Genomic DNA, 142,454 nt, shown 5'->3' with positions numbered 1-142,454 from the left:
GTTAGTATTATTGTCTATCATCAATATGAATTTACTGTTATTGCTATGATTGATTCCAGTTCTGATATGAATTGCATTCAGGAAGGAATAATACTTAGTAAATATTATGAAAATTCTACTGAAAGATTATTCTCGGCAAATTGATCTCAGATGAAGATCAAATATGAGAGCATCCATATCTCATGCCCCGAAGGACCACTTTTCCTATAATTTGAGGTTTATTTTAGGGTTTTGATCAAAATACTCCCTACATTTCAATCCATATTTTAGGAAAAATGTTTAGAGGATGAACAGTAGTTCCCCAAATATATGGAATCACTATTCATCCTCTAAACCATTTTTATCAATATTTTATTCTAATTCATAAAATAAATTATTTTTCGAATCATTTACACTTTCTCTTATACTCATATTTGTTATAGTTTTAAACAATAATTTTAAAAATAATTTAATTAATTACAAAAACATAAAAAAAAATACTATCAAATCCACACAAAAAATAATTTAAAATTTTGTTTAAAATACTCACTAGAGTAATAGTTCAAAATATAAGAAAAAATATTGAGTAGTTAAATTTGTAAAGGGAAGTGAGAGAAAAAAGTAATACAGAAATAATAGAGAAATATTATTTTAATAGAATAGAGAAATGATAGAGAATGAGATGTAGGAGGTTTTTGAAATATGAGTAAATTTCATGAAAAAATTTTAGAGAATGTACTTTTTAGCTAAATTATAGGAAATTTTATGGGGAATTGGATGTAAATGCTCTGAGCTCAACAATGCTCATGTCTACCAGAATAATATTTGTTTTAAAATTTCATCAATCCTTGTTAAAAATATGACTGACAAAGTCATATTAGGAATTCCTTTCATTTCTTCATTATACCCATTTCTTTCAAAAAATGATGTCATTACCACTGATCCTTTTGGTCAGAAAGTAAAGTTTAAATTTGCTTCAAAATTTGACATTGATACTGATAAAAGTTTGAAATCTCTACTTTCTGCTAAAACAAAACGTTTAAATTTCCTGTAATAGGAAATCAAATATAAAAAGATTGCTGAACAATTGTCTGGCCCATTATTGTAGTCAAAGATCAGTAATTTTAACAAAAAATTGATTGATGATGTTTGTTCTGATCTTCCAAATGTTTTCTGGCATAGGAAAAAACATGTTATTACTTTATCTTATATTAAATATTCTTCTAAGAAAAATATTTTCACTAAAATACAGGATTTGCTTACTAAGAATATTATTAGGCATAGTAAGTCTACTTGGTCTTGTGTTGCTTTTTATATCCAGAAAAATACATAAATTGAGAGAGGGACACCCCACCTTGTTATTAATTACAAACCTTTGAACAAAGTCTTAGGGTGGATTAGATATTCTATCCCCAATAAGAATAACTCAATTCATAGGCTTAGTAACACGATAGTGTTCTCCAAGTTTAACTTGAAATCAGGATTTTGGCAATTTCATATTAGTGAGTTAGATAGATATAAGATTGCATTTACTATCCCATTTGGACGATCAGTGAGTCGGATATATATAAGACTGCATTTACTACCCTACTTGGGCATTGTGAGTGGAATGTAATGCCTTTTGGACTGAAAAATGTTCCCAGTGAATTCCAAAATATTATGAATGACATTTTCAATTCATTCACCCATTTCACTATTGTTTACATTGATGATGTCCTTATTTACTCAAAGTCTATTGATAAACATTGGAAACATTTGAACTCGTTTCTAGATATCATTAGACAAAATGTTCTTGTTGTCTCTACTAAGAAAATCAAACTATTCCAAACAAGATTAGATTCATTGGTTACAATATTTTTTAAAGCAAAATTCAACCTGTTAGCCATACTATTGAATTTGCTGACAAATTTCCTGATGTCATTCTTGATAAAACCCAGTTACAGAAATTCATTGGCTCTCTCAACTATGTTACAGAATTCTACAAGGATATAAGAAAACAATGTCGTCCACTCTTTGAGTGACTACATTCCAACCCCCATTTGGACTAAAATTCATACTAATCTTATTAAATAGATCAAGACACATGTTAAACTCTTCCGTATCTTGGTATTTCTCCTTCTGGTTCCTTTAAAATTGTTGAAACAAATGTCTCTAATATTGATTATGGTGACATTCTGAAACAAATTGTTTCACCAGACTCATCTAAATAAATTGTTCGTTTCCATTCTGGAGTCTGGAATACTGCACAACTTAACTATAGTACTATTAAGAAAGAGATATTATCCATCGTAACTATGTATTTCTAAGTTTTAAAGTGATTTGTTAAACCAAAAATTTGTATTACGTATTGATTGCAAAAGTGTTAAATATGTTTTAGAAAAAGATGTTGAAAACATTGCATCAAAATATATTTTTACCAGATAACAAGTTATTTTAAGTTTATTTAATTTTAACATTGATTATATTAAAGGATTTGAAAATTACATTTCTGATTTTCCTACCCATGAACTCCTACAAAAAACATGACCAAAAAAAAACAAGGGGAAGAAGATTGCTACTCCTCCCCCGAATACCTGATACCATAATTGTTAAACATGAGCCTACTACTCCAGCCACCCCTAGATATTGCTAACAGGTTTACTCCTCTTGGTAGTATTCCCATTGTTAAACTTGTTTCCTTTTCAACTGCTCTTAGTACGCCCTATGATCCCTACGCCAAAACTATTAATTCTACTTAGTACAACCCTGCTTCCAAAATTGAGTACCTCAAAAAAATGTTTTCCCAGAGCCAGTTTTATGTCAAACCAAATAGGTCTATATGTACATACTCCTTCAAAACTACTGCAAATTATTTTCCCCCAAGTTTTTATTGGATTCCTGAGAATCTAGTAAAAAACCTCCAATATTATTCTGTTATTCTAGTACAGACTGATTCTCTTGTTATTAAACATATCTATAACAAGATCGATAAGATTAAATTGATCTATCATAATGCTTATATATTAAATATTATCACAGAAGAAAAATGGATATCCCATCCTTATACAACAAAGAGGCTCCCAAATGCTGACTTCGTTTATTTTTACTACAATTATATTGATGCCTAGTTCAAATTCATGTTGTTCCAGACTCCGGAGATGTTACACTCTTAGTTTTTGAATTTTGAAAAAAAAACTCAAAACTTTATTTCCCCTCTAGTTTCTACGATGGTGGCACCAGTTTGGCCCTATTCCCAAAGTCTTTCCTAAAAAACTTCACAAAGCCATCAGATGTTTTGCCACTGATTTCAAAATGGATCGACATAATAAAAAAATTCCCCTACTTCCTCTATTTTTGCAAGAGATACAAAGTCCATTGGATATTAAAGGAGAGCTACGATCAGAATGGTGATTTGTTAGTCCGATATTGGTTTGTAAAGTGGTGATACAGATTTTCCCACGCATAAGATGTTATTGACAATGTTGCTCGAGATTTTCCTCAGACTGCTCCTGACCTGAAGAGTATTGAGGAATTTTTGCCTGTTAAACAAATCGCTCTGCCTAAATATCCAAACACTCAGGCCACTACTTCTGCTAAAACTGTCATTTCTGTTAAATCTGATAAATCCAGTAAATCTTCCAAATCCAAGGAAAGAAGAATTTAGTCCAAGGATTAACAAAAAAAGATTTGATTTATCTACTATAGAAGCAATTTCAGAACAATGATAAAACTTATAAAAATAATTCTAATATTGAGTCAGATGCATCCTCTAAAACTTCAATTACTAATCCCTACAGTAATATATTTGGACATGATTCAGAAGACACTCTAAGACTATCTGATGACTGATCCATCGGCATAAACCAACAAAATACTCAAAAGCACCAAATGATTGCCGTCCACAAAAGACTAATTAGTCTCTTGCTTTTCTGACAAAATTCTATTTCTACTGTTTGCTTTTACTGTTTGTTTTGTTAAATGCTCCTCCAATGCCTTTGAGTTTCTTAAGAAACCTATTTTGTAAGTTGTTTCAGTATAAATAAACGTTATTTCTCTTACTAAGTGCTTTCTTTCATTTTTCATTTAACATTATTACGAGTTATGTAACAGCCCACTAGAAATTCAATGGTAGAATTTTTATAGGATTTAGGAACCTCATGAAAATACCGTAAGTTTTCACAATTTGACTGATTGTGTGGGTTTTAGTCTGTCAACATAGTCAGAGTTATTACTCACTATAGTGCCAGAAGTGTGATTTTATTTATTTGATATAATTAAAAGTGTCAGATTGAGATATGGTATGCGCCATTAGACTTAGATGATTATTTAGGATTTTATGGCGTAATAATCTCATTTTCAGTTTTCGAACGAAACACTTGTTTGAAAACTCGTTTTGCTTATTTCGAGGCATTTTGGGATTGAATTTCAATAAAAGAATTGCACAGTTAGGTTTGTATGAATATTTAGGTTTTACAGCGTAAAGTTTATATTTCACTTTCCATAGTAGCATCTAGTGCAATGTTTTCAAAATCACAATGTGGAATGTCTAAATTAAGTTAGAGAAGTTTTATTTGAACACTTGGTAGGATCTTAGCCACATTTGGTGAATAGTATTGGACACTTGGCACAAAAAGGAACAATAAGATGGGTTGTGAAGGAATCAAGGTGTGAGATCATGTCACCTAAGTAAAACCATGTTTTCCATCTGATCAACCAAATTGTGCCGAACCAAAGAGGGTTTTAACCCTAGTGAAACCCTGAATGTTTGGAATCCATTTGAAACCCCAAAAGCTTAGTTGAAACCGAAACCCTAAATTGTTTCCCCAAACCCTAAAGTTGACCTCCAAATCCTATTTGATTCAATTTCTAGTATTGTCTTTAATCACTTGATTAAATCACTTTCACATGCTATTAATTCCCCAAGTTCATGTTCTAACATCATTATCCAACCTTTTATACTTTGGTAATATGATTGGGCCAAAAACAATTGGATTTGGGCTTGATAGCATCCCTAACTCTAACCAAACCTCCTTTAAATCCCAAATTAAAGCCCACTTGGTTAAGGCTCATGAAATTTGGCCAGCTTGGCAAAACTTTTTGAGGAAGTTTCCACCCACCCATGGCTGACCATCCACAACTTATGACACCCCAAAGTCGTGCTTGATGTGAGGGGAAGAAGCCACCTCATCACACCCCTTCTAGAAGGCGGCAGCAGAAGCAGCCCATTCCCCCTCCAGTATTCTTGCCTTTTTGTGACCTAAGCACCATCCCTTAAGGGTAATTCAAGCCCATACTTCACCCTCCAGAAGTCTAGAGATGTGTAAGGCACCATTCCTTTCATTTTCATCACTTCTTCACCCCATTCTAAGTTTTTAGAGAGAAACTCAAAAGAGCTTTCTCGGGAAGTTTCCTGAGTCATATTGCATGGCTATTTACGACCATTTTTATGTATTTTCTTGCAAAGACACCTACATGAAAGTTGTTCATCATTGAGTCTAGTTTCTGGGAATATCTTATTTGTTTCATTGTGTAGTCATTTGGTTGGTTGAAATTTATTTTAACCATAGAAACGTCATCTTGGGCGTTAAACTGGAGAGTGTGTTATATTTTGGAGTTTTTGACCAATCTAATAGACATATCTTGGTCCGAAAATTTTCTGGAGTGTTTTTAACATGTGTTTTTGAATGTTAATTAATGATTTTTTGTATGACTAAAGCTTTTGATGAAATATTTTCTTAGATATAGAAACTTAGAAATTGGAAGTGGAAAAACAGTTTATGTTTTGAGAAAGTTTGAATATTTGGTAGTTTAATCTTACTCCAATTGTTTTGATATTTTATTTGGTAATCCTAACCCTCTAATATTTATGTTATGATACTTTTTTGAAGATATTTAGTATTATTTTCAAAAATATAATTTTTCTATGCAACAAGATTTCGGTTAGGCCTAAAATTTTATATTTTTGGGTTAGATCCATGTTTTATTGAGTTCAGTCATGTGATTTTAATTCTGATAGTTGGATCTTCTTTAGGACATATTTTTAAACCATATGATGTTTTAGTTTGAAGATCTCATCTTTTTAAGCCAAGGATCAAGAGATTGATCAAAGCTAGTTAAGGAAAAGTTTTTGTTTTTGGCCCAAGTGTAGAACCGAAAACTCCAAGTATTGTTTTGTAACTTTGGGTCACTTGTTTGATTATTTAAATCATGGTTGATCTTAGGATGATGTTATGAATATGTTAGATGTAAGATTTAATTTTTTGGAATTCTTGAAGATGTTTTGAAAAAGGTCAAAACTTATGATTCAAGGGTTCGTTTCAAGTTTGGATCTTTTTACTAAAAACTTTGGTGGTAATGATTATAATTTCTTTTAACGGATATTTAAGTATATTTTAAAACTTAGGATATGAAGATCTTTGTTGGTTTGATCATGAGTTTTGAAATTGGAAGAATTGTAAAAAAAATCAAGGGAAAAAGCCTATGTAAGTTTCGGCCCCAATAGAGTTTTCGTGGTTGTGTTTAGTTTTAAATTTTTCTAATTTAATATTTGAGTTTAACGAAATATTAAATCCTTAATTTAGAGGTAAAATTATCATTTTTCCATATGTAGAGAGTGAAATGGTAATTTTGCTCTAAGTTAGTATTTTGCCATATTTCTAATTATTAGTAATTAAGTTCTAACTTTTAGAAATCACTACTTTCAGTTCCTCGTAATCGCATTTGAGTTTTTACTTAGAAATGCGAAAACCGAGATAAGTTAGCTTTTAACATACTATGAGTTTAATGTGTATGAGTGACAAGTAAAGGAACTACAGTGTATGTATGTATGTATGTATGTTATCTTATATGCCATGTCAAGTCATTACATATTCATCTGCCATACAGAATTCATTCTGTCATGAATTATGCATCTACTACGCAAGATATTCTATCACATTTTACTATACATTGCAAGTACATCTTCTTAAGTATGTCATCTGTTATATATATGTCATATCATGTAATATTCATTGTTGCAAGCATGTCATGTTATGTATGTGGTCTGTTACATGTTATGCCATGTTACAAAATGTTTCTATCTTAAGTAATTAATATATTTTGAGTTACGTTCAAGTCAATTATGTCTAGGTTACTCACGATGTAATCATTATGATTGTCTGAGCATCTCCATTTGTAATTCAAGCGAGGTACTTCTAGGGAAATCATTTTGATTGTCAGAATTCAATTCAAGTTTAGTTATACAAATACTCCTGGCGAAATCATTCTGATTGTCAGAATATTATTAGGTACTCCTAGTGTAATCATTTTGATTGCTAGGATATGTGTTTTAAAATATTCGTGATAGAATCATTATGATTATTTGAGTATCTCTAACGGAATATGTTAGGTGGAATCATCTTGATTGTTCACTATTCCTAACGAAACGACTGGCAACATAATTTTGATTGTTAAAATTCAAGTCCAAGTTCATGTTAAGTAAAGAAATCAGTTCAAGTTCATGTAAAGTTAAGTTTCAGTTCGAGTTCAAGTTCATGTCAAGTTAAGTTTCAGTTCAATTCAAGTCCAAGTTTATGTTAAGTAAAGTTTCAGATCAAGTTCATGTTAAGTCAAGTCTCAGTTTAAGTCCAGTTCAGTTTAAGCAAATCAAGTTTAATTCACATTTCAGTTTAAGTTATATCAATTATGCTATGTTTTATGTCAAGTTATGTTATGATTACTTATGACTTTGATTATGCATGCATGCTTTTACTATTATGCATGCATCATTAACTTGTGTGGAGGTTTTCTGTTAACTTACTGAGATCTTACTATGGTAGTCCCAACTACCATTCCCCCCCGAATGGTAGATCTTGTTACAGGATCTGAATGAGAGCCAAGAATCGACCAACTGGAAACAGACGACTAAGCGGCGGTGCGACGTCGATGATAGTATAGTTAATAGTAGTTAACTTAAATTACTACTGGTACTTATGGAGTTGAATCTTCAGTATTCTTTTTATCACAACCATTTTTTATTAGCATTGTAATCTCAATTGTTTAGTAAGTTATTATGTATGAAGTATGTCTTAAGTATTTGGGATATTTTCAGTTTGGTGCGTAGTTACTAGAAAAAAAAAAGTTATTATCCGCTATGAATATTCCATAATGCTAGTTGCATGTTATGAACATTGCATCTTTAATTGTCATGAACGGGGCAAGTAACCTTGTATTGCATGTCCCGACGCTTCAGATGTCCGTCCAATCACAAGCGAAATCTGAGGGCGTCACAGTTATCTTGTCCTGCATTACTCTACTTTCATTTTTCGCTACTTCCAGTTATCTAGATCTCCAGTCATCTGGTCCTTGTTTTCACTATAATATTAATTCCAGTTATCTGGTCTTGCTTTCATTTCTTTTTATTCACCTGCATTATCACTCCAGTTATCTAGTCCTTACTTCAACTCCAGTCATCTGGTCTCCCTTTCTTTATCTTACTTCCGCCCCTCACTCACATATATATATATATATATGAGTATATATCAATCGAGCTCCAGCTCATGAGCTTAAACTGTAATTGATCTGTGCTATTATTATATTCATTAACCTACATATAATATAAGTAAACACATAAACACCTATAATATTGTACCATGACTAAATGTATGAATAATACTACTATGATGTCCCATTTTGCCCCTTCAATTTGACTGCTCATGCATTTATTTATTTATTTTACATTTTTTTCTTGTACTTACTGATTAAAGAAGTGACTATTAGTATATTAATTTTTTTTATATTTTTAAAAAAATTTTAAAATATTAAAAAATATGAATAAGAAAAATTTTAAAAATTAAAAAAGAAAATTTTGCCTAAGGGCATGCCAAGTGGTCATCGATGGGTGGCACCCTAACAGCACTCCTATATGTATTGACTTTTTTTTCTTAATAAAGAGGATGATACTCCTATTTTATTTATTTACGCTAGCTCAATTTTGATTGATGAATATCGTATACATGTATAGAACCATACAATATAGAACTTTGTAAAATTATCCTTTCTATGCCAATATTGCCAAGTAGATATGAAATGCTAGGTGAAGTTACTGTCGAAAATCGGGGGAACCTTGTCTTATTGAAGGCATATGTGACACCATGGATTAATGAAAAGAGCATTGAGCCACAAATAGATACTACAAAAGTAAATTTATAAGCAGACATAATTTCATATGATATATTAGATCTATTATAATAAAATAATTTTACATAAATGTAACATATTACATCAAGACACGTTAAGTTATGGATTTATTTTTATAAAACAAGTGATTTATAAAAAGCTCAGCTATTGAGAAAAAAATAGCATGGAGCCCAATTGCCCCATAGTTTGCCAATGCATCTGCCGAATGATTAACTAAAATTGGTTTTTTTTTTTTTTTAATCTCCAGACAAATAGGCTGAATATATAAATTAGACTGTAGAATATCAACATGCCACTTACTTTGATTGCACTTTGGAGGGTTTTAACATTGGGCTAAGTCTCTTAGTCGTAAGGATACGGCCAGCTTTCTACAAATGTAAGAAACACTTGTACTTGTATAATCATGTCTACATCAGTCATACCAAAAAATACTTTATTCGTATACAGAATCTCGTGAGCAATGCAGAATAAATAACCGAAGTCGTTTCATATTTCTTTTCATAACACAACATGCATATTTTCAAAATTAACCTCAGTCCATTTTATTTTATACAAAATCTAACATAGGAACCCCATTTATCTAACTCTTGCGGAGAGTTACTAGAGCCTTGAACTTGAGCTCTATCATTGTCACGACCTAAACAAAAAATTATTCACTAACATGTTAATACTTTATATAAATACGAATTCAATAATACTAACTAAATTTTGTGATTCTATTCAGCCCACACATGACATTATTTTGCTTCGGTTTCAATACATGGTATAAGCATACTCACACACAACCTCCAAAACATCAACCCAACATGCCATGTCCAACCAATCAACTCACTTTCATAAGTCGTTACAACATTGACAGCCCACAATCGTCGCAACCCAACATAACCATTTATCCATTCCAATAGTAACTTAAACATTCATCGTAACCAACGTCAAACTCAAAACACCAATATTTAAACTCAAAATAGCCAACAAATCTTAGCATAATCCAATCACACAAACAACTCCATCATCCAATCCAACCGACCCCCTTACTCCTCAGACTCAGTCTGGCACAACCAACCATTTCACAGTAAATATGAGTTAGCGCAAAAATACATTTAAATCTCAAAAGTTCTTTGAAAAAATACTTACAAATACGAAAGGAAACTCTGGAAGATCGAGAGTGATGCAAAATCTAGCCGAGTCGCGGCAGGCAACGGTTTCCAAGCAACGGTCGTGGGTCTCAAAGTGGGAATTTCGAAGGAGAGCTATGGGAGGCTTGGGTTGGTCATGGAGGTCAGTGGAGTTGATGGTGGTCGCTGGTGGCCGTGGGTGGTGGTGCACGGAGGAGATCGGCCAACTTTGAGGAAAAGAGGTTGTGGGAGAGTGAGATAGAGTGTGGCGGCTATGGGTCATGGTGGGGCATGAGATTGGATAGAGGGGTCATCGGTGGGTGGGGAAGCTATTGGTGGTGGTGCGGTGGCCAGGCGACAGCAGACGACTGTGAGTTAGGGGCTTAGCTTGGTGGGGGATGATAGCCGGCAAGAGGGGAAGCTACTGTGGTGCTAGAGGCGCTGTTGGGCGGCGCAATGAGTGTTGAGCCCACTCCGACTATACACGACCAGGAGAGAGAAAGATGGAGCATGGGGGGTGGTGGCTGTGGTGGGTGAGGTCGCCGGAGGGTGGTGGATCTAGTGGGCTGGGCGATGAGGTGCGGTGGTGGCGCGGGGAGGGGGCTCGCGCGGGCTAGGAGGCAGAAAAAAAGAAGAAGGAAAAGAAAGAACGAGAAGGAAAGGGAAAGGGGGTGCAGAGCTAGAAAAAAATATAAACATAAGAGATAGGATTTAAAATAAATAGTAATAATACTACTAAATAAATTAAAACAACCAAACTTTTGGGGTCTCACAGAGTAACTGGGCAGTGAAATGAAATTGTCTAGCATTGATAAAAAAATGTCCACCAAGATGAACATTTTTCGACCTTCCATGAATGAGAGGCAAGCAATTGATCAATTTCACACTTCAAACATTTTAACTTGAAAGATGATCTTATCATACCTGAAAAGAAACATGGTTGATTCAAATTTAAAAGCCACAAAATCTCGAATGCCTCAGCCTAGAACAATGATGTACCAAATTAGGAAGTTTGATTTCTATACTCTCAATAAGCAAAGGAGCATGGTCCGAATGATTTCTTTAAGGTGTGTTAATGTGACGGATGGGAGAGTATCACACCATTTAGAAAAAGTAATGCTAGACACTTTGTAGGTCCCGCGCACTCCAGTCCACTATTAAAAAAATAATTTTTATGTGAATCTTAAATTTATCCATATTTTTTAAAGATAATGCATCGAACTTGTATAGTATCCTAAGACTACAAATATGATTTCTCATTTGAAAATGTATTAAATATTTGTAACGACCCGACCCAATAATTCTAAGGTCGGAATATTGATAATTTTTATTAGACCTAAATTATATTTAATGAGCCATATTGGATAAGCCCAAGAATGATAAATTATTGAGATTGATTAGAAGTTTTAATTAGATTCAATAACTAGGTTAAATCTCATCTATTATTTATTGAATGAGTTAGACTCCTTTCAGAATTTAAAGATCGGTCATTAAAAATTTATTTCAATTTAAAATTATTACTGATTGAAGTTCCCTACAGTCTCAGTCACTCTCAATCCTACATTAAATGAACTACAAGAGTATGTTTTTAATTTCAAATACACTATGATTACAATTCTAGAATCTTATTCACCTTAAAATTCCTAAACCCAACTCATATCATCATATAAATAGAGTCTCATGCACAGTACGTGCACCTACCTCTTCAAACCAAGATTTTTTGTTTTTAATTCTCTTTTTACCTTCACCATGCCGTAGCCTCATCTCTTTTTACCCACTATAAAACACGGCAAGGCGACCATCGTCTCTTCCTCCCTCCTAATCACAACCACCATCGTCCCTCCATGGCACTGTGATCATTTTGTGTCGGAAATTTTAGGAAACAACACTACAAAGTAAGTAGCCTGATTATAAATTAGGATTAGCATACGTTAGGTAGTTATATATATTATTATTAAAGCCAGTTCTTTGAAAGTTATTGTTTATATACCACGCGTGTCATGACATTTGTAAACACATCATTCATCATGTTTCATTTTGCATATTATAATTATATATGTATTATGCATCTCATGCATCTCACATTGCATAAGATACGGAAGCTAGCTTTCATAAGATCAAGTATAAGATAAGCTTAGAATAGTTAATCAGATGGTCATTCAAATAAATGGTACAAATGTAATTTATGGGAAGATTTGCAAGACACGGAGCTAAGCGTGATCCACCATAGTATGCTAGAATACTATTAGTGGCTTCCCTTACAGTTTCCGAATGTGGGGTCAGTGCACAACCTTACACACAGAGTTAAGTGTGTGGGCCAGTAAGATAAGTCATATAAGCCAAGATAAGTCATGCATGTCATAGCATACGTATGAACAATCATGATGTTAAGTTCTCAGTATGAAATATTTTATGAAAAATCTTATATTAAATACATTTACATTATGATGGGTTTTTTTTATTGAATCATTGACTCATTTTAGTTATTTTTTATTTTTAAACCACTCTAGATCAGAATATTTATGAAGGTAGAGAGCTGCAGGACGAGACTTAATCCAAGAAGGCATGACAGTGGCCTAGATCATATATAAATATTTTAAGTTATGATTTTTATGACACGGATTTTGAGAAATTTTAATAAATGTTTCTGCACACTCTCATTCACGATTTTAGTATTTTTATTGAAGAATGATTTTATTTATTATATGGAATCTTTGTATCTGGCGTTTACTTAAGAAGAAAATTTTTTAAGTCACGTCAGTAGTAGCTCTAACTCTCAATAATTTTTTAAAAGTGACTCTATTATTAATCATGGAGAGTGGGGTGTTACAATATTAATAGAGAAATATGAAGTCTTCATCAAGTTCAAATGAGTAGCTTAAACGAGCATTATTTATGAGCTTAAATCATGTCGAATCAAGATGGACTTACGTGAATTTGGCTCGTTTAATATTCATAAACAATGAATTTAAATCAAGTAGAATTTATACAATCCAAGCAGAAACTCTTCAAATCAAAGCCCCGTGTCCATATGAAATGAAGCGTGATCTGAATGCACGTGGACTTTGATGGGCCCAAAGTGATGCATCACTTCTGAAACATAGGCCGAATCCTTTTCATTATATGGGCTGGCATCTGTTCAATTAGTCCAGCCATCTGAAAAAACAAAACGTTAAACGGTATGATATCCTGATCAGAAAATAGATATCGGCCAGAAAAAAAGAATGGCAAAAATAGGTTTTTTTAAAGAAAAGAGAGAAAAATATTAATATAAATACCGGTGCATGCACCAATTCATGGATGTGAAAATAAATCATATTTTCTACGCAATTATATATAAAGTCTTGTTAGATTCAAGTGAGTTCGCGTACTAAACTGTGTATTGACGCTTACATAACTTTTTTTATTGAAAATAAAATTAAAAGAAAAAAAATTTAGAGAGAAGAAGAAGGTTTTCTATCTCACGAAAATTATTTCTGTCTTCAATTCATACCGTTTCATTAAACAAATACCTTACATGTTAATATCAATGTGTAAATTGATGCAAAACTCACTTGTAAGAAAATTTTTTCTTATATATAAAAGAATAAATGGAAGTCGAAAGTCATGTAATACTGTTTTCTCTTTGCCCAATTCTCAAGATCATAGGGATGCTAAGCATTAAAAGTAACTTAAGTCTTTGTTTAAATGTTAAGGTGAAATGAGATAGAAATTTATGAATAATAATGAAATAGTTTGTGAATAACAGTAAAATAATTTGAATTAAGATGTTTTATGAAATATTGGAAAACAAGAGAAAAAAATTTAATAAAAATATTATAAAATTAAAAGATTATTATAATATTATTTTTAATATTATTTTATTTTTGAAATTTAAAAATTTTGAATTTTTTTATATTTTGTTTAAAATTTTAAAAAAGTTATAATGATTAAATAATAATTAGATGAAAAAGTTAAAAATTTAAAAAATTAAAAATTAAAAAATATTTATGTTTAAATGATGTTTAAATATTAAAATAAAATAAGATGAAATTTCATGAAATTGATTAATACCGTCTCAACATTGTCAACTTGTTACTCCCAAAAATCACGCAAGTCAATGGTCCTAAAGGTTTTAACCAAGTTGTCCTCGACTGTGACAATGCATGAAGACGTCACTGCTGACATGTACCAGTTGCCATTGCATCCACATGGTGTGGAAAAATGTGGCAGTGTCATGTTCCATTCAAACTCCTCGTATTCTCAATAATTGCTTGTGTTTGTGAATTATGGACCAATGCCAATGACAAGCAAGAGTTGGTGTCTATATTAGGAGCCCTCTAATGTTCAAAATTCAAAAATTATCACCCAAGATTAAGTAGTGGGTATTGACTCCTCTCTTTTCTTTACCTTGTTAGTCAAATGTCTTATAGTATTAATAATTAAGCATAGTGCTAAATGAGTCATAGGTGTCCTTTTAAAAAAAGTATTGTTATATCTACAAACGAATTATATAAAGATAATCTTACAAATTGATGTAGTTTTATCTGATTTATTGGATATATTTTACAATAAAAATAACTTTATAATCTGACGAACCACATAAAATCATATCAATTTGTGAGATTAGTTTTATATAATTCCTTTATGATTAGAGTATTTCCCTTTTAAAAATCACCTCACTGATTTTCTAAGGATCTGTCTATAACATTATTACTTGGAGTCTTCATGTTATGCAAGCGGCTTCGAACCTTTAAGTTTGATTCCTTGTAGCCGTGTATTTCGAATGGGTTTATACAAATTTCTTCTTATAAATATCTCAAAATTGATTCATTACACACTTGAATTATAACAAAATTGAAAATTTTTACAACAATTTACATAATTATATTTAAAAGTGAGGGGTAAATGTCCTCTGATGGCGCGGTGGGCTTGAAGAACTCTACCTTGTTGGGACACACATGGAAGTGATTGTGTATGCCTGGTGATACTCTTTTGGGGTCTTTTCTTCATTGTGTATGGATCAAAGGTGGCGGGGGAAGGTGAAATTATTAATGCTTTCTTTCATAGAATATTGTGACTTCTAGGTCAGCCTCTTGTCCCTTGGAACATATTGAAATGTACATGCTTTGTCTTCTTTAGGACTCTGGATTGTGATGGAAATTGAGGTCTTGGAATGAATGTGGGAGGAGGGGACACTTTACGCCTTGATTCCCAAAATGCCTTTTTTTTTTCCTTTTATAATAAAACAAAAAAATAAATAAAATCTCGATAGTTGTAGACCCAACCACGTCCCTTGTTATTTAAATGCATGAATTGGGTAATTACTAATTAGTGATATCTTATGCAGCAAAGTGACCTCGTTGATGATATCCAGCTCGGATTAGACCCCACGGGCACGGACCAATTCCACCGACTAAAAATTGACCATATATTTTTGCATTTTAGTTCAAAATTGTTCTCATTATTATATATCGTCTTTTTGTGAATTAATATATTGTTTTTTTTTCCTTCCAATGATACTATCAATGATTTTTTTTTAAAAAAAAAAATCTGAACATCTACGCGCCTTTTTGTTCTATCCAAAGTTGTTAAGAGTGGAAAAGAAAAACATAGATTATATTGTAATGATAAAATAAGATGAAATGAAACGAATCTTGTATTTAAATGGAGTTGAGAGAAAAATTTTATAGGACAGATGAACAATCAGTAAGATAGTAAATTGCTATTGGATCCTGCTACGGCTATTGAGGATCTCACCGAGCAGGCAAAATGTGTTTTTTTTTTTTTTTTTTTATATACGTTTTTTTCAAACATTTTTTTAAATCCTTTAAATATTTTAAAAAAAATACAAAATCTTTAAAAAAACACTTCTTTACCTATTAAGTAAAAAAAAGTGAGCAAGGATCCTCGGTGGCCCAAGTATTATCTATTACTATTTGAAGGTTTTTACGGTACATACTATTCACTTGATATAATTTGATTTATAAAGTTCAAATTTTAAAATTTATATTCCAAATTAAATTATGTCATAGGGGTGGAAGACTTCCAAATAGAATTATTGATTATCGTAATGTTGACTTAATCGTAAAGCATATTACATCTCTAAAATTAAATTAAGAGAAATTCTTTTTACAGTCTTAAGTAAAAGATTGTGTGTATAGTCTCATTGATGAATAAAAATTAAAAAAAACATCATTTTAAAAATGATATTATTGTAATTTTAAAATTTTTGTAAACATAACTTTATGAACTTGTATGAACCGTCCCTATTTATAAATTGTATGTAGACTAATCTTAAATTAAAGGGATGATATCGACTTTAGATATGCATGACACGCCTTCGTATTTTACTCCTTTTTTTTCTATGTTTATTCAAATATTGTATGGTCAGCGACATATTGATAAGAATGCTCCATGCTTCCTGATAATTACATGTTTTGATTTATAATAATAAAAAAAAATACATGTTTTGGGTACCATAAATTACACAGCTAAAGACAGCGTTGCCCTTCAATGCATACCTTTGGATATAGACTCATGGCCAACCAAATGGTTTTGTGGGGCTTTAAATGTTATTAAAAATATCTAACGCAAGTATATTTAATGACACATCAAATACATTATCAATATGACTGACCTTTACGTCAACTATTTGAAAATTCTATACAACATACTATTATTCTATTTTCATTCTATTAAATAAAATATGACACATTTATTATTATTAAATGATCATCTATTACATGCTTCTTTATCATCTAATGATATGAATGTGTTACATATTACTTAATATGATCAAAATAAAATTAGAATATGGTGTATAGTATTATTCTTATAAAAAATATTAGTGTTTTGTCTATTTTTTTTATAATTGTAATGGCTTTCCACAACAAGTGAACAACTAATATGTTTATACGCTATTTTGTAAGTATTCTCGAATGGGTTAAGATATTAGCGAGATATTAAAAAAATGGAAAGTTTTTTTTACAAGCGAGTTCGCGAACCAAACCGTGTACCGATGCTGACATGTAAGGCATCAATTTAATGAAATGGTATGAATTGAGACGGAAATAATTTTATGAGATAGAAGACTTTCTTCTTCTCTTAAAATTTTTCTTCTTTTATTTTTCGTTTTAATAAAAAAAATAATGTCAATGTCGGTACGCAGTTTGGTACACCAAACCACTTGTATCTAGCAAGGTTCTATTAAAATATAAGTGTAAAGTTAGGCTTTAAACTCTGCTTTAATATCAAGTAAAATCATTATTTATTTTAAAATTTTAATTAAATAAAAATAAGTAATCGATTCACCTGTTGTAATCAAAATAAAAAATATGCAATTACCGATGATTACATTATTGTCGTGTTTAGCATGAGTTACAATCAAATTAATTAGAGAGGTTATATAGGGGAGATGATTTGAACATCCTCCAGACATGACGGGGATGGGTGGACAAGGGATGAGACGGTGACAAGCACATGGACGGCTGGCCTGCCTGTGCATGCGCCAATATTGTATGCTTTTGGAGTTTAGCTCTTGAGATCAATTGGTTTAATAATTGAGGCTTAACTTTAGCGTGTGCTTCTGATTAATTAGTACCCTAAATCATCATGAGGTCACAGAACCAACGTCATGGCATATGCTTTTGTTTAGGATCTTATCATCAGGATGCATATTTCTTGGTAAGTTCGGACGAGTCTCAATCAGTGTAATTAAGAGTAGTCCTTTGATGTTCTACTTCTTGCAGTTTGTTTTGAACCATTAAAGAATTCTTATATATATACATATATACACACAAGTTAAAAGGCATATACTGACATCTAACTTATCAGCTCACGTAAGGCTGAACATATAACCCGTGTTCCGTACCCGAACCAATCTTTCGAACCGACTCGACCCGATTTAGCCAACCCAAAACAGGAAACGAGTGGAGTGTTCCGCTTCCGATTTATTCCGTTTGAAACCGGTTCGGAATCGGATAATTAACCGATACCTGTAAATTTAGCCTTCATTTTTTTCAGAATCCAATCTCCGTGACTTCCCTCCCATCTTCATTCTTTGATTTTCTCCAGACTCTTGATCTTCAAAATACCTTTGAGCCATATCGTGGTTGGACACCATGCGAACTCTCCATTTGCATTCTGCTTCATGTATGGAGCATTGTTTTCGAGTAACATTCTTAATAAGGAGTACTGCTCATGCATGAACTGGGTATCTAGATAGTGCAAAGTTTCGGTGTTTGCATAGTGGCCGAATGAGTTGGGAGCAGAAGAAATATAAGACGACTTTGAGGAAGATGAGGCGGCTAAGAAAGGAGTGTCGAAGCTCTCAACCATGTCTTCTTTGATCTTTTGGTCCTCCATTGAATCAAAGAAGTAAGTCAAGTGAAATGTCTCGCCAAAACCGGTTCTTATTTCGTTGTTGTACAGAGATGAGTTTATCAACCGAGGCAACACTGAAGGATGCAAGTCTTCCGCATAGGAACTCGGGCTACCCAACCCTGAAACGTGAGTTTTCTTTCCAGTTGAGATCTTCTTGAAGATTCTGCAGATAACCCATTTACTCTAAAGAGAAAGCAAATATAAAATGAAGAACACGACAAGAAATAAAAGATTAAAGAATTACAAATATAAAATGAGTTTAATGGACGACATGACTTCTTAGTTCTTTCTTATTCTAAAGCAAACTCAAGTACTAGTGATGTTTGTTAGGCCACGTATTCAACCTCATATCCGAGAAAGACTGCTTACTGCTATTAAAGACTAAAAAAAAGGGGGGCGGGTCTGAATATCCGATTATTTTAAATGTATTTCTTAATCGGGCAATCGATTATTCGAGTAAAATCAGCCAATTGGTTAATCAGAATGCACTTAATTCGAGTCGAGTCGGAACACGAATTTTCAGATCGGGTCAAGTTGGATGAACAACCCTAAGTTCACGAATTACTAATCTAGATAACTATGCAATATTATATTTTGCTCATAAGAATGGATTCTAAAATTACATTTAAATAGTGAGATGAGACGGATGAAAAGATATAGTTTTAAATGAGTTGAATAAAATATTGTTAGAATAATATTTTTTAATATTATTATTGTTTTAAAATTTGAAAAAGTTGAATTGTTTATTATATTTTGTATGAAAAATTGCAATGATGAGATAAGATGAGATGGATTGGAAATATTTCTGTATCCAAACGGGACCTAAGTCTTGACAATCACTTGGTGGTCTAGCAATTTCACCTATTATAAAGAATTAAGTCATTAAATTGCTTTTGTTAGGGTTGGGTGTGTCCTCGATATTAAACTCGCTCTAATTTAGACATGCATGATATGATGTCGAATGCTATAATACCTGAAGAGGACATCCCGACCGGTTAGCGCCACATGGGCCTGGGCCTTTGCTTATGCCTGAGTTTTGCCCCATTACCGAAACCCCCAATCAATACCGAGAGGGCCCAGCCTGCTGCCAATATCGAGTAACCACCTAGCGGCGGTAGAAGAGAAAAACGGTTATCATTCAAATTCATTAAGGGATGAACCTTCATATCCAGATTTAAATTTGAATAATGGATAACCATTATCACCAAAAGAACGAGGACGGTTCAGAAAGCTCTATATAAGGGGAGAACCCAGGTATGTGAAAGGGATCTGATTCTTGATAATTACATTATTACTTTCAGTGACTGACTTAGGCATCAGAGGTGTTCCACCGAACCCTCAAGCTATCTACTACTTGGTTCAAGTAATTGTGAGGTGGCGGTAGTGAAATACGTCCATAACAGTTGGCGTCGTCTGTGGGATTCTACGTCTCACAATCAGTGTGCTTTTCACATGCCCACCACCACTAGGTCTTAGGCAACTAGAGATCAGGGAGAAACTTCATAGAACATGGAGGGAAGACTTACGAAAATAGAGGAGATAATAAAGAAGCTTACCACAGATATTGACTCGCTACAAAAAGAGAATGAAGCTCTCAAATCACGGAACTAGTCATCAGGAGAGGATGCGACACCCAGTCAGGTTGACAGGGTGGAAGTGGAAGCAAACAGTAAGAGTGTTGGTAAGGACCACCAAGAGGACGAGGAAACAAAGAAGCTGCACCACAATATGCGCAGCCTGATGGATGAGTATGAGGAGATCGCAAAAAAGATAGGAACGTCCTCTTCAGTTGACCAGTTGCTATCCAGCATAAATCTGTCGTTCTCCGCAGAAATTATGGCGGTGCCTCTACCTCCAAAATTTAAGATCCCGTCAGTAGATCTGTATGACAGCTCCAAGGATCCAGTGGAGCATCTTGAAACTTTCAAAGCCCATATGATGCTTCACGGATTCCCGGGAGAAATTGCGTGAAGGGCTTTCTCTTTGACTTTAAAGGGATCGATGAGAGTATGGTTCAGAGCACTATAACCAGGTCCCATAGAAAGTTTTGAGGAACTAGGCTGGCAGTTCTTAACCCAATTCATAGCGAGTAGAATGCGCAGAAGGCCAGCTGCGTATTTGTTAACTGTTAAACAGAGAGGAAGAAAGTTCAAAAGCATATTTAACACGCTTCAACAAGGAGAAGATGACAGCCGACGATCAGGACGAGAAAATTATGCTGGCAACATTGCTCGGAGGTGTTTAGCCAAGGAGCCCTTTCATGGCCAAACTGGCCAGGAAAACCCCTTCCATGTTGCAAGAATTTATGGACAGGTATGATGATTTTATTAATGCTGAAGACACTTATCGCCTTAACTACCCTACTTGAAAGAATGAGCGAGCGGGAACCGAAAGAAGGTCAGAGGAAGACTGAGATGGGGTTCAAAAGGCAAGGAGAGACCAACATAACTTAAGGCGCGATAATAATTTAAGAAGACATAATGACGATTATCTGCACTACTCCAGTGCGCATAATCGGGACAAAGTAAAAGATGAAGTACAAGAGGACGACAATGGGGCGTCAAACCGAGAAGTATTGCACGTATCATAAAACAATGGGGCATAGAACTGAGGATTGCCAAAACTTGAAGCGAAAAATAAAAGATATGAAAGACAGTGGCGAGTTGGAACGCCTAATCACCCAGAACGCTACCCCCCATGGCATTCAAACAATTGAAAGCCCGAGTACAAAAAACAAAGGAGTGAGAGTCCAAGGTGACAAGAATCACCAAGAAGAGAAAGAGGTCGCATGAACCTCGGGATCGAAGACCAAGAATGGACACAAATCAAAAAAACCCACCATTGGGTGAGATACATATGATCGCCGACGAGTATGTTGGAGGTGGCCTAGCCTCCTCGAAAGGAAAAGCATACTCAAGATGGGCGAGGTATGAAGAAATTTATAACGTAGAAAGACCTGTCAAACAACCCCGAGAATACATATCCCCCATAATATCTTTTGGCAACGAGGACTGTCGAAGGGTTGTATATCCTCACGACGATGCCTTCATAGTAACGATGCTAGTGGCGAATTTCACCAAAAGAAAAATATTGATTGATAATGGAAGTTCGGTGGACATCCTATTCTAGGACGCCTTTAGCAAAATGGGAATTGATGTGGATTGATTGAAACCGACACCAATTATGTTAAAAGGGTTTATTGGAGACACGATACATCCTATGGGATCCATTGCATTGCCAATATCCATAGGCACAGACCCCCATGTCGCCACTACTGTGACTGAGTTTTTAGTAATAAGGACTCAGTCAACATATAATGCAATCATTGGGTGACCTAAGTTGAATGCCATAAAGGCAATTACCTCGACATATCATTTAAAAATGAAATTCCCGACAAGAGCTAAAATATGCAAGGTACGCGGAGAACAAGTCCTGGCCAGAGAGTGTTACGTACAAGAACTCAGGCAAGGACAAGTAGAGGTAAGTGTTGTGGATACTGAGGAAGGGGTAGGTGCGATCTTCCCACCACCACCCCATGTACTAATGATTGAATTAAAGACTAGAGATGAAGGCGCCTTGAGGCAAGGGGAAGCAGATGAGCCCCTGGAGTTGGTCACTCTTGAACAGGGTCACCCTAAGAGCCATGTGAAGATAGAGACCAAACTAACAAGAGAAGAAAGGCAGCAGTTGATAGACTTCCTTTTAGACCATAAAGATGTGTTTGCATAGAGTCATAAGGATATACTCGGGATAAGCGAGGAGATCATCAAGCACAAGTTAAGCGTGGACCTAAAGGTGACCCAGTTAAACAAAAAAGAGAAACTTAGCACCAAGAAGTATGAAGCAATCGCAGAGGAGGTGGATAAGTTACTGGCAATGAGATTCATCAGAGAAGCACAATATTCAGAATGTTTGTCCAGCGTGGTATTGGTGAAGAAGTCCAACGGAAAGTGGCGAATGTACGTAGATTTCACCGATCTCAATAAAGCTTGCCCGAAAGACTGTTTTCCACTCCCACAGATAGATCTGATAGTAGATGCAACAACAGGACATAAAATGTTAAGTTTTGGACGCTTATCAGGATACAACCAGGATGAATAAGTTGATCAAGAAAATATCGCTTTCATAACTGACCAAAGGCTATATTGCTATAAGGTGATGCCCTTCGGTTTGAAAAACGCTGGGGCAACTTATAAGAGGTTAGTAAACAAAATGTTTGAAGACCAGATCGGGAGAAACATGGAAGTATATGTCGATGAACTATTAGTAAAGAGTATGGAGTTTGCCCAGCATGTAAAGGACCTTGAGGAGGCTTTCTAGGTTTTACGGTGATATCAGATGAAGCTCAACCCAACCAAGTGTTCATTCGAAGTGCAATCGAGAAAATTCCTCAGATTTATAGTGTCAGAAATAGGAATCGAAGCAAATCCTGAGAAACTTAGAGCAATAATAGAGATGAAGTCGCCCATGAATCTGAACAAAGTGCAAAAACTAGTGGGAAAGATAACAGCTCTTAACAAGTTTGTATCCCGATCAACAAATAAATGTCTTCCTTTCTTTCAGGTGCTTAAAAAAGTATAAGATTGGGATGTCAGGTGCAAGGAGACGTTTACATAGCTGAAAGAATATTTGACTAACCCGCCATTGCTAAGCCACACCAAGTAAGGAGAGCCATTGTCGTTGTACTTGGCAGTGACCCTAGACACTATATCAGCAGCATTGGTACGAGAAGAGGGGAAGGAACAAAAGCCAGTATATTACGTAAGCAGGGCCCTGAGAGGAGCCGAGGCCAAGTATCCAAAGGTTGAGTTAGTCGCCTTCGCCGTGGTAGTAGCGGCAAGGAGATTACGACCTTATTTCCAAGCTTATCTTATAAAAGTAATTACCTCATCATCTTTGCAGAAGGTATTATAGAAGCCAGATACTTCAGGATGACTGGTCAAGTGGTTTATCGAGTTAAGTGAGTATGACATCAGTTATGTGCCTAAAGGAGCTGTTAAATGGCAGATTCTAGCAGACTTTGTGGCAGATTTTCAAATTTTAGAGAAGAAATCCTTAAATCCCCCGAGAAGAAGTCATAGCAAGTGTATGCGGATGGGTCATCCTGCCGAGCAGGGGAGGAGTTGGTATATATGTGGTGACAAGCGAAGAAAAAGAGTCGTACCACGCCGTACGGTTAGATTTCAAAGTAATAAACAACGAAGCCGAATTCGAAGCAGTGCTCGTCGATTTAGCTATAACAAGGGTGTTAAGGGGCGAGGAGATTGAAATGAAAGCCGATTTGCAGGTAGTAGTCAGGTAAATCACCGAGGAATATTTGGCGATGGGGTCAAACTGATAAAATATCTCCACCAGGTTCAGGAACAATGCAAATGCCTCAAATACTTTCGAATCGAGAAAATATCTCGAGGAGATAATTTCAAGGCTGATTGGTTAACACGAGCAACCTCAGCAAAACAGGAAGAGGCATTGCAGTGGAAGGTTGATCTAAGAACGGTAGCCAGTCCGGCAGTAGGATAGGAACTTTTGCAGATTGGAGAGAATATGCCAGGATGGACTGATGATATAAGAAAGTATTTAGAGACGAGTGATCTTCCCCCATCCTGGGAAAAGGCAAGGAAGTTAAAAAACAGGGCGACCTGATTTATTATGGTAGACGGGGTACTTTATAGGCGGGGTTTTTCAAACCCATTATTAAGATGTGTAACAAAGGAGGATGCAAAATACGTGATGAAGGAAATACACGAGGGGATATGCGGGAGCCATTTGGGAGGACGATCATTCGCCGTAAAGATTGTAAGGACATGATATTATTGGCCAAACACACTCAAAGATGCAAATGAGTTCATGAAAAAAGTGTCCAGTGCTAGATTCATGCACCAATTCCAAGCGCAACCCCTAAGGAGTTGCAATCTATAACTTCACCGTAGTCGTTCGCCCAGTGGGGGAGTAGACCTAGTAGGCCCAATGCCCCACAGCAAAGGAGGAACCAAGTTCATAATCGTAGCCGTTGACTACTTTACGAAGTGGGCAGAGGCTGAAGCAATGGCAACAATAACAGCCCAAAGTGTGACGAAGTTCCTGTGGAAGGCAGTAGTGTGTAGATTTGGGATACCTCAGTGTATCATTTTTTATAATGGATGACAGTTCGATTCAGAACATTATCGCCAATGGTGTGCGGAGCTAGAAACCAAAGTCAAGTATTCTTCCCCAGGCCACCCCCAGGCAAACAGGCAAGTTGAAGCAACCAATAAAACCATCGTGGGGATATTGAAAAAGAAGATGGACGATAAAAAGGGGTTGTGGGCCAATGAGCTCCCGGAGACTTTATAGGCTTACAGAACAACACCAAAGACCTCAACGGGCGAAGCGCCATTCGCCCTAGCATATGGAAGTGATGCCATGATACCAGTGGAGGTTAAGTTACCAAGCTATAGAAGAAAAAGCTTTGATCCATAAACGAATGCGGCATGGTTGGAAGAAAACCTAGATTTGTTGGAAAAGATAAGGACGGATGCAGAGGCCGGAGTTACAGCTTCTAAAAAGAAAGCAAAGCAATACTTCAACAACCGAGTGAGGCCCAAATCTTTCAAAATTGGCGATTTAATGCTGAAGGAAACCAGTGTCGAAGGAAAATTAGGCCCATGATGGGAAGACCCTTATGTTGTAGTAGCAAGCCACAGATCGGGAGCTTACCATCTCAAAGATGCTGCGAGCCGTGAGCTACCCCAATCATGGAATGCAGAACATTTACGAAAGTACCACGTCTAAGGGAAATATATGTAAATTTTTCATTTGTTGATTTACTTATTGACATCATTTTCAATAATAAATACATGCACATGTTTCCCAAATTTTTCTTAACTTTTTGAAAAATTCAAATAACGTGGCCAAGACCTAAAGGTTAAAGGTAAAACGGTTGAGAGATCTCCCGTTAACACATTCTCGCCGAAAGGTGACGAGGTCAAGGGACTCTCCCACTAGCCTAATACTTAAAGGTAAAATGGTCGAGGGATCTCCTGTTAACATATTCTCCACAAAAGGTGACATGGTCGAGAGACCCTCCCACTAGCCTAATACTTAAAAGTAAAACAGTGGAGGGATCTCCAGTTAGCACATTCTCGCCAAAAGGTGACGTGGTCGAGGGACTCTCCCACTAGCCTAATACTTAAAGGTAAAACAGTTGAGAGATCTTCCGTTAACACATTCTCCCCAAAAGGTGACGTGGTCGAGGGACCCTCCCACTAACCAATACTAAAGGTAAAATGGTCAAGAGATCTCTCGTTAACACATTATCTCCAAAAGGTGATGTGGTCGAGAGATTCTCCCACTATTCTAATACTTAGAGATAAAACGGTCGAAGGATATCCCGTTAGCACCTTCTCGCCTAGTAGCGACGTGGTCGAAAAGGATGCTTAATATCCAATAAACAAAATTTCATGGTGTACAAGGCATCAAAAAAGTTAAGTTGTTCCCTTACGGGTTACAAAACTTTAAAAATAACAACACAATGTCATTTCACGCAAAGCCTTCAAAATACAAAAGTCTTAGGATGAGTGAGAGAAAGCATCTAGCATCTTAGCTCGACCAAAGGAGTCACAAACATGAAGAGCAACATCACTGGCACAAATAGATTTCCAGTCCAAAGTGTACATGTTTGTCTCGGGTTTGCAAAGGAGAAGCTCGCGAATTTGTTTTACACCAAGTTTGAAGCCTATACCCCAAGCTCGCGACCGAACTTTGGAAGCGGCTGCCAGTTGGGGAAAAACCCAATTAAGGTCTTGTTGGGAATTCTCCAAAGCAAGAGTCAGCTCAGACACCTTTTTCTCTAAAATAGAGATTTTCTTTTTGGTAGAATCAACAACTGCACTAAGTTGAAGATACTCATGGTCACTATTTGTGAGATGTTTCTTCACCTCAGTCAGAGTCTTCTCAGCCTCAGCTTTCACGCCTTCCCCTACACCTAACTTTATGGTTAGTTCTCACTACTCATTTTCGAGAGAAACCAGGTGAGAGGCGTAGTCAGACTTGGCCACCTTTATTTCTTCAAGCTCTACTTTCTCCCGATCATAGTTGGCAGCCAAGTCGATCTTTCAAAGCGAGCTCCACCCGAGTGACCAGTTCACCTCGTTCTTTTTAAAGGCCTCCACCTGGGCGGCCAAGTCATCCCTCTCCTGCATGGCCACTTCTGCTTGACGAAGGCAAGCAGGCAAATCATCCTGTTCCTGCACAGCTATTTTTGTCTGGCGAAGGTGAGCTGCAAAGTCATCTCGCTTCTGCTCAGCCATCTTCGCTCGGTTTAGGCAAGTAGCATGATCATCTCGCTCCCTCCCAAGTACAGTCACTTCTTGATGATAGTAATCGGCGTCCGCAACAGAACTTGCCAACTTTTCTCGAAGTGAATCAACTTGTGCATGGAGAGCAGCCAATTCGTCATCAGCCGTGCTGGAACGAGTTTCCAGCTGGGTCAACTCATTAGCCATTTGATCCATTTCCTCCTCTAGATGTAACCTATCATCTACCAAGTCAGCAGCAAGGTGATCAACCCCCTAAAAAAAATCTCTTCAAAACTGATGAAAAAAAGTATACAGAAAAAAGAAAAATGGGTGCAAAAGATTACCGGTGCAACAATATTTCAGAGATGTTGAATGGCGGCGTTAGAAGCCTCTTCACGGCGAGCATTTGAGGATGGCGAAGAGCCCGACAGATGAGGACTAGAAGATCCTCTCGGATTAAAGACTTGAAAAGGAGTGTTGGCAAAAATTCCCCGAGGAGAAGCTCCCTCAACCTATCCAGGAGGAATGATAGAAGGAATGTCAGCAAGTGCATCAACACGAGGACCCAAACACACTTAAGCTTCATCTCGATGAGGTGGTGCCTGATTAACTTGAAGGTCCTCCTCAGGAACAATCAGGGATGGCTCGCCCTTTCCCTTAGGAGAAATACTAAAGGGAGGAGAAGGGATCGAAACCTTGCTCCCACTAGTAAGAGAAAGTGCTAAGAATACAAAAGGCAAGTCGGGAGTAACTCCACCAGAAATTGTCGAAGCAAGAGGCAAACTAGAGATTGCTGCTCTCGACTTGATCCTCCTCGACATGTTCCACCCGAGGAGATTCCGTAGGAACATCAAGGGATTGAGCAGTGGCATGCAAGGACAAAGACAATGTAAGCAGAGGAGCCTCGAAAGATTGGAAGTTCGTTTGAGTAGATGGAGGCACTATAAGCAAGTCGGGATTCAAAAGGACGACGTCATCCTCCAAAGGGATGTCATTGCCTTTCTTTTGCAAGTCAGCCGCTACTGTGGTTGAATGCTGAGCAGCAACCTTCACCGCAGTTATGGTCTCAAAGTCTTCTTCTTTTGCTAAAGCCATCACATCATCCAAGAAAAGAGTTGGTGGCACCACAAAAGTAGTTAGTTTACTCGGTTTCTCCCAAGGAGCCGCCGACTTGGTGCTCCCACTCACTTGGGATATCGTTTCACTCGGTTTTGCCCGAGGATGAGCCAATTTAATACCTCCATTCACCTAGGGCACCGTTTCGCTCGGTTCCTCCCAAAAAGGAGCCAACTTAATACCTTCACTCGACGCAAGTGGAGGTAAGGAGTCACGTTTTGATGAGATGGACTCATCGAAACGAGGTGAAACACGAGCCCTCTTGAGTTTTCTCTTCTTTGGCCCATTTGCACTAGGACAGCTTTTCCTCTTTAAATCACCCGCTGGCGAGGGGCACCCAAAACTCACATCTTGATATATGGTCCATACTAGGAACCATTTGAAACTTTTCAATATTGTTGGGGGTCAAAAATACATTCGAAAAGCATAAATTGGAATGAGCTTGGGCCCAAGCATCTACTAACTTCACTTGGGCCTCCTCACGTGGGGAAAAAATAATCTCAAAATCATCCCCATCGGGAACAGGAGACCAACAGGTCCTAATAGGAAATTCCCAACTGGGAGCTTCATCAGCGGAAAATTCACAATCCGAGTCAGAGAGCAAGAAAAATTTGTTGGTCCAATCTTTTGCATGAGAGTACTTGCGCTCTTGCTACAGGATCTAAAACTACAAAGGTTCCCCTCCAAATGCCTAAATCCATGTAGGGACAAAAACTCACGGGTTGTTAGGTCAGGGTACTAATTGCCCACGGGTTCCAGTACCCTTCACCACAAAACACAACAAGCCATCAAAATTCTGCAGGCGTCGGTCACCAATTGAGCAAGGGCGAGCCCTAGGACGTCTAACATGTCGCAGACTAGTCACACGAAGGGAAATTGAAGCCCTATGGTAAATATGGCAAAATAAAGGGCAACATAAATGACCATACCTTTCACATCAATAGCTTTCTGGTTTGGAGTGAGTACATTCAAACCAACAAAATTGGGAATATTGAAGTTGTTTCAAGCGTTCTCCAATTTGCGAAAAAAAATAGTTAAAGACCATCGAGAACCCACGAATATAGATACTGGAGGAGCAATGGCAGCTCGAGGAGAGGAGTCGTGGGGTGGTGAAGGGCCGCGAGCAATAACCACAGTCTTGCCTTTGGAAGAAGAAGAAGAAGCCATGAATGAAGAAGAGAAGTCGAGGAAGAAAAAGGGGAAAGATTGCCTAGAACGGTAAGCAAGAACTCAGAAAGCTAAGCAAGAAACGTGAAAGAGAAAGAAGTTTAAAAGATGAGGGAAAACAAGACCCCAAGGAGCATTAAATACGAGTTGAGGTGAATTGACGGTTGATGTACAAAGGAAATGGAAACGAAATGGCACCCTGACACACGCCTCGAAAAATGAAACGGCGCACGGATTCAAGTCCCATCACGCCATGCGTAATGAGACTTTACGGGGTAACTGGAGAGGACATCCTGACCGGTTAGCACCACATGGGCCTGGGCCTTTGCTTATGCCTGAGTTTTGCCCCATTATCGAAAGGCCCAATCAATACCGAGAGGGCCTAACCCACTGCCAATACCGACTGGATAACTACCAAGCGACGGTAGAAGATAAAAATGGTTATCATTCAAATTCACTAAGGGATGAACCTTCATATTTAGATTTAAATTTGAATAATCGATAATCATTATCGCCAAAAGAATGAGGACGGTTCAGAAAGTTCTATATAAGGGGAGAACCCAGGTACGTGAAAGGGATCTGATTCTTGAGAATTACATTATTACTTTCAGTGGCTGACTTAGGCATCGAAAGTGTTCCATCGAACCCCCAAGCTGTCTACTCTTTGGTTGCAAGTGACTATGAGGTGGCGACGGTGAAACACGTCCATAACAATACCAATTGGTTTTAAGTAGATTGACAACTTTTTGTTCAAAAAGTAAAGTTAGATTCAGAGATCTTAAGTTCGAGTTAGAGTAACCTCGATCGCACTGAAAAATAAAGATGTTACTTTCTGTAATCGATAGAAGTGTGTCCATAATATTACTTATTACGATCACTAAAAACAAACTTATGGTCCAACAACTTTATTGTTCATTGTAATTACTTCAATTCTAAACAAATATCACACTGGAATAAATTATCAATATAGGCTTCTTTGATCTGTAAAGGGAACTAGTATTTTCATTCTTTAGAAAGAGAAGCTTTTCCTTCTTTCTAGAAAACTCAAATCTCTAATAAGAGTGCCTCCGCCGGAGAGGAGGGTGAGAGTTGTAATATGCTTTCCACCCTCCTCTCCATCTCTACTTCTTTTCCACTGTGTGAATATGCTTCCATGGTAGTGTTTTTTTTTCCTCTCCTCCCTTCCACCGGTCCAATTTTCTTCAGATCTGCACTTCGGCCACCATCAGTCGACACGCGCCCCACCACGCCACCCTACTGCCGCTGATCTACTGGGACGATATAGAACTGCGCCAAAAATCTCGGCGCATGACCCTCACGCGGGGCTTGATTCCGCACGTGGACTTCATGCGCCGCCGCGCCTCAATGACTCTGTTGGCTACACACACCATACTAGCAGGTTCCTAACTCACCTCCCAACCATCAGCGCGTGGCCACCACGCACCACCACAGAGGCGTGGGAAGACAGATAATCTGCTGCAGATCTGTCCATTTGATACCGGTCTATTATTATGTTATCGTTTTTCCTAACCGATGATCTTGAAAAAGAAATCACAGATCTCTTCCAAAAATATCTCAAGATAATAAATTACAGTGTACCCACAGTTTACACTGCTTTCAGCGATATCTTACTTAAAAATCATCTTTTAAGACGGTGCCCTCTTTGTAGGGCCTGGGTGGAGACCAAGAAATTAGTCCTAATATCCATTTTATTTTTCTTCTTTCTATTACTTTTGTACTGTGATTATTATATTGGAGCGTTTGTTGGGGACCTCACTTTTTACTCATATATCATCTTTTCTGATTCTAATAAAATTTATTTGCTTAAAAAAAAAATATAGGCTTCTTTGATGGAACAAGAGAAGCTTTTGCAAATAAGAGAGAGATTATTAATTTTACAGCGAAAAAATAAAGAAACTTTTGCAAATAAGAGAGAGAGAGAGATTATTAATTTTATAGCGAAAAAATAAAGAAGGCAGCTGGCCCCAACATCATTCCCCTTCAAATGTAAGCAACTTTATTGACACCTCCATTGTACGCATGTACAAATGTACCATTGCTGAGCTGTTTATTACCGAAACGACAATGATGTGTCAATGGCTTCTACCTATAATATAATATAATATTATTACTTTCATTTCAAACCGAAATGCATTTTCATTATAAATCTTTTCTGGTCATGCCATGAATCCAACAAGTGACTTTGTGGCAGAAAAAGTGTTAAAAAATATGAGTAATGATAAAAACATTCTTGCTATAGATGAAAAATTACTTTACTATAGATGATTTTCACTAGCATCCAAACATTGGCAAAGAAGATAGTTTGTCATTCAAATAAAGTCTTTATTGATTTTATTTTTCTGATAAGCAAATGATGTTATTATCATAATCTAAAATACAGTAAACTGTAGCCCAAGTCTCGTACCCTCTTTATCAATACACTGTAGTATGGTATGAGAGAAAATCATTCATGAAACTGGTTTTTGTTGGCAATCTTCAAAAAGGTGAGTCCAAAATTTCCACTGCAGTCATGAGACGTAGATAGAGTTGCACTATTTCTGAGTTAGTTGTTGTGATTGAAGAAGGTCTTCCTATTCTCTCGACAAATTTGGATAGAAGAGTATGTCAACTCTAGATTTTAGAGAAATGCAGCAAGATAGAAACGAACGGAAGATTGAATTGATTACAGTTTCACAAGCGTCTGAGAAACATGCATGTTTGTATCAACGTGCGGGATCCATGCGCCGACCGTGGAGGGGCGTAGATGGATTACATTTTAAAAATCTAAGGCCCAAAAATATCGATGTGCTGGATCCATGCGGCCGACATATGGCGCTCAAAACTCCGATGATAGGCATTGCACGTGACGGAACCCTTACTTTGGATGGCGTGACAAATATTAAGACTGTGTACGAATATTGAGTTGAGATAATAAATTATTATTAAAATATTATTTTTTAATATTATTATTATTTTATGATTTAAAAAAATTAAATTATTTATTATATTTTATGTTGAGATTTGAAAAAATTGTATTAATGAGTTGAAATGATTTGAGATGAGTTTACTTACCAAATAAAACCACAACAATCTTAGAAGTTGGGGGTTTTGAACCGGCTAGAGTTCTTTGGATAGTACCTTTTGGTCTTGTTTTAATATTGAGATGAAATGAAATAAGATAAAAAATTTATAAATAATAATAAAATAATTTGTGAATAGTAATGAAATGGTTTGAGTTAAAATATTTTATGAGATTTTGGAAAAAAAAAAAAGAGAGAAAATTGAATAAACACATTATAAAGTTATAATATAATTTTTGTTTTGAAATTTAAAAAAATTGAATTGTTTTTTGTATTTTATTTAAAAATTTGAAAAAGTTGTAATAATTAGATAAAAAAATTAAAAATTAAAAAGTATTTGTATTTATGATATTTTAATGTTGAGATAAGATGTAATAAGATAAAATGAGATGATACCATTTTACAATTCAAACGAAAATCCCCTTCTTCACATGAGAGGTAAGAATGAATAACCTGTTTGAAAAATTATCGGGACCAGGGGCAACGAGCAATAATTGAGGTTCAGATTAGATTGAAAAATACTTTCAATTCATCTCATCTTATTATTACAGCTTCTATAAATTTTTACATAAAATATAATAAACAATTTAATTTTTTCAAATTTTAAAATAATAATAATATTAAAAAATAATATTTTAATAATATTTTATTCAACTTTTAATTTTAATTTCAATTCATTTAATCTTAATTTCCTATCTAAATCTAATCTAAAAGTTTTATTTATTTATTTAAAATAGAGAGATAAGTACTTTTGAATTTTAAATTTATCTTATATAATTATTATAATTTTTTAAAATTTTAAAATAATAATAATATTAAAAAATAATATTTTATTTAATTTTTAACTTATTGTGAATTGAGCTGAAACTTGAATGCATAAAAACAGAAAAAGGGAAAGACGCCACACTAATACACCAACAAGAGCGCGCACGTAAACACGCAGAGACAATCTTATCAGTTTTCTTTCTCAAAAGTCCTAATTTTGAGAGATATTTCTTGTTTTTGGTCGCCGCCACTGCCGTATGCGCTTCCATCATCCTCTTCGGGCTTAGGGTTTCTGGAGCTTTCAGAAACCTTTATTTCTTTTCCTAGGGTCTTCCGAGCTGGATTCTCTCGCTTTTCTCAGACGAATCTCCATGCGCCGCTGGTTCAGCGGCTTCGTTGATTAGATTGGCTTAGTTTCTTCTTCTCTCCTTCTATCCATATCCATCTCTCTCAATCCTCCCGATCCTAATTCGCTCCTCCCCAAAAGCCCTGGGTTTGGTGGTCCATTTCTAACTAGTATGGTTTTCCGGTTAGGGCATTTGGTTTGGTTTGCGCTTTGAGGGGTTTGGGGATTTGAATGGCATTGGGTGATTTGATGGCGTCTAGGTATTCGCAATCTTCGGTTATGACGGCGGTGGTCTCGAACCACTTCGACGAGTGCGCTTCGAGCCACGAAGACGCGGATTTCGGCTCGTATAGACAGGATTCGGAGACTGCCAGCACTAGTCATGGCAATGCCTCGGCTTCCACCACGACCAGCATGGCCTACTTGCCACAGAACAAGGTGTTGTATGAGCTTCGTCACGAGGCCTTCGAAGGGTGTGTGCCCACCGGCCCTTCTGATAACGGGTTGGTCTCGAAATGGCGGCCTAAGGACCGAGTAAGCCCCCAAGTCTCTCTTGCTACTACTACTTTTGTTTTCGTGGATGCTGAAGTTGCTCTCATGGTCACGTTTGTTCGATAATTTGGCAGAAATTGATCTTATTGTTCATCTCTGTCACAACTATAAGATCTCAATGAAAACCTTATCTGGAGTGCCTAATGCCGTAAACTATGGGCTAGTTTTAGTTTGAATCTATTAATTGAGGATAGTTGTGGCATTTCTTGATTACGGAAGCTGAATTTTGCCTTTCTAATTTTGCCTGTTTCAGTGTTAACGTTCGTTGGTTAAGCAATTTTTTTTAAGAAGGCAATAGGAATATCATTTTGATGACGAAGTAATAAGAATATCGTTAAAAAATGCAAAATCCGCATTTCAAGTACAACGAGATTGTACTAGAAAGTCATCGAGATTAAGACCATGAAAGTCTATAGAAGCTGTTCAAAAGAAGAGAGCGTTGAGAAAGAGTTTCTATCATTTCTTTCCCTCCAAATACACCGTATGAAGAATTAGGAATCATTTTGAAGCTGCTGAGATGTGTGGGCTACCTGGGGTACCAACTAATCCTCTCCATGAATTAAAAAGGTTTGCCATGCTTTTGGGCGTGACCCATGCCAAACCAATGCTGCTAGAGAAATCATTTTACAACACACTATCCACCTGGCAATCCATCTAATTTAGTCCACAGACTTCCCTCTCCTCTTACACATGAAATACTACTCAAAGACATCAATGCGTCCTTTGCTCAGGTTATCCATGGTAACAATCTTCTCTAGGGTTGCTAACCAAACAAAAAGCATAGTTCTTGGAGGTACCTTACTTTGCCGTATTCTCTTCCAAGGAAAGGGTTGTTATTATGTGAAATAAGGACGTTGTAGAAAGAATGAACATTGAGGTGGAGTTTGGATATTGAGATGAGATGAGATGGTTTTAGATGAAAGTTGAAAATTGAATAAAATATTGTTAGAATATTATTTTTTAATATTATTATTGTTTTGATATTTGAAAAAGTTGAATTGTTTATTATATTTTGTGTGAAAATTTAAAAAAGTTGTAATGATAAAATGAGATGAGATGAGATGAAGTGATTTTTGAATCCAAACGGGGCTTGAATCTCCCTTTCTTGGAACGAGACCAAGATAGCTTATTCTTCACCTCTTCTTCTCAAACTAGTGGAGTACTAAAGATTAAAAAATGCAGTAGAGGTGTCAACCTCTCAATCATGAGCCACTTTGATAAAGATAAAATTCCTCTAGGGAGTTCACTATTTATCTCCAAAAGGTTTGCCATCGAAGCATCTTTAGCACGTACCTCACAATATTGCTCTGGGCAAGCTTCTTTGATAGCCCTATTGGCACAACACCAATTGTGTTAGAACATGATCTTAGCACCATCACCGCTTCAAATCTAATATGCTTAGAGAACTTCCCCCACCTTTATGTTCTTCCATGGTCCCACCTAACAAGGGCCCTTAGGCTCATTAGAATACCACCCATCCCACAAGCATCCTTACTTAGCGTCTACAATTGTTCTGCATAATGCCTCTCTCTCTCATTCCGATAACGCCAAAGCCACTTCCTCAAGAGTGCACGGTTATAGAATAGCAAGTCCTATCTTACTCACCCTCAATAACAGGAGAACATACATTGGCTAGCTTACCAGGTGAGATTAACTACACTAGTTGGAAGCGGAAATAAGGACATGAAATACATAGGAAAATTAGAAAGTGTATGCTTGATCAAATTGTGATATGTCCATTCATTGCAGGTCATGGTTTAATTTGGTCCTCGTCATGGCTTGTATGGTTTGTATGTGACTATTAGTTTTTTATTAGTAAATAAAAATTTTATTGATGAGAACTAGGCATAGCTTAGGTATGTGGGACATATAGAAGGGCAACACTTAGGCATGGTCGACTAGGGATACAAGGAACTCATGGATATTCAGATTGTAAAGTGTAGTACAATCAACCAATGGAGTAAAGTGTTAAATAAGAAAAATTTAAACTCGTCCATCGATTGCTTGCGATCTTCAAAGCTTCTATCGTTCCTCTCCTGCCAATTACACTATCATAGGAAAATGTAACTCCTTGTTTCCCCCACTGAAAGCCCCTTATTGGTTGCCTAGGCATCATGGTTGTTGTTTTGCGCTATTTGATATATGCCCAATATAGTTTTATTCAGCTGGCCATGTGGTCTGCAAGTGAGAGGCAGTCTACTACATGGGCAGCAAGGAATTACAAGATTTATGAGGGCTAGAGTTTTGGGTATACTTAACTGAGTGGCAGGGCTACAATTTATCGGAGAATTACTGAGTTTTCAATCCAAATTTATAATTCATTCCATACGGGCTGAATAGGGCACAATATTACTCACAAAAACTACATTGCAACTTCTACTTCTATTGCTTGGGTCATCCTTTTAAAATAAGCCCTAGCTTTGATGACACTGTCTAGGCTGGTTGAGGTTTGCTCGCTTAGGAATAGGCGGTTATTTTTTAATGGGAATCTATCCCAATCTCTAACTATACAATGCAATTGATTTGCCATGAGGAAATAAAGCTTTTCCCTTTGTTACTTAAATGGAAAAGAGTATATTGGAGAGTAAGGATGAGGTTTTCTCTAGGGGGAAAAACTGGCCTTCAAATGTCTTTATGCGCTAAGTTGCCTCTAATTGCTTGAATCTTTTTTGATTCTTCTCATGCTTGAGAGATTTTTGTTTGACAATCTAGCCTTTGTTTCATATATAGTAGTGAGTCTCTCTCTCTCTCTTTCTAATTGCTTCTTTGTTTTAGTCTATTATGATAAATGGATCTTGAGAAAATTCTTTGTTTTATTAACTCTCATTTTTTACGCAGATGAAGACAGGATGCGTTGCTCTAGTTTTATGTTTAAACATTGGTGTGGATCCACCTGATGTAATCAAGATATCTCCTTGTGCTAGAATGGAGTGCTGGATAGGTTCATATAAGTTGCCAATTCCCTTATATTCCTTTTGGTTTTATGGTTTGTTTGTTAAATGTATTGCCATTTGTTGCTTTTTCTTTTCTTTGGTTTGCATTTTAAGGAATCTTTCCAGTTCAAGAGATCAACGATAGACCTCAAATACTTGATGCTATTTGCTATCAATTTTTTATATTATTAGTGAGTACTTATATGTGGCAAATATTTTTCTTTCATTAAACTTCTTTTGGTTGGATGTTATGCAGAGATTGTACGTAGGTTTTCAACAGAGTAAAACAATCTTGGGTATTTTTTGAGAAGATTAGAATCTTTATTGATTCATCTATAATCTTTAGGTCGTTGCACGCCTTCCAGACACTCATTTAGTTACACAATATACGTACTAAAGATAATATTATTTGTCCTTTTTTTCTCTCCGTATGTGAAAATCCCTAATAGTAATCCCACGTCCAAAATGGTGGTTATGGCCACTTGACGGCATTCCCTGGTGGAGTATCATTGGAAGGCAAATGCCTCCCATGAAACGTGTAGCCATTGAATCGAAGGTATTCAAAGTGAGAAGAGATGGGCTTGAAATGCTCATCATAGAGAGGTTGGAAGGTTGTGAAAAGCTTGAGTTTGGGTTTAGACATTGCCTGATGGTTTTCTAGAGCTTTGGAGGGAAGTTTGAAGACTGGACGTAAGCAGTTTTACATTGCTCACCGTGAAGGAGGCAGAGGCTTTATCGCACAGCGGTGTTCAAACTCACGTGGCTTTTACATGGCTTTGGTGGAGTATGGTGGGGGAGGTCGTCGCAGTTTCATTTTTATCCCTGGGGATAGGGATGGAGTGGGGTGGAGAAAGCTTGCGGTGGTGCTACAGGATGCTGGTGGAGAAGGCGGTCAAAACTTTCTTCCACCGCTGCCTCAGTCATACAGGGAGGCCTTGGAGGCACCTCGAGACTTGCGAAGATAAGAGACGACAGATTTGCTAAGGTCAGGTGGCGAACCACTTTCGGTAAGTGCTCAATATCGTGAGGGAGATGGCAAAGCGTGGGTTGGCAAAAAGAGGAAATGGTGCTGAGGGAGTTGCACGAAATGCAGTGGAAGTTGAGGGAGATGTCTGATAAAGTACACAACTTGATACGGTGCGTTGAAGGAAAAATGGAAGGGAAATTGGGCATGGGCTTGGGTTGTGACCCGTGTGTAGAACAAACAAAGGGTATGGGTAAGGACTAGCTGAGTGGGCCTGAAGGCAGAGCTCAGGACACGAGCTAGTCCAAAGGTAAGGAAAAAATTATGGGTTGGGGAAATGGGCTTCAGACCATGGGGAGGTTTGTGTCTCAGACGGGCCTTTCCTAGAGGAAAAAGCCGTAGCATGTAGGAGGCCCATCGGCATGTGGACACAGGCCACTGTTGGCAGAAGTCGTATCGAAGCTTAGAGTTGTGGAGTTGAGTAGCTCTGTCGCCTCTTTAGTCCCCATCGCCTCGAGACCTTCACAAAACAGGTCGACAATGGTTGTTGCTGTTTCTCCGACGACAATCGTGTCTGGAGAAGTATTTGTTGGGCAGATGTAGACGACAGTCGACAGAGAACTCTCGGCTGGGCAGATGTAGTCGGCATTTGGAGAACTCTTTGCTCCAAACAGTGGTGTTTTAGCACCATTAACTTTAAAGGGATCTGGAGAAGTAGGCCATGATAAGAAAATATGGGAGCTTCCTGTGATGGGGTCAGATGGGGTGGATATGTAGTTGGTTATCTGTGAAGGGGAGTGCATCGATGGGGGAGATGCTGAACCAATACGCATGCTCCCTCCTAGTCCTAATTCAGAGCGGTTTATTTCGGATTGAGTGTTCAAGAAAGTGGAGGAGATGCAAGCCTATGTTGGGGCGTCTTGTATAGGCTTTGAAGAACAATTCAAGGCTCTTCTTGTGGCCATTGAAGATGGTCAATTGAAGTCCGCCACAAAGAGAGATAAGGAACTTAAAAGGCTTAAATGCTGTATAAATTATGAAGTGAAGGATGGGAGTGGCGGAAGGGATAGAATGAAAGGGAAGGGAGCTACCATTGTCCATGAAACCTAATATCCTCTCTTGGAACGTGCGGGGACTTAATGATCGCAATAAGCCCCTTCGCATAAAATCTTTATTGCAAATGTGGAAGGTTGATGTGGTGTGTTTTCAAGAAACAAAATTGGGGGTCGTTGATAGAAGACTTATTTGCAGTTTGTGGGGGTGTTCGTATGTAGGTTGGTCTTACTTGGCTTCGGTAGGAGCGTCTGGGGGTGTCCTCTTAATGTGGGATAAAAGAGTGGTGGAGGCGGTTGAGGAGTGTGTTGGGACTTTTTTCGGTTGCTAGTCTTTTTAAAAATGTAGTTGATGGGTGGGAGTGGGCTGATGTAAGCATTTATGGGCCTAATTTGGATAGCGAGAGGAGAAGGCTTTGGGAGGAGTTGGCGAGCTTATATTGTTTATGGGACATGCCGTGGTGTGTGTGTGTGGGGATTTAAACATCATTCGCTTTCCTAGCGAGCGATCAGGGAACTTTTGCACCTCTACAGCTATGGAGTTCTCTGAGTTTATGTTTGATTTGGACCTTAAGGATCTTCCTCTTGTTGGGGGCTAGTTCACATGGTCCAATAGTAGGGGTTGACTGAGATTGGATAGGTTTCTTGTTTCTCCTTCTTGGGAAGCCCACTTTCTGGATCTGTTAGAAGAGGCTGAAACGGGTTTGCTCGGATCATTTTCCTATTTTGTTAGATTGTGGTTGCATGCGGAGGGGTTGCCAATTATTCAAGTTTGAAAATATGTGGTTAGCAGTGGACGGTTTTGCTGAGAAAGTTTGTTCTTGGTAGTCTTCTTATCAGCTCACGAGTATCCATAGCTTCATTCTTGTAGGTAAGCTTAAGGTTTTAAAGCAAGATTTAAAGAGGTGGAACTTGGAAGTTTTTGGTAGTATTGATAACCAAAAGACCTACTCTAATGGAGGAGTTATAGGAGTTGGATGGGCAAGTATTGATGGGAGACACTTCCGAAGAGGTATTGTTGAGGAAGAGTGTGGTGGTGACTGAATTGGAGAGGGTATTGTTGATGTAGGAGACCTCGTGGCAACAAAAATCCAAGGCTCTTTGGTTAAAAGAATGGGATAAATGCACATAGTTTTTCCATAGAGTGGCTAATTCACATAGGCGCAACAACACTATTGAGACACTCAAGACAGGTAATCAAGTTCTCACTTCCCCCCCAAACTAGAGGATCATATTGTGAATTATTATGAGAATTTGCTCACGGAGCTGACCTATTGGAGGCCGAAGCTCGATGATTTGCCTTTTGAGTCTATTGAGATGCAGAAGATGGGGTTCTTCCAACATTGTTGGGAGATTGTGAAATGTGATGTAATATAGGTCTTTCTTGAATTCCATGCCTTCAAAAGTTTGAGAAATGCCTCAATACGATGTTCATAGCCCTCATACCGAAGAAACTTAGGGCGATGGAAGTTGAGGATTTCCGCCCAATAAGCCTGGTGAGTGGGGTTTACAAAATTATTTTGAAGGTTCTTGCTAATCGGTTAAGCTTGGTAATGGAGCAAATTATTTCAAAACCCCAAAATGCCTTTGTTTGGGGGAGGCAAATACTTGATTTAGTTCTTATTGCCAATGAGTGCTTGGATCATAGGTTGAAGGAGGGCACAATAGGCATTCTATGCAAGCTTGATATGTAAAAAAACATATGATCATGTAAATTGGGATTTCCTCAATTACTTACTTGGGAGGTGTGGCTTTGGTGATAAGTGGATTTCATGGATTTGACATTGTGTTACTACTGCTCGCTTCTTAGTGTTAGTTAATGGGACCCCTGCGGCTTTCTTTAACAATTCTCGCGGATTGCGGCAAGGGGACCCGTTGTCTCTATTTCTTTTCGTTATTGTCATGGAGGCACTTGGCCGGATGGTGAAGGCAATTGTTGAGGGTGGTTTTTTAGCTAGATTTTCGGTGGGTAATGGTACTAATGGCTCTATATCATGATCTCACATCTTTTATTTGTAGATGATACACTCTTCTTTTGTGAAGCGGAGATGGGCCAAATTCAAGCTTTACAAGCACTTTTGTTGTGCTTCGAAGCCGTGTCGGGGTTTAAGGTAAACCTTGGTAAATTTGAGATGGTGGCAATGGGTGTGGTGCCTTGAATTAGTAGCCTAGCAGATCTCTTGGGGTGTAAAGTGTTTTCTCTGCCTATGAAATATTTGGGCCTCTCTTTGGGGGCGACTTTTAAAGCTAGAGCTATTTGGGAAGGGGTTATTGAGAAAGTGGAGAAAAAGTTGGCTGGGTGGAAATGGCTGTATCTATCGGGGGCTCACACTGATCACAAGCACTTTATCTAATCTCCTGACCTATTTCTTATCTCGATTTCCGCTGCCTGCTGGGGTGGTGAATAGGATCTAGAAGTTATTTTGGGATTTCCTGTGGGGTGGTCTGGGGGAGGAAAACAAATTCCATCTTGTTAATTGGAATAAAGTTTACTCCCCAATCTCGAGTGGTGGTTTGGATGTGTGCAATTTGAGGACCTTCAATAAAACGTTATTGGGGAAATGACTATGGAGGTATCACTTGGAGGGGGAGTCATTGTGGAAGGAAATTGTTGACTCTAGACACGGAGGTGCTTGGGGTGGTTGGTGTACCAATGTAGTGAGGGGGGGTATGGTGTGGGTTTGTGGAGATATATTAGGGGGGCTGGCAGTGTTTCGAAAACAACATCCGTTTTGTGGTTGGACAGGGTACTAGAATCGGGTTTTGGCAGGATGTTTGGGGTGGAGAGCGCTTTTTGGAGAGAGCCTTCCCAGCTCTCTATAGTATTGCAGCTAATAGGGAGGTTGCGGTGGCGGATTTGCTTGTGTTTGCCCATGGTTCCCATCAGTAGAATATCCTATTCACTCGGGATAACCATGACTGGGAATTGTCTACCGTTTCAAAATTTTTCAGCTTGATATACTCCTCATGAAGTATAACGGCACAGGGTGATAGGATACAATGGAGGTCCAGTGGCAGCAAGAAGTTCACAGTTAAGGCATATTATAAAATATTGGCTTCACAAGGTAATGTATCTTTCCCATGGAAAAGCATTTGAAGGTCTTGCGTACCTTTCAAAGTGGCTTTCTTTGTGTGGATTGGTGCTCTTGAGAATATTCTAACCACGGACAACTTAAGGAAGAGGGGTCTCATTGTGATGGATTTGTGTTATATGTGCAAAAAACATGGAGAATCAGTAGACCATCTATTACTGCATTGTGAGGTAACAAAAGAGTTGTGGAATGGGATATTTAGTAGAGTGGATGTTGCTTGGGTTATGCCATCAAAGGTAGTTGACTTGCTTGCTTGCTGGAAGGGTATACAAGGGTGTCCCCAGGTGGCAGCAGCATGGAAGATGATACTACTGTGCATTATGTGGTGTATTTGGACGGAAAGGCATGCGCGGTGCTTTGAAGACAGGGAACGAATAATGGCAGAGCTTCAGAATTTTTTTCTACACACTTTACTCCTTTGGTTTTCAGCCATTGTCCTTAATGGAAACAATGTGCATGATTTTTTATCTTTAATTTAGCGCCTTCAGAATGTATTTAGGCGTTTTCTTCTGTATATTCTCTGTGTACATGGGCTATGCCTATTTTTCATTCATGTCAATGAAACTTACTTCTTACTAATAAAAAAAAATCTATAATTTTAGGTGAAGCAAGTGTTTGTTTCTTTAAAGTAACTAATTCTCAAGAGTGTTCAGAAGGAATTTTTTGTGCACATGCTTGTGAAAGTAATTGTAAAATGTGTTAAAAGGATTCAGTGTCCTTGCTGAGTTGCCGTATCTTTTGATTCTAATTTTATTCATTATGTTTCGAGTTTAAATTATTGACTTATTCTTTGATTTTTTAATCTTATTCTGTACTTATCTATATTGTTGTTATTATTTATGTGTTTTATTTACTTATGTTCTAGCATGGTGTATTGTTTGATTTCCATGAAAGTGAAAAAAATGCTAGATTTGGGACTAGTAAGTTAACATCAGAATAGCAATCCAAACAAGTTTTAGTCATCATTTTCATTTATTTATTTTTTTGGCTATCAAATAAAACATGGTCTATAATTGGTGGAATTTTTGTTTCAAAGTTTTTCATGGCTAGAATTGTTTTTGTTTTTACCTTTAAAAAAGTAAATTTTTTTGTTTTTGACTCTTTATATATTTTCGCATTTGTGCAGATCCTTTTTCTATGGCATCTCGTAAAGCAATGGAAACAATTGGGAAAACCTTGAGTAGTCAGTATGAAAGGTGGCAACCAAAGGTACGAACATTTTATCACATATTCCTGTGACACGTTAGGGTATCCAGTTCGTTTTTAATTTGCTGACACTTTAGCAGGCTCGTTGTAGATATCAACTTGATCCTCCTGTGGAGGAAGTGAAGAAACTTTGTAATACATGTCGTAAATATGCCAAGTCTGAGAGGGTTTTGTTCCATTATAATGGACATGGTGTGCCAAAACCAACTGCTAATGGTGAAATTTGGCTCTTTAATATGGTTTGTGACTACTTTCTAAACTTATGTTTGTACTGTTTTATTGTCACTATTAAATACCTTGTTATTGTGATCTGATTCATGTACTGTTTTATTGTCACTATTAAATACCTTGTTATTGTGATCTGATTCATGTTATTGTAGCAGAGCTATACACAATATATACCCTTGCCAATCAGTGACCTTGATTCCTGGTTGAAGACACCATCGATATATGTTTTTGACTGCTCTGCTGCTGGGTTGATTGTCAATGCCTTCCATGAGGTATTTAAAAAGTGTCTTTGCTATAGTTCGTTTTACATGCTGATTTGGTAGCCATGATGTAGGAATATATTATTGTTATTCAGACTGTTAAGGTAACTTTTGGTTGTTTTTGATAGCTTAATGATTGGGTGCTTCTGGATCCTCAAGGGATTGCATTCTGCTTGCAGCCTGTGAAGCACATGAGACTCTTCCACAAAGTGCTGAATTTCCTGCTGATGTGTTTACTTCTTGCCTTACAACTCCCATAAAGATGGCATTAAGATGGTAAAATATATCTCCCTGTTGTTTGTTCAATTTTACTACTAGTTGAAACTTTGTTCTCCTTTTGGAAAAACCAACTTTTTGTATGGATGCTACCCGTCACTGTCATGTTTCATTGTAAATAATATTGCCTTCTGAATACCAAATTTGAAATATTATGTCTGTTTGCTGATAAGAAAAATTTATATTATTTTCCTTACTTTATGTTTTGGTTTGATCTGTTTGTACTAATTTTTAGGCTAAAAAAAAAAAAACAAAGAATTGGTGCATTAAAGTTATTAAGCATGTCATTGTAGTATTTTCTCTTGCAAGATCTTGAAAGAGTTTGCATAAAATCAGCCATAGATGGCTATTACTTGTTAGTTGGTTAACTCCGATAGGATTTACTCCTGCCATCCTTAATATATATTTCTTTAAGAAGGCACAATATTAAGGATAGTGCATTAAATGCTTTCACACATTTTAAATTAGTGCACTAAATGATTTACTACTGGCAGTTCCTGTTTTATAAGTAACAAATTTTTATTCATAAGCGCAAAAGGCACAACTCAAGCATACAAGGAGTATACAGGGAAAAGAGTGCTATAGGTACAGCCGGGGAAAAGAGTGCTGAAAATTCGTGCAAGTGGAGACCATTAAAGCCTACAGATACAGTCCAAGGGGAAAAGACTGCTGATAGTCAAGAACTTTTTTTTTTACTAATCACAAAGCAAGAAGTTCTTGAGTACTTCCATCATTTGCTCGTGGTCCTCGAAGGCTTTATTAAATCTCTCATTCCAAATACACCAAATGAGGCAAATTGAAACCATCTTTCAAATTGCTGCAATATGCGAGATGCCAATCTTCTCCAAAAATTAAAAACCTGCTCAATTCTTCTAGGTGTGACCCAAACCAATCCAACCTGCCCGAAGAAGTCATGCCACATTGGGCTTGCAATATCACAATGAAAGAGATGATCAACGGACTCCCCATTTCTCTTACATATGCAACACCAACTGATCATGACTACATGTCGTGTCCTTAAATTGGCCGTCGTGAGGGAAAACATGATGATTGGTTTTTTCCCCATATTTCGATGTGAAGGGCAGATTTATAAAAAGCCATAATGCAATATTCATATCTCTCATTTCAAAGAAAAAAACAAATTTGTTGCTGGTTCAGCTGTTTAGTGGTTTTTTTAGTTGGGTTGATTGTGAACTGTCTGTGCTGTATGTGTAAACCATTTGCAAGTGACGAATGCTTGCTTGGTGACCTTCATTTTTGCTTGTATAAGGTATCTTTTTAGTAGTTTTCCTTGTATTCTTTGGACCTGCATATTTTTGGCAATATTTGAACTTAAGAGATTGACTGTTTATATCCTTGCATTAATTGAGTCATATTTTGTCATAGGTTCTGCAAGCGTTCCTTGCTTCGTGAGTCCCTTGATGATTCCCTCATAGATAAAATTCCGGGCCGCCAGAATGACCGTAAAACACTTCTGGGTGAATTGAACTGGATTTTTACAGCTGTTACTGACACGATTGCCTGGAATGTTCTTCCTCATGGTAAATTATCATTTTACTGATTTAATGCTTCATAGCATGATATTGCCCTTTTCATTCATGCTTCTTGTTAGTGGTACACGCAGCCAATACTTACTTTTGCACTTCAGATCTTTTTCAGAGACTGTTCAGACAAGATTTGTTAGTTGCCAGTTTATTTCGAAATTTTTTACTTGCGGAGCGAATTATGCGTTCTGCTAATTGTTCCCCCATCTCTCACCCAATGTTGCCACCAACCCATCAGCATCACATGTGGTACGCAGGCGATACTTGTAAATTTTATTTGGTTGTGTTTATGAGATTCCAGTGTGTCACTGTCATGTTTGCACAATGCAGGGATGCATGGGACATGGCTGCTGAGATCTGCCTTGCTCAGCTTCCATCATTGATTGAGGACCCGAATGCAGAGTTTGTGGTATGCTCATTGGGTTTTACCGTACCTATTTGTATCTCTTACTCTGGGCTTGCATGATTTTAGAATTCAGCTTCAATGTTAAATGAATTAAGAAGAATGTTGCTTTTGTTTACTTGAATTATATTCCTTTTATTTTTGTCCTCTAAATAGCACGTGTTTATGTTGTTTCAGGCTAGTCCATTTTTCACCGAGCAATTGACTGCTTTTGAGGTATGGCTTGACCATGGATCCGAACATAAGAAACCGCCAGAGCAGTTGCCTATTGTTCTTCAGGTGCAGCACTCAACTTGCTCTTTAGTTTTGGGGCCATCAGTTGGTCATCCTTCCTATATCATGGTGGATTGGTTTTCTGGGATGTAGGACACTTGCATGACTTTTTGCCCAAATTTCCCAAGTCCTGTTTTCTTTAGTAGTGGGTATGTTTGATCGAAAATATTGCTCTGATGCAAATCTGACTTAGCTTTGTTTATTTTTACGTGGCTTAGCCTTTACAGTATAATTGTATTAAGAGTTGTGAACAAATTGTTTTACCAGTGTTGATTCTAGAAGTAACTAAGAACAGTGACCTTGGGCTTCATTACTCTTGGTATACTGTTTCTTTAAGTGGAGATGGTAGTACGGTAAAGCCTTCTGGTATTTGTTCTTTCCTTTTTTGCCCTCCACGCGAAATAGATTTTTGTTCTTTTAAAGTATCAGAGTCTTGGCTGTTTTTACTCATCTTTGCTTATAATAAAACGTCTACAAACTATCTTGGTTTCAGGTTTTACTTAGTCAAAGTCATCGATTTCGGGCACTGTTTCTTCTTGGGAGATTTCTTGATATGGGACCCTGGGCAGTAGATCTGGTACTTACTGGTAGCTTTGTTGTTGCTTCTCTGTTCCATCTTTTAGTGATTAATACAACAATTGCCTCAGTGAGTTACTTTTTTGTTTTTGCAGGCTCTATCTGTTGGGATATTTCCATATGTTCTGAAGCTGTTGCAAACGATCACACCAGAACTTCGGCAAATTCTTGTATTCATATGGACGAAGATTCTTGCACTTGACAAGGTATACTTAAATCTGCATTATAATGTTATATAGCCCACAAATTGCAGCAGTGTGGAAGATGGTCCCTATTTGTCTTGTATGGTGTACATGTTTGGAGAGAAATAAATGATAGAAGTTTTGAGAATTGCCAGCAGACAATAGAGGACTTGAAAACTTTCTTTTATGATTATAAGTACTTCATTTCGGTGGGCAACTTTATGGACTTTGATGGACTGAATTTTCATTGTTTTTTGTCTCTTTTCCTATTTCTAGTTAGGTGTTCTTCTCTTGTATGCTTCCTATGTACCTACCTAGTTTTGCCTTCTGGTTTTTTTAATAAAACCTTTTAATTACTTATAAAAAAGAATATCTCATGTGTACACGGGCTATGCCTATTTCATTCGTATCAATAAAATTGACCTCTTATAAAAAAAGATTACTTATAAAAAAGAAGGTGATTTAGAAAATTCATTCTGTTACATAATTTTTGATAATGCAATTTCATTGTAGAGGGGCGCAACTCAAATATGTTGGAAGCATACAAAAGGAAACAACCAACTAGCCAGAAGAAGTTTTTTGCAGAAATTTAACTTGCTATTTATTCAAATAGAATTACATTGGTTTGGGCCTCTTTCTTGACCCAAGTGAATCTCCTCTCCTGGGTAGACCTTCCATTTCTTCCCACTAATTGACTCAATCCACTTTTGCCCATGCTTGAAGATATACCCGAGCCCAAATCCACTTCTACCTTCATTATTAAGTCATTGATTGACTGCCTCAAACTCATCAATTCCTTTTTAATAGATTCTAAGGCACTGTTTGCCTTCTCTGCAATTTTCTCCTTGAAAAGTGAGCCCCTTCCCTTTTCTACGTAACCTTGCTGGTTTGAGCAGACAGCACACATCCTACTCGGTGGCAATTCTCCTTGAAGTAGCCTGTCTCTGCAACGGCTACTTCCTACTCGTTTGAATTTCAGCTATTGCCCTCTTCCATAGTGCCGATGTTTCTACACGTCCTAAGCTCTCCTTCAGCGACTCATCTCCTCTGTTAGTGCCGGAATGGAGACACGATGCTCGGACTGCCTCTGCATGTTACTTAGAAGCTCAGGTTTTCAATACTGACAGCTGCTGCTTGGAAATTTGAGTCACATGTGAGCCAACTTTTATGCAATTCTCTGAACTGCTGTAACCTTCTCAGAGTGCATGATTTTCTTCCATCCCATCCCATCCCCTCCACTTCTTTAGGAACAAAGATGAATCCTTGTCCCCCACCACCTCCATACTCCACTAGAGCCATATATCTTTCGTGAGTATTCAAGCATTTTTGGCAATGTAGGCTTTGCTTCCGTCATGGGATGTTGCCAAGAAGTCTTTCTAGTCAGCAGTCGTACTCTCTTCCAAGTTTTTCCTAGCTAGTTTATAGTGGAAGCCCCAAGGTCTTTGTGATCTTCCTACTCTGTGATCTGAATCAACCTTCCACTTGTCCCCGTAATTGTGATACCGGGATCTTTGTTTGAAATGAGTTTTTGCATCTTGTATCATCAAAGAGGTGCCGGTGTCATCAATTCACCTACCTACCTATAGCTGCATAGAAACCTTCACCGGCAGAAAGCGGCTTCAGGGGGGGGGTTCCGGTTGATGGGTTTTTGAAGTGGATGCCATCGATGGAGAAAGAAGTGGAAAAAGTCTTTTGAAGGAGGGATCAACTCTCGGGCAGCTGAACCATAAAGAGAGAGAGCGAGAGCTCTTGTGACAAATGGAAGCATTGTAGTTGCAACAATGAAGTCTTGGGTGCAGGGGGTGTTCGAGCAACTACTAGTGCTATGATGATTTTTACCTCTGAAGGGTTTGAACTTTATAAGGGAGCTCTTGTTGGTGGTGGTTGAGGCTTTGGAGGTGGCAGATGCTTTGTTAAACAATGATGAACCTTGGGACGAGCCTCCTCCTTTGAAATCATTTTATCTGAACGTGAATGACAAGATGCGTGTGTCAGATTGGGTTTTACTCAAAGCTAAGGACATCCAACTTTGTGTAGGACTCTTGTGCCGGTTTCGAAGACCTATTCATGGCCCTACTTACTGCTTTTGAAGCTGAACAGACCAACTCAAACTTGGCTTCAAAGTATAATTCAGCTAAGGAAAGAGAAAGGGAACTAAAGATACTTAGGCCTCGTTGGTTACATAGATGAGATGAGATAAAAGTTGAAAGTTGAATAAAATATTGTTAGAATATAATTTTTTAATATAATTTTTTGTTTTGGGATTTGAAAAAGTTGAATTGTTTATTATATTTTGTGTGAGAGTTTGGGAAAGTTGTAATGATTATTTGAGATGTGATGAGATGGTTTGGTTTGGTTTGGTTAGGTTAGACCTTACTTAGTTAGTGAATTATGGAGGGATTGCAAGTCGTGGAAGAACAAAGCGAAAGGCAATGTTGGTGGTTTTATGAAGTTCAAAATCGTCACGTGGAATGTAATGGGGATGAAGGAACTAGAGAAGTGCACCTAAGTTAGAAATCAGCTCTGCGGGTTGGAAAGTAGACATACGTTTACAAGAGACGAAGTTGGTGTTCATTCCCCAAGCTTAATAAGGAGATTGGGGAATTGTCTTCAAGTGGGGTGGTCTTGCCATCTAACGGGGGGGCATCAGGAGTCATCTTGGTAATGTGGGACAAAAGGGTGGTGGAAAAATTGAAAGCTTGTATGGGGGATTTTATGGTGGCCATTTCGATTAAGAATGTAGAAGATGGTTATCAATGGACCTTTTCCGGTGTTTATGGTCCTAATTTAGATATTGTGAGAAGGCTATTGTGAGAGGAATAGGTAGGACTTTGTAGTCTATTGAGTTTATCTTGGTGCATTGGGAGAGATATTAGTGTCACTCAGTTCCTAAGTGGATGATCAAGAGGCTCTAGTTCTAGCTAAGCAATGGTGGATTTTTCTGATTTCATTTATGAGGAAGATCTCCGTGACATTCCTCCAGTTGGTGACCACCTTCACATGGTCTATCATTTGAGAGCATCCATCTTGGTCAAGGATTGATAGATTGCTAATATCCCCTAAGTGGGAAGCACATTATCGAGAACTAATCCTAAAATGACTTCCAAAGTTGTGTTTAGATCACTTTCCAAAAATCATTGATCGTGGATGTAGTCATGGGGGCCAAAGATTTAAGTTTGAAAATATGTTGTTGAAATTGGAAGGCTTCATTGACAAAGTTAGACAATAGTTGTCTTCCCACATATTCCTTGGAAATCCTAGCTATGTGTTGGCATGCAAGTTGAAGGCATTGAAGAAAGACTCGAAGACTTGGAATGAACAGGTGTTTGGCAATTTGGAATGTTGATAGAATTCACTCTTGGATGAACTCCAAGGTCTAGATGGTATGGAGAAGGATAGGGATCTTTCAAAAGAAGAAAGGGCTCATAGACATTGAGTGATTGCGGACCTTGAATGGGTGTCCTTAATGGAAGAAGTTTCTTGGAGACAAAAATCAAGGGCCTTATGGTTAAGGGAGGGGGACAAATGCACAAATTTCTTTCATGTGTGGCAAACTTGCATGGGAGATACAATGTTATTGGGAGGTTGATGGTGGATGGGAGGTCCACTTCAAATCTTCTTGTGATCATGGACCACATCATAAAGTATTACAAGCAGCTACTTTCAAAACAATTCACTTGGAGATTGAGTCTTGATGGACTTGTGTTTGAGTCGCTAGATTATCAAGAAACAAGTTGGCGAGAGAGGCCTTTTGAAGAGTTTGGAGATATGGAAGATAGTGAAAAGTATGGTGGGTGACAAAGCTTCATGTTTAGATGGGTTCACTATGCTTTTCGTTTAGGTTTGCTGGGAAGTTGTTAAAGACGACATTATGAGATTCTTTCATGAGTTCCATGAAAGGGGAAGCTCTGGAAAAGGTCGCAATGCAACTTTCATTACCTCGTACCAAAAAAGAGTGGTGGAGGTAAAAGATTATTGTGTCAGCTTGGATAGTAGAATTATGTTAGGTGAGCTGGGTCTACTGTGCAAAGTTGATGTGTAGAAGCCCTATGATTGAGTCAATTGGAAATTCTTGCTATACATGCTCGTGATATGTGGTCTTGGTGAGAGATGGTGCTCTTGGATTAAATTTTGTATCTCCACTGTACTCTTCTCTATTTTGGTATGGACTCAATGTTCATGACTTTTTTCTTTCTGTTGTACATTATAGATAGGTATTTTACATGTATACTTCCTGTGTACTTGGGCTTTGCTTATTACTATGAATAAAACTTATTGATTACTTATAAAAATAAACTCTTCTCTATTTTGGTGAGTGGCACTCGAGTGGGCTTCTTCAAAAGCTCTAGGGAGTTTGTGACAAGGTGATCCTCTATCTTCATTACTTTTTGTTTGTAGTTGGGGAGCAAGAATCGGCACACTCGAGATGCCCCTTCTCCTATTTGTAGATGATACTCATTCTGTGGAGCCAACCAAGATCACATCCGAGCACAAACATTGCCAATGAAATATCTCGGTCTTCCCTTGGGCATTTCATTCAAGTCAAAGTCTATTTGGGACGAGGTATTAGAAAAAAATGGAGCTACAATTGGCTAGCTGGAAGATATACTTGTCCAAAGGTGATAGTCACGTTGATAAAAAAGCACTCTTTTCAGCCTGCCCACCTATTTCTTATCATTATTTTTACTTCCCAACAAGGTGGCCCACCACAAAGAAATTACGGGACTTCTTATGGCAAGGGATGGGCAAGGAGTTCAAATTTCACTTGGTGAAATGGTCCATGGTTTGTACATTGACATATGTGGGAGGGTTGGGAATTCATAATTTTTTGGTTTTCAATAAGGCCTTATTAGGTAAGTGGTTGTGGGGAATGGAGATACCAAAAAAAGAGGGAGGCTTTGCGGAGATACCAATAAGGCCTTAGAATCAAAATATGGTGGGAATTGGAAGGATGATGCTTGAATGAGGTGAATGGGCCACATGTGGTGGGGCTCTAAAAGCATATTAGGATGGGCAACTTTCTCTAGATATACCTTTCCAGTGGGTGATGGGTCCATAATTAAAATGTTGCATGATTGATGTCGTGGTGATAGATCCCTAGAGGAAGTAAATTTTGGCATGATTTATGGTGTGGTGATAGAACCCTAAAGAAAGCCTACCTAGGGATTTATGGAATCGCATGGAGACAAGAGGCCTCAATTGCAGACCTTTCGGATTTCTCTAGTGGCTTCCTTAGTGGAATGTCACCTTCTCCAAGCCCGCACAAGATTGGGAAGCTGATGCATTCATGGAGGTCTACAATCTTGTGTATACTACTAGAGAATCGGGGTGAGGTGGACAAAATCCTTTGGCATCCATCTAAGAAGGGAAACTCACCATCCATTTATTCCACAACTCCCACATTATGCAATCCACAAGCCCATTCCCATGGAAGAACATATGGAAGACTAAGGCTCCCTTAAAAACTTTTTTCGTATGGATGGCCTCCTTCGGGGAAAATCCTCACCTTAGACAATCTTAAGGAACACTGAATAGTTGTGATAGATAGGTGTTGTATGTGCAAAAAGAGTGGGGAGTCCTTTGACCACTTATTACTTCATTGTGACGTTTGCACGACTGTATGGAATGATATCTTTGCTAGTGTGGGGTTAGCTTGGGTATTGCCGAGAAGGTTGGTTGATTAACTAGCAAGTTAGAGAGGCCTCCAAGTTGATTGTCACATTGCGACAATATGGAAGATGGTGCGCTTATGATGGTGTATATGGAGGGAGAAGAATAGATGGAGCTTTGAGGATTGGGAACAAACAATGGACGAGCTTGGGATTTTTTTTTTCTTAGTACTTTATTCCATTGGTTGATTGTAATAGATTTTAATGGCATAAATATTCCTTACTTTCTTGTATCTCCAGACAATCATACATAGGTGTTGCTCTTGAGAAGATTTTGACAACGGATATTTGAGAAAGCACGGTATAATTTGTTTAGACTGGTGTTAGTTGTGTAAGAAAGATGGTGAATCAATTGATCATTTGCTTCTGCATTGTGAGGTGGCCAAGATTTTTTGGGACGAGATTTTCAGCAGGTTGAGTATTGCTTTGGTGATACCTAAGTGGGTGGTGGATCTCTTGGCTTGTTGGAAAGGATTTATTGGTTGTTACCGCATTGCTGCTTTTTGGAAGATGATTCCTTTATGTTTGATGTGGTGCCTATGGCTGAAAAGGAATGGGCGGTGTTTTGCTGACAGAGAATGTTCATCAGGAGAATTTAGAGAGTTTTTCTTTTGAACTGTGTCTTTGGGCGAATGTTCTTGTATTAAATGGGGATAATCTACATGATTTTCTTTTAGCTTTTCCTAGCTCTTAGTTCCTAGCTTGTATTTAGGTGTTTCCGCTTGTATACTCCTTATGTACTTGGGCTATACCTATTTACTTGCCTTAATAAAACTTCTTAGTACTTATAAAAAAAGGTGTTGCTCTTGTATATGTCCGTGTACTTGGGCTCTACATACTTCTCTCATCTATAAAATTCTTCTTTACCGATCAAAAGTAATATATGATGAAATCTGAAATTACAGCCATTAACATAATTCTAATAATTTCCTAATTGGTTATGGTGAAGTGAAATTCAGTTCAGTGAGCAAATAGTGCAACGTGTTTGCTATTTATTTAGTACAACTTGGATTGAATTCAGTTAAGATGGCTTTAAATTACTTGAATTTGCATGTTCATTTCAAGCCGAGATAAAGCAAACATTAGGACCAATAATTCCACATTTGTGGTGAATGAATACCGTAGTTTTTTTTTAATAGGTAGAGATATCTTTTAATTTTTTTTTATAGGTAATCAAGAAATTTTATTCATAGGAAAAGGAGGCATAGCCAAAGTACACATGATGTATACATGAGAAGTACAGGTACAAAGATCTTAATTAATGTGAATGAAATAAGCAATTGCCCAAGTACACAATGAGTATACAAAAGAAAACACCTAGATACATTCTAGGAACCTAAAAAAGAAACAAGGAAATCGTGAGCGCTAGTTCCCATTGGGTACAATAGCTGAAAACCAAAGCAATATAGTGTGCATAAAAAGAATTTGAAGTTCCTCCAAAGTGCGCTCCTTGTCATCAAAGCGTCTGTCGTTCCTCTCCAGCCAGATACACCACATAAGGTAGAAAGTAATCATTCTCCAAACCACAGTCACCCAGGGACTACCTTGAAGACCATTTCAACATGCAAGGAGATCCACCACCCTGCGAGGCATCGCTCATGCAATTCCCAATCTATTGAAAATCTCATCCCAAATTGCCCTTGCCACCTCACATTGATTAAAACACCTCGGTGAATACCTAGGTGCAAACAAATTATATGAGCCCCTACATAATTGTATGTTCAATCTAAAGGAAAGCAAACTCATTTACTTCATATAACTGGTAAACCTGATTGTCTAACCTCATTATCCTTTCACCTCCTTAGGGATGTTATTTAAATCATAAAATGTTTCCTTCTGGCCTCATGCCCCTTGTTTCGCCATCGAATTTGCCACTTGACTCACCTCCTGAAAAGCATGATTAACAGATAAGTAAAAGCAAGAGGCCAGATTTCCAATCTGTTCCCTGTGCAATTGATCTCTCTCCCCCAAGACTATCAGGTCACAAGATTCTGGCAACTGTCTGGATGTTATACTTTAAGTTCTGGTTATGTATGTGATTCTTGTTCAAACTTTTGACACTATTTTAGGATAAAGATCCACTGCAGTTAGATAAATTCTGTGTGCCATTGATTCTTTATTCCTGTTCTTTCTGTTTTTATTTTTTCGTCTTTCTTTTCACTACCAGTTTACACTTTTTAGCATACATCAATCAATATTGATTGTGTTGTTCCATCTTGTGGGATGATAGTCATGTCAGGTTGATCTAGTAAAGGATGGGGGCATACATATTTCATTAGATTTCTTGATAGCATGGAAGCATATCCAGAGCAACGGGCAATGGCTGCATTCGTTTTGGCAGTAATCGTGGATGGGCACAGAAGGGGCCAGGAAGTTTGTATTAAAGCTGGTTTAATTCATGTGTGCTTGAAGCATCTTCAGGGTTCAACACCAAATGATTTACAAGTTGACGCCTTATTACTTCAGTGGCTTTGCCTCTGTATGGGAAAGCTGTGGGAGGATTTCCCAGAGGCCCAAATAATTGGTTTGCAGGCAGATGCCCCTGCAATATATGTTCCCCTACTGTCTGAGCCCCAACCAGAGGTTTTCTATCACACCTTGTGTACTGTGTTTTTCCTTTAATTGAACGATGATTTTAATGTTGCATAGAGTTTCTAATTCTTTCCAGGTCAGAGCTTGTGCTGTTTTTGCACTTGGTACCCTACTTGACATGGGGGCTGGCTCTAGAGATGGTGTTGGAGGAGATGATGAATGTGATGATGATGAAAAGATTAGGGCTGAGATTAGTATTGTTAGTAGCCTTTTAAGCGTTGTTTCGGATGGAAGCCCACTGGTCAGGGCAGAGGTTGCTGTGGGTATGTGAATCTAATTTTCCCTATTCATCCAGTTGTGTTGTTTTCTGTGTCTGTATCTTTTAGCTATGTATCTATTATTTTGTTTAGATGAAAGTTATTGAGTTTGTACACTTCAAACTGACTTTGAGGAAAGTATAATTTTCACCAATAAATTTACTATTTTTCTACTTGCAGCTCAAAGGCTCAAGCTACCAAAACTGTTAATTTGCACTCCAAACTATCACTTTTTGACAATTTACACCCTCACTCATGATCTGACCGTCAAGATTGTGCCACATGTCCTACTTTTTTATCACTATCATCAGCCAAATCTAAATTGATGGTGCCAATTGCCAAGAGGTGGTTGTTTCGGGTGGAACATGAAAAAGTGTTATTATTGAGGTTGCTAAAGCTACTTCCCCACTGATTTTAAAAGGATTTATTTTCAGACACTCAAGTATGCCTGGTTGGATTTGCTGATAAATTGACAAAATGATGTTACTTCCCTAATATTTTAACTGTATCAGTTTTCAAGCTGTTATATTGTGTTAGTCAAATTAGTTGAAGATACATTGAGTTCCGAAAACCTTCAATTGATAGTTTTTGGATACTATCAAAAGCTAGATGTTTGACCGGTAATCTCTTAGAACTTTACCTATCCTCTTTCCTTTCACAAGCATGAAATTAGATTTGGCCATGCTTGCACCCCACTCCTATCTCACTATTCTCTTAACCATTGTACGTTTTATTTCGGGAAGTTCCTATTTGCCTGTTTTGTCCTGCTTCTTATGTTATCATTATTATAATGGCCTTGGATTATAACTTCCGTTGATATCAACTTCGAAAGTAACTAGGTCTGGTTTTCCTTGTTTCTTGGCAGCACTGGGACGCTTTGCCTTTGGCCACAACAAGCATCTCAAGTCAATTGCTGCTGCATATTGGAAACCTCAGTCTAATTCTCTGCTGAATTCCTTACCTTCTTTGGCTAATATTAAAGGTACTGGTAGTGGATTTAGCAGCTCGAATCAGTACATGCCGCATGGAAATATTGTTACATCCCAAATTGGTTCTCTGTTGAGAGTTGGAAATGACAATCCATCAGTGGTTCAAGATGGAAGTGTCTCCACCAGCAGTCCACTTGCTAACTCTGGAATTATGCATGGTTCTCCCTTGTCTGATGATTCATCTCAACATTCTGATTCTGGAATATTGAATGGTGGTGTCAGCAATGGGGTTGTTAACCATTCCAGCTCAAAACCAATGGACAATGCAATGTATTCACAAAGTGTATTGGCTATGTGTACATTAGCCAAGGATCCATCTCCACGCATAGCTAGTCTTGGAAGGCGGGTACTGTCCATTATAGGGATAGAGCAAGTGGTGGCAAAACCTTTAAAGACCGGTAGCGGTGTTCGGCCTGGGGAACCTTCAACATCATCTCCGAGTCCTAATTTTTCTGGGTTAGCTCGTTCATCTTCGTGGTTTGACATGAATGGAGGTAAATGTTTGCCTGTGAATAATGTGGTGTCTCTTTTACTATAAAATCTGATATAGGTTATTTGTTATTGGAATCTTCTATATATTACTTTTATTCCCATCATAATATTCCCTTCTAGTTATGCTTTAAATCATAATTTACTTGTGCTGTTATCGGCAGGTCATTTGCCTCTATCCTTCCTTACTCCCCCTGTCAGCCCCCCTCGACCTAATTTTTTAACTGGAATGCGAAGAGTTTATTCTTTGGAGTTCAGACCTCATTTAATAAATTCTCCGGACTCAGGATTAGCTGACCCACTTCTTGGTTCTGGCGGATCATCTGGGGCTTCAGAACGCAGTTTGCTGCCACAATCAACAATCTACAATTGGAGTTGTGGATACTTCTCCAAGCCACTTCTTACTTTGTCGGACGATAGCGAAGAAATACCAGCTAGAAGAGAAGAGAGGGAGAAATTTGCATTGGAGCACATAGTGAAATGCCAACACTCATGTGGGTTTTTTTTTTTTTTTTTTTGTTGATTAGTCTTCTGTTCCTTATTATATGCTTCTGTGATAGGCTTAGAAGAAAGTGTTATAGTCTTTGATTTGGAACCTTCGTGGTTTTTTATTTCTTGGTCAGCTGCTAGCAAGCTTTATAGTAATAATCAAATTGCTAGCTGGGATACAAAGTTTGAAACTGGTACAAAAACAATACTGCTGCAACCTTTCTCTCCTATTGTTATTGCTGCAGATGAGAATGAACGGATCAGGTATGCAGCCTTTCATTTATCATACTTTTTATTTGAGCTATGCTGTGGACTTGCTTGGATGGCCTGATTATACTAAGTTGCATGTTTGGATGATTTGAAAATTACAGAAGGTTCATATCTGAGTAGGAGTTAATATATACAGGAATTCAGGACTCTCTCTCTATCATCCGTGCTCTGGATTTGATAATGTCTTTTAGATTATCAATTACGCATCCCATTAGAGTTGTTAATGCCTTTGTTTCATAAAAAAAAAAAAAAAAAAAAAAAAAAAAGATATTCCAAAAACTAGGAAACATGGAAAGTGAAAAAAATACTTCAATATTTGGGGCAATCCTGGAAATCGATTATTTTGTATCTTTCATAAATTCCATGTGACAGGCAAGGATCTTTATCATTGGTTTTTAGTCAAATAACCTTGAATTGTTTCACCTTTTTTTTTTTTTTTTTTTTTCTCTAGTGAGTTTTATTTTGCATCTTATACTGTATGATTACATGGTTTTCAATTCATTTAATTTCTGTGGCTTTAGTGAATAAATTTTCATGAGTCCTTTGTTGTCTTGTTGTATCTAAATATTTATATTGCCTAGTTATTAACCATTTTTCTTTCTTTTCAGGATATGGAATTATGAGGAAGGTATCCTGCTCAACTCTTTTGATAATCATGATTTTTTTGACAAAGGAATTGCGAAGCTCTGCCTTGTAAATGAGCTTGATGATAGCTTGCTTCTCACTGCTTCATGTAATGCTCTTTACTGCTGTTCTAATTAGTATCACGAGGGTTACAGAGACTTTTATGTTGAAATATCTGAAATTAGGAGTCAATCTAATTTCTGAATGCATATGTTGTAGGTAATGGAAATATTCGAATTTGGAAAGACTATGATCTGAAGAATAAACAAAAGCTTGTAACTGCATTTTCTTCAATTCAAGGTCATAAACCTGGTGTGAGAAGTTTGAATGCTGTTGTGGATTGGCAACAGCAGTCTGGATATCTGGTAAATGCCTTGTTTAAGTTCTGAAATCCAGACTTCTGAACCTTATTCTTCTGCTGGTGCTAATTTTTGGTGCTTATGTTCTATGGACATGTGTTGATCGAATTTCCCACCGTTGTATCATTAGTATGCTTCTGGCGAGATATCATCCATTATGCTTTGGGATCTAGATAGAGAGCAGCTTGTCAATTCAATCCCTTCAACATCGGATTGCAGCATCTCTGCAATGGTGAGTTTTTCCTGTTCATCATTCTTGTTTAGTTAAATTATGCTGGTTTGTTTTGTAAGTCAATTTATCTCCAATATTTTTTTAGATCACCAAATAATAACAAATAATTGAACTTAAAAAAGGTAACAAATAATTGAATGTTTAAATTTGGGAAATGTGTTGCGTTTCAGAAATGAATCACTGACTCATACACTTTATTTATCTTCTGATCGAGATCTGTTGTAGTGATTTTTTTTTTTTTAATATAACAGTAGACCTTCATTCATAAAGAAGAGAAGTACATAATCCATCACAGGACAATTACTTTTTTTTTATAGGTATCACAGGACAATTACATGGCTGCATCTATAGAGACTCTAGAATGAATAAATTCTGGACATGAATACGACCATTGTAACGTATCATCAATAAAATAAGCATGTCTAGCAAGAAGATGAGCAGCTTTGAGCAGCTTCATTCCCTTGTCGACCAATGTGAAGTACATCATATGAGTTAAAACAAGGAAGAAGACTTTGAATTTCAGCTATCACAGGCCCCTGGTTAGATGGGTTAATGTCTCTTGAACGAATAGCTTCAACAATAGTGAATGAATCTCCTTCCAAAATCAGATGAGACACACCCATATGCAATATTAACTGTAAACCCCTCAAAGTTGCTAAAGCTTCTATATTGTCATCTTCAAAAATACCATACTCTTTACGGCTTGCAGCCATCAAAACAGCTCCATGATCATCTCGTAGAATAACACCAATACCAGCTGACACAGAAGAATGAAACAAGGCACCATTAAATTAAGCTTCACCTTACCTTGAGGAGGAGCTTTTCAAGGAAGCAAATTTTCTTTATACACCACCACTTGATGATTATTCACATGAAGATAACTCTCAACATACCCAATACAGTTATCAATTAACTCTAAAAGACAACAATCAGAATTCTGGAACATCTTAAGATTCCTATATTTCCAAACACCCCATGAAATGGTAAGGAACATAGGAACTAACTTAGGATCAGATTTCAGCAATACCCATACCAACTCGGAAAAACTCCCAACCTGCCGTAAATAAGCAAGAATCTGTGGACAACGGACTGTCCAAGCCTCTTGTACTACTGGACAGCCACAAAGAGAGTGAAAACCATCTTCATCAAACAACTTACAATGATCACATAAAGCTGATGGAATAATCCCTCTCCTCAACAAATTATGTCTTGTAGGGAGGCTATCTTTGCACGCCCTCCATCCAAAATTCTTGATTTTATTAGGCAACTTTAAATTCCAGAAATTTCTCCAAAACCACTTAGAATCATCTGCATGAGAGCTTTCAGCTACATCAGTTGGAGAAAACAATTGCAAAGCTGTATGATAACGTGACTTCACAAAGTAATAACCATTCTTATTGCACAGTCATACTACTCTATCATCCACCTGTCTGGATAGCAAAGGAAGAGAACAAATAGTAGTAGCCATATGTGGAGGAAAAATGGAAAGCACCAACTCCCTATTCCACAAAGATAAATTCTGCAGTAATAAACAATCAGCAGTTGAAGAAAATTGAATAAAATGTTGAGGAGTCAGAGATTGTAACTGACAATCAACAGGAAGCTACCGATCTTGCATTATATGAACTTTATCACCCTTCCCAATTCTCCAAATACAACCAGAACACAAAATCTCCTTAGAAGCAAAAATGCTCCTCCAAACATATGATGGCTTACGAGATAAACGTGCATGCAGAAAATCCTCATTAGGAAAATACTTGGCTTTAAAGACCCGAGATAACAAAGATTAAGGTTCTGTTAACAACCTCCACCCTTGTTTAGCAAGTAACGCCAAATTAAACAATTTCAGATTTTTAAAACCCATCCCTCCTCGAAACTTAGAAACACACATTTGCTTCCAACTCATCTAATGCATCTTGTGTTCTGAATTTTTTTGACCCCACCAAAATCGAGCAAACAGTGCTTCTATCTCCCCACATACTCGCTTTGGATACAAAAAACAGCTCATTGTATAGATTGGTAAGGCTTGGACAACTGCTTTGATCAATATCTCCCTTCCAGCTTGAGGAAGTAGTTGTTCCTTCCACCCCTGAAGTTTATCCCACACCCTTTCCTTCAGATCTTGAAAAGTAGAACTTTTAGACCTCCCAACAAATGAGGGAAGACCCAAATGCCGAGAATGATGCTGTAGAGAAGAAACATTCCCAATAGACATTATAGCATTAATCTCTTCCTCTCTCACATTAGGACTGATAAGCAACTCAGTCTTATCTAAATTCAGCTGTTGTCCCAAAACAGATTCATAAGTAGCCAAAAGCTGTCTCTACACTTCATTTTCAGAACGAGTGGCTTGACAAAATAATAAGCTATCATCCGCGAAAAATAAATGACTTACAGCAGGAGCCTGAGAACATACCTTAACAACATTAATCAACCGACAACTTTCAGCATACCTCAGCAGAGATGATAAACTTCAGTGCATAAAACAAATAAATAAGGTGATAAAGGGACACCTTGTCGCAAACCACGGGATGGAACAAAAGAAGAGGTGGGCACCCCATTCAACAAAACCCTGTATGAAACTGAACTGATACATGATAAAACTAACCCCACCCAATGATGATGAAATCCAAGTTTCAGCATAACTTGCTCTAAAAAGCACCACTCTACTCTCTCGTAGGCCTTACTCATGTCAAGTTTCACTGACATCACACCCCTGTGACCTCTTTTCCTATTTTTAATAGCATGGACAGATTCATAAGCCACCAACACAAAAGCACTTTGACAATCTGAAACCACTTGTGGTAATATAAATTTAAGCCTATTAACTATGACTTTAGCAATGATCTTATAGACCACATTACATAAGCTAATAGGCCTAAAATTCTTCATAATTTCAGATTTCTTCTTTTTTGGAATAAGCACCACAAAAGTCTCATTAAGGTCCACAGGAACATACCCATGACAAAAGCCAAATAAAACAGATTGTCACCAAACTCCCCACTGTAGACCAATATTTCTGGAAAAACAAAGGAGACATACCATCGGGTCCCGGAGCTTTCAAAGGTTGCATCTGAAATAATGCAAATTTTACCTCATCTTCAGTATATGGCTTCAATAACTCCTCATTCATAGCATCAGTTACTTTCAATGGTATAGCATCAAGAATAGCTGCCATATTACAAGGATTAGAACTAGCAAACAGCACCTCAAAATAATTTTGACGACATATTTTTTATAGCTTGCCCCTCATGCCAAACACCCTCCTCATCTCATAACTTACTAATAAAATTTCTGGCCTTTATTTGTGATGCTTTCCTATGAAAAAGTTTTGAATTCTGATCACCCAAAGCCAACAATAATACACGAGATCTCTGCTTCCACATTAATTCTTCCCTTTCCAGTAACATGTTAATATCATAACGTAATGACTTGATAAGAGAAATGGAAGAACCTGATGGAGAACCACAAGTAGCACGAGATAACTCCAATCTTTTATTTTTCAACTGAGTCTTAATCTCACCAAACTGAACAGCATTCCACACTTTCAAATCCCGTCGACATGATGAAATGGCATTACGCAAACCATTGACAGCATCTACACTATTAACCTCCTGCCATGCACTAGCAATAGTTTCTGCATACCCCTTACTTCCAACCCACATTGCCTCAAATCTAAATGGTCTTCGCCCTCTTCGAGTACTTTCCAAAGAGCCAACAGTGTTTAATATCAAGCAATGGTGATCAGAATGCGATGTAATAAAATTATCTACTGTAGCATGCGGGAACATAGAAAGCCAATCTGGAGTAGCAAGAAAACGATCTAAACGTTCTTCAATCAGTGCATCGCCCTCCTGGAAATTTGACCAAATAAACAAAGGACCCTCAGAATCGATCCCTTTCAGCCCGCAAAAATCTATTGCATCCCGAAAACCACGCATCTGACTTCCCATATGTACCCTGCCCCCTCTTTTAACCACGCATCTGACTTCCCATATGTACCCTGCCCCCTCTTTTTTCAGAATTAGCAATGATCTCATTGAAGTCAGCGAAACACAACCAAGGACCATGAGCCCAACCCGACAGCATCTTCATTAAATTCCACACTGAGCTTCTTTGACTAACATCAGGGTGACCATACACTGCAGTAATTCTACTTTTTGATCCCGTATCCCATTTCATTACCCAAGCATCAAAATGATGCTTAGAGTAAGATAACAGAGTCAAATCCATATCCCCCTTCCAGAATAACACCAACCCTCCACTATGTCCAGCACAATCCACTGTCAACACACCAGAAAAACCCAATGAAAATTGTAAACATTCCTGGACAATCCACTGTCAACACACCAGAAAAACCCAATGAAAATTGTAAACATTCCATTGAACATGCAATAGATTTGGTCTCCATAATGAAAACCAAATTGGGATCTTCCCTTCGGACCAATTCATGAAGGACACAAACTCCCCGTTGGTTCCCAAGCCCACGGGAGTTCCAACTGAGTATCTTCATGGTTGTCGGCAGGGCTGAACTTCAGCCTCTGCCGATTCCTCAGAACTTTCCCCCACAGTCCACAACCAAGGATTTAATCCTCTTGAGATCGCAAGTATTTGATTTTCCATCTTTAAACCTAGAATCAACATTACGTTTATGAGGCAATATGGTTGAGCACATACCTGAATTCGCAGGAGATCCACTGCTGCCCTCCCATCGTGCCTTTCCCTTCCTCTTCGCAACGAAGCCCTAGGCTTGGGTACCATACTGATTGTGTTTTGTGGTCTAATGACTGGAAGTGAGCCTTCAGATAGTCCAGCCAACAGCTTAGAACCCAAAGCCTGCTCCTTCATAACATATGGCCGAATAAGAGTATGTGGGCCTTCAGATGGCCCAATCAAACCTGACGCCCCTAATGTCTTCATATCAGCTTCATCTTTAGTATTAAGTTCCAGCAAACTTGAATACCCCAATGGCTCAATAGCAGCATCAGATTTAGTAATAGATCCAATCCCATTAAGGCCCATATCACTAGATCCACAATGAAAAAAGCCCCCATCAGTCATCTTCAACCTTTCCGAACAGTTACCCTCAGCCATAACTGCATCTTCCTTCAACATCAGCGTCAAACCTCGTCCAGTTGACTCCATGACTTTAGGCCCTTCAGCAATATTCTTCTGCAATAGATCAACATCACCAACACTGATGGCATCTTAGGAACTGAACGTGACTCCTCCCCTGAAACAGTTTTACGCCAATGAGATAAATTATTTCTACCTTCCACACACATCCATGCTCCATAGGGAAAACCTTCCTTTTCGAACAACGTCCTCTTATTCACCCACAAATCACAATCTCGATCAGAATGCCCCAGTTTCCCACAACAATAACAGAAATTAGGAAGTCGTTCATATTTCAAACAAACCCAAATCACGTCTCCTTTCTCCATGCAAAGTCTCTTAACACGGGGCAATGGTTTCCGAATATCAAGACGTACTCGCACCCTCAAGAACACTCCCCAACCAGGGAATTGCTCTGACAAGTCAATATCTTCCACAATACCAATCCTCTCTCCAATGCTACGTACTGTATCAATATTCATCCCCTTTAATGGCAAATTGTACAATCTAATCCAAAAGGATGCAAAGTTCAGTGTAATCCGTGATGGTTGTAAATCACCAACATAATATGTTAAAAGCACTAACTGCTTATCAAACGACCATGGACTACAGAGAAAAACCTTCTCCTTATCACCCCGTTCAGTAAATTGAGCCAAGAATAAATTGTCACCCAAGTCAAAGAATTTTACACCTTTAACTGGTTTCCAGTCAGTATGCATCACGGACTTAAAAGCATCCTCGTAGAATTTGCGCTTGAATAAACTGAAAATGAGGCAATAATCTGTATAATTCGCTATAGAGTCCAGTGAAGAATCTTGTAAAAGAACGTCAGACTTCTCAACCTCTGACACATAAAATCTCTGCCATTTCTCAGCCAAATCGTCGTCCATCATAAATGAAATAATCCTCAAATCAACCCCAAGGAAGGGATTAACCTTGTACGAGAAGACAAGAAATCAGACTCTCAAATCACAGCAATAGAACTACAAACCATAATTGAGAGGAGCCACAAACCAACAATGCAGTTACCAAAGTTCGCAGCAAACAGACAGTTAACAAATTGGCATGTGCAAGTCATGTGGCTAGAATTTGAATAGTGGGTGCAAATTGACATGAATGTTTCAAATTGGTAGTTTGTAGGTGTCATGGAAAATAGAGTGAATATTTTTTTTCCCGGGTTTTTTTTTTTTTTTGGGGGGGGGGGGGGGGGGGGGGGGGGGAACGGACAGTTTCCCTTTCATTTTCATATTTTGCCACTTTATGTTGTCGTAAACATGTGAACTTTTATGATTTTATATTTTTTAATTTTAAATGCATGCCATGTGTTTAGGTTGCTTCCCAAGTTCACGGGGGTCAATTTGCAGCTGGTTTCGTGGATGGTTCTGTCAGACTCTACGATGTTCGGACGCCTGAAATGTAAGCTTTCGCTCTGGCTCATTGAAAATATTTACGTAGTAGTTAGCTGTGGCATTGTGCTATTGGGCATACTTTCCACTGTTCAGGGTAAAACTAATAAGCAACATGGTAATTTTCCTAGCATTTTGGGATGAAGTTTTGCACTGATGTTTTTTTTTCCATTTTTGGAAGAAGTGCAAAATTTGGGAAGAAAAAGTGACATTTTTATTTCTGATAAGCATGTGACACACCTATTAGCGCCAACACATCAGACATAGGCACCCAAACATACTAATTTTTTCGTAATTGGTATCCTACTAAAATTATTCTTTTATTGTGTCAATTACTTTAACACAATATCTGAAAGTTTGCAAAGAGATTTACATTTTAATGAAACGAAACAAGCATAACAGTCTTCTTAAAATACACTTGGGCGGTACATGTCATTGTAATTACTTCACACCCATGTCCTTCACTTGATCTCAGGCATTTCACGAAGCTCATAATCTCATTAGGTTTATTTTTCCCCTTTAAAATGCGTGCAATTTGGAAATTTTCATCTATTGTGAGACAAGATCTAGGTTATTTTTTCCCCTTTAAAATGCGTGCAATTTGGAAATTTTCATCTATTGTGAGACAAGATCTAGGTTATTTCTCCACTGTTGTTGTGATACCCCATATGATATGGATAAGGGTAGGTGGTGTATGGGATCCCACATTGCTTGGGAAGGAGAAGTTCTTGCTCTTTATAAGGTTCTAGTGGAGCTCCAATTGTATCATTGACTAGTCCTTTTGGAGTATAGGCCATGTGGTTTGGGCCTTCCATTGGGGCGTTACAAATGGTATCAGAGCCAAGTTTCGATCCTGCGACCTGTGGGTTCTGGGCCCACCATGCTTCCGCTGCACCACATGGCCTATACTCCAAAAGGACTAGTCAATGATACAATTGGAGCTCCACTAGAACCTTATAAAGAGCAAGAACTTCTCCTTCCCAAGCAATGTGGGATCCCATACACCACCTACCCTTATCCATATCATTTGGGGACATCCGATAAAATTGGAATGATACAGAGAAGATTAGCATGGCCCCTACGCAAGGATGACACGCACAAATCGAGAAATGGTATCAGAGTCTATCCAAATCAGAAATGTGGGACTTGAGCCGTGCCACCTACAATGGACAGGCCCGACGAGGACGTCGGGAATTTAAGGGGGGTAGATTGTGATACTCCATATGATATGGATAAGGGTAGGTGGTGTATGGGATCCCACATTGCTTGGGAAGGAGAAGTTCTTGCTCTTTATAAGGTTCTAGTGGAGCTCCAATTATATCATTGACTAGTCCTTTTGGAGTATAGGCCATGTGGTTTGGGCCTTCCATTGGGGCGTTACAGTTGTGGTGGCAGTAAAGTCTGTCCTGAGTTTCCAATTGTTTCAAAATTTTGTTAGCGATGGCAGTTGTCATGGTGTAGGACCACAAGAGTTCCCGCTCAGATTTGTTTCATATCCTATAGTTGCATGATTAGCTGTTTTGACCATCTTTTATACTGATGATTACCTAGCCCACACACCAAATACCAGATTTTAGATGTCCTACATTTTCCTAAAACATTGTTGCTGTTTAAACATTGTAAAATTAGATGGCTCAATGTGTTTAGTTGTACAAAATTTTAACATAGGTTGCCGATGTTTCAGTGTAAAATGGGGGAAAAGTCAAAATATTCAGGCAAAACAATTATTTTCCATTAATTGGTGGTCCGAGAAAATGATGTGGAAAATATCAGGCATTTGGCTGGCCCAAAAATTATTTGTATGCACCACTGCCGATCCATTAAAAATCTTCCTTCGGCGAACATTATATTCTTCCAACCGTCCGTTATGTCACAAATCATCATCCTTTTTTTTAACGCAAAATAGCTACTTATTGAATTTTGTCTCCATTTTTGTGTTAGGAATTCAATTTACTTCCATTGTATTTTTTCCACAATTTCTTCCGTATTTAGCTCTACATTTATTTAGATTTTCTTCCCATCATAATATTTCTATATTGGTTCAGGAAAATGGCTTACAACTCCTTAGAAGTGTAAGCCATTTTCAGCCTTAGAAGATTCATTTCCTATTGACCAACATGTTCAACCACTACCCAATACAAAAAGAAAACTTGCAAGCATGATGCTATATTATTTTCCTGTAATTTTTTATTTTTTTTTAGTTTTTAATATTTCCATGTGTGAGGGCAATGTACATGTGACTTCTAAAAACTTCTATCCATATATTGTTCGAAATGCAGATTTTAAGTGTAGGTCAATGCATTTGTCAATTTGTGGAAATTTAATTTATCGTGTGTATCTGAAAGATCATGGTGACATTGACATATTGAACATATGAGTTGGAGGTCATGGTGTCACTATTGCTTGATGTTAAAGTTGACTATTAGCCCCCCCCCCCCCCCCCCCCAAAAAAAAAAAAAAAAGAAAAAAGAAAAAAAAAAAAAAAGATTGTTTTCCATTTTTTTAAGGAGAAAATTTTTATTAATAGCAATCTAGGCAAAAAGCCCAAATACACAGGATTTTGCTTTGCATATTATCTGTTCCTGATATTGTTTCCATGTTTGACATCTGCAAAATGCCCTCGGTGCCTTAACTTGTCGTGTCTTCTAATTCTTAGGCTTGTCTGTGAAACACGGCCGCACTCACAAAAAGTCGAACGAGTTGTGGGGATTGGCTTTCAACCTGGACTTGATCCAGCAAAGGTAAATAGAGCACTTGTTATGTTACATGCCTATAGGCCACAACTGGCTTAGGTTGCTTCACGTTTTTTATTGTATTCAACTTAGAAACCCTAGTTCATCTTTATGGTTTTAATTTTGACACTTGTGGGAAGGTGAAGTGTGCTTAACCGCAAATCTTCTTTCAGATTGTCAGCGCATCTCAAGCTGGTTACATTCAATTCCTTGATATCAGAAGCCGCAGGGATCCTTACCTCACAATCAATGCTCATAGGGCTCTCTTACAGCTCTAGCTGTTCATAGACATGCCCCAGTTATTGCCAGTGGTTCAGCCAAACAGCTTATCAAAGTCTTTAGCCTTGAGGGAAAACCACTAGGCAGCATTCGAAACCTGCATACATTCATGGGCCAGAAGATTAGTTCTGTGAGTTGCCTTACGTTTCATCCCTACCAAGTATTGCTTGCTGCTGGTGCTGTAGATGGTTGTGTCACAATCTATGCTGATGACAACGCTCAACCAAGATGAATGCGAATTGTTTCTTGATGTCTGTTTCGTAGTCTTCTGATCAGAGGAACATAAGTGCATGACTTCCATTGGAGTCACGGCTGCAGATTCTGTTGCATTTGTCCTATCACATGCCACACATCCCCGCCGCACTAGTTTCTCATCGCTGTCAATGTATCTTGGAATATTGGTAGGGTGCTTTCTACCAATGGTGTCATACATTTGTTAGCCCCCGGTGTAGAGGTCGCGGCTTTGGGGAAGAAAATGCTACATTCTTGTTGGGGGCTTTGGCAAATAATCTTACATAGGTAAATGCGTGTAAATAGTTTCTCCTTTATATATATATGTACCCGCGTGTTCCCCATTTTGGTGTGTTTATTGTTTCTTCCGTCTTTAAATTTGTAAATGCAGCGTCCTTTTCTGTGTCATAATTCTGTGTTCCGGATGGATAGTGCTGTGGGTGGTTTTGACTCCTGAAACGCTGGGGCTTTCAACTCACCCATTCTCATTGACTTTATGATGGCCAGTGGCCACTTTGGTTCTTTATCTAACGATCATTTAACTTGTAATTAATTTATTGGATTGTTTTGAGCTCGTGTCCCATTTCTTGGGTTTTTTGCTATTGGAAAATGATGAGAGCTACCGAGAGTTGGGTCCCGACATGGGTCCCAACATTTTTTTTTTTTTTTTTACTTGGTAATTAAGGATGTGTATTTTAATGATGTTTTGAATTTTTTTTTTAAATGTTTTGAGTTAAAAAAATCTATGAAAAACAAGAGGAGGATTTGACCTTCTCGGAACCCATCCTCGAGCTACACCCTCGTAGCAAACCCTCATCCTCTGGATTTTTTTCATTTATTTTTTATTCTGTGCGCTTAGATATCAGCGTTTGCATCTTAAGAGTTTTTGGGAGTAGTTATAAAGTATTCAGTAATTCTCTCAGAATATGCACACAGATCTGTTACGAAAGACCTTTGCCAACCGCTCCCGAGGAAACTATATATACTCGAAGACTTGAAGTTCGTGTGACCAATATATTAGTTTTAACTGAATAAAAAAAGCGTTATTTTGAGTTGTTCGTTTTCTCCGTTGGTCCATATTTTTAAGAGCCTCATGTCATATACAAGCAAGGCAGGATGATCGTTTTTCAATTGTTTTATCCTTTCTATATCAACTTGATGCAGTGCTTAAATCCGGAAAGCTAAATTATACATGCACGTCTTGAAAAATTTGGCAAGTATGCCGCTTTATATATTTTTATTTTCAAATCAAGACTGTTGTTTGCATTCAAAGAACGATAACAACCATCATAAACGTCACAAATCTTGATTTCTATCTTCCCTTTTGATCGTGGAAAAGAGTGCATTATCTTAGTTGCATGAACTTCCTCGATTTTTTCTTTACCCATCAAAATAAAAATCCTCGATTTTCGTTGATGCTATTATACATGTAGTCATCTGATATTACCCTGCATATTCACGGTTTGTCTAATTGTATATGCTCGTTTCTACTGAAAAAGAACCGGAAGCTGTAGAGAGACAAGACTGCAATACAGATTTTCTAAGTTAGCCTTACCTTAGTCGATTGTAATTGATTTTCATGGTAATTGATTTTCATGGCAGGCCTTTGCATGATTTCCTTGTATCTCTAAACTAGACATAAACTTGCTCATGTATATGTCCCGTATACTTGGGCATTTTTGTCTCTCTATTGATCAATAAAATTTTGTTTTCCGATCAAAAAGATTTTCTAAGTTAGCCACATGCAACATTGGCAAAGTAGAGTACCAGCAGGGAAGCCAGTATAAATGAATGTAGGCGGGGATAGAATTTAGACATAGCAGTAATAGATATAGAAAATAAAAAGAATATAACTACATATGGAAAGACCTATGGAAAGCTTATCTAAGAAACGTTCATTATGTGGGGGGCAAAGCCACGATAACCAAATACATAGCAACGACTCTGAATGAATTTTACAACTTCTGTGAACTATCAGTCTCAAGCTACACACCAATAGCGACCATCAAAGAGAATCATAAACTTATGCGTGTATCTGAAGAACTTACAATACATTTTGAACTCAAAGAAGACACCGATGCTGGCATATACGATATTTGCAGGGGTATATATCCTCTTCAGCAAGCTGTACCATTAGCATTTCACTTTCTCCCACCAACCATACTCTGGCCAGAACTTCCTGACAGGGTAGATGACGTGCTGCCACTGGTTACATTGCCAAAAACATTAAGATCTTCAAACAATCTGTACGAGGGAACAAAGGGCTTTGGTCCTGTTGTAGGGGCAGGGGCAGGAGCAGAGGCAGGGATCTTAGGTCCTGCACTCGCCCATGGATCTCCATGAATAGAAGACCCATTGATTCCTCTTGAGGGAAAAGAGCTATAATGCTGCAAGGGTCTAGTCCCTTGTATGGGTGCATGTGACGCAGCCGTATTGGCTTGTGGGGTCAAAAACATATTGGTTGCAGACACATGATTCTGGTTGTTGGAATAACCAGGGGTTGGAGCCCAGGGCGGAGGAGGATAGCCAGAAGGATACTGATATTGAGGTTGCAACTGTGTCTGGGATGGGGGTTTTAGTTGTGGCTGGGGTTGAGGTTGAACGTTTTGAAAGCTTTGAGTTTGAGGTTGAGGTTGAGGTGGTTGAAAGCTTTGTGGCTGAGGTTGAGGTTGAACTTGTTGAAAGCTTTGAGGTTGAGGTTGAGGTTGAACTTGTTGAAAGCTTTGAGGTTGAGGTTGAGGCTGAGGTTGAACTTGTTGAAAGCTTTGAGGATGAGGTTGAGGTTGAGGTTGAGGCTGAGGTTGAACTTGTTGAAAGCTTTGAGGATGAGGTTGAGGCTGAGGTTGAACTTGTTGAAAGCCTTGAGATTGAGGCTGAGGTTGAACTTGTTGAAAGCTTTGAGGTTGAGGTTGAGGCTGAGGCTGAACCTGTTGAAAGCTTTGAGGTTGTGGTTGTGGTTGGGCCCACGGAACAACATAACTATTATAGGGCAATTTCCCTTGGTTCCCAGGATACGTTTGGGAAGCATGGGGATAACCTTGAGCGCTGGGGAAATAGGTATCTGATTCTTGTTTTCGTTAGAGACTGATGGAGTGTGAGGAGTATGCGGGGAAGCTGGCACCGTCGACAAGGTAATACTCAAAAGATCTATCATGTCTTGTTCTTTAGTAGTCCTAATTTGTGCAGGTGGATCAGGCAGTGCTAATGCATTACATGGGGCAGAGGTTGAGGCTGCAGGTATAGATGTTGAAAGGCTGGTATTCGATGACAGACTTTCAGTGGTTCCAGCGCTTTGAAAATGCATGGGCTGAGTTTTAGAATGCCTGCATTGATAGAACAAGATGACAAATTATGAACATACTAGGCCAAATCCAGTATTTGTTAGTACAGACTAACATGCATGTAATTATAGGCTTCAAATTTTGATAATACACAATGCTAAATGCAAGGAAACCAATGTGTACACAAACTTCTACTCAGTGACTTCCTATATGAGTTAAAAATCATGGTAATCTGATTGAGGCATAGTTCTTGCCTACTCATTCACTTGGGTGATCGAAAACAAATGTGCAAAAGCTCCAAGCACCAACATAAAGAGTCTCATTCCAATGAAAATTAGTAAATAGCAGTTGGGAAAAATGGGGAGTTAAGAGCAACCTTCGAGCAAGCTGTGCAAATTCATCTTCCTCTTCCTCCTCTTCATCAATTGGGGCCCCCTTTATAGCAGGAACTGGTTTTATAGCATTAGGTCTTGAGCTAGAGCTTACTTCTACACTCGGTTTAGGGTTGGAGGCAGATGCTTCAGAGGGTTTGGGACTGGAATTTGCAATTAAAGTTGGCAGGGGGGACCCAGAAGCTATAGCATCATGTCTTGCAAGCGAACTTTGTAGACTGTCATTTAATTCAAGACCCTGACCAAGAAGTTCCTCATCTCTGCCACAGAAGCAAGACGACAATGTGAGAATTCCACACAAGCCAGAGTATACATGCATATGCATATGATGCACATACATTCAAGGCTTACGCATTTGATAGCATACACTACAGTGACTCATGCCTTCAGTCACATAAATAAGTGATATGCAGAAACCAAGTAATACACCAATAAGGGAGGAGAGAACTAACGCAGTTGTAGTTAACATCTGCATCAGCTTTTTCTGGTTGGAGCGACAACGGGTGACAAGATCAACTATAACTTCATCTTTTATAGCCTATAAACACAAGCAGAAATATCATGCAATAATCCAATAACCCCACTTATGCTTTTAAATAAGCCAACCATTTCACATACAGCACGGTCACTTGGGTTCACAGCTTGTAGCATGTCGCTTAAAAGCTCCATAACATTCCGCATAGAATCCAAATCTGACAAGCTAACATGAAAATGGAAATGCATCAGCAGGACTAGAAACCAAACCCCAGATTCCCAGAATGAGCACCAACAGAAGGAAGTGGAAAGAGCAGCAATAAGGGACCAGCAGGGTGTGTGGACCAAAGTCAACCTCACCTCAAACTTTCCATTTCCGTTGCCATTGTTTCATCAAGCCTCCTTGAGGAATTGCTAGGCATTCCATATCCTGCTCGATTGTGTCCCAGGGTTGGATGGGTTACCGGTGGTGTAAAAATTGGAGCTGCATCTAAAGAATTCTTGGGAAATTCGATCCCAGAACGCTGCCATTCATATAACCCAAAACTGTAAATTATATGTTACTACATACAAATAATTCTGTTTTTCATGAATAAGCATGCAAACAGCTTTTTATCAGAAAGGGATAGATGCAAAAGAGGGAAGTCAAGGCTCATAACAACTGAGAGAACTTTTGGAGAGAGAAAAAAAAAAGGCAGGGAATAAACAAGGAAGAAGAATGCCACGTAAAGAGAGGGACAGCGAGAGAAACAGTATTGAATCACAAAAATTTACTTTCAACTCTTGAAAAATTAAGTAAACATAAAATGAAACTGGTACTACAAGTGACTAAATAAACCCTTATAGCTTATAAAAAAAAGCTCTTAATAAAAAGGACCCAATTGACTCTTGTTGCATTCTGTATCAAAAAAGCCTACCATCAATTGTTGTAATAGCATGAAATAACTCAACTCGATAGATACATTTAACATACAGCTATAATTATTTTATTTTATTTTATAGGTAAGGGACATACAGCTATAAATATTAAGCCAGGTTGGAAAGAATCATCAAGCATAAACAATTGAGTCCAGGTATCTACATGCTTACCCTTAGTTCCTCGTATGCCATGTAGTACTGAGGATGTTTTCCTCCAGGCCCCCCAAAAGCCTCTTGCCATGAGTTTACCAATACAAGGATTTTTTCTCTCACTTGCATATCTGCCTGAAAAGTCCACCAATATATGTACCCAAATTATAATGGTGATGGTGTTTACGACAAGGGCAATGGTCATCCATCTCTTCTAAGGTGAAGCAGAATCAGTTGACAGAAAAAAAAACTACCCAATGGAGCATAAGAATTAAATAAGGACAAGAACCGCCCCTGGGGGGGGGGGGGGGGGGGGGGGGGGACGAGCTTTTTTCTGATTGGTAAAAATAATGCTTTTGGCAACTAATGCATCTAAATAAATGGTTTAAGGGACCTTAATAATAATATGCATCTCATCAAACTCGAAATTCACAATTAGTTGACTTAAGTTTACCTCAATTTTAATGAGGACATGGGAGACACTGCTATCCATGGGCTTCGAGGACAATGGATGAGATTAAGGGTGCGTTTGGATACTAAACACCTCTCAACTCATCATTATAACTTTTTCAAATTCCAACACAAAATATAATAAACAATTCAACTTTTTCAAATCTCAAAATAATAATAATATTAAAAAATAATATTCTAACAATATTTTATCATCTCAACTCACTTCAACATCCAAACGCAACCTAAAGTTCTCTTTTTTAAAAAATTGTTCTTGTGGGCAAGGGTCATTGATTTTAATGGACTAAATGTCCATGATTTTCTATTTTTGGTTGTACACCCTAGTTAGGTACTTTTCATGTATACCTCCTATGTACTTGGGCTATGCCTTCTCTTCTTATGAATAAAACTTCTTGATTACCTATCAAAAAAATATTATATTTAGGCCGAGTAGTGCTATTTGAAGGCATTTACACCACGCACCATCCACATCGCATAATTATGCCACGTGGATGGTGTGTGGTGTAAAGGCCTTCAAAATAGAATTATTCATTTAGGCCAGGGGTTCAACACGGTATGGGTCACTCATATAATTAAACCACCTAAATTGAAAAAAAAATAAGTAAAATAAATAAAGCAGGACTTCTAAAATCAGTATGCTTTTCAAAAGCAACCACCAAAAATTTTTTGAATAAATTAAATATTTAAGAAATGTTCCATCCAATAGCCCAGAGTTAAGCCATTATACATGCAACTCGTGAAACTAGCCCTTCATGACTTTACTGAACAAGCTGCTCCCACTTTTTTTTGTTAGCAAAACAAGCCACCCAATCCATATTAACAATCTGATCCTATCAGTTTACTAGAATTGCTCCAGCATGTTACCAAATAAACAAGTATCCATAAAAGCATATCTAGGTTTCTTTCAAAAAGTTCTGTCCAAACAGTTAACATGTATGCAACAAAGTTTGCAGTCTGCACAGGCACTCACCTAAACCAAAATGAATACATACGCCCAATAAGCTTCACCTATTTATTGCATATTGAAGAAAAAAAAAAAAGCAAGCTAGCAAAGAGCTTTTATACAATAGGAAAGAGAAACTGAAACTACTTTTCAAGCATTCAAAATAGAAATACCAAGTGTTTCAAATTGAAATACTAACTGAACAAAAACAATTACAACACTTACCTTCTTTCTAACAATTTTGATCATCTCCTCCAGTATTTTCTTCTCAGCAATTTGAAAATGGACATAGTCACCGCAGTTCTTCACCATTGTTTCCAAGAGCTACACAATTATATTTCAAACAATTAATCCATTAATATACTTGCTTTCCAATCTATTAGAAAATACGTCCGGTACAAGAAAAAGGTTCAAAGAGGTACCGTCAGAGACAGGAATTGAACTTTCGGGTTCTTATGCTGCAACCTTTTCTTCACAGCTTTCACAACATCTTTCGCCTGCCTGAGATGTTAAACATATACCCATCAATAAACCAGTTGAGCTTTTATTTCACTATTCCAAACAAAAAGATACTAAAAACTTTACAAATAGCTCTTCTTTTTTAGGAACTAACACTAAAATTCCCAAAACCTCCACATAGTTTATATGACTCGGCTTGATAATTAAAAAAAAAAAAGAAAAGACAGCTTTCTCCAAAGGAAAATAATTATCAACAAAGAAGAACTTTTTCATCCCAAAAACTGATACTTCTATAACTCCAAAAAAAAGTTACCACAGAAATCATTTCCCGTCTACCACAATCACATCCTCTGAATATTTGAACCGATTACTTATAAAAAAAAAAAAAAAAAAAGAATATTTGAACCGAGTCAGTAAAGGAAACCCAAAAAACAATAATAGAAAAAACAGTAATCACGAGACTGCAATTTCCATCAAATACACAATAGAAAGTTTCCCGTGTTAACTTTGAATTTGGAAATATTTAATCCAAAAGGCAAGGTAAAACAAAACAAGAAACTATTAGCATACAACATATGAAAAGTTGAAATACGAGGAGATACATAAACAGGAATATGGGGAATTTTGGGCATAAGAACACAAAGATACATCCAAAATAACGAAATTTTCGGTCAAACAGAAACCCTAGAATGGAACAACGTCAAAGTCAACCCACACAGATTCTAAAAAAGAAAAAAGCAAAGAGCTTCCAAAACAAAAGATAAAGAAAAGAGAAATTAGAGGGCGTTCTGATATTACCACTGATGGGAATTGACGGAATCGCATATGTCGATGTTTATAGTCCAATCAGGAGTCATCAGAAGATCGCTCGTCGCCTTGTCCACTGCTACTGTCGCCGAAGCAGAAGACGAAGACGAAGACAGAGACAAAGATAAAGCCATCCTCCTTCCCTCTCTGTATCTCTATTCTCTCTACGGACTTTTTTCTGCTATGGCATCAACAGAAATCCTTCTCCCGAGAAAATTCAAAGGAACAACTACTTCGCGGAGAACAAACGCCTCATCTTCCTGGAAAATACACCGTCATGGTTGAGAAATTAAGAAACCCTAGAGAGAAAGAACCAACGACAACTAATTTGATTATTTTTCAATAAGTCCTTTCTCGCTCTCACCGCTCAAAATTCAATAAAAAAACAAAAACCAAAAAGGATCAAAATTTGTTCTTTCTGCCTTCTTTTCTTCAGTTTCCTCTCTTTCAAGCTTTTAACTTTCTTCCTTGTTCCAATACTGCATTCCCAGTTTTAGTATATTGCCTCTTTGTGAGTCTCAAGCTCACTCTCGTTTTAGCGCGTGTCATTTTTTCATCACATGGGAGACATTTGGTTGAATCCGTTGTTCATTAGAAGAGCGAGTGTCTAACTTCTCGCTGTCAGGAGAGGGTGGCCAAAGTCGGAAATGGGTACTTTTCTTAAGACTTTTTTGGCTATTTATTTTATTAATTATTGAAATAAAATAGAATATATCGATAATGGAATGGATAGGCTCCATAAATTAAATAAAAAGTCAATAGTGGGAAATAAATATAATATTTTTTTAATTTTTTAGAGATAAAAAAAAAAAAAATACAATAAAACACGTAAATTATTTGTCTTGGACTTGGGATGATGATTCATATATATCCTATATATTTTATTTATTGGAAATATTATTAAGATATTTTTTCCCATTAAAAATAATTTGTAATGGGAACTCATGCTTTGTAAGCCTGATTAAGCATAGGAAGTTATTAATTAATGGTATATCTAATCAATTTGTCTTATCCAATGAGAAGAAAACAAATATATATATATATATATATAAATTATAAGAACAGTGCTGATTACTATTTGGTAGGATAGACATTGAAATTGTTCTATTAAGTCTGTCCAGCACTGTACAATGGAAAGAGATGGAACCAGCACCAGTTGTTGGAAATAAGTTATAACGAACCTTTTGACCACTACAGTTTTATTAATCCCCCCATTGAAGTAATGACTATGATTTGTCCTCCAATATCCATGCTGTTGTATTTTTTTTTTTTTTTTTTTGAAAAAAGGTAAAATTAAAGAAGAAAATTATGATTAATATTTTATGAGTAATGTTAGATATAATTTTATAGTGTGCAAGTCTGACATATTTTTTATAAAAAAAATAAGGTCCACTACTAAAAAAATAATTTTTTTATGTGAATCTCAAAATTTAAAAAAAAAAAATATGTGCGGGAGTTGTATATTTTAAAATTGTAAATATGATTTCTCATATTTTATACCCACGAGGATTTTCTTACTTATTAAATTGGATGGTCTGATTTTAAAAGAAGATTGATGCATCATTAAATGCTATTTGTATATAATTTTGTGATTCTATATAAATATTTAATATATTATCTATGTGACTATATTAAAACATCAATTCGATCAAGCAATAAAATAGGATATCAGTATAAACAAATAATAGGTATTTTTTTCCCTCAAAATGTCTCACAAAAATAATAATAATAATAATTTTATTTTTCTTTTGAGTTTCCATCAATCTTTATTAGAGTTGTCTGTTTTGGTTAGAAGTGAAAAAAATAAAGGATGTCACTATTCAGTACTTTTATAATTTATTTTAAATCAATTGACAATTTATTAAAAACTAATTTTAATTTTACATATGTATTATTCATTTTAAGTACAATAATAATATGAGATATTGGTTGTAGATTAATAGTAGATTTATTATTTTTCAATAATTAATTAGTTTGGTTTTCAAGATTTTCGACTCTCGTGTGTGTGTGTGTATATATATATATATATATATATATATGCAGGAATGAGGAACATTCAAAGGTCATGAATTATAAAGCATATGCTGGTCAACAATTCTTCCCTTATCACACTCATGAAAGAACCTGCTGCACTATGATGGAATATGTTCTGAAATTGGTCCAGCTTGGGGTCCAGACTCAAGAGAGAACTGAATCCACTAGATTTCTGCCACGTGTACCATATCTGTCACGTGTTATAACCCAACAGGTTGTGTTCAAGGGAATTGGAAACGCACTCACTGCCCCCATTACTGCAAAAGCAAAAGCCATTTAGGATTATTGATTACAAGAATAGACTTTCACCACTTTTTGAGATTGATGGGTTATGGCCTTTGCAGCCCAATATACATTCTCACTCTTTGTTTTTTTTTTTTTTTTTTGGCTGCTATGTAGCACTGACTTTTTTATTTTTGTTTTTATTTTTATATTTACATAATATATCTTTAAATTTATCTACATTAACTTATACATCTCTAAATTTTTACTAAGTACTATTTACTCTCTAAATATTATTTTTAATATTTTTTCTCTCCTACCTATTAAAATCAACTTTATAAAATTTGTATTGAGATGATTTTGATATATGAAATTTGTATTAAGTTAATAATACAAAGCAATTTTTAGTATATATTAATATTCATTGATAAAATTAGTTATTTTGATATATGAAATTGGTAATATTTAGATAAATGACATTTGCATTTTTGAGCACATGGTGCTAATTGTAAAATATATAAAAAATAATAATTTTAAGAAAAAAAATTAAAAATAATAATATTTTTTTATTATTTGGTTCAAAAATACATAATTTAATGTGGAGGTTTTTCTTGATATAAAAAATCAAATTTTAAAAAATGTGATTTTGAATATGCATATAGAAAAACCAATGCTAGTGCTCCACTTTACACTACCATCTTTAATTTTGAAGAAAGTTTAGAGATTATTTGAATAACTAACATATCTTTAAAAATACTAATTTTCATAAAGCTAGGAATCTCTAGTTTCCGAATAATTATAATTTACATGAATTAATATTTTTCGTTAACCGATGGCTTCTTGCCATCCAAAAAAAAAAAAAAACAGAAGAAGAAGAGGAACAAAGAAACAAAAGAAGAAATGAATAAATTAATAAGATATGAAGAACAAAGTTTTTTATGGTTTTGCGTAAAAAGAAAAAAAAGAAAAAAAAAATCTCAAATTTGTCCAAATGATCTAGAAACAAAAACCCTAACCTAACCTTAGTACTCTTATAACTACGTGCCTACAGCACGAAGAAAGAAGAAAAAATCATGAAGAAAGAAGAAGCAGAATAAAAGAGCCAAAGAGTGAGGGAAGAAGAAGAATAAAATGTTGGGTTTGTGGAGTTTCGTTTATTCTTGTGGCAGTCCGATTTGATGTCTTGACTTGAAAATTATTCGTTAAATTTTTTATCATGTTTATGACTCGAAAATCATCAGACACAAAAACTTCGCTCGACATTCGTTTGAGTGAGCCTAACAGAAAGTTCGATCAAGACTCGCTCAACATGTCGCTTGAGCAAATAACCCAATAATTATGAAATTAAGATTTCTGTCATACATCCCTATATATATATATGTGTGTGTGTTTGTTTATTATGAATAGTTTGGTCGTCTAAAAAAATGTATTTTGTCATTTTTTAAGATAATAAAATCATTTGCAACTCATTGAATATAAACACGTACATTGTCAAATTACATAAATCTTTATATCGTGTGATTGATTTTTTATTTTATTTTATTTTTCTTGTATCGTTATTCACAACAAAAAACTAGATCAATAGTACTTTATCATCAAAAGGGAAATGAGAAGAGGAGGGAAGCGCAAAAAATGAAGGAAGAAAAAAAATGAACAAGGTATTAAGGTATATACGAGGGTTCAAATATTAATTTGATGATAAATATCTTAAGTTGTTATTAATGATGGTATAAACGGGAAGATTCTTCCTACAACCTTCCCCCACCCATTAATGTTAAAAAAGAAATCAGTCCAGTACTCACCCTGCATGCCCAGTTAATGGGTGAAGCTTCGCCCGTTACCTTGCGGGCCATGCAGATACATATATATATATATATATATATATATATATATATATATACACACCATATCCGACACGATGAAGTACAACTGTCTAATTAGGGCATGTCTGAAAACAATTATAAATTGCTTTCAAGGATCCAAAGACTCAAAACCCATCAACAAGGGTGCATGGTCACCGGCCGGGCTCTGGTCCGTATATCCGGATATACCCGGGCTCGAAACCAGATTTCAAATTTCGGCCGTGTTCAGACCAAAGTTAGAGGGTTACGATTCGAGCCACTATCCAAGTGAAATCGGATATCCATCTCCAAAATAATATTCCTTTAAATTTTTGTTAAGAGCTAGCAAAAGCCACCTCATGGTATAAGTTGCAATCATGGGATGGCTAGCCTAGCGACCTCTTGGTGGTCCAGAAGCCACCAAATCAGCAAGAGATTAATCTGGCCTCCATGGTAGGCGCAAACTTTTCTAGTCATCTCACAAGAGGTTGATCTGTGCCACTCGGCTGTGGTTAGAGTATAATTTAGGCGCCCAGTTTGGTTTGGGGATTTTCATGGTTGCCAAAAGCTACCAAGGGTGCTTCAATCTGAGCCACCTTTTATAAATGGTTCAGATGTGGGTGCCACTCTGAAGGATGTGACCCTATGGCAAGGTATTGTTCATAGCGGGATACGGCTTTGTCACCTTGCCATTGATATGAAATGTTTGTCATTATGGTTGACAGTTGTAAATAAATATAATTACCTTGACAAGCAACAGCTGGTAATCGATTAGGCTAAATTCAAATTTGGTTCGATTCATTTATTAAATTTATGGATAAATAATCGATTCAATTTGTAGAAATCTCGATTTTCGATTAATATATATATATAAGCCTATACAAATCCAAATGAATTCATATTTATAGAATATATTAAATATTTAAAAAGCTAACGAAAATTATATTTTGAATATTATAGGTGTTGTTTAATGGTCCGTATGGAGTTAGTAATTAATATATGTAAATATAATTAGAGCATTAGTAATAGTCTAGCCAAAACTAAAACTAAAATTTACCTAGCTAAAACTATATGATTTGCCTTTTGCCTTTGTCATTCAAGATATAACGTTACATTGAATTATTCATCTATTAGTCAAAATAATAATAAAATATTATTATAAATTTATTTTTCTAATTTTATAATTATACTAATTATATGTTAATTAATAATTTAATTTATAATTAAATTATTGTTTGACAACTATTTTTTTCCAATCTAATTATCTAACAAACACATTTTACCAACCCTGATACTAATACTTAATAATGATAAAATTGAACATTAATTTAATCGATTATGTGGTCAAATTAAAAAATATATATGTATATATCAAATAACAAACACAAGAAAACTTAAAATCCGACCTCAACTAATCAATAAGTAAAAAGTTGATTACAGATACTAAATGTAAAACAATGGAGAATATCAAACTCCTGGGTTTGCACTGAAAATTGGATCACTTTTCTAGATTATTTTTCAATGAAATATGTTTTTTGTTGGTGAACAGTGACTCTCCAAATATGATTTTCGTAATAGATTTACTATAGCTCATAGTCTTACTTGAAGGCATTTGGCTAGTCCAATGCAACTAATTTAATAAAAACCGGGTCATATTTTTTTACTTTATTAGTATTTAGATAATCCAATATGAGTGATCTAAACTATTAGATTTTATGAATAAAGTTAGAAGATATACTCGAAGTAGTTTATTTTGCCATAATTTAATAATTCACAAATAAACTCGACCTCACTTAAAATAGAGAGTGGTTTAAATTTAGAGATGAGTTGAGATGATTTGTGAATAATAGAATATAAGTTGAATTATTTATTATATTTTGTGTGAGAATTTAGAAAAATTATTTTGAGATTTAAAAAAGTTGAATTGTTTATTATATTTCGTGTGTTAAATTTAAAAAAATTATAATAATGAGATGAGGTGAATTTTAAACATAAACGATGCCTAAATTTTGACTCGTACGCGAATACAAATTATATGAATAGACTTAACAACCCACTACTCATTGAGACTCGACTAGCATACAACCTTAATTGCCATATAAATGCATTAATTAGGCTGTCATTTTACACGCTAATCATGAGTACGTGTCACGACGAAAGTTTCCAGACTTGTTGGCCCTACATTGAGGCCCAGGATATTGCGAGCCTAGTAAAGATGGGCCCTCAGGCCTGCTTTTTTGGTTTGGTATTGCTGGTATGTCAAAATTAATATAATGGCAATTGGCAAAGCAGCCCATTGAAAGTGGCCACAAATTTCACCCCCACTTTTGCTTTAGTACGTACATGATTCGATCTAAAGCGAGTTCTCAATCTTCGAAAAGCTTCGGAAGATTATTTCATGTTATTGGAATTTATAATGATTGTAGTTTATAATGATGTGTTCACTTTGTCAACCTATATATATGTGTGTGTTAATGGATAACTAATTATTATTAAGTTACTATTAACTCACTCATGAAAGAGGATAACCACTCACTTTTCATAAGTTTTCAACCAAATAATTGAAAGGTTTAGCATCCAATGAGATTTGGCTTGCGTGACTTTTTCTCACTTCTGGATTTGAATCTTTTAGGCCTGGTTTAGATAATGAGATGAGATTTAAATAGTAATAAAATTATTTGTAAACATTAATGAAATAATTTGAATTGAGATGTTTTATAAGGTTTTGAAAAATGAGAGAGAAAGCATTGAATAAAAATATTATAAAATTAAAAGATAGTTATAATATAAATTTTTAATATTATTTTTATTTTGAGATTTGAAAAAATTGAAATATTTTTTATATTTTATTTGAAAGTTTGAAGAAGTTATAATGATTAGGTAATGATTAAATAAAAAAATTGAAAATTATTTATATTTATAATATTTAGATATTAAAATAAGATAAAATGAGATTATGATATGAGATAGGAGGCTCTTGCTATTCAAACTCGGCCTTAAAGTTTTTATTAAATATCCAAACTTTAGACTAGCTTAGGGTCATGAGATTAAAGTAGAATTCATATATCATGTGATCTAGGCCCTATATATATATATATATATATAATGAATAAATATAAATAGAAATCATTATTGAGAGTATCTATTTTATATACATGATGTGACATCATTTAAATTACACATCTTCTCAAATGAGTGTTGAGAATAATTAATTAAAATCAGCCATATAATGAATGTAAAATATATATTACTATAATAACTTCTCTCTAACATTACTCATATTGAAGAATGTTTATATCTCCAATAATAATATACCACTTGTAAGTACTCTTTTCTTTTTACTTCCCTTCACTTAGAAGGAAAAGTTAATTGCTGGTACTAATTCCTACATTTTGTCGGTCGAATTACCTTCTGTCATGTGGACCTTCAAAGATAAAAATTTGGATAAGATCACAAATCCATAGACGCTCTAATTTGTTTTTGCCCATCTTCAAGAAAACCTTGTCGGTTCAAAATAGGGTGTCGTACGTACGTTAATGTAGTGTGGTATTTATATATGTACGTCTTGATCACGTACACGAACGCCTAATTTAATTAACGTACGTACGACATCGTAGTTGCATGAAAAACAGCTACGTACGTACCGCGTATATATGGAGGGCCGATCCGCGGTACGCAGATCAAGAGAACGAGAATACGTACAATACTGAAGTTATATATGAATTAACAGCTAATTTTGCCCGGCCTACAAAGATTTTTAGTACTGCTACCTAGCTAGCTAGGTTTTTCAATATATTATATACTATGCAAATTAACATGCTAGCGCACACATATATCCAGTAAGAGTCATTCTATATAGCATCTATTATAATGGTATACACAATGTACACACTACGTAGATGCATGTGATCTATTTATTTTTATTTTTTTTTCCCTGCAAAACACATAGATGAGATGCTACCCCTCTCTCTCTCTCTCCAAATCTTTCTCTCTCCTTGACTCTCTCTCATCCCTCATGCTCTCCCTCATCTCAGTTCTCTCTCCCTCATCTCGGTTCTCTCTCATCTCCGATTCTCTCTCTCTCATCTCGGTCTCTCTCTCATCTCTGACTCTCTCTCTCATCAGTAGCTCTCTCTCTCATCGGCTCTCTCTCTCTCTCTCTCATTCTCGATCTCTCTCTCTCATCTCCGCTTCTCTCTCATTGTCTCTCTCTCAGTCAGATGGTAAATTAGACTTAGGAAGATGTGTAGTCTAGATGATGCCACATCATGTGTGCAAAATGGTTGCTCCTAAACAGTGACTGCTATCTATATTTATTTATCCAGTAATATTAGTAGCACAAAGCAAGGGCTAATTAATCTCGCAGATCAGGCTGAATGCAAATGAAATTTCAGATCATGATCATGTTATAACTTGCATTGGTGCAGCTAGCTAGCTGCATGTTCAATGAAATTTAAGCGCCACTTTTGATCAATTTCAGCGATAGATAAAAATTGTCACAAAAAACTATTATTTTCGGCAATTTTATTTTGTTACAAATGTCCCAAAAAATCGACGGAAATGACATTCCCGTTTACCATTAAAATCGGTGAGAAAAGTTATTTCCGACGTTATGTATCGTCACAAAAAAGGAATTAATTGCCTCAAATAACTCATTTTTTTTCCCAGTGATCTTAAATTATTGTCGTCATTATGTATTTCCAGAGGATAAGTTTCACTGCAAAAGACTATTTGCGACTATTTTATGCTGCCACAAATATGTTTCTGCTATGAAAAAAATATTTCCTACGAATTTTACTCGCTGGAAAAGGTGTTTTAGAAAATAGAAAAAAATGCACAAAACAGAATACAGAAAAAGTATTATACACATCCAAGTTTTGCAAGCTTCACAATTTTACCTTACACTATGGATTACACTAATATTCTTTTTGCATACTAAAAAAAGATCCAAAGTATGAGCTATATACATGACAAGATGACTAAATTAAATGCATATAAAGCCATTTATCACCTCCTAAAGTTGCAGGTTAGTACTGTCAGGCAATTGATCTCATGACGTTCAAACTCCAACAACTTACAACATGAAACCTAAAGTTGTCAATGGTGATCTGTCCTATTCAGTCCAAAATTGGCTCATCTATGATGACCAGACACCAAATCATGAGGAATGCAAAAAACTTGATGAGACTCAAATGAATGTAAGCCATATCCATGACAATCTAACAAGCTAACATCTATGTCCAAGCTTTTTCTAATATCCGGATTTAAAATGCATTCTAACTTGTCATGGCAGAATGCAACAACATGGGTGTTTTACACAAAATACCATTAACTTTGCATCAAAGTATAAATTAATACAAACGATCACTAATCATTCTCTCAATACAAGAATTAGTACCAGATCTTGATACACAAAATAAAATCGTAATCCCCAAAAACATTAATTATATATGATTAAGATATAATATGAATAATTATGGATGCACAACCATTCTGATATATAAAGAAAATCATGGAAATATTGTTTGGCTTAGGTCGGTATATAAGACTGAGTAGCCATAAGGATCCATTATAGTAGAAAATCATCTCACTAAATTATTAACTCACAATGTTTTCAACTCCATTAAATCCTTTAGTGGTGGAAACGAGCCAAGAGAACCATTCAAGTCACTACTTCTCCTACATATCAAAATCCAAAAAAATCCCCACTCAAACCCATGCCAAATTCATGTAGCAAAAAAAAACCCTAGAGCTGTTAGTATAACACCTACATCATTCATACAAAAATTGAAACAAAATCCTAATTTCATGTTCATAACCCAAATCCATTAAAGTAGCAATTCAGTTCTAATTATCTCCATCACAAAGCACCTCACAACTCTAAGATGAGAGCATGGTGGTTGTCGTGGCGGAGCAAGATCGAGGAGGTGTAGAGATGAGAGAGAGACCAGGAGGTGCTCAGCTCCATGGAGTGGTTCCTAAGAGATGTAGCAAAGAGAGAAATAAAGAGATTTTTCCACTTGGGTTGCTGGGCTAGGCGTGGAGGAGAAGGGGACTCCGACAGATGACTGGTGATGGCATCGAGGTGTGAGTGGTGGAGAATGGCACCCCTAGCGACGGCGATTTCTAGAGAAATTCGAGAGAGAGAGGTGATGCCAGCTTCAGGGAGGCAAGAGATTAGGTGGGGGCTGGGGGAGAAGGAGCGGGTGGCTTGTGAGGTGAGGTGGCGGTGGCGTGGTGGGAACGTTGGCGACGAGCTATACACGGCGGCGTGGGTTGTGTGCGACGGAGGGATTGGAGAGAGAGAGGGGGAAGAGGGGGGAGACGGATGGAGAGAAATGACTAGAAAACGAGCGGGATTTTTTATTTTATTGGCTTTTTGCAACAAGTTCATATCGCCGCTAATAATATTTTAAGTCGCCGAAACACTTTTTATGGCGACAATTTTCACCGCAAAATATATATGTGGTCATTTTGCATTCAATGGAAAGGAAAGACCGCCACAATAAAAATTGTTTATTGCATTGGCAAAAGTCGCCGCAATAGCTATAAAATTCACCGCAAAAACTTAACAGTTAATTTCTCCATAGGCATTTCCCAAACTCGTGCTTTAATTCACTGGCGAAAGTTAAATCGCCAAAAATACATATTAAATGCCCAAATTTTTTTGCAGTGATAAAAAAATCACTGAAAATAGATTTTTTCGATGATTTTGAAAGTTAAAAAATACTACAAAAGATCACTTTTACAATTACAGTGATTAAAAAATCGTCGTAATAAGTTTTTTAATACACCGGCAAATTTTTTCGTTGCAAAAAGTAAAAAATCACTACAAAAGACCAATCTAGCTATATATATATATATATATATATATATATATATATATATATCCGGGTTTGCATTAATGCATAAAATTTATGCTGATTTCTTTGTAATTAATATACTCTTCATTCTTGATTTTATATAATATTATTTTCAACCATATTGGCCGTTGAACATGATATTTTAAATAACTGCATAAATCAACTAGATAATTAAATAAAAATATTCTTACAAGTAATATTATATGTCAATCGATACGATTGAGAAGGACAATATTCGAAATGAAGAATATATTTATTTGACTGTATTTTTTTTTAAAAAAAAGGTACATCTACTGACAAGATAAGATAATAATTTTACATTAATTGTATATATGCCATATTGTTTGAACTTATAATAACGTCTAGCCATCTATTTTCTTGTACAGTACAAAGAAAGAGATCAGAATAATGAGAAAAAGTCTAGCAAACAAGATCAACATGAAATCGTTTATGCTAATTCTAACTTCAAAATCATGACAATTAACCGAGTAGTACTACTCTAATTGAGTGGATAAATGAGATCAAATAATTACATGATAAGGCCGCGGGAATCAGGGATTAATTATACATGTACAACATGAAAAGCAATTAAGATGTTGTGCATATAGCTATCTCAATGTCACTATAATGTGGATGAGAGGGAGTAGTCGCTGAAAGTGATGACCGGAATAGAGACATATATATATATATATATATATAGTGGTAATATCGTACTGTCTCCTAGCTAGGGAGGTGGTGCCCAAGCCAATTGCCTATATAAGATCATCATCAATCGCTTTCTTCTCTCAAAGAAATTACATGTGCGTCAGAATTGCTAGATATATTTTTTTTTAATCTTAAAATGATCATGATGAGGAACAGATCCCACTTTTCCCTTCTATCTTAAATCAATTGGATTAATTATTAGATCTCCAGAAATTAATAAAATAAATTGGGTATCCAAAGCAAAATGCACTGAAACTTTGCCATCAGCCATCCTTATCAGCTGGATATCAGTAGGATACTACTTTGATTTCCCTTCATAATTCATTGAAAACGAAAACATTTGCTTTTAAACTTTTTTTTTTATTTTAATTAAATAAATTTCTGGCGGAGCAAGGCCCCATTTTTTTTTTTGTAAGAAAAAGGTTGAAGAAATATTCACAGCTTGGACAGGGGAGATTCCTAGTAAATATTTACGACCTGATCAATAAGATCATCAGATCAGCTTCGACTACTTCAAGATATTATCTATTTATCAGAGGTATAGATTGCATATATATATATATATATATATATATGATCACTGAAACATATAAAGAAAAGTTATAAAGAAATTATATATATGATCGTAAAGTATATATATACATATATATGGCTTAAAGTTTATAAGAAATTTAAGAGATTCCCGCTTCATTAACCTGAATACTCATGATCTCCAGTCTGGCTAATAACCGGCCATGCTTACTCTTGTCTTGTTACCTTCTTTAGGCTACTTTGCTGTCAATGTTACATTGATTTGGCCAGCTGATTGCTCAAATACAGTCAGCATTTCACGTACGCGTAAAAGTTCTGATCATTTATAGCTAGCCGTGATTGAGTGTGAAGTTTTGCCACTATTTTTAGTAATCCTTTCAAAACCATTATATATTGAGTGGCCAGAATCGAAAAACTATTTAAAATAATGTAGGCAATGCAGTATGGTTCTTAACCATTCGGCCGACTACGACTGTACGTTTTCTTCCCCCATGAGTTGTTTGAAACTAATTATATATATATATATATATATATATATATATAGGAACAAGAAGATCAGGGAGAGAGCATGCATGGATATATACCATCAATGGCTTCAACATAAATATATGTAATAAATATATAATCAGACAAACATGAGTCTTACAAAAAACCTAATAATGCATAATTGGCAGCAAATATATTTAATCAAGTAATGGTTGATACAGTTAGCGGTTACGAAAGTTCCACACAATCCTTATAAAAAAAAAGTGAGTTTATTATTAAAAAATTAATTTTTTTTATATAAATTTCATATTTATTTATTTTTTAAATTAAAAGAAAATATGTAACGCTTATACATTTTATGTAAATATCATTTCTCCATCTGGCAAGTACTGCGTAGGAACTGCAAAAAGAATTATTTGTGCATTTATTTCGTGTTTATTTCATTGAAACTCGTTTTATCTCAGATAAACCAGAGAGAGAGAGAGAGAGCAAACTTATCAAATCAAACTTCACTGCAGAGGGTCAATTAACAGTACTGCCCTTCATTCTTTGATGGTAACCGACCGACGACCATGACCTTATCGCAGAATCACACATTCGTATTGTATATACGATATTAATTTCTCCATAATATCCAATCCGTCGATCTTTAACAACATCTTTTCTTTTTCTTCTGCGCGATTTCTCCTTACAATTACATTAAGCTTTCTAACTAGCTAGTATTCTTGAAATGTTTTACCAAAATATATATATATATATATATATATACACACTTGAAATAATAATCCTAATACGCAACAGCTAGCTTTGACAGTTACTGTACTTGAACGAATTTAATAAATCTAGCTATAACTCAAGTATATATATATAATAATTCAATTTCCCAATATAGTGGATGGTGAGCGATGATATAGATGCATGATCATGACTCACCCGGAACTTGGAGCTTCTTTAATCTGAATTATTGGCTCAGAAATTCCATGATCAGGATGCATGATTTCTGGGATAGTCTTCTTCTTCTTCTTCTTCTTGCAGCTAACTGGCTCTTAGACTCCAACAAATGAACATATATAATTAAGGTGTTGCGGTCATGATGGGGAAGACGGGCACATGAAGAACTAACTCATCACAGGAACTAGCTAGCTATCGAAAACCTTCGATCTTTAACTAGCAAGAATTCATAACTCCAGCAAGACATTAACATGTATATGCCAGTGTGAGTGTGCGTATCATGAGTTAGTAATGCACGTGCCCTGCTTCTCCATCTCGCTCAACACACACCTTCCTCGTTCCAAAATATACTAGACCGGAGGCAGTAGTTGATCTCACACCAAGAAGATAGAGATCAGGAGCAGTGAGAGAAAGAGAAAGGAGTCTTAAAAATGGTGAATCTGAGACACCCCATCTGCAAAAATTGCTGTCCTAGTAGCTAGCCCACTCATTTATAACAAAAAGAGAAAAATGAGTTGTGTGAAGGTGGGTAAGGAGTAGGAATTAATGAAGGGCTTAGTTGGGTGTGGACCCCAGAGTACTTTGCAAACCCCAAACATAATGTGAATTAGCAATAGAGCCTTCACACCTCCATCACTACTACTATGCCAACAAGATTACCAGTTTACCCTATCATTGTTTTATGTCGACACTCCCTCATGAGCAGCACTTTCTAATGCATGGTTTTGGTTCCAAATTAAGCCTTGTTTGCATAAACTGGAGTTCTTTTAGCACGCCCCCATTTATTTATTAACATCCAGTAGTAAAGATGGAAAGAAAGGAGAAAGAAAACATATGCAACAGATCAGCTGAAAATTCTCTGAGGAATATTGAACAAATCAGATGGTTTATAAATAAAACTAGAAGCTTCAAGAAAGAAAAGGGCTCATCTTAGTATTCGTACACTAAATAACTTAGAAACTGACCTTTATATTTGTCAAAAATGATCTAATATTTCTTTAGGTCGAAGTACCAGTACTGGTTCTTGCAGTAATTAGATGGGGTTGGGTGAGAAAGGAAGAGGGAGAAAAATGCTGCGCTAGCTACCATATTGCTCATTGGAAAAAAAAATTCTGAAACTCAAGGACTCTAGTTTATTACAGCACATCAGAATATTAGTCTCCATGATTCTCGCATCTCCATGATTCTTGCACATCCCACCAATTTTGCTATCCAATATTTGATTTATTTGTAACGGCATTATTTGATTTCTTTCCATGTAAGGCATCACCGTACATAGCTATATATTTTTGTAAATCATTCTCAATGAAATATATGAATCAATTAGCCAAACTAATGTTTAACATAGTTCATATATATATACACACACATATATATATATACACACACTTTAATTAATTCAAGAAAACAAGGGGAAAAGTCGTCATTGCCATAATTTTTTATGCACAAAAAAAAAGAAGGTATGTTATAAGGTCTAAAATATGGACTCCATTAATCACTATATATATATATATATATATATATATATATACAGATATAACTACCATTATTGAGGAGATCATCGATCGAGAGCATCTGATTAATATTAGTGCCCTGGACGGTAATGCAAAATCCTTTTACAGCTAATTAATAATAATTAACCTACCCAAGATCTGCATGTATTGCATGAACTATGAAGCACATATATAAATATATATATATATATATATATATTATTGATGTCGCGTCTTGAGGGCTTGGGTAACTCTACGCTGGCAATACTCGAGCGGTCACCTGCACAGTAACAAGGGGGGATCTCAGGATCTGTTGTTCCTCCGATACTTAAGTTAGTTATGGTGTAGAAGATGAATATGAGTAATATTGAAGATAAGAGTGTAAGATAACCTACCTGTTTGCTGCATGTAGTGTTTATTTATACTTGCCAACCTGGTCTTCATGGTAGTGAAGTGGTGTATAGCAGGAGATAATTAATATGTTCATGTTGTCTACTCGCTGAGCTACCTTTGTGCCATCAGTTCGCCGAGCTATGAAGCAGTCAGGGTCACTATGTGTTGCTCGGGCCTTGGGTCGCATTGAATGCGGCATGCCTCCTGCCCTGGGCTGCATTGAATGCGGTGCGTTTTCTGTCCTGGGTTCCTCCTATCTCATCAATATTTGGTGTGAACCGCCTTATATATTCCCGGCTTGCATTGAATGTAATATTCTTTCTTCCTTAAGCCTCTCCTGTATCTTCTAACTTGGTTCTTGACGTAAGAATGGTCCAACCCGGATCTCATACCCAGGTTCTGACATAAGACTTCCTAATCTGTTCGACCCAGCCCAGACCAACTTGCATCTAGGCTCTAACGCAGGCCTTGTTTTTAGCCCGGCCCAATGGGTTTACTCCCTTCACACACACACACAGATATATATATCTTGTTGCCTCTTATTCAACTGCGCCGGCTTACCGGCCTGATCATATTATTCCTGATCTAGCTCGTATTAGATGGCGTAGGTTTTATTATATATACCCAACTTTATAAGTGCGCAGTCATGCAAACTGATTTGATTTTCAAATTTGATTCAGTACTAGATATTAGTACTGGTCATATATAGTACTGCTAAAGGAAGAGCCAAATTAGAGAAATTATGATCCGCAGAGGACTAATACATACCACATGATGAAACACGACTGAGAAACTAGTGGACAGACAATCCTACGACTATGGGCCTGTCCTTGGCAGGAGATGCTGCCAACACTATAATACGTGTCCACGTCTCTCATGCATCATGTCCATATAATTCCAAGATGGCTGCTAGCCACAGAACATGCATATATCATATTGTTACCGTGTCTTAATCAGAGAGGTTGTTGTCTCAAGTACTTCTGCGTAAAAATTATGTTGATTAATTAATAGATCATGAAGATCAAGAAGCTGAGAAGATACCATTTATGAAGTAGTACTTCCATATCCTGAAGCCCTACGTACTACGTAAAAATTAATTTACCACGTACGTTTATATATCCAACTACATAATTAACAATATTAAATATCGTGAGATCTATATATATATATATATATATATATATATATATATATATATATATTTATATGTCTACTAAAGTTCAAACAAAAACATGAAGAGATCATGGATATATTCCTTGTCTCAGAATATCCTACATAAACGTAAAAAATATATATTAACAAGACATATAAATATATATATAAATATATATTTATATTTATATTACGGGTAAATTGTAAAAACAAAGCATATATAGCTAGCTAGAGATCGGACAAAAAGATTTTTGTGACTTTTAAAAAACAAATTGAGGCCGGCTGAAGCCCCCCGAACCATTTTGTAGGTCCGTCCCTGCATAAGGTTGATCATGCTAATTTATAATGTTATGACTCCCCTATGAAGGGCCCTAGCTAATATATATAGCCTTGGATAAATTAATTAATTGCAATTTTGAACTAAATTATGAGGTGTGAAAACTAATATATATATATATATATGTATGTATGTATGTATGTATGTATGTATATATATATATATATGTTATGGCAACTATCCATATCAAATTGGAAAAGATTGCCATTATACAAGTATTTTATAATTAAACACATCATGATTATAATGAAATATTATTCTTTTGGTCGAACCATTTTGTTTACTTTATGGCAGCTTCATGGTCTCATGTTCTCATAGGCCGTTGAATGACATGTTGGGACGATGCTGCATATTGACCTGGAATTCCAATCTATACAAGTCATCGATGGAGATGTGAGTAGAAGGAGACAATTCTAAACGAAGAATATATAAGATTAAAGAATATTGTGATCAAGCCATGAAAAGAAAGATACATTTTGGAATGTCTTTTTGAAATTACAATTAGGTATCTCAGAGGAGTCAATTTTGTATGCCATAGATGACGTACATGATAACATTAAAAATATTTAAATAAATTCGTTTTCTTTAAAAAAATAAAAATAAAAAGTGAAAAAGGGGGCCGGGGAGAAGTAGGTAATTAAAGGTACCATTGCACACCCTAGCTAGCTAGCTACTCATGTAATGGAGATATCACTTACGAGCACAATATCTAACAGTAGTGGAGGCAACTATATATTAATAAAAATTAATGAGCTAGCTAGCTGCTTGATTATAAGGAATTAATCAAATAACTTTGAGGCCTACATCCATTAAATGTTGATGTACATGCATATAATTTATGTGTCAATCTAACATTGAACCGGAGGCCATCGTGATATATATATACCTCATGAAGTTCTTGAGGATTTGATCCACATCGATCTTACAACATTTATTAATTATTGATTCGCTTTATAAATATCAGAATCTCTCACTTAAATTAGCTTTTTAAATTCGAGAGAGTTTTATTCTGAATATATATGTACAAAGTTGGGCTATGGGCTTATGAGTTTGGATTTTCTTTATTAGCAATATCTACACCTAAGTTTTTGGAAATATATATCAAGGGATTTTTGTCAAAGATCACTCGCCGTTTGGTGTGAAACGTACGAGACCCGTATGGCACAAAAGATTAATATGCACAAAGAGATTTTAATTAGATGCTAAAAATTATCAATTCCTAGCTATCTATTGTGAAATCACTACTTATTCCAAAAATTTAAACTGATGGAAAGAAGTATATTTAATTATTTGTATTATATTTTTAACACTTCCTCTCAAGTGTGGCCGGATTAGACTCACATAGAATCTTAGCTATCTATTGTGAAATCACCAATTGTCTTAAAAGCTTAAGTTGATGGGTAGAAATATATTTAATTATTTGTATTATATTTTTAACATAATACTTAGAGTTTGGTACTTTTTTAAATATAAGTTTTAGGCTAGATAATATTGGTCAACACTAGTGATGCGAGATACAATATTTCACATTACCTAGCTAGCATGAAATCAATGTTTATTATATGATTTTATCGAGTGATCTCTAGGCCATTTATAATAAATGTTACTTCAAAACCATTGTCATGCCATCGTAATGCATTGCTGGCAAGCTAGGTCTTAATCAAATGATCTACTGCTAGAACCCTCAATCGATCTCAGGTTTATTTGTTAATTTGATCATTAGGCATGCCAACAGTGAGATTAAGAGAATCTTTAGCATTTAAAGATGTGGTCATGAAGTGCAATACTCAAGTGAATGACAAGCACGATATTTAATTTTGTCCAATCAAGAAGAAAAAGCAGGAAAGTTTTTTTTTTTTTTTTTTTTATGTGCTTTTTCTTGTATTGTTCTCATTGGATCTATGACTTCAAGTCACAATTATGTAATATATGACTTCGCCAATTATAATGAGTACTTTAGTCTAGCTAGTAATTAGTTAATTAATATTAATATTGTTTGCCGGAGATCACGTTTCATATATAATTGACCGAAATTGTCACACTTGGGATGGATGGACATGCACATCGATCTCGGGAGACAACCTTTAAAGTTAATTTGAACAATATCACCATTTCAATCATGATCTTTCAGTATCTTCAATCTTAATCCAGTTTCCTCCAACCACACAAATTTATTAATTTTCTTCTCAAGTGGATCGAAGTGCATGCTACTTTAGTATAATACATGCAGTAGTACGTAGTACTAATACGTGTGTATATATATATATATATATATATATAGTATTCATGATCAATTGTTCAGGGTCCCTTTCTTCTATGCAGTACAAGAGCTACTGTTGTTTTTATCACAGAGAGAGAGAGAGAGAGAGAGAGAGAGAGAGAGAGAGAGAGAGTACTGTGTGTGTGGACGTTGCATGTTTAAAGTCGATCAATTTAGCTGTAGGAGCGTCATATTGGTGGAATAACTAAGATAATATCAGTTCACCTGCAAAGCATATAAAAAGTAGGCTTATAAATTTGTGTTTTATTAAGTGAGAGAAGATGATGATCGGCGCCAAGAAATTCGCTTTCAAGATACAACTAAGTCACTAACTATATATAGCAATTCTGAAAACTTTCCTTCAAAGTTTTTTTACAAAATTATGTATTTGACTTAAAATAATAGAATAATAGAATTTCAAATTTGTGGGTTACATCCTCTTTTTACAAAGAATGAATTAGCACCTCATGAAAGATTATAACCCATAACTTGTGACTTTTAAAGGGATAATTATTAGTTTAAAGGGTATAACTTTTCAATTAAAGACCAAGGGGCATGCATGGTCCAATGAAGAGCTGGCTCTCTTCTCCAAAGGAGGTCATCGGTTTGAGTCTCTTTAAAAGCACTTTCAATTGAATTAGTTTTGAAGTATTGCACACATTCAAATGCCTTTTCGAACGGGCCATGCGGAGGGGCCTAAGCTCACAAGCAAGATCCATTATGCCCAAATCTCAAGTCCAACCCATCAAGTGCACTTGTATAGTTTCAAACTCATGCCCTCAAAGTCAACAAACCTATAATATAAGTGTGATAATAATAAAGTGGGCAATGCATCATCCTTAATATGGAGAAGTGTATGAGGATCTATTGTGTTGTTAAAAGAGGGCCTTAGATGGAGGGTGGGGAATGACAACAAAATTTAGATTTGGGGTCAGAAGTGGCCGTTATCCTCTCCTTCTTCCTTCTGTGTGCAGTCCTCCACTTCGATATTAAGTGGAGAAGCAAGAGTAAAGGAACTTATACATGAGGAAATGAAGGAGTGGAATGAGGAACTCATAAGAAAATTATTCAAGAAGGAGGAGACAGACTATATATGTAGCATCCCTCTAAGCAAAATGAACATAGAAGATAAGCTGGTTTGGGGTCCCTTCAAAAAGGGATTATTCATAGTTAAAAGTGCATATTTTCTAGAAGTAGTAAGAAAGAAGACCTTGCAGGTGAATCATCAGGAGAGCTTGAGATAGATGGCAGGTGGAAGAATATTTGGGAGTTGGATGTACTTGGGAAATGAAGATATTCATGTGGAAGTCAGAGAATGATTTGCTAGTACGGGAAGGAATTTTTGTAATAGAAAGATAGTTGATGATCCATGTTAGAAAGCACAGGAGAAAAAACCTCAAGTACAGCTTATATAGTTGCGCCACAAGTTTCTCCAGATTGATAAATTTCAAGTGTTTTCTCTTAGTGGTAAAGTGTACTGCGTAATATAAAACTATAGTAATACTCAACAAATCCACAGCCTAAGTATCTTGTCAAGAGAGAACAAAAAGAGAGATTTTTTTTTATATTTCAGATAGTTCTAAAAACTAATTGAGGTGGTCCTCCTACACACGGCTGGCCTTAAAGGCTAGCCTTCAATTGCCAAATTAAATGGCAGTAACACATGGCTTCATGCGTTTCAATGCAGTTAAGGAGGGGGTCAGCCCCCCGTGGGCGCCCTCCATCTAACATCTCTCATTCGTACACAGTGGGCATGACCCCAAACCTGCATCTCTCTAATGTTCTCAATCTTGTTCATACAAATAAATAGGTCGTGCGACCACTACGCACATATGTAGAAAGGTGGGAGTACATACACCAAATCTCTCCCAGAGAAGCCAGCATAGTAACATCCCTAAAGTTTCTGGTCATGTTCTAAATTCATTCAATCGAATCAAGATCAAGTATTTTTGAACTCTCTTGAGTTAAAAAAACTCAAAACAATACTTGACTACCTCCAAATCATTTCAATGTGTTCACAACCTTTAGCTGCTACCAAGATGTAGCGTCATAGTTTGACGTCAGCAAACACTATCGAAGATACGACATCGAAGAGTCTTTCCTTTGCACTCATATCACTCAATTTTGGTCGAACCACTTTCCCAGCAATGCCTCTTTAGACTGTATTAATCATAGCCATAGACAGCATGCCAAAATAGCAAACATCACAACCTCCATCTCGTGACATAGTCAAAAGTAAAAGACATTTTAAAAATGAGACTCACACAGTGAGAAAGATGGAAACTTTTTACTCACTTACTCATATGGTCGTATAAGCACATATAGTATGAAACACATGCTACAGTGGATTTCTTTTTCTCAAAGAGTATATGTCTATATCAACATTGTACAGATCTTAGTCTAGTTGCTCCTTAAGCGTCTAACCCGAGGTCCTCTATTTGTACGCCTCCAATCCGTTAAAGAAGATCTTGCATCTGGCTAACTATAGGCTACATGGATGGTAGGTAACCCATGCATAGTCCTCGCATTGGACCTCATCTTAGCTCCCACTAAGGTAATATATATTTGTGTCAACCAACTTATTCCTTTAGACAAGTACCTAAGGACACAATATCTCATCTCTACTCGTTACTCAAGCACTAGAGGCAATCACTCGTGTGAGTGAGCCGATCTTAGCCTGTTAACATATCTTGTGTGTATTTAGAAAAACAATACGATAAAGACAAGAACTTAATCATATTGTATTAATATCCCAAATGAAAGGTTACATCTCAATATCATTTGAAACACAAATTATATTTACAGTATATGCAGTTTTATATTCCTAACATGAGCCTTAAAGACATCTCTTGCAATAGGTTTCGTTAATGGATTAACAATCATGCAACTCGTAGAAATGTGTTTCAGAACCATTTCATTTTGCACTATCATGTCTCTGATTTAGTAATATATGATACTTTGAGTTTTTAGCATACGCTAGAGCTGCCTTGCTATCGCAGAATATCGTCATCGGATTTGAAGTATCTGTGCCAATGTCTAAATGCTTAAGGAAACTTTGTAACCAAACATCTTCTTGAACTGTTGCAGAACAAGTTATGTATTCTGCTTCCATGGTGGATAAAGGTATACAGGGTTGTTTCTTGCTGCTCCATGTAATGACGCTTTTGTTGAGTTGAAATACATACCCAGTGATTAATTTGCGCTCATCTAGGTCACTTCCCCAGTCAGCATCATTGTAACCTCTCAGCTGCAAATCTTAACCCTGATAGTACAGCACATAGTGTGCAGTTCCCTTGATATATCGCATAATCCTATTGCTGCTTTCCAGTGAGCCAGTCTGGAGTTAGATTGGAATCTACTCACTAAGTCAACTGCATATAACATATGTCAGGTCGAGTACACATCATTGCATACATCAGACTACCCACAATATTAGTAAAAGAGACACGAGCCATTTTTTCTTTTTCTCTTTGAGCCTTAGGATACAACTCTTTGAACAAGTTCTCGCTTCTTGCAACATGGGTGTCAATGGGTTTACATCTACTCATTAGGAAGCGCTCAAGGACTTTCTTTATGTAACTCTATTGGGACAAACACAAAAGTCTCATTGAGTGATTTCTGTAGATTTTAACTTCCTAGAATGTATTATGCCTCACCTATATCATTCATCTCAAAATTGAAAGATAACCACTCTTTTGTGGCGACTATCAATCATTTATTATTTTCAACTAATAGTATATCGTTAACATACAATGACAATATAATAAAACTATTCTTAGACTTTTTGATATAGACAAAATGGTCTTCTGTGATTATCGTAAACCCATTCAAGAGAATAGCTCGATGGAATTTGAGATACCATTATCTAGATGATTGCTTTAGGCCATATATAAATCGTTTGAGCTTGCAAACTTTGCGCTCTTGACCTTTGACCACAAAACCCGTTGGTTGATCCACATAGATCCCTCATCTAGTTCTCCATTGAAAAATGTTGTCTTAACGTCCATTTGGTAGAGTTCTAAATCCATGTTTGCTACTATAGTTAGAATCAAGCGAATTGAGGCAAACCTCACCACTAGTGAAAATATTTTCTCATAGTCTATACCTTCCTGTTGGGTATATCATTTCGCAATTAAGTGAGCTTTGTACTTATCTATTGATCAATCCGACTTGTGTTTGACCTTAAGAGCCTATTTGTTCCCAATAGTCTTACACCTTGTTGGTAGATCAACCAGATCCCAGACCTGGTTAGTCTTTATAGACTCAATCTCATCATTAAGAGCTTTCATCCACTCATCTTTAGTAGAAGATGAGAGAGTTTCATCAATTGTTCTAAGCTCGTCATCATCATGCAGAGCTACCATAAAAACTTTCCCTTCAATCTCAAAATAACGACGAGGAATACTTTCACGTATGCTTCTACGCAGCTGAGGTTGTTGTGATTGATTGACAAGTGGTGTGTTCCCACTCGGATTCAAATTCTTTTTATGATTTATAGGAGATTGAAAAATTTCTTTCTCATACTCAATTAAATTCCTTGAAGCACTTTCATTTTGTTTCACAATCTCATGAAGTTCTAAACTCTTATCAACCTCACTTCTACTTGGAAGCTCATCTTCAATGAAATCTACATCTCGTGATTCAATCTCAGTCACACTTTCATCAAATTGTTCACTTATTAACATATACCCTTTAGAGTATTTTGAGTACCTTATAAAGATACACTTCTTCCCTCTAGGGCCTAACTTCCCATACTTATGAGAAAGATCATGAACAAAACCCGTTGAACCTCATGGTCGCAAGTTACTCAAATTGGATTTTTCACTGGTCCATAGTTCATATGAGGTGGAAGTTATAGATTTGGAGGGCACTCGGTTAAGAATATAGGCAACAGACAAAAATGCATCCCCCAAAAAGAAATTGGTAGGTTTGCTTGCGCCATCATTGACCTAACCATCTCAAGCAGCATTCGATTTCTCATTTCCACCATGCCATTTTGCTGTAATTGTAGTGGAAAATATGCCCTAGTGGCTTTTCCAAACAGTTTTCTCTTAACTTTTCCCATTAGACAATATTCACATGTGGGCAAGATGACCTTAACGAGATTGCCTATCAAGCATTCTCTAGCTAACCGAGTCATTCTATCTTGTTCTATATGGTTAAGCCTAGCATGCCATTTATATGAATCTAAATTATCAGATGCAGAAAAAAAGCAATAGACTCATTTATATTTGAACAATCCAAATTCAATATTATAAAACCGTCTTGAATAAAAGTATTACCATAAAACACATAGCCCAAATAAAAGGAAACAAAATTATTTTCAAATACAATTCGAAAACCAAGTCTTAATAGAGTGACTACAGAAAGTAAGTTTCGTCAAATCTCGGGAGCGTATAGCACATTGTGAAGGAAAAGAGTGCAGCGACCCCGCAAGTCCAACTTATAGATACCAAGTTTCAGTACCTCCATGCTAGCTTCATTCCCTACCTTGATATCACAGCTCCCAGCTAGAATTCGGCGATACTCCACATATCCAACTCTATCTTGCGCTATGTGTTCGGTCGCTCCTAAATCAACAGTCCACACAAAATAGGAGTGAACAACCATCACATGGCTAGTTATAAAAATAATACGAGAAAAGTCGAAGTGTACCTTCTTCTGCTCAGTGTAGTCACGAGCGAAGTAACCATTGTTTTCGCAGTTGAAGCACTCTAATTTTGACTTGTTCTTCCTGCACTTGCCCTTCTTGCTGCGCTGAGAAGTTCCTAACACCTTCTTAATTTGTCCAGCAGCTACCCCATTCTTGGACTTATTGCGTTTATGCCTTGATGCCTTGGGCAAACTACAATCAGCCACATAGGCCGTATGATTGGGCTTATTAGCCTCTAGGCACTCAGTCTCTAATTTCAAGTGACGCGAGACATCATCAAAGTTTTTGATATTCTCGTTATGTGTCAGGTTCTGGCTCATATTCTCCCAAGAACTCGGTAGTGATCTTATCACTGCCTGGACTTACTATTTATTAGTCAGGTTGTTTCCTGCCGACTTAAGTTCGCAGATCATGATCGACATAGCCTTAAGATACTGCTACATCATGTGGTCAGAGCGCATCTTATAAGAGTCAAACCTCATGGTTCATCCACACAACCTAGTGGCTAAAGTTCTACCAAACTTCAACTTCAAAGCCTCCCACATGCTTTGCACAGTGTCATACATCTTGAACTTACACATTAGATCATCGTGCATGCTGCTTAACATTATTATGTGCGCGCGCCGATTTTTCTTAGCCCATTGAGTATAGGCTAATTGATCTATCTTGTGTTGTTCCGAGATCGTTTTCCCGGGCTCAGTAAGGGAGTGAGATAAAACTTCCAAGACTTCTTGCTCATCTAAGACATATTGGATCTTGCAATGTCAAATGTCGTAGTTCTCCTCATCTAATTTATCCCATTTGTTTAAATCGGCAACTATAATCTTGGATGTCATTTCACTACAATAAGCAAAGAAGGTATATTACACACACCTAAGAAATCTGTCGCATCCATCTAAGCTAGAAAAAGAATAATTTAGACATGTCGCAAGATCAAAAAATCGCTAGACTTCATAATCATCTTTTGTGCCACAATATCCAATTATTAAATTTCTAACATAATTCTCGCGCAAATTTAAAAAATAAATATGAGAGAATTAATCATCATAAATGTCAACCATACTCCCATTATCTTAAGTAGTCATCTGGCTTTAGTCACATGTAAAGACATAACCTACTAAAATCGCAGTAACCTTTTGGGCCAGTCTACAAGGACAGCTACTCCAACCACAGCAACCTGTTAAGCTAGTCTACAAAGATGGTTTATATAAGACCATTACAGTCCATTTTTATTATTCCATCAATGCATTTACAGTTCTTACTAGGGCCACCATAATCTTTTGGCTATACAATGTATTTACAGTTCTTACTGGGGTCACTGCAATTCTTTCAGCCTATCATTTACATTGACAATTCTAACTAAGACTACTTAGTGAAAATTTTTCTATTTTATCATTAAAGGCTATGTCTAAATGTTCAAGCCTAACATCCATAGATAATAAAATAATCACATATCCACATGTTCAATTCACACATACATATAATCACATTTAATCTAAAATATTAAATAAAAGATCACATGTAAAATTACATTATGGAATTTAAAAAAAAAATAGCATGAATATAACCATATATTCACATATAATCTAAACATTAAATAAAATATCACTGTAATATAACAATATATCTAAGCATATATTAAATCATGCAAAAAAATATTTTTTTTAATAAAACAAAATAAATGTATAATAAATGCATTTAAAACCTCTACCTAAACCAAAGGTAAGTCGCAACCTAGTGGTGCGCGCTGTCCTTGTTTGACCGGTGGTGTGCCACTTTCATCCCTTTTTAAAAAGGATAGAAAAAAAAGGGCTTAATGGCCTAGCCTAGCTTTATTAAAAAAAAAACAGTGGGCCAAAGGGCCGAAGCCCAGCTCGTGTAAAAAAATTGTCTTCTTCAACCTCAAGAATTGGTACTGTTCTAGTATTGCAAAAACACAGTGGCTTGAAGCCACCGTGACAGTGTGCCATCATGATTGTGCTGGACGACAGAGCACTCACCGGAGTGCTCTGAACGCCATGGTATGTAGCAACTGGAGTGGACTGCGCTCATGGTGCAGCACCAATCCAGGCCCATCGTGGTGCCCTCAGCACTATTCTCTGCGAGGAGCAACCAATACATACACAAAATGACAGATTAAAAAAAAAAAAAAAAACTATCAAATACATCAATGGCGTGATGTTCATGTAAACAGAGATCACATAAAAACTTACGATAATAGATCATGGCATTTCTAACAGTCTCAAACATGTTTTTACAAACAGAGACTCAACACAACATATATGAACATGATCCGATTCATGGAACGTAAGAAAAAATATGTGTATTACATGAACAAGAAACATAGACATATATCACTGGAAACAACTAACAAAGTTCTGATTCCAATGTTAGAAAGCATAGCGAAAAAATACCTCAAGTATAGTTTATATAGTTGCTTCACAAGTTTCTCCAGATCGACAAATTCCTAGTGTCCTCTTAGTGGCAAAGTGTACTATGTAATATAAAACTAGAGTAACACTTAACAAATTCACAGTCTAAGTATTTTATCAAGAGAGAATTTTTGTATATTTCAAATGGTTCCAAAAATCAATTGAGGAGTATAGTCCTTCTACACATGGCTGGCCTTTAAGACCAGCCTTCAATTGCAAAATTGAATGGCAATAACGGCTATGCGTTACAAGCAAATAACACATGGCTTAATGCCATGCATTACAATGCAGTTGAGGAGGGGGTCAGCCCCACATGGGTGCCCTTCCATCTAACAATCCAAAATGTCCTATCTGCTTACAAGAAGAAGAAACTATGATGCATGTATTATGGCACTGCCCTAATGCAAATAATGTTTGGGCTATAGCTTTGAATCCCATTAAAAAATGGAGAATAACAAAAGACGACATATTGAAGTTATGGGAAAAGTTGATAAAGAAGCTCAATAAGGCTGAAATGGAAGAAACAACAACAATTATGAGAAGTTTATAGATCACAAGGAACATGTTCATTTTTGAAAAGAAGTTTCTTAGCCCCAGCAGTGTGATCATATCAGCACGGGAAGGATTGAATGAATATCAATTAGCTCAACAACCTTTGAAGAGGTTTAAGAGACCAACCAATGCAGAAAGGGGTGAGCAACATTGGAAAATACCAGGGCAAAACTTTGTAAAGACAAATTTGGATGCAACACTTAATGTAAAGACAAGGAAGATGGGGATATGAATCATCATAAGAGATGAGAAGGGGGAGGTGATGGTAATAGGTTGTGATCAAAGAAGTAATGTTGAGCAACCAGCCATAGTAGAAAGTTATGCACTCAGGAAAATGATGAAAATTTACAGTGATCTAAACTTCAGCAAAGTGATTTTAGAAGGGGATGCACATATTATAGTTAATGCAGTCAATGATGTAAATGAAGACATTTCTTACTATGGAAGCATCATCGAAGACATGAAGAAATTCTTACACGTTTGGTCTGAGGGGAAGGTACAATTTGTACATAGAAGTAAAAACACACTAGCACATACCTTTGCAAAACCAGCTATACACTTAAATGTTGAGAAAATGTAGCTAGAAGAGGCTCCTGACTTTATACTGAGCAGTCTAGAGAAAGACAAAGTTTGTAATGAGTGAATACTGAATATGAATGAAATTGACATGGTTTATTTCCAAAAAATAAAAATAAAAAAGGTGTGATAATAATGTCACAAGAATGTATGATAAGTCACATTTTTGTTACATTATAACAAATACTGACCCAGGACCTAGAGCTAGCGCATGCAAAAGTTTATAACTTGTTTATATAACAAACTACATGAACTTAGCTAAAGCTTTTTCAAAACGTATAAGATGTTGATCGGTCATATAATATAATGTGCGAGATGCGCATCACTATAAGCAACAAAGCATGCGGCCACTTATATATCCTAAGTACCAGTAGACGTGCAGTGCCTCTCGATTGGGTGCTTTCATGTAAATCTAAATGATCAGTGACCACGCTATAGGCTTTTGGTATAAGTGGTCCAGCTTTATCTCCACGTACACCACATTCTAGACAAAAAAAAAAAAAAAAACAATTAAGGTAATGGATAATCCAAAGTCAACTGTACGTTAACACATCTGAAATTATATATACATGGTGCCTCAATTCATAAACTTAATAGTATTAATGCCTCTTTCATTAATACATGTACATGGTTTATTTTAGTTAGTGTATATACATATACATGTTAGCTAGGTTCTTGGTATGACTACCTGATAGAGTGGACTCTTTTGAGTAGCAAGTTTTGGTTAGTGTGGCACATGGAATTACCTGGTAAAAGAACGTCCTTAGATAGCTCAAACCTACATCCTGGTACGTACAAGTTGGGCTAAGCTTCAATCTTGAAGTGGACTTACAAAATTAAAGGCAGAGATGCGATAATTTAAGTCACAGATCATCGAGAAGAGAAGGTGCAGAGACAGAAGACATGGGATGGGGGTGACAATTCGCGACGGGCTATTTGAGTTCGTGTCAAATATTAGGCTATGATCATATCTCAATGAACAGAGAATGTGCAGAATGTATGTGTTTGGGCTTGAGCGCCAGCCCAAGCCCTAAAGTTTGGAGACTGACCAAACTTGGTACCTAATCTTCAAGCTGAAATATGTGAGCCTAGACTAAAGCTTCGTTTGAGTGGTGAGAATATTTAAGAAGTGTTGAGAATGTTTGTGAATAATAATGAAAAAGTAATAATAAAATAATGAATAGTAGATAAAAAGTAATGAATAGTAAAAAAGTAAGTAAAAAGTAATAATAAAGTAAAGAATAGTAGTGAGAATACTTGAGGTACTCTTAGTACCCAAACATAGCCTCAGACTTGTAGGAGTTGTCGGACTTGTAAAATTTAAGGAAAATAATTTTTATATAATATTTTTTACAACATTTTACACAATTATATTTTAAATGATAAATATTTTTATAAAACATCTTATAAAAATAACATTATTTACAAAATCACCCTTATTTTATAATATTTTTATACAATATGTTGTGTATATCATTACTTAAAATTTAAACAGTCAATAAGCTAAAATAAGGGTCAATGCATCAAGGGTAAGCTTATAATTTTCGTTTTCACGTTTTCTATGTTTTGAACTAATTTATAATTGAGAAATGTATTTATAGTTATAGATTATATAAGTGTTGCATATTTTTTTTTTAAAAAATAATTTTTTAATGATAATTTTTATTTTTAAAAAAAATTAGTGCACAATACTTACCCAATAATGACGATATCTAGCCTTACTCTTTATAATTACATAAATATTAATGATTACTTTTAGTTATTATTATTTTATTATAGATTAAAAAAATAAACAACAAATAAATTTAAAAGAGGAATAATGGCATCACACTTGCTAGGTATTGGTATACCAAACATTTTTTTTTATTAAAAATAAAAATAAAAGAAGAAAAATTTTAAGAAAATAAGAGATCTTCTATCTCACATAAATTATTTTTATTTTTAATTCCTACCATTTTATTAAACAAATATCTTATATATCAGCATCGTTTTGATGCACGTGCTTGAGTCCGCACTCGCTTGAAAGAAGAGTTTTACTAATGGCATTTTCTATTTCCATCCGGAAAAAGACACGAACAAAAGAACGTCCAATGAGAAAGACGCACCTTCTCCCAGATTTGGCGCTACTCTGCCGTCCGAAACAATTTTTTTCTCGAAAGAAAATGGAAGGGAGCAACCACCGTCACCTTGCTCGCTTCTTCACTATATACTCCCGAAACAACTTTCACACCTCTAACCCATCCCTTCAGCTTTCACCTTTCCTCTTCTCTAACCAATCCTAGCTCCTCCTTCTCCCATGGCCTCGATCGCTTACGGTTCGAACCTCCCGTTGCTTCGCCAGAAGCAGAGCGGCGGCGTTGGACTGAACCCTGTCTTTGCTGCTCAGAGGCCACTTGTCGTTCCGAAGAGCTCCGTGGCATTTGATAACAAGTCGAGAAGCTTTTCGCAGACGCGGCGTTCCGGTTTCCGAGGGCCACGCGCCGCAACGGAGGTTGTGGATGATCGGATTGTAGAGAAGGAGGACAGCGTTAAGGAGAAAGGCAGGGTTCTGAGAGTCGGTCTCGTTTGCGGTGGTCCGTCCGCGGAGCGTGGAATTTCGCTCAACTCTGCGAGATCGGTTCTTGATCATATACAGGTACTTTTGCTTTTGGTCATTAACACTACATATATCTTGCGAGTTGCGGGGCAGTATTAGACACGGGCCTAACTTTTAGAATGTCCTAGCTGGCATGATAAGCCAAGATAGTCCACCACGTCAGAATTCTGTTATGCAAATTAGTTATGGTAGTTCTTGTATTCATTTGTGTATATAAGAGACCTGAATGTAGTATTCTTGATTCATTCAATAAGATCACAAGTTTTCTCTTTTCATCGTTGCTCTCTAGCACTTTCTGTTGTTCTCGGTGATTCTCGAGTTTACTGTGTAAACTCTTGTGTGCAGATCTCTGCACTCTTGCTCTGTTTCCAGTTTGATCTCTGATAGTCTGCATAGAACCTCATAACAACAAAACGAATTGAGGTGGCAAAATCTAACAGTGGTTCGTAATCCGCAAACACGTAATATTTTGCATGGCTGTACAGTGTTGATATCCTGTTTGGTTCCCGTGGAATTTGTTGGGAAAGAAAAGGAAACAGGAAAAGAAAATACGGCCTTTAGTTAATAGTTAAACAAATAACTACTTAATTGAGCCGAAAAGTGCCCATATTTCGGAGTGAAGCCTATTTTTTCCGTTTTCTTGGTTGGAACAACAATTTCAGATATGAATTCTCCTTTACTTTTTGGCTTTACTGTTGTTCCCGATCATTTCCTTCCTTGGTCTTGGAAACAAACTACAATACGACCAAACTGTGCTAGTCCCATGTTGACTGTTGTTGGGAATGGATGGTCCCTAGTTTTCCATTAGCAGTACACAAGATCGGAGGTGTGCTCCTATTGTTTCTTAATGTTTGATAAAATAATCTGTTTCATTTTGTACCAGGGAGATGACCTGCATGTGAGTTGCTATTACATTGATTGCAATCTCAACGCGTTTGCAATATCCTCTGCTCAGGTTCGTGTAATGTTCATTTGCAATGAATTGAGCGGAATTTCTGGATTACTAATAAATTATGGTTCTTATTGGAATTTAAAGTATCTGTTAATCTCAGCACTAATAGTTTTAAATACAATATGGGATAGGACAGAATTGAATCGGGAAAGTCTTGTCCCTATTTAGTTTTTTAAAAATATAACATGTAAGGCGATTTGAAGTGATGTAGTGAGAGCGGGTAAAGTGATTGAAAACTGTGTTTTCAAAATACACATCGGAAGGAAGAAACTGAAATCATATTAAATTCTGAGATGCCTTTCCACTACATTGGTGCTCCTCTTATAGCACCATCTGTACATATAAAAAGCAAAACAAATAAAGTAAACTAATTGGAAAAAGGAAATTTTACAAAAGACCAAATCGATCTAAATTGTCTAAAGTTGGGAAGAAACTAATTGGAAAAAGGAAAAAAAATGGATTCATGGAAATTTAAAAGACAAACTATTATGGAAATTATTCGGTGCTGAAATTGGAAAGAAGTTGGCTGAGAATTGATTGTGTTGAAAGTAGGACAGAAATTGACTGTCATATATCTGTTGGAAATCTCCCAGATATGCGGTTTCAGGAAGCCCTTGCTGACATGCTAACATACGGCCCTCTGGAAGTCTTAGGCCTTGTTTGTTTTTACAACTCCTCTTAACTCATCTCATCTAATCATTACAACTTTCTCAAATTTCCACACAAAATAAAATAAACAATTAAACTTTTTCAAATTCCAAAACAAAAATAATATTAAAAAATATATTCTAACAATATTTTATTCAACTTTTAACTTTAATATCAACTTATCTCATCTCATCTACAAAAACAAACGAGGCCTTAACTGAGGACAGGTTGTTGACGACATTCCCAAGACATTCTGAACTCTCCTTGGATGCCTGTGTCAGGACAGGTTTTTGAGTATCTTACTGATATGACATCCTGTCCTACATGACTTCATCAGTCATCTCACTTGAAAATATGAGAAATGATTTGTACAAGCCCCAAATAGACAAACCCCGTGCAAGCCTTTGTAAAAAAGTGGACCCCACTTTGAAAAAGTGTAAAAAAAACTCTTTTTAGTGGGACCAACTTTTTTACAAATAAATCTCCCTCCTGCATTTCACGTCCCTCCCACCCCCCACGTTGGGGAGTGGTGGACCTGCAACATCCCCCATTGTGTGGCGACAAAAGGTTCAAGACCAATCTGTCCCTCGGTGGAATTACTTATTTGATCAAAGTTGAAATATAGAGACCAAACATTAGAGACAAAAGGTTCAAAATTAAAGCGTAGAGATCAATTGTCTAAAAGGAAACCCACAAAAACTATTTTAATATTTAACCCTTAGTTTTCTACTTGTCACTGCTGAGCAAGTTCTTGGTCTAGGGATCATTCAGTCCACTCCATACTCGTCCGAAATCCATTGGTGGTTCTTTTGTTCTTGTGTTTTTGGTGTCTCATCACATGCATACAAATCAGCATGCTTCTGTAAAATCTGCTTGTTATAATATAATCTTTTGATTTTCTTTCTTATTTACGATGTTTCCAGGCATACTCAAACACTCCTGCTGATTTTGATTTTAAACTTGAAAAGTAAGGTAGCATTTTAATGTACGGTATTTACTTTCTTTGTGTAACTCAAATGTTATGATGGCCAATTCTGTTGGTTTTGCAGCCTCGCACAAGGTTTCCGATCTTTATCTGAATTTGCAGAACATCTTGCTGCATCTGTGGACATAGTGTTCCCTGTTATACATGGCAGATTTGGTGAAGATGGTGGCATTCAGGTGTAATATATTATAAGCCTGTTACATCTTAGACACACCAAACACACATTAACATGTCAGTATTAAAAAAAAAAAGGAAAAACTTATTTAAGGTGTTATGGATTGATAGGATGTAAAAACATATGACGGAATTTTCAGGGGCTTTTGGAAGAATATAATATTCCATTTGTTGGCACAGGATCAATTGAGTGTCTCCAAGCATTTGACAAGGTAAAAGAAACTTTTGATCTCGTTAAAGATAATTTGGTTTGTTTAGAACATTATAAGGCATCATTCTGTATTCAAGTGCCAAATTGGTTCATGTCCTGTTACATCATATATAGTGGACCTTGAAGTTGTCTCTACAAATTTTAACTGATGTGGGGAACCTAATTGGAAGTTTTTGTCTTGAACCTCTTTGGCCTACACTAGGTAGGTTTCTTCTCATTGTAGGGATGCATATATCCTAACAGCTTGTTCGAGAGGAGGGAATGGAATGGAAAAAATAGAATTTTATTTTTGTAAATATTCCATTCTTTCCATTGTTTGGAAGTTTAATTAGGAGGGACTGGAATGAACATTCCCTTGTTTGGAAGTTTAATTAAGAGGGAATGGAATGGGTGATAGGGAACTCCCAATCCCTTCATTTCCCTCATAATCTCAAATTTTCACTCACTTCGAAATTGGAAGAATAGAAGGAAATGATATGAGAGTTAATATAATATTGACCAAAGCCCCTACATAACCCTTATAATTTGTTAAAATACTAAACTAACCCATCTTTTTCATTTTCAGTTGTAGATTCTCCTTTATTTTTATTCTCATTCTCCCTTTGCCCTTTCCTTTCATAAATGCTTCGTTTAGATGGTGTAGAGTGAAAAGATAATCAAAATAGATCCATAGTAATTTTTATTGTTTAGTTGCAAAAAATGTGATACCCATATGATATGGATAAGGGTAGGTGGTGTATGAGATCCCACATTGCTTGGGAATGAGAAGTTTTTATTCTTTATAAAGTTCCAATGGGGCTCCAATTGTATCATTAACTAGTCATTTTGAAGTATAGGTCATGTGGTTTGGGCCTTCTATTGGGACGTTACAAATGGTATCAAAGTCTATCCCAACCAAAAATGTGGGACTTGAGCCATACCACCTACAATGGACAGGCCGGACGAGAACGTCGAAAATTTAAGGGGGGTAGATTGTGATACCTATATGATATGGATAAGGGTATGTGGTGTATGAGATCTCACATTGCTTGGGAAGGAGAAGCTCTTACTCTTTATAAGGTTCCAATGGGGCTCCAGTTATATCATTGACTAGTCCTTTTGGAGTATAGGCCATGTGGTTTGGGACTTCTATTGGGGCGTTACAAAAAAACTGCATATTGATATTATTGTCAAGCAAAAATTATTTTTGGAAGTCCATCCCTATAATTATTAATCGAAAATGATATTTGAAAGTTCATCCCAATAAAGTACAATTCATAACTTAAAAAGGGGAATTTAAGAAAAGTGCATAATAGTAATGTGGTTCCAATATATTCATACACATTTATTTCTATTACATACTTCTAAATATGGTTATTTACATTCCATTCTTTCCCATTCCCTTCTTTTAAAATGTTCAAATGAGAGAGATTTCATTCATTCCATTCATTTCATTTTCATTCAATTCCATTGCATTAATTTCCTTTCCATTCTTTTCTGTTCTATTCCAATTCATTCCTTTAAAAACTCCCAAACAAAGCCTAAAAGAGCTCTTTTATCTTCATGTTTGAAATCTTTAATGATGGAAGTTTTGAATTTTCACTAATTATGATATGTATCCTAAATTAGCAGCGTGGACCTTCTATAATTTTCACAATCAGAACCTCAGATAGGCAAAGTGCTATAATTATCATTGTTTTCCAGCTCCATGGATGATCTGCACAAAAGCACATCTTGGCCTCTCTTTAGTGTGCCCTTTGGGGTGTGTTTGGTTGTTGAAATCAACTCAACTCATTTCAAACCAATCATTGATGGGACCCACTACTTTTTAACTTGTAAAAAAGTTATACCCATCTCAACCTACTTCATACATTCAAACACATATATCAAAATATTTACATTCAAACACATCTCAAATTAGATCATCTGAGATCACCTCAGATCCTCAACATCCAAACGAAGCCTTAATGTCGTTTTTGCCACAATTTTCAATTTCTTTGTTAGGGAAAACACTAACTATTTGTCTCATTGAATAATTGGCAGTATGATGCCTCCTTGGAGCTGAGTAAACAGGGATTCATAACAGTACCTAGTTTTTTTAGTGCAGGTATTTTCTCAACCAAGTTGTATCTGTTGATAAATAATCACCATGTCATTTTTCCCCCCAGTACGGATGATTATATGTCTGTTACTAGTGCATATACTGTATTTTTTGTAACAAAGCCATGATATTTTTCCCAAGTACATATGTTTTTTTTTTTATCATGTTTAGCACCACAAGTGTGCCATAATACCCTTGTCTGTAATTGAGAGGAGCCTTAGCTTCTTTTGAAATTGCCAGCTCCCATGCAGCGGGAAATTTTTTTATTGATAAGTATTATTAAAAAACATTTTTTCTATTTTGGGTTTTGGAATGTTGCACCTCTTTTAATGGTTCAGTGGATGATTAAAACTCTTCATTGCCAGTTTCTGCTTAATGACTACTTCTTTACTTACAAAAAAAAAAAAAAATGACTACTTCTGATTCTACTTTCTATCTCAATTGTTCTTCTGAGATATGAGACAGATTCAAGTGGTTCTTTTAGTTTGAGTTTTTGAGCTATGGTTGAAATTGTGAACTCTTTGGTTCTGCTGACTGCTGGAATGACTTTTAGGGAAGTGTAAGGGATGAATCTGAACTACCAAAGTGGTTTTCTAGAAATCAGCTGGACCCGTACTCTGGGAAAGTAGTGGTAAGCCACATTTTTCCTTTCATTGTTGGAAGTTTATGACATGTATTTACCTATAAAAAAAATGTTTACGACATGCCGAACTTGTTTCTTGTACTTTTTAGGTAAAACCAGCGAGAGCTGGATCAAGCATTGGCGTTAAAGTTGCATATGGTGTGCATGATTCTTTGACAAAAGCTAATGAAATTATTTCAGAGGTAAGCTGGTTTTCTTGAGACTTTGTGAGTTTTGGTTAACAATTTGCCAACTTAATTGAAAATGTTGGACTAATTTAACATTTTTTTTTAAATTTAAAGAAAAACATATTAGTTAAAGTATCTGCATAGAAACAATCCGAAGCTATAGCATTTCTGCATCAATTTTTCTTCAAGATGTGCCTGCAAAGTTTTGGACTTATAAATGCACCGCAGATATGTTTTATTTTATATAGTCTTTGCAATCTTTGATAGGGAATTGATGATAGAGTCCTCGTTGAAATATTTCTTGAAGGAGGGAGTGAGTTTACAGCCATTGTCCTTGATGTGGGGTCTGGTTTGGATTGCCAGCCTGTTGTACTACTGCCAACTGAGGTATGAACTCTGTGTTCTTTTTCCTTTTGATCTATTTTGTATCATGCATAATACTGAGCATATTGTTAATGATATATTCATTATAACTTGAACTAATGTTGTAACACGAACATGGGTGAGAGGGAGAGAGAGATACTGCAAATGGTTGTTCCAAATCCTGACCATTAGAGGAGGTTGTGTAAATCCTCTTTTGATGATTTAATGAGAAATAATGAATTCACTTTGGAATTATAATATAGGAACTTGGATATATTACTTACCAAAAAATTGTTCACTGTAAAGAACAATGCCTTGCCTTAGGTTTTGTACCATCAACTTAAAAACGTATCATATGCTTAGTTGTATGTACAAGATAAGTTATAGAAATGCTTCATGTTATCGCTATAGTGTTTGTAATACATCAAGGTCGAGTAAGCTTCGATTTGTGCAATAAAGGTGCTTGGAGAAAATTGACACAAAAGGTATACATTTGTTTTGCTCTCCAGTTGTATTCTCTAATAACACAAAGTTTGAAAATTAACTTTTATCTCTAAGTCTAACAATGGGTTAAACCTTGTTTGGTGTGGAAACAAAGTACTTTTTGAACTTCAAAATATCATGGATACATATGGTAGGTTTTGAACTTGATTACCGGATAAATTGCTTACTTCCTATGCAAACAAAAATAGTTTGTAGAAAGAGTAATGAAATTTTTAGACATTCTCATGGCTGAAATGATGATGGCTATGTACTAGATGTCATCAATTAGTTCCTAATAAATATTTTTAATAAATATTGTGTTTAAAATGACCAGGTAGAGCTTCAATTCCATCGCAGTGGTGATGCAAGAGAAAATGATGCAATTTTCAATTACCGAAGGAAGTATCTTCCAACACAGCAGGTACAGCAGTACCACATCTTACAATCACGTAGACATGTGTATCTAAACATTACACTTGGATGCATTTTTGCATGTTAAAATGATTTATGCAATGATTATTTTGTAAGTTAGATTGCATGACAAATTGATAAATTCCATCTTTTTGTGGGCTCGTTCATCTTTCTAATAGTTAGAACTCTTCATATGCAGGTTGCTTATCACACTCCACCTCGCTTTCCTATAGATGTAATTGAGAGCATCCGAGAAGGAGCGACTTTGTTATTCCAAAGGCTTCATCTATGTGATTTTGCTCGAATTGATGGATGGTTTTTGCCTAATTCTGTTCGTATGTTGTCATCTTCTGAAAGCAAATTTGGAAGGACTGAATCGGGTAACATAATATTTACTGATATTAACCTGGTAAGTTGGGAGATTGATTATCCTCACCAGTTTTATTACCAGTATTTTTATTTTTTATAAGTAATTTTATTACCAGTATTGATGTTTCATTGGGTTTCCATATTGATTTTTATGTGCATATCAGATAAGCGGAATGGAGCAGACCAGTTTTTTATTTCAACAAGCTTCAAAGGTAATTCTGAATTTAATTATGTGCCTTTTTTAGACATCATGACAGCTTCCCATGATGGAAAAAGTATAAAGCTACTTGTGCAGAAAAAGGTGTCTTTAGCTGTGTTTCGCAGAAATATAAAGTTCCATCCCTTTTGTGAATGGACTTGTGTTTTTTCTTCTTGCTTTAAATCTCTAGATTCATATGCAAGAAATCATTTAATTATATTACTTCAAAGTTGTGCATTCAGTTTTTTTAATCCTTTCAATGATTATATCAATAATATATTTTATGCTGCTACCCAACCTGAAAAAGTAGTTACCCTCTTCAATATCCAGGTTGGATTTTCTCATTCGAATATTCTTCGGACCATTATTTACCGTGCTTGTATGCGGTTTCCCAATCTTGCATCATTCAGCAGGGGATCAAGTCATTTGCCTAGAAGATTAAAATCTTCTCAGATGAGTGAAGTATTTTCCAATGGTAAAAGAACCCGCAAAGTTTTTGTCATTTTTGGAGGGGCTACATCTGAGCGACAAGTGTCACTTATGAGTGGAACAAATGTTTGGCTCAATTTACAAGCTTTTGATGATGTAAGTATCATTCAGCAAGTGGTTGGTATGTACAGTGGTCCAACTTACCTAATGGTTTGGTGGTGGAATTGCTGAAGCATAACTAGCTTTTAGAGGTTTTTATTTTTATTTTTTTAGACTCTGTCAAAGTGATTAACAATGAGCATGAATGTGACTTTTGGTCAGGTTTTTATACCCATTTAAAAAGTTTTCATTCACTTAAAATTGATCCAACATCTGGTATAGTTGCAGATCTCAAAGATGATTCAGTGCCATTTATAAAAGAGGAGTGTTTCATAAATGTTACAAGTCTGTTTCATAAAAGATGATTCTCCCAGAATTCTCTGGAAAATTATTTGTGGTCATTTTTTAATGACTAGAAAAATGAATGTGACATTCAATATTATACCCCAAAGTTTTCATTTTTAGTCAAAGTGCATTCCATATTTGACATAATGTCTGAGTTGGCAATTTTGGTGGTTACAGCTTGAAGTAACTCCATGTTTGCTTGCCCCCACAAGTGAAAATTCCTCTAATGCGGATTCAAACGAGGAAAGTGATGTTAACTCCAGAACTGTTTGGTCATTACCGTAAGTGTTTTCATGTAGCTCTCTCTCTCTCTCTCTCTCTCTCTCTCTCGGGACAGAAGAAAGGAAAACAGAAGTGTAGATCACATATGGGTGTCCCTATGTTTAGTATGTTTTCATGCACTTACAAATAAGGTATTTATTTTAGTCATATACACTGAAGTTTCCAGTACCCAAGATAGCTGTCACGTTGTATGGTTTATCTGCTTCTTCAGTAATGATTTTTGCAGTATCTCTACATAGATTTAATATTCTTGAAATCATTCTACCAAATGACAGTCTTTCAAGGGTCTGCCAAATATTCAATGTATTCATTATATTACAGTTGAAGAGTTAGATTCACATCACCAAGCTTTTGTATTTTTAACGCATGTATAGGTTGGTTTGTGAAGACATTCTGTTGCTTTTTGTACATTTTTTATACAATATTTGTAGTTGTAACCTGTGTCTTTTACTACAGTTATTCTCTTGTGCTAAGACACACAACAGAGGAAGTGATTGCTGCTTGCATAGAGGCAATTGAACCAGCTCGGGCTGCACTGACATCTCAGTTGCGGAACACAGTAATAAATGATCTCATGGAAGGTTTAACAAAACATGGTTGGTTTGCAGGGTTTGATATTGCTGATGAACCACCTGTGAGATTTTCTTTGAGGGAATGGATCAAGCAAGCCAAGAAAGTTCAAGCAACGGTTTTTATTGCAGGTTTTGATTACCATCCATTTATTTTCTAGTGGAGGGATATTACATTTTTTTTTTCTTTGATTCTCAAAAACATGATAGCTTATTACTAATTTTTTATGCATGGATTTGGTGTTATTTTTTTATGCCCGGTTTGGATACAAGTAGGGGTGCTACCTGCCCCCTACGGAGCGGGGGCACCCCTCCCCCTCCCCCCACCCCCACATGGGCGGGCGTTTGATTATTTTACCCGTACCCCGCCCCCGTCCGTTCGACGGAGGGCTGGGGTGCACCCCAATCCGTCCACCCCCACCTACTGGGCCCTAAATGGCCCAAAATCTATTTTTGGGCCCAGAATTTGTTTTTGGGCCCAGAATTTAACTAAAAAAACTTAAATATATTTAAAAATTAAAAAAATATATAGTATATACATATATATAGATAGAACTATATACTAAATTTTAACTATTAACTACTAAGCTATTACAAATTACAATTGACAATTATACAAATTAAGACTCTAAGAGAACTAATAAACTTAAACTATTACAAACTCCTCTAAAAATATTAAATATTACAAATTGTAGCAACATTACACTTAATTTTAAATTAACAATTATAACTCATCACTTTTCAATTTGATCAATTTGGGATGGAGGCGTGGCGCTGTGTAGGGGTGAATTCACTGAGTGGTGAGTTGTGTCGACTGCTGTGAGACTGAAAATCAAGATCATAAACGTTAATAAGTTATAAAATCTTAATGGCTGAAATATTAATAAGTTAAAAATAAAACAAATTAGAATTATAAAGTTATAAAATGAAATAAAAATTTTAAAAATTAAAATACAAAATATTAAAAGTACTAACCAAGATGAGATTGGGATTGGGCAATTGGAAATTGAGATGAAGATGAGGCAGATGAGCATAGATCGGTCATTAGGATTGGGCATATGTATAATTGTATATTGAGAATATAAAAGTTAAAATAAAAACAAGCAAAATAATTAGATACTAAAATATGATATAAAATTATAAATAAATAAAAAAATAAAGGACAAATTGTGCAAACCATGGCACTGGTGGGTCCAATACAAAGTCATACTGCATCGGAGGTAGCCGTAGACGTCGTCTCATGTATCACTATAACAATAAAATTTGAAATTAAATTAATGAATACTAATTAAATGAAAATAAATAAATCAATAAGAAATTAGAAAATGAAATTAAAATAAATATCAGATCCAGGCTGATCACCACCCTCCTCCTCGACGTCAGCCTCCTAATACTCAAGAACATCCGGAACATGAATTGGAGTTCTCTTGATCCAATTCTGCGTGCAAATCAAAGCCTCCACAGTGGTAGGTGCTAATGAACTCCGAAATGAATCCAATACACGCCCTCCGATGCTAAAGGCCGACTCCGAGGCTACGGTGCTAATAGGGATGGCCAAGAGACTACGGGCTATCTCTCCAAGGATGGGATACTTCACGGCATTCACCTTCCACCAACTTAATATATCGAAGTCTCGTGAAAATGGTATTACCTCCGCTTCTAAGTATCTGTCTATCTCTGACTGAGCCTCTACATAACTCCGCATTAAGGGAGTCTGCTCAAACCTCTCACCCCAGTCCATTCTACGTCTTTTCTCAGTATCGACTTCTTGAACCGGTGTGGGGGTAGGTGTAGGTGCCGCAATATTACCACCCTGTAGGACTGTAAAGTCATCAAATAATCTACAAAGGGTTTCCCAAACCCTTGCTGCAATAAGTTCCGCCCATGCTTGCCCGTACGCAAGACCCAATCCAAATACCATGCCATCCACCTTAAACCTCGGGTCAAAGACGACAGCTACATATAACAAAATATTAGCCTTAGTAAAATCTCCCCAATACTTGTCGTACTTTGACCTCATAACCAATGCCATCTCCCGCAGCCTATTGTGACCACCCGCGATCATGTCATCTAATTCTTCTTTTACCTTACATATTTGCTGACAAAATTGATGGAATGTAGGGTACAAAGTTTCATATATTGTCATGGTGACCTCATAAAAAAGCCTCAAAAACTCTGCAAAAATAGATACAATCTCTCAATCATCATCTACGGGTTTCCCCAATCCCCCGTGATCATCAAAATATTTAACATATTGGATGTCTTCATCACCCAATAGTGCAAATGCCAGCCTATATTCTTGGGCTGCCTCCAACATAAAAAATGTTGAGTTCCATTGTGGAGGCATATCAATACAAAGGCCCTTCTTGGATGTTAGGCCCGCAGACCTTGAAGCAATCTTGAATTTCTCCAACCTCGAAGGAGAAGATCTCACCCATCTCACAGCAGTCCTGACTCGAGCAATCGAGTCATGAAGATCCCTCAAACCATCAGTAACAATAAGATTCAGAATATGTGCCGCACATCTCACATGCAGACACTCACCACCCAAGATTGTCTTATTTGACTCTCTAAGATAGGTCTTCAAATGTCCTAATGCGAAATCATTAGACGAGGCATTATCAACTGTGACTGTAAGTACTCGGGTCAACCCCCACTCCTTTATTGAGGCCTCTAAGGCCTTCTCAATTGTCTCACCCTTATGATCGGTGATTTGACAACATTTTATAATTTTCTTATATAATGTCCAATTACAATCAACAAAATGTACAGTTAAATACATATAATTAAAATTTTGGACAAATGTCCAAGTATCAGTGGTAAGGCAAACAAATTGACCAGCCAATTCACCCCTCAATTTCTCTTTTTCAGACCAAAAATGTTTTTTACATCCTTTGCCACCGTGTGGCGAGAAGGAATATTAAACCTTGGTTCCAAGTATCGAGCAAACGCTTGGAACCCTTTCCCATCAACAACTGAAAAGGTAGCTCGTCCATGATGACCATACGAGCTAAGTGTCTTCTACACTCATTGGGATCATACTTAGTATACCCCCTCAAAGTTGCACCCCCACTAGTCCCATCCGCCATTTTTTGAAGTCCAATTTCTAGCCTAGATTGGCTTTTCTCTTGTAATGATCTTAATATTAGACTTTTTTTACATTGGTCTTCTAAGTACACCTTTAATTATGAGGTGCCATGTTTCCTATAGTGGCATCCATAGATTTTTCCACAATGGTTACACTTGGCTTGGGGGTTATTGGGGTCACCACCCTCTAGTTTGGTGAAATGAGCCCAAACTATAGAAACAAGTTTCTTGTTGGGCTTAGGGGCGGGGCAAGGTGCAGTAGGGGTAGGTGTTGGGCCAGGGGTAAGGGTAGGAGTAGAAGTAGGAGTAGGGGTAAGTGTAGAGGTAGGGGTAAGTGTAGAGGTAGGGGTACCCTGGGCATCGAAAGGAGAGCTCGCACTAGAATCTGCTGGCATATCCATTAACTCAACCAAACAAGAAATCTGAAATTAAAGCAAACATATCAACATGCCAAACAATTACATCCAAGCATTAACATATATATTGGAAGTTGGAAGATGAAATATCAATGATCAAACATCAAACATAAAAAAAAAAAAAAAAAAAAAAATGAAATACCCAATTAAAATGGGTTATACAAGTTGTAAAAAAAATGAAATACCCAATTAAAATGGGCTATACAAGTTGTAAAAAAAATTAAATACCCAATTAAAAATTAAAATGGGCTATAAAAGTTGTAAAAATAATTGAAATACCCAATTAATTAGTATCCCATCCTTGGTTCCAATCCGAAACCCTAATATAAGCCAATCACACATGAGTCCACGACAGATTCACACACGAAAACCCTCAACACAGAGTCAACACACTAATCAAGTGAACCACATGCACAATCAGTGAACCACATACACAATCAAGTCTCCACAGCACACAATTCACAAAATCCCATCCTCCATCTCCGATTAAACCCCATCCTTCCTCCAATCTCCATTCCATAAAAGAAATTACACAACAAATTGTAGTAGATGATGGGTTGGTTTCTTACCTTCGAGCCTTGGCGACGGAGATGAATACGGGGAGTCACGGAAGGCTGCGGCGACGGCGAGCGACGAAGCGAGCTGCGAGACACAGAGAGCGCGGCGAGTGAGCGATGGAGCAAGTCTGCGAGAGAGAGAGAGAGAGAGAGAGAGAGAGAGAGAGATCATAATCGAGTGGGAGGGAGGGTGATCGCGCGGGGGGGGGGGGGGGGGGTGGGGGTGGGGGTGGGCGGGGCAGGGTATTTACAGGGCCGGGGTTGCCCCTATCCCGCCCCCGCCATGGGGGTTAGATGCGAGGGGCGACTCGCCCCTCGCATCTGACGGATGGGGGGCTCCGCCCCGTTGCCCGGGGGCGGAGCGGAAGCGGGGCGGGGCCAGGGCCCCGCTGCCCACCCCTAGATACAAGAAGTGTTTAATCTCATCTCATCATTACAACGTCTTCAAATTCTCACACAAAATATAATAAACAATTCAAATTTTTCAAATCCCAAAACAATAATAATATTCTAACAATATTTTATTCAACTTTCATCTCAACTTATCTCATCTCAACTCACTATCCAAACGGCACCTTAATGAAAAGATTGCCCTTAATAAAATATACTATTTGGAATACAGCTAATATGTGGAATGTACATCATCTTCTTTGCACTAGTATAATTTACTTTCAAACCTTTGCAAGAGTTTTCTTACTTTTGCTGTTCTGGACATAAAAATACAAGAAAATATGTCTCATTCTCTAGGTATCATCATATTTACATTTTTATTATGGGTTACACTCACTCTTTTCGAAGCTTATCTTTTATTATTTGCAGTGCATGGAGGTATTGGTGAAGATGGTACACTTCAGGCTTTGTTGGAAGCTGAAGGGGTTTCTTATACAGGTCTTCTCTTACAAATCAACTGTTTTAAGAGGACTGTATGTTCTCCCGGTACCAATTGCTCATTTCTTTCTTTCCAATTGAAGGCCCTGGAGTGATTGCTTCGAAGACTTGTATGGACAAAGTCACAACATCTATTTCTCTTAACCATGTATGACAACTAATCTTCATAAAAACAAGTGGTGATTTGCTGATATTATTATTCCTCAGTATTGGCTTGCATGTTTTCTTTGATAAGCATGCATTAAATCTCTCAATATGTACAGCTTGCAACCTCGGGAGTCCATACCATAAATAAAGATGTTCGGCAAAAAGAGGATCTCCTGAACATGCCCATACTAGATACATGGCTTGATTTGACCTCAAAGATTCAGTGTGAAACATTATGTGTAAAACCAGCAAGGGATGGTTGCTCAACTGGGGTTGCAAGATTATGGTAGGTGTCAGTCGTCAATTGTCCCAAAAACTTAAGTTGATATGAAGTGGTGTATTTAATCATTTAATATAAAATGAAATACGCTTTGCACTCTACACTAAAAAAAATTAACACTTTGCATCCTTAAGCTACAAAAAAGTTTTATTTGCCAATTATTTTTGTAGTTGGAGGCTGTAACGTGCCAATTTTGGTTTTGTGGGGTGCAAAGTGTGCCTCTTATAGTTGGAGGATAGAGAGTGTATTTTTCTCTTTATTTTATATTTTAACACTCCCTCGTACATGTGGACACTCCACTAAAATAGCAGGCTCAACAGGTGAAATATTTAATTTAAATCTGTGAGAGTAGATAAAATGTGTTAAGAGTTTGAACTTAAAAACACTTCTTTGATATCATATTAAGCCACCAATTGTGTCAAAAGTTTAAGTTGACTGAACAAGGTAAATTTAATCATTTAATTATATTCTATTTATAGGTTAATAACCTTTGTTAATTTCATTCTTCATGTGGTAATGATGATTGTAATGTTGGCAAGCATGCCACCTGTTGGGGTAAACTCATATATTGTGCCTATAGGGATATATTTGTTTTACAGTTTTCAATAATATGGGTTTTTTTTTTTTTTTTCATGCAGCTGTGCGAAGGACCTTGAAGTGTATGTGAAAGCCTTGGAGGACTGCCTTCTTCGGATTCCTTCTAATAGTTTGTCAAAGGTACATAGATTATAGATATTTCTTATAATTCTTTTATTTTTTTCCCCTCAATATGGCTCTTTTGTCATTGTGCCATGCCTATCAGTAAAAGTTGTTGCAAATATCCTTGTCTTAAACTATGATGTGTAACCTTATCATTATGCCAATACATTATACTCTTTGTTTGACCGACGCTTTGCTTACAAATCCTTTCTAAGGAAATGAAAATTAGAAGGCATAATGTGCCTGAGGCAAGTATGACAAGTGCTATGGGAGCCGTCTCGTTTCTGAATTATAAGTGAATAAAAACTATGAAATTAAAAAAGTATCATTTCTTTTATTCTTTTACATCCTAGTTGTCTGAAAAGTCATTAAGAAATCCAGCATTGTATTATTATCATTATTTAGAGGTATAGGATTTATTGTTTATCGTTGTTCTTCGCTTAAGGGATTGGTTTTGTTACATTTCTTACTGATATGTAAATGCAAAGTCAATTGCAATATGTTCAGCAATTATAAATATCCTTCAATCATCATTTAGCTTTATTCATGCAACATTTGAAAAGCCATTATCAACTTCTAATTTTTACAGTATGTGCCTTTCATTTTGATTAATATACAGGCACATGGAATGATTGAGATGCCAAATCCTCCGCCAAATCTATTGATCTTTGAACCTTTTATCGAGACAGATGAGATAATTGTTTCATCCAAATCCATGAATGAAAATGGGCATCACCTTATGTGGAAAGGACACAGTAGATGGGTGGAAATAACAGTCGGTGTTGTTGGAAAATGCGGATCAATGCGCTCATTGAGTCCCAGTGTTACTGTCAAGGAGAGTGGTGATATCCTATCACTAGAGGAGAAATTCCAAGGTATATATTTGACTGTAGTTATTCACTATTGCAAACTAATGTTCCTGTCAAGTTGACTGCTTGTATGCCAATAATTCTGAATTTATGATTGTATTGGTACGCTGTTATGTCACTTTTGAGCTAATGTATGGAAGCATATAAGTTTAAGATATCTTCTAATTAAGTGATTTGGCTGAATTAACCAAAGTGGTTGAAGCATTCCTCTCTTTGCATAATTAATATGCTCAAACTTGAGGTCAATGATTGTGCCTCTAACAAAGATCAAGAGGGAGGAGTACTAAGTATACTTATGTGACAGAATGTTACTTTCTTTGTTTTGTATTATATGGACGTTGTTTTGTCAATCTGTAGTGAGCACTGATTTTTTTTTTTTTTTTTTTCCAATTTCAGTAAGTCTTATTTGTGTGCCTCATATATTACTTGCTTGACAGGTGGGACTGGCATCAATCTGACTCCACCCCCATTATCAATTGTTAGGTTTGTAAAAAACCCCATCCTTCGAAAAATGGAGCTTTTTGTGGTGATGATTTCTATACAGCCATGTATCTTCCAGGACATGCATTGCTTCATGTTATCTAGTGGCTTTGGCTGGCAGAACTTAGTACTTCTAGATTTTGAGGGGGACGTGCTCTCTGGTGCTAATGTGTCTTTTATATTTACTCTCTTCCACCATATTGGTATTACTTACTTTTAATTTTTCTTATTCATTGAACCAGTAAAGATGCCTTGAAGAGATGTAAAGAACGTATCGAACTGATTGCAAACACTCTGCAACTGGAAGGATTTTCAAGAATTGATGCATTTGTCAATGTTGACAGCGGGGAGGTATTTTGATTTCATTATGTCAGAGGACATGCTTTACCTTTCGACCTTTGCGATATAACCAACACAGGCACGATTTGTGATTATTTGTTCTCTTTTCCCTTTGCACATGCCTTCGACCTTTCCATGCCTAACCCGCCAGGACTCTTAAATATAAGAACATTTCAAGTGCTCAATTATGTGATTAATGCTAGACCTGCTTGATTGTTGTAGACATCTTTTTAATTGCTGTACGCTATTTACAGGTGTTGATAATAGAGGTTAATACAGTGCCCGGAATGACGCCTTCTACTGTTCTAATCCATCAGGTCAATCTCTCTGTCTCCTTCTAAAAGGAACCACTTATTTGCCGCATGTCTAAACGTCCTGTGGAAACTGATTAGATTATTTGCATAATTCATCGCATTAGAATCCTTTCCACTGTTCTTATATTCCCTATGCATTGAAATAGGATCGATCCTTTCAAAATTCAAGATGTAGATCCATTTAAAAACGGTGGCAGTACAAAATTTTCAGCTGGCCCCAAATGCTGCACAATGATATCTTTTACACGTATTTTCTAAAATAAGATCTGTGACTGTCTCAGGCACTAGCAGAGGAACCGCCCATGTATCCTCGCCAGTTCTTCCGTTTGCTGCTTGATTTGGCTTTAGAGCGATCCACTTGAAACTTCCATTTTTGTTTTTTTGTTTTTTACCAGAAACTTTATTCATGTTTTTGTTTATTTTTGTTGAACGAGTGACTAAGAGAGCAAGTGTCTATTGTTAAGAAAACGAGTGCTTTTTTATTTTATTTTTAATGAAGTTAAAATAAAAGAAGAAAATAAAGGGACCATTTGCTATGGCAATGAATGGGTGACATTGAGGGGAGAGAGAGAGAGAGAGAGAGAGAGAGAGAGGTGTGAGAACCAATGGGTTTCATGTGGGTCCTCTGATAAGTAAACCTCACACCCCTTCAATGTCCCCTGTTTTTGGGGTACCTAATGGCAAGAAATCCATGTTCCTGTTCTATGCTAACAACGCTCACAGAAAGTTACCCAAAAAAAAAAAAAAAAAAAAAAAGCCTTAGCAGACCGAAAAAGTGTAACGAAAAGTGTACAAAAAGAACTTTGGTACACTTTTCAATCCCAATCCTCGGTCTCCCTAGCAATGCTAAAAAAAATTACATCGTGGAGTTGAAAGATGGTGATAGCCTCTCACAAATAAACAGAATAAGTCCAATATTCTCATCAATTCTCAAAACAAATCAGGTTAAATACCGGAAAAATTGTTGTGTTTTCTGACTCCATGATGATGGTAAATTTGGCTATATTGGCTTAGCCATCACAAAGAAATCTTGATCATCAGTTACAGTTCATCATCATCTTTGGATGGAACTGGAACTGTAGCCATCTTATTTTTATGAGTCAGCCCGACAAGAGAATATCAAATGTTTTTTTTTTCCATACATTTGTCTTATATCCTTAAAAACATTTTAAAAAAATTCATAAATTAAAAAAACACTTAATCACTAAGTTAAAAAAAAAAAAAAAAAAAAAAGAAAAAAAAAAGTGTCGATAGACACTCTCGGGATCCAGTCTTGGGACCCTCAAGCATTTCTCTATTTTTATATCAATTTTCTCTCTTCTCTACCTCCTTTGTATCCTAACCTAGTAACTTCTCTGCACTTTCCCCGGAATCATGATAATAAAAGTATAAACAAAAATATTTGAAAAATCAAATAAAAAATATGCATAAAAAGTAGATAAAATAAATATAGAAAGTGAAATATCTAATTCAAGGTGAGGTTCAAATTTTGAGTGAGTAGCAATACATTCAGCTTCAACTAGGACTTACGAGTAAGCACATTATCTCATCCTAGTACACATACTCTCGGATGTGGAAACGTTGTTAAGCACTGATAGAGCATTCACATTGGATTAGATAAATGCTAACTTCAGCTAAAATTTAACTAATCTGTCCATTAAAATCCCCACATTGGATTAAGCATAGGTGTGTAAATTTGATTAAGAGTTATAATAGCTCCCCAAATAACTTATTCGTAATGACCCCGACCTGGCCTTAGTATGTGAGTTTTATATTATTTTTCTCTTCTCAGTCCTATATGCAAAGATATTTCTTCTTTTTTCCATTTTTTTTTATTAATGTTAGTTGGGGAGGATGTCAATTTTATTTAATTTGATTTATGTTAGAAAAATATACAATAATGTAATAAAAATTACAATGAAATTAATATTCAAACGAAACTAGTTTGGACTGAGACACGGAAATATCACTCTCTTTAAGGAGATTCAAGCCCTCTGCGGTTTACAAAGTCTCAAATTAACCGGTGTAGTAGAACTCTTTTTGACTTTACTCCTTCAAGATACAACAGTCTAACTGATCGTCGTATAGCCTGAACCAACTCTACACAAGTGGTTAAGCAAAAGCTCCATCAAAAGAACACGTTTCTTTTATGTGAAAATACTCTAAAAAATATATACTCTCTAACCTTATTTTTCTTATCTCACTTTTTCTCAAATATATGCCACACCCATACCAAAAGACAAAACAAATATATATAAACGAGGTAAAGAATAACTCTGGACGAAATAGATATAACGGAAAAAGAATTAAAGGTCAACGTCCAAATGTAATAAGGGCTTACGATTAAAACCAATAAAGTAAAACTAAGGCCATAATAAAGATAAGCCCGTTAACCAACGGCTACTAAAGCCAACGGAAAGAAAAGTAATTATTAAAAATACTAACATTTTCTCCCTATTTTTAATAATAATAAAATATAAAAAAGAAATACTTCCAGACAAATAATGATTATTATGTATCATGAAAGTATGTTTTGCATTGAACCCTCAGTAAAATAAAAACCTTTACTCCAGAGTCAGTAGTAATCTCAGACTTGAACTATAACTGCTCGAAGGAAATAAAGAATTATTACTCACACAATAACCTAGGTGTTAACATGAGCTTTATTAGCCAGCACATTACGACCTTGTGCTAATCCCGGTTTCATGAGTGTATTTGAGAATAAACTCAAATCTCATAGAGAGCGGCACCACTCTCACACTCACATAGGTGAAATCTGTCAAGGGTGCTCATGTAATTCTTACACCCTACTCATAAGAGCTACAGAATTTCATTAAAAGTTTCAACAAAAACTCATCCTCCACAACATTACAGGATAATGTACCCACATCATAGGAATGAGAAATAAAATAAATAGTGCATTCCTTACGACAATCATATGATTCGTTTTTCCTATTGAACCCAGTTCTCAGGATCTCTGATCCCCAGGTTGGGTATCCTCATACTCCTCATACATGACTCATGAATTTATAGTTTTTAATCTCATTCCCCTTGATGTATTCCAGACCCTTTCTCTTGTCAAGGCCTTTGTAAGTAGATCTATAAAATTATCGCAAGACTTAACATAATCCACGTTAATAACACCATCAGTCAAATAAGATCTCACAATACTGTATTTTCTTCTTATGGATTTGATTTACTATTATAGTAACGGTTTTGTACTTTATCAATAGTAGCAGTACTATCACAATGAATTAAAATTGGTGAAACTAGTTTTTCCCATAAAGAAATCTCATGTAATAAATCTTTCATCCAGTATGCTTCCTCACTTGCTGAAGCTAAAGCTATAAGTTCAGCTTCCATGGTTGAGTTAGTATTAATCGTTTGTTTTTTAGACTTCCAACATACAACCCCACCACCCAAGGTGAAAATATAACCAGTTGTTGAAAAATAATCACCTGACAATGTATTCCAATCAGCATCACTAAAACCTTCAAGTATAGCAGGATACCTTTTATAAAATAAGCCATAATATTTTGTACCGGATAAATATTTCATTATCCAATCCATTGCATACCAATGGTCTCTTCCAGGCTTGGTAGTAAATTTACTAAATACTCCTACCGCATAACCAATGTCAGGTCTAGTACAATCAGTTGCACAACGTAAACTCTCAATCATGCTAGCATATTTTTCTTGATTAATCACATCATCATCATTTTCAATAGAAACTAAATGACTACTAGAATCAAAAGGAGTAACAACATGCTTGCATCCAACATAATTATATTTCTTCAATAATTTTTCTACGTAATGCGATTAATCAAGGAAAATACCATCACATGTTTTGGTGATTTTCATACCCAAAATAAAATTAGCATCATCAAGATCTTTCATATCAAAATGGTTACTAAGCATGCTTTTTTATTTCATCTATGACATGCAAGTTGGAATCAAATATCAATAAATTATCAACATATAGGCTAATAATAACATGTGAATTTTCCCAAGATCTATGATAAATACATTTATCACTTTCATTTGACTTATAGCCATTTTCAATGATGCAAGAGTCAAATTTTTCATGTCATTGTTTAGGGACCTGTTTTAAGCCATATAGAGATTTTGTCAACTTACACACTTTACTTTCTTGGCCAGACTCTACAAACTTTCGGGTTGGTCCATATAAGTTTCTTCATCTAGGTCCCTATTTAAAAAAGCTGTTTTAACATCTATTTGTTGAATTCTTAAATTAAAAATTGCTACAATGGCAATCAATAATCTAATTGATATTATTCTTGTAATTAGAGAAAAAGTGTCGAAAAAATCAAGGTCGGCTTTTTGTTTGAAACCTTTTGCAACTAACCGTGCCTTGAATTTTTCAACTTTTCATCCAGTTAAATTTTTTTTTTTTAAGGACCCATTTACACCCTATGGATTTGCAATCCGGTGGTAATTCAACTAATTTCTAAATTTTATTAGAAATTAGTGAATCAATCTCATCATCCACATCCTCTTTCCAAAATACAAAATCAGGTGATGTTAAGGCTTCTTGTAAATTCTTTAGATTTTCCTCAATATTGTAAATATAATAGTTGGGACCAAAATCTTTTTCAATTCTAGCTCTATTACTCCTTCTTAATTCAAAAATTTCTTCACTTTCTAAAGGAGTAGAAGAACTAGTTTCAAAAAAAATATTTTTTCTAAATTCTTGACCCCCACTATGTTTTGATTTAAAAGGAAATCTTTCTTCATGAAAAATTGCATCGCCTGATTAAAAAATAACTTTATTTCCAATATAAAAAAGTCTATAGGTTGTGCTATTTTTTGCATATCCAAGAAAGACACAAGTGGTAGTTCTAACACCCAATTTGGGCCTTTTAGGATCAGTTAGCCTTATAAAAGTCAGACAACCCCAAACTTTAAAATATTCCAAATCTGGCTTATACCCTCTCCATAATTCAAAAGGTGTAGTTTTTGAATTTTTGTAAGGCACCCTATTTAAAACATGTCAAACAGTTAAAACTGATTCACCCTAGAAACTTAAAGGAGCGCCTGAATCAATAAGTATAGCATTCGTCAACTCAATCAACGTTCTATTTTTTCTCTCAGCTACACCGTTAGATGCAGGTGAGTATGGTGCAGTAGTTTCATGAATAATTCCCAAGGACTGAACAAAAATATTAAACTCATTTAAATCATACTCTCAGTCTCTGTCATTTCTAAATTTTTTAATCTTTCTATCAAATTGATTTTCAACTTCATGAAGGAATTATTTGAATTTTTCAAAAGTATTAATTTTATTGTTTAATAAATAAACATACGTATAGTTTGAAAAATCGTCAATAAAAGTGATAAAATGTTTAATTCATTTACGAGTTAAAATTTCTTCAAATTCACAAAGATTAGTGTGAATTACATCTAACAATTTGGTATTTTTTTCAATACTTCCATGAGGGCGTTTTGTAATTTTTGCTTGACTACAAACTTCACATTTTTGAAAATCCTTTGTCATTTTGGGAATTAATCTTAAACTACTCATGATAGCAACATATCTACTATTGATATGACATAAATGTGCATGCCACAAATCTAAAGAAGAAAACATGTAAATAGAAACATTCGATACTTTATGCTCAACATTCAATTTAAACCTATTATCACAAACATAACCATTGCCCACAAAAACTCTATTTTTCGTTATAACAAAATTATCGGATTCAATAGTTTGTTTGAAACCCGCTTTGTTGAGTAAAAAACTTGATATCAAAATTTTCCTCATATACGACAGATAAAACACATTTTTAAGCGTCAATATACACTCAGAGGTAAATTTCAGTTCAATCTCACTACTCCCAACAACCTTGATTTTACTAGAATCACCAAGTGTAATATTTTTCTCTACTTTAAAAGGAGTATAATTTTTAAATATACATTTATCATAGCATATATGCCTATTGGCATCAGAATCTACCCACCACCCTTCAACAAATTGAAAGGGCTTATTGAGATGTCCATCGCTTTCCGTGCACTTTTCAATTATAGGCTCCATCTGAATTCTCCTTAAAATTATTAAAAAAATATACAATAATGTAATAAAAATTACAATGAAATTAACATTCAAACGAAACCAGTTTGGACTGAGGTACGGAAATATCACTCTCTTTAAGGAGATTCAAGCCCTCTGCAGTGTATAAAGTCTTAAATTAATTAGTGCAACAAAATTCTTAACTTGACTCCTCTAGGATACAATAGCCAAACTGATCATCGTATAGTCTGAACTAACTCTGCACAAGTGGTTGAGCTCAAAGCTTCACCAAAAGAATATATTTTTTTTATCTGAAAATACTTTAAAAAATATATACTCTTTAAGCTTATTTTTCTTATCTCATTTTTTCTCAAATATAAGCTACACCCGTACCAAAAGACAAAACAAATATATATAAACAGGACGAAAAATAACTCTGGACGAAATAGATATAACGGAAAAAGAATTAAAAGCCAACGTCCAAATGTAATAAGGGCTTATGATCAAAACCAATAAAGTAAAACTAAGGCCATAATAAAGATAAGGCCGTTAACCAATGGCTACTAAAGCCAACCGAAAGGAAAGTAATTATTAAAAATACTAACAATTTATTTTGACCCTTTGTGTTTTTTGGATGTATTTTTATTTATATGTTATTGTTTAAAATAATGAAAATGAAGCTAATTTGATAGATTTAACACATTAAAGAATTAAATAATAAATAATAAAATTTTATTATTTTGGAGAGAATGATAACTAATCCAATATGGGTAGATTTTAAATATATTAACGACAAAAAGTGACATATTTAACCAAAAATTATTTAATCTAATGCCTAAACCAATAACAATGCTTTAAAATTATACCACAGTTTTGAAGTGTATAATTTGTGTATTAGCTTTAAAAAAATTAGATAAATTTAAATTTTACATAAAAAAACATTTTTTTAATAATAATTTATACTTTTTTAAATAAATATGTGAAAACGGTATATATCATCTTATTTCATATATCATACAACTTTAAATGGTGTGACGTTGGCCACACAATCTTCGAAAAAAATAGAGAAAGAATTTTTTTTATTTATCATTTTCACACATTATATTTATTTTTACTTTTCTAATTTTATTTTTCTTAATTTAATTAAATTTTTCTACTCATTTATTATATAATACAAAACAAAAATTATATATAATATATGGTAGGAAGATAACGAATAATGTATCATTTGGATTTGAAGATGAGTTAAGATGAATTATGAATAACAGTAAGATAAATTATGAATAGTAATGAAATTTATAAGTTAAAGTTATTGAATAGTAATAAATAGTAATAAAATAAATTGAGATAAATTGATATAAATTATGAATACAAATCCGGCTTAAAACTTTTCGAAGAGAAAAATTAAAAACAATATAGTTCCACTCCCAGTGTTGTGTTGGGAGGGGTGTATAGTGGGCGAGGACGAAAGGTGGCCCTCTGACACCTTGTGTGTTGTCTCGAGCCACTCCTTCGGAGTGGATTGCGCACTGAGCTTTACTATTTATAAGCTCTATGCCTTATATAACATATTTTTTTATTTTTTTTAAATAATTAAATTTTTTCTATTCATTATTCATAAATTACACATTTAATACGAAAAAAATTAAAACAATAATAAAGAGAATAAAATTTTTCTTGCGCACTACCCAAAGCAAAGTTTCACTGCTGCATCATTTTGCAGTACGTGAGACAGTCGACTGCCTCTTCAACTAAACTGTACCCCTTTTTAATTTCTTCAATTTATTTGTTTCTACTTTTTTTTTTTTTTTTTTCATTTTGATAACGCAATTTAGGATGGATAATGGAAATTTATACGAGAAATCAAAATAAAAATCCTTAATCATTAGGGTTAATGTGTCTTCAGCCTTCATTTGTTTATTGCTTTTTTATTTTTATTTTCAGTCTTCTACTTTTTTTTTTTATTTTTTAATCTCCTAGTAATTCGCGTGATTCTATCAAAACTAATAAATTAATTTGAATACTGTTCAATTCAATTGTCTAGATTACATCACATCATCTATATATATAATATCTATTATATGTGTGTGCTGTTTATCTTTAGAATTGAATTTAGTATTATTTTCTAATTTTTTATAACTAAAAATATAATATATTAATTTTAATAAACTTACGTTTAGATGGTTTTCTTAACGAGATGTAATTTATTAAAATAATAATAATAATGAGAAGTATTCCTTTTTTATTTCGAATCTTTTAATTTTAATATGATTTTTTTAGGAAAATGATACCATATCTTGCGTTTGTCCCTCAATTTGATTACTTGTGTATTTTATTTTAATTTTGAGTTTGTCCCTCAATTTGATTACTTATGTATTTTATTTTAATTTTAAAATTTTTTATTTAATAGTTAAATAAGTAACTATTAATGTATTGATATTTTTTTAAAAATATTTAAACATATTTAAAATATATTTGAAATAAAAAGTAAAAAAAAAAAATTACTAAAGACACACTAAATAGACAAACTTAGATGACATAATTGGATTATCATTAATTTTTAAATTTATTTTATAATAAAAATAAATTTACGCAGTCCTTTCGATAGAATATTTCCTTTTTTATATAAACTGTAAATTTCAGACCACCTGTAATGTAATATTCTGCCGGTATTAGCAGGGAATCTGACTGCAACTCCATCCTACTTTTCTACATTGATAAAATCAAGAAACAGGCCCAAAGCAAAAAGTAAACAGTGGAAGGCGAAAGAAAAGGAAAAGTGTGGTCCGACCGCAATTGTCCCGCCTTTGGGTGGAAAGTTCAAGATGTAAAACTCCAAAAACTCGTCTCCTGCTCATTTTCCTTTAAACTGTTGGCCAGACGCGGCCGAGCTTTTTGACGAGGGATGAAGAACAACAATGCCCCTGTTTCTCTGATGCGTAGTCCGCAGCCACCACTCAGGTCTCAGAGGTACTGTTCCATCTGTAAACAATTTTCTAATTTCTTTTCTGGGTCCACCGAAACATGTGTTCTTTCTTCTTTGTTGTTTTGGTTCTGGGTAGGAATTTTACAAATAACTCTACAGAATTCCATGTGCTTTTGTGTTTTACTTTTTGGAATTTATGTTTGTTTTTGGATTCTGACGTGTGATGTAGAAGGACTTCGGTAATGGGCTGTAATTAGCAGTTTGGTTCGATGCTTTTCTATTTAATAAGAATGGTCGTGCATCGTGCGGTGGATATATGAGAAAAGCGTGCGATTTTTTTTTTTATCTTCTGCTATTCTGTAGTTTGTGGTGGGTTCTGTCAGGAATGGAATTTTTTTCCTACGCGCGTCAGAAATGCATTTAAAACATGTATAAACTATGATGTTTCTTTATCAGATTTTGTGGTTTCCCCTGTAGTTGAAGGATTGGTTGTGATCTAGATGTTATAACGACCATAGCAGTCACCTTTCATTCACGAGGTGTTGGACGTAGTTTTTGCCCCCAACAATGATGTGTTGGTGCCTGATGGGAAAATCCAGATCTTTGTGTTAATACCTTGATGATTTCTAAAATTTTAAAAGAATGTTCCAATATTAAAGTTAATAGGCAGCAATTCAACTTTTAAGAACACTAAAGTTTTTTACTTGGATCAATAATGGATTTATTTTTTCTTCAATTCTTTCCTCTGCTTCCTTTGCTTATCAGAATGCTAGGATCCATCTTTCCAAAGATGAGCTGGTTAAATCTTATGCTTTTTGATTCTCAGCAAGAGATGACAGTCTGAAATTTCCTCGTCCATCTTCTGCATTCAAGAAATGTGGTTAGCATTCTCTGTTTCTTCCTTGATTGGTGGCACAGTGTAGACAGTCGTGGTGGTCTGTGGGCTTTTGAAATTTTAAATTCTTGGTATCCAAGACACTCATAAAACTAAAATTTAGTGGTGGAATGATTCCAACTCGTAATGGAGGAGACTTAACGGAAGGTTGGGAAGAATCAACCTCAAGTATGGCCATGCACATTTATAATGCCAATGGAAACGATGTTCTTCATATTTCAACATCCAGAAAGGGACTACTGAGTGATGAAAGTCTTAGAAGAGAGGAAAGGGACAGGTTATCAATTATTCCCAGTAGACTGGGCTTGCTGAAAACCAATTCCAGTGGTAACTTAGTTTCCCCAAAAGCTAGATTTCAGCATATTGTAGATGAAAAGGATGACATCTCACATGAAAAGGATGACATCTCACGTTCTGTACCCTCTTTGACTATCCAAGGTTTTCGAGAGCATTTCAGTGGGATTCTAGCTCCGAGGATTGATTGGAAATCGCTGAGGATAATCTGTAAAGCATGGATCAAGAACCCTTTGAACATGGCCCTTCTTTTATGGATAGGCTGTGTTGCTGTTTCAGGTGCAGTCCTTTTTCTTGTGATGACAGGTATGTTAAACAGTGTCCTACCTAAAAAGTCACAGAGAAATGCCTGGTTTGAGGTCAATAATCAAATCCTCAATGCTCTCTTTACCCTCATGAGTCTGTATCAACACCCAAAGCGGTTCCACCACCTTGTGCTTCTGTGCAGGTGGAAGGCTAAGGACATTACTACACTCAGAAAGATATACTGCAAGAATGGCACTTACAAGCCACGTGAATGGGCCCATATGATGGTGGTAGTTGTGTTACTTCAGGTAAATTGCTTTGCTCAATATGCCTTGTGCACACTCAATTTGGGATATAAAAGATCCAATCGACCTGCTTTGGGTGTTGGAATCTGTCTCTCTGTTGCAATTACTGCTCCAGCAATAGCAGGTGTCTACTCCATTGTAAGCCCCCTCGGGAGGGAGTATGACTCTGGACTTGATGAGGAAGCGCAGGTTCAAACCTTTAGTAATGGCACCAGTCAACCCAGCCACCCAAGGGTGCAGGCGATGGAAAAAAGATTTTCGTTTGCATCAAGAAATGAGAAGATGGTTGTTGAGTATGCACCCAAATGGAGTGGGGGCCTATTTGATATTTGGGACGATATTTCTACAGCGTATCTCTCTCTATGTTGCTGCTTTTGTGTCTTCGGTTGGAATATGGAAAGACTTGGGTTTGGGAATATGTATGTTCACATTGCAACTTTTCTCCTCTTCTGCATGGCCCCATTTTGGATCTTCAACTTGGCTGCCATCAATATTGATGATGAGACTGTCAGGGAAGCTCTAGGATTAACTGGTGTCATGCTTTGTGTGTTTGGTTTACTCTATGGTGGATACTGGAGGATTCAAATGAGAAAGAGATTCAACTTGCCTGCGAATGATTTGTTCGGTGGAAAGCCAGCTGTTGCAGATTGCACACAGTGGCTTTTCTGTTGTTGGTGCTCTCTTGCCCAGGAAGTTCGAACGGCCGATTTCTATGACATTGTGGAAGATAAATTTTGCAGAAAACAGAAGGATGAGAATGGCCAGCCATCACTCTCCCCTTTACCACGTGAAGATGGATCGGTTCGATTCAGTTCCAGCCCAACTTTACTTTGGAACAACCCCAGATTGTCTAAGCTCAGGGATGAAAACTCCATGAGTCCAAGTAGGCCACATCCAAACTATCATCATAGCCCCGATGGGGAGCTCCCAATATTGCAGGAGTTTTCTGCGGGCGGCATGGACAATTCTATGAAGCCACCCAATCTATCATCGATGCAGAGAGAAGACTGACCAAAAATCGTGCTGAGAAAAACTCTATTGCGGCATTTGGCAGTGACTCGTCGAGTGGTCACGATTATGGTGCATCTGTGCATGTAACACTATGTAAATGTTTCATAAACTCCATTTTTGTGCATCCTCCGTACTTTTCATAGTTTCATATATGTTAGCATGTGTATTGTGATGTGTCAATTGGGACACATTAAAGCATGAGTATTAGTACTAAATGTTTATCTCCGGCCAGCCTGTCTATGCTTGCATACCATGATAGTGGGGGTTAACACTTAACATTCCTAATTTCCTATCTGATCATCAAGGTCTCGTTTGAATACATAAACACTCTCAACTCATCTCATCTCATCTCATCTCATCTCATCATTATAATTTTTTTAAATTCTCATACAAAATATAATAAACAACTCAACTTTTTCAAATTTTAAAATAATAATAATATTAAAAAATTATATTCTAAGAATATTTTGTTCAACTCATTTAAAATCATATCATTTCATCTTATCTCAGTATCCTAACATTCCTAAATTTTTGAATGAGTAAAGAGATCGGACCTCTTGTTAAGCACCATGTATCTTTGAAGATCTGGGGATAAATCCCAACTGCGCATGGATTCAACTCATATATCTCATAGATATGGTAGAATAATTACAACATGAATCGATTTCGGAATGTTGAGAGTCAGACTTTTCCTTAGTGGTACTGATCGGGTGGGTGCAGGACATCCTGCGTGTTGTTGAGGAAGTAAATACTTGTTAATTTTTTATTTTTTATTTTTTATTTTTTGTGTGGAGTCTGTTCTATTTTATGGTGGCCCCGTTTGACGTCTCAACTTGACAAGAATTCGTTGTAATATTTTAATGGATTTTCAATGAGATAATTTTAGAGTCTTAGACTTGTTTTTTGCTCTTAAATCAATCCCACTTGACCTATTAATGAGGGTTTACCTGCTTATAATTAGTTTACTGTATATATTGTATTATTTTCATATGGTCGTTGCATTGCTGCACTATTTATTCGTTTTTCATTTGAAATGAAATCCTCTACTGTTCCGTGGATGTAAACACGTTGTTGAACCATATAAATCCTATGTATCATGTGTGATTGATTCCATTTTTACTCTACTTTTTTTTATCTTATCGTTCTTAACAAAACCATCATGTATATAATATAGGCACAACTTTCTTTTACTAGAGTTTCATTCCCTGAAGATGGTAGCAAGTGAAATGACATCGGGTCTCTTCCCAAACAAAAGCAAATGTATGGAAGGCTTAAATTGCTACAATGTAAACTGAGTTCGATTTATATGCAAACTAATGTTTGCAGAACATCATGTACGAAGAACCCTCACAAAAATTTAGGATAAAAATAAAAAAAAATAACCTAACTCCACCGCCAAAATCAACCTTAAAGGTTTTTAATATGTCAAGAATTGAAAGAAGAGACCTGCATCGATCTAGGGTCACAAAGCAACATAAATATTAGTAGCAATTTAATTCCCAAGTAAACGATGTAACAATTAAAAGACAAAATTAAGGTCGACTGAATTGATCGAATCAGCGAAACAAGGATAACACGGTTAGCTAATTTGAAGCACTTGGGTGTCAATGTCTTTCCTGACATCTCGATTTTTCCTTGACATCTTGATCGTGGGTGGTGAGGAGCAATTCATACTTCTGACTGGGCTCCACGCAAGACGCGTCTTCTACCCCTTCCTACTATGGGCCTTCTGGGTCGGCCTGGCCCATGTTACTCAAGTGACATGGGCCAGTTTGTTTGGGTTGGCCCAGGTATAGGGGATTACTACTCTCACATACATATATAGGATTAACTTTTCAAATATAGGATATTGAAAGGTCGCTGGTAGGCGGATAGATGAGAGCAAAACTTTTCAAACAGGAGTATGACTTTTCGCTTTCAACGTGAGATACTTTTGAAGCACGTAGACTTTTTAACCGGTAGAGTTTTTGGGATGTACGGTACAATAAAGAGAGTTTTTTGAAAAACTATTCTTCTTTTGGTGCTCTCGGAGAGCTAAAACTTAGAACAAAAATTGATTAAAGAAAATATTATAATTATATTTCAATTCACATATTAAACTTTTATTGTTTAAGAAGATTCTAGAATTGAATTCTTTATTTTTTTTATATTATAAGTTTGAAACAATTATATTAAATCTTCTTATGGTTAATTTTGTTGAGTTTTAGGATTATGAAAATATGATTGTGACTTAAATAGGTTCTTTATGTCATTGATGTGATCTTTTGCTATACTATTGTTTGTAAACATAATATCATCTTTAGATCTGATATTCCTTTTTATACATGAAAACTGTGGTTTTTAAATGAGGAAATAGATTCTAGAATTAAATTTGAGAAATTAGATAAGTATATTGCCATATCTTCTAATTAGGAATTTGGTGTTATAATTTCTAATTGTGTGTATAATTTAGATTGGAGAAATCAAAATATATTGGATCCGGTTGATGAAAGCCCGAAACTTTACTTGCCTTTTAATCTGTATCTTAATCTCATTTTAATTACATGTTTTAGGTAAATTTCAAAATACTATTCAGATTCTTGTCATCTTGTCATTTGATTTTTTCTTTTAAATTTGCATTAATCTTGTAGCTTTTTTTTTTTACTCTCTGTAGATCGACAGTCTGAATTATACTATAACATCGCATAGTAGTTTGATAAGAGTAATCAGGCCTTGTATTATAGGATCCACTTTTCCAGGCAACTAATTAAGCAAAACGTATGTAGGGTAAAAGAGCCTAAAAATCATGGAAACTTAAGATATATAATAGCCATCATATATGATATACAAACTGCACCACTAAGCCCTTACCATCGATCTTAGAGATCCAAGCTGTAAATTATCAGAACACAGACTAGTACTGCCTTTAGAAACTCTTCAAGGCGTAGACCGCATCCCGATAGCTGTCATATATATATATGGTCTTCCTCCTACGTACAGTGCAGCAGGCTTGGGGAGTACGTACTAATTAAAGAGAGCTTAGAGAGAGATCATTTCCAACTATATGCATTATGTCAATAAGACAGTTATAAGTCTTTCTTTTTTTTTTTTTTTTAAAGATATATAACCCAAGTGACTTAACATGGTTATTATAAATATGGCATATATTCTCCTTTTTATTAAAATTGCTTAATATTTATTTAAGAGGTCCACATGCATACAAAAGCAAGTCACAAAAGTACTACACATATGTATACAAGTAGCTAGCTAGCTAGATCCAGTCCATGCAGACTAGACATAAGCTGATGCTTTTCATTTTTCTGATCTGTTTTAATTATGGGCTGCTGGAGCTCATGCTTAATTATTAAAATTACCAGAATCGTCTTTATTAATTCTAAATAGCGAGCATAAGGCCCGGAAAAGAACGGTGATGGAGGTCCTGAGGTTGGCTCTGCCAAATGGTGCCGGTGTCATTGGTTACCTCGTGGCCGACCTCCCAACAGGGCCTCAGATCCTTCACCGTCAGCCATGTGTTGAAATACTCCCTGAACCTTGTAATTGTGACACCTTCTTTTACACTCCAAACATGCACCCAGTAAGCTTGTGCTCCTTCCCACCCTCAACAATCACACAATCCTCGCCTATTGGAGTGACGCTCCTCGGCTTAAACGTGAACTCGTCGTATGCAGACTCCCCGGTGAGCACCCTCCTCATGTGTTGGCTCTCTGGAGGTCCATGAAACCACCAATCGAGGTCACTCGCCACCAGCCCCGACACTGTCTCGGTTTCCCCATCTCCCAATGCCTTGTAAAGTGACTCCACAATTTCCTTGTTTTTTTTCATTTCTGGATTTGGAGAATCTGGAGATTCCACGTTAATATCGCAGGCTTCCATGTTTTAACTAATATTTGGAAGCTAGCTAGCTAGCGAAAGATCAATGAAAGTAATCGTCTATCTTGTGCACTATGTTTGGTATATGTCTCATGCAGCCCGAACCTATTTATAATGGGGAAGGTGGGAGAGTATGGGAAGCTAGCTAGCCAGCTAGGGTACCTACTTGGCTCCTAATATTTAGGGTTAAAGAAAAGACGTTACCGGCGGCGACAGATTGTTTTCAATGACATGGAAGATCGTATGGATTACACCCACTCCGGCGGCCCGGCCAAGTGGTAGATCATCATGATGTATTTAATGCAAAAATAATGCTCCTAAGAAGCAGTACTTAAAAAATATTAAAAAAAAAGAGATAAAAATAATAAGCTCGATGCTTTTCTGGGGACAAACGTTGGGGATTTGTGGGGAAATTGGATGCATGGGTACTGCAACAAACAAGATCTCCAGTCCATGTATTTCTCGAATGACAAATATTATATTTTTAAGGGGAATCTTCTCTGTTTTAATTTCATCCGTTCGAGTACAGCTAAAAGACATGAATTTCTCTGGAATTATCATGCAGCTAGAATACGTACACATTCCTTAATTTGTTCTTTCTGCGTCTAATTATATATATATATATATATATATATATATATATATATACATGCTTGATATTGACTTCTTCTGCCGAGCGATCGAGTCCCTTATTAATTATTAATGGTTGTCTTTCACCTTTCGAGACTTTATATGATTCCAGAATCAGGTCGATCGGTTATAAATTGGAGCTTAATTATATTAGAGAAATGATTAGTAGTAGTCTAGGACTGTTCATCCGGGTTCCGACTCGGGAATCTGGGTATACCCAGACCGGAACCCGGATTTCAAATCCGGGCCGAAACCCGGACCATATTAGCCCGGGTCAGACCCGAGCCGGAACCCGGATGAATTCGGATTTTTTAAAACCCAGAATCCGGGCAACCCGGTTTTTTTTTTTTTTTTAATTAACATAAAAGCTTATATTGTTTACATGATATTTGATGTGGAATTAGAATGATTTTATAAAATAAAATAAAATCAAAATGCATGGGTCATACATGATGCCATCCACTACATATTATATTGTTTGAATTAATTTGTTAAGAATATTACAAAACACGTACATTGTTTTAATCATACTCCAATACACAACAATAAACTAACAAGCTTGGTCTTTTGTTTTTTCTTGCTCCTTATTCCATTATTCCATGAAAGGTTTTTTCATCCTCATTAGTTTTTGTCTCTGTATAGCATTGATTCATTGTCTTTTATCATTGATGCTACTAGACTTCCTGCAAGAAACCATCACATGGAAGTATTATTAGATTATTGTCAAACTAACAAATCATGCTAGCATTCATAAGCAGCATATTGTCAAACTAAAAATTATTTAAGTGTAAGAAATAAAGTCATGCAAATTGGAAATCTATATAGCACTGAATTTTCCATGCAGTTACCAATAATTCAATATCAAAATTTATAATCATTACCGAATGAAGAAAACTCAAGGGGAAAATATTTTTTTATAAAAATAAATGTAAAATGGGATACACAAACATGGTGGAATGCACAAACAGAATTACAATCAGTATAACTAACAAAGAAATGAGTCCTGCTACAGGCAGGCACAAGGTCGTGTCTGCGCGCGGACGGTACTGACGTGGCATTTTGCCACGTCAGCAATTAAATATTAAATTAAAAAAAAAAATCAAAACTGAGAACGTAAACGAACGAGCGGGAGAAAGTGAGAAAGATTTTGGGGA

The 142,454-nt window shown here is 36.2% G+C and overlaps 4 protein-coding genes, 1 non-coding gene and 1 pseudogene across 8 annotated transcripts; 4 read left to right on the top strand and 2 right to left on the bottom strand.

Moving 5' to 3' along the window:
- Positions 1-33,151: 33,151 nt before the first annotated feature.
- Positions 33,152-69,209, top strand: LOC121265244 (regulatory-associated protein of TOR 1-like). Its single transcript, XM_041168793.1, is given in 26 exon segments — positions 33,152-33,898; positions 36,755-36,857; positions 43,084-43,166; positions 43,244-43,402; positions 43,547-43,663; positions 43,780-43,789; positions 43,792-43,927; positions 45,314-45,468; positions 45,576-45,720; positions 45,802-45,880; positions 46,052-46,153; positions 46,641-46,724; positions 46,819-46,929; positions 54,805-54,829; positions 54,832-55,157; positions 55,243-55,429; positions 56,289-56,906; positions 57,066-57,395; positions 57,525-57,654; positions 58,269-58,393; positions 58,504-58,649; positions 58,774-58,875; positions 65,321-65,406; positions 68,053-68,137; positions 68,302-68,383; positions 68,386-69,209. Coding segments are annotated over 26 exon segments (4,083 nt in total). The 5' UTR covers positions 33,152-33,595; the 3' UTR covers positions 68,640-69,209.
- On the top strand, positions 66,413-66,520 carry LOC121266633. The gene has a single exon (XR_005940855.1). It is a non-coding gene; the product is annotated as a U6 spliceosomal RNA (small nuclear RNA).
- Positions 69,210-70,514: 1,305 nt separating the features above from the next.
- Positions 70,515-77,005, bottom strand: LOC121265245 (TOM1-like protein 6). Its single transcript, XM_041168794.1, is given in 10 exon segments — positions 70,515-71,685; positions 71,688-71,961; positions 72,296-72,571; positions 72,764-72,849; positions 72,930-73,011; positions 73,146-73,309; positions 73,875-73,988; positions 75,493-75,591; positions 75,690-75,768; positions 76,525-77,005. Coding segments are annotated over 10 exon segments (2,223 nt in total). The 5' UTR covers positions 76,668-77,005; the 3' UTR covers positions 70,515-70,779.
- A 30,071-nt stretch (positions 77,006-107,076) lies between these two features.
- On the top strand, positions 107,077-125,577 carry LOC121266025. The gene is made up of 24 exons (XM_041169716.1): positions 107,077-107,649; positions 108,494-108,565; positions 110,134-110,177; positions 110,260-110,371; positions 110,510-110,581; positions 112,603-112,685; positions 113,225-113,291; positions 113,393-113,485; positions 113,738-113,857; positions 114,651-114,737; positions 114,927-115,136; positions 115,261-115,308; positions 115,626-115,880; positions 116,346-116,449; positions 116,907-117,151; positions 121,899-121,967; positions 122,051-122,115; positions 122,231-122,400; positions 123,033-123,111; positions 123,713-123,968; positions 124,400-124,445; positions 124,685-124,793; positions 125,036-125,098; positions 125,377-125,577. The coding sequence occupies exons 1-24, from the start codon at positions 107,311-107,313 to the stop codon at positions 125,455-125,457; spliced, it is 2,889 nt and encodes a 962-aa protein (XP_041025650.1). The 5' UTR covers positions 107,077-107,310; the 3' UTR covers positions 125,458-125,577.
- An 8,238-nt stretch (positions 125,578-133,815) lies between these two features.
- Positions 133,816-137,160, top strand: LOC121266197. 4 transcript variants are annotated; one of them, XM_041169955.1, is made up of 3 exons: positions 133,816-134,093; positions 135,383-135,544; positions 135,687-137,160. In XM_041169955.1, exons 2-3 carry the CDS (start codon positions 135,456-135,458, stop codon positions 136,798-136,800), a joined length of 1,203 nt encoding a protein of 400 aa, XP_041025889.1. In that variant the 5' UTR covers positions 133,816-134,093; positions 135,383-135,455; the 3' UTR covers positions 136,801-137,160. The 4 variants fall into 4 exon arrangements, with proteins under 4 accessions (XP_041025889.1, XP_041025888.1, XP_041025886.1 ...); XM_041169954.1 differs by adding an exon at positions 134,876-135,271 and having other exon boundaries at positions 135,383-137,160; XM_041169952.1 differs by having other exon boundaries at positions 134,876-137,160.
- Positions 137,161-140,039: 2,879 nt separating this feature from the next.
- Positions 140,040-140,735, bottom strand: LOC121265963 (annotated as a pseudogene).
- Positions 140,736-142,454: the final 1,719 nt, after the last annotated feature.

The sequence above is a fragment of the Juglans microcarpa x Juglans regia genome, chromosome 5D (genome assembly GCF_004785595.1).
Source record: "Juglans microcarpa x Juglans regia isolate MS1-56 chromosome 5D, Jm3101_v1.0, whole genome shotgun sequence".
Lineage (NCBI taxonomy): Eukaryota > Viridiplantae > Streptophyta > Magnoliopsida > Fagales > Juglandaceae > Juglans > Juglans microcarpa x Juglans regia.
The sequence above is the reverse complement of the archived record's forward strand: the minus strand, read 5'-3'. Positions and strand labels throughout refer to the sequence as shown.

What these genes read in the sequence shown, in the direction of transcription:
- LOC121266197 (XM_041169952.1), top strand. Translation starts at nt 135,055, where the DNA reads ATGATTCCAACTCGTAATGGAGGAGACTTAACGGAAGGTTGGGAAGAA.
- LOC121266025 (XM_041169716.1), top strand. Translation starts at nt 107,311, where the DNA reads ATGGCCTCGATCGCTTACGGTTCGAACCTCCCGTTGCTTCGCCAGAAG. An exon ending in CGGTTCTTGATCATATACAG is followed by an intron (nt 107,650 to 108,493) that starts GTACTTTTGCTT and finishes ATTTTGTACCAG; the next exon opens with GGAGATGACCTGCATGTGAG. An exon ending in AGCAACGGTTTTTATTGCAG is followed by an intron (nt 117,152 to 121,898) that starts GTTTTGATTACC and finishes TATTATTTGCAG; the next exon opens with TGCATGGAGGTATTGGTGAA.